At 48.5% G+C, this 143,651-nt stretch overlaps 2 protein-coding genes across 2 annotated transcripts; both read right to left on the minus strand.

Moving 5' to 3' along the window:
• Window positions 1-24,639: 24,639 nt before the first annotated feature.
• LOC139438628 (skin secretory protein xP2-like) lies at window positions 24,640-28,997 on the minus strand. Its single transcript, XM_071213712.1, has 2 exons — window positions 28,102-28,997; window positions 24,640-27,794 (listed from the first exon to the last, which is right to left on the minus strand). The coding sequence occupies exons 1-2, from the start codon at window positions 28,995-28,997 to the stop codon at window positions 27,698-27,700; spliced, it is 993 nt and encodes a 330-aa protein (XP_071069813.1). The 3' UTR covers window positions 24,640-27,697.
• On the minus strand, window positions 24,640-77,145 carry C3H14orf132 (chromosome 3 C14orf132 homolog). Its single transcript, XM_071211950.1, has 3 exons — window positions 76,660-77,145; window positions 28,438-33,290; window positions 24,640-28,010 (listed from the first exon to the last, which is right to left on the minus strand). The coding sequence occupies exons 1-2, from the start codon at window positions 77,143-77,145 to the stop codon at window positions 33,066-33,068; spliced, it is 711 nt and encodes a 236-aa protein (XP_071068051.1). The 3' UTR covers window positions 24,640-28,010; window positions 28,438-33,065.
• Window positions 77,146-143,651: the final 66,506 nt, after the last annotated feature.

Genomic DNA, 143,651 nt, shown 5'->3' on the forward strand with positions numbered 1-143,651 from the left:
GATCTTTTTCTTCCTGAATCAATTTTGGTAAGCCGTGTTTGTTGAGAATTTTTTTTCTGTTTCATCTCAGTTATTGAATTCATTGGCATAAAGATTTTCACAATGTATCTTAATTTTTCTTTAAATGTTTGTGGATTCGGCCCGGGCTGGAACCCGTGTCCTCCAGCACTACCCGACCTCTAGTATCTTCTGCTCTCGGCCTCTCAGCAGCCACTCTCTGACAAAGGCTGGGTGGTCTCACCCTGCACACCTGCAGCCTCATCCTCAGCAAAGGACCTGGGAGGGCCTGCCCGGCAGGCTTCTGCCCACCCCTCTACAGTTTCCTCCTCTCTGATGCCCTGTCCCACAGCTGCCAGCCACTTCATTTTCCTTAATACTCATTTTCGCCTCCATCCGATCAGTGGACCTGCGTGCTCTGCTTAGACTCCGGCTTGCTGCATCACAGTTGGGACATTGTCCACATGGAGGGGCCTGGCGTGATGTTGGGGCTCGCCCTGTAAATTTCCCTCGTGGCAGGGATGGCAGTCTCACACTGCCTGATGTCCAGTGCCTGAAACAATTGCCTCATGTATTTTGTTCAGTTTTGTGTTTGTTTATGGTGGAAGTAATCCTTGGATACCAGTTACTCCATCGTGGTAAGGAAACAAAACGTTTTTAACTTAAATATTTTTTAACTTAAATTTCTTATCACGAATATTTAAAATGTTTTTATATAGCCTTCATAATTTTTTTAGGAGGTACAGGGTTTCATCCACTTCCCAATGAGAGTTGTGTTTGTGTGTGTGTGTGTTTTAGGCGGTATCGGAGCTCAAACCCAGGACCTTGTACATGGGAAGCAATGCTCAACCACTGAGCTATATTCACTCCCCATCATAATTGTTTTAATGAATCTGTATTATTCTACTCATTATATTAAACTATGTCTTCTCAAAATGGACATTCAGACTTTTCAGGAATTGGCCCTCATAGATAGTTACAATGTTTAGTTATTTCTATGGAATAAATACCCCATCGTGAAATGATTGAGTCCAAAGTTATAAACCGCTTCATGGCCCTTGACATGGATTGCCATATTGCTCTTTGGTGGGTTTTTATCAGTATCACCACTTGATCAACATCAAGTCGTTTTTAACTTCTTCAGGTTTAGTCCATTTGATACCGATTTCTAGTGGTAATAATAACATTTTTCTGTTTGCTATGTTTCTTGAGGACATAAATTTGGCTGTGTATAGCAGACGCTAAGATTTCAGTCTTTCTTTAGCTCATCTACATTGTTTTATTTCTACCTATTTTTTGGTACCCTCTCTTAGGAAATGTAATACCTTCCTTGTACTCTTTGAGCATCCTAAACATACTTTAAAAAAAATCTTATCACAGCTTTTCATACAATTTTTTTCATCTAGAATGAAAGTTCCTATTGTTTAGTGTGTTGACTCTTCTGCTTAGCACTAACTTTTTCATCTATTTCTGAATTTGGTTCAAAAATCAAAATAAATTTGAGATGTTTTGGATTTACATTTCGTTGTTAATTTTATTTATAAACACTCCATATCCACTATTTGCTTCTTTTTTTTTTTTTTTTTGGAAGTGCTGGGGATTGAACCCAGGACCTTGTACGTGGGAAGCAGGTGCTCAACCACTGAGCTACATCGGCTCCCCAGTGGGAGTTGATTTTTTTCATTTGTTTTGTTTGCTTATTTTTAGGAGGTACCGTGGATTGAACCTGGGACTTACACGGGAAGCAGGCGCCCAACCCCTTGAGCTACGTCCGCTCCCCTCAACCTTTGCTGTTGTTTCTCTCCCTTCCTATCTCTGTAACATTTTTCTGTTGCTTCCACCTGGCCCCATGGACTGTTGGCCTGACCCTGGGCCTATAATTGTGTTTTGGAGCTCCTGTTTCTCGCTGACTCTGAGGACACCACAATCCCGTTCCAGAGGTGGGGGGTCAGAGGGCCTCTGACTACAGCCGAGTCCTTATTCTCCCCACCCCCTTCCTCCTGACCCTCAGAGGTTATTGTCACAGACAAATGGCCCGTTATTGTCCACGCCCTTTGGTGAGTTGAGGCACCACATCCTATGCCCTGGCTTTAATCAGTGAGTCTGGCTCTAGCCCTACCCCTCTGTTACCCCAAATTTCACTCAATGCTTTAATTTCTGTTTTCTTTCTAGTCCACAAAGATGTGTATCTTACTTTTGAGACCTATTATGTCTCCTCTGGGTGTCTCTTTCCTACATTTTTTTCTCTCATTGTTATACATTTGGTTTTGAGGCAAGAACTACTCCATTTCTGCCAGAAACCCAACGCCTAATCTGCCACAGGTGGAACTCTCATTTTCTCTTCACAGATTTGTATGCTGTATCCTCATCCTAATTTGGGCCAGAAGCCAGGCCTTTTTCCCCTGGGACAGTCAACACATTAAGTGGTGTTTGTTTGCACACCATGACAAGAAGCTAATTTGAGCCCCTGCTGCCCTTTTGTTCCGACATGTAATTATTAGAGTCAATTGAGCTCAACCAATGTTTACTGTGGTCTGCTGTGTTTGTTTGGAGGAATAAAAGATTTAAATACAGCAACAAAACATTCTTCAAGCATGTTAAACAGTTCCTAATAAGGAAAGGTGACAGTTACATGATTAATCTTCCTAAAATGGCACTTCGAACATCTTTGGTGCCCTTGGAAAATCTATTCTTCTTACTTAACAGAGCGTTCAAGGTGCCTCACCATCCCATCACAACCTGTCTATTCAGGCTTCCTTCTCTTTACTTTCTAACCTGGTTACACCAATATCCTCCCACCTTAGTCAATTCCTACTTCTCCAGCTTTACGCAGACCTGCAAGATTTCTCCTTGCAACTATCAAGCAAGGTGCTGGATGTTTGGTTTGGGGCTCAGGCTTGGGGACATGGATTTGGGATCTCCAGGGTAGCTGAAGTCTAGAGGTAGTAGTGAAGTCACGGGAATGGACGCTGTCACCACGGGAGAGGCTGAAGCAGGGGTGGCAGACTCCAAGGCCTACAGATAAGTGAGCAAAGTGGCCTGGTAGTAACACAAGAGCATGTTAGGTTGCATTCTTTTAACACAGATACACTTTATTTGACTACTATACTCATTTCAAAAAGATGACATTTTCACAAAGAAAGTTTCCCCTCCCTAATTTTCTTCAAGAATGCTTCCTTTTGGAGATGGCTTTTGGTTTGCAATTTTTGATGGAGGCATTGGCACAGAGAACTCTTTCTCTATTATAAGGAAAACAGTACTTTTTTTGTGCCTGACAGATGCAACTGATTCTGAGCCTCAGCTTTGGGGATCTGGGGGCACTGGTGAGGATGGTGGAGAACCAGAAGCACACAGTGGGTCTAGAGTGTCAATCACATCAGGTCCTATTGACTGCCACCATGTGGCAGGGAGGACCAGTGCTGCTGATTCCAGATATTTTCAAAGGAAGCTGAAAAATATGCATATTTATATACAATATCCCCGTTTTAAAACATTGGTTCAAGGATTTAAAAACAGTTGTGGGGTTCAGATGAAATACATCTTCAGGCTATATTTGGATATATTTATAACCTTAGATATAAAGTGAGATTAGAAGAGAGACTATGCCAGAGCTCGAAGGACTTTGCAAGCTCTGATGATCTGGGCAACATGAAGATTGGATGCTAAAATCATCAGATGACAACAGACTCCAGCACCTACAATCTGATTTATTGGACTTACCACACTCAGCTAAGATGGAGTTGAAGAAGGACAACCACCACACCATGGAGCCTAGAGTGATTACAACTGAAAATGGGAGGATTGCATCCAGCATCCATGTGGAATCTGAGCCTCCTCTTGACATAGAGGTGCAATGGACACAACCAATCCAATGTCCACATAGAAGAGGTGGCATTGGATTGGGAAAAGTGGACATGGTGGACGATGGGTATGGGGAAAGGCAGGAAGAGATGAGAGGTGGAGGCGTCTTTGGGACATGGAGCTGCCCTGGATGGTGCTTCAGAGGTAATCACCGGACATTGTAAATCCTCACAGGGCCCACTGGATGGAATGGAGGAGAGTATGGGCCATGATGTGGACCATTGTCTATGAGGTGCAGAGGTGCCCAAAGATGTACTTACCAAATCCAATGGATGTGTCATGATGATGGGAACGAGTGTTGTTGGGGGGGGGAGAGGGGGGGTGGGGGGGGTGGGGTTGAATGGGACCTCACATATATATTTTTAATGTAATATTATTACAAAGTCAATAAAAAAAAATCATCAGATGAATGATTAATGAAGGGCTTTATATGGAGGGATGTTAACCCAGTAATTATGGGACAATTGGACATTATGTACCTCCTGGTATGATGCAATAGGAAGTACCCAATTCCACCTATGAAGTATTTTTGCCAAAATCACTCAACCTTAATCTAATCAAGCCTGCAAGTCTAATTACCGGTTTGTAGCAAATTCAAAGGTTGGAGGAACACATTAAAGGCCATTACAAGGATGACATCTAGAATGTGGGAAACTCTATGGGACAAATGCACTGACTTTTCAAGGTAAAAAAGCAAGGGGTAGGAAATGTGGGCTTTTATGGATTAAAAGAGATTTAAGAGATATATCAACCAAAGGCAACACGTGGACCATATTTGGATCCTGATTTCAACAACTGTTAAAAAAAATAATAATACTTTTGAGACAGTTGGGAAAATTTGGACATTGGCTAGGTGTTAGAGGAAATTGAGGAATTGCTCTTAAATTAATTACATGTGATAATGATTTTTTAAATCAATATTTTAATAGCCCTTATTTGTTGGACATACAAACTGAAGTATTTATGGGTGAAACGGTTTGATATCTTGGATTCACTTTAAAATCTCCAGCAAAAAAAAAAAGGTTAAAAAGGAGGGTGATTGAAACAAGATAGATCAGCAAAATGTAATTACTCAAGCTGGGTGATGGATACATACGGGCTTATACGTGGGTCTCGATGAATATATGTTCATTTACTGGTGAGTGTTCTGAACTCTTCCTTGGTGCCTTGCAAGTGCGTGATACAGCTCAGTACAGAGGATTAGTTAACAGGGAGAACACTGGGTGACTTTTGAGAACTACGGGCCTCACTAAACTCCTGTTCTTATTGCCTTACTTAAATTAAGAATCAGTGGTAGGAAGACAGGAAGGTGGTAGGAGGGCAGCATGTTCTCTTTCTAGAAGTTTCTCCTTTCCCTGAAATGCACCACATCGTTCCTGACCCCCTTCAATGGCCACTGCTTATTCTCAAGCTCCCTGGGATTCCTCTGGGCTCCAGCCCTCTGGCTCGCTCCTGCCCTCCCTGCTCCTCTGTCTTAGCACCCTCGACTCACTGCCCTCAGTGTATCAGGACCTCGAGGCCTCGAGGCCAGTGATTTTTCTGGGAGCAGCGGGAGGCAGGACACACCCACCACATCCACAGTGACTCTGTGCCCTCAGCTCCTGGTCAGCAACTTCATAGGCGATTCCTGAGGGTGCCGTTCGTGGGAACTCGGGACCACTCAGCTGGTTGGCTTTTCTCTCCTCTCACCCCTGCCCCAATTCTGAACAAATCTTTCATGTTACTTCTTCATGGTGTACATTGCCAACGACCTGTTTCTCATACATACACCAAGGCCACGTGTCTACCCTTTAATGGGCAGGGTAAGGAAACCCGTCTCTGTATGATTCGAGCTAGAAACCTCTTCAGTGGTTACAACAATGGAGGCCATGTTGTTTTGTTCTCTCTGAGCTTATTTATCCACAAGCTGTAAGACGAGCCAGAGAGGACCATGGAGCATGATCCAGCTTTCAACACGAGAGGGAGAAACAGTCTTCCCAAACTGACGTCCCTGTGGGGGAGTTGTTTCTCTAAGACATTCTTGAATTAATAATGTCAATGGCTCTCCTGAGAGGAAAGCAGTTGTTGTCTTAAAAGGGCTTCAAATTTGCTTCTTGGGCGCCCACTTAAGGAGCAGATGCTCCTAAGGCTGGGAATGGGCCTGGCCTGTACATTTCCATCAAAAATAAGGAGAAAACAAGAATTAAGCATGTGCCTTGAGTGCTTGCCACTGTGCCTAGCACACAGTGGGCACTCAATAAGTGCCCGTTGAATGGAAAGATGCATCAGCATATTGGGTGTCACCTAAGTGGTCTGATTTTCAGAGATTTCGGGGATGATCCAGTCTCTCCTTCTAATGTTCCCATTACTTTTTCTGGGATGCCTGGAATTTCTCCCAAGCTGCTTGTGGCTTAAAGCCTTACTCCCTGTTCAAATGCCTTTAGCCAACTGAAGGAAGATTCTGGACAGGTGGGAGACAAGAGTAATGTTTCCTGCTTGTGGTGTTTCTTTTCTGTCTATGCTTAGAGCTTTGGAAATGAGACACGACTTATCTCATCTCTGTGTCCTTTGGATTTTTTTTTTTTTAAGATTTTAAAAATTTTTTTATTTATTTAATACCCCGCCCACCCCGGTTGTCTGTTCTCTGTGTCTATTTGCTGCGTCTTGTTTCTTTGTCTGCTTCTGTTGTCATCAGCGGCATAGGAAGTGTGGGCGGCGCCATTCCTGGGCAGGCTGCACTTTCTTTCACGTTGGGCGGCTCTCCTTACGGGGCGCACTCCTTGCGCGTGGGGCTCCCCTAAGCGGGGGACACCCCTGCGTGGTGCGGCACTCCTTGCGCGCATCAGCACTGCACATGGGCCAGCTCCACACGGATCAAGGAGGCCCCGGGGTTTGAACCACGGACCTCCCATGTGGTAGACGGACGCCCTAACCACTGGGCCAAGTCCGTTTCCCTCCTTTGGATCTTGTACTGTGTTCCAAGCTCGGCGAATAGTAGAGATTCTGGAAATGACAGAGGATGTTCCCAGCGGGCAGGCACCATCTTATTTTCTGTCACCTTAGTATAAGGGCTTGGTGCACAGTAGGTGTTCCGTAAAGGCTTATTCAATGGCAGACTGAACAAACAATTGTCTAGGAGCATTGTAGAAAGTGAGATGCATTTTGACCTGGAAAAGGCCAATTCAGGCTGGATGAAGAGGCTCTCAAATGTCTTCCCATTAGACCCGCTGCTGACGCACTTGCATCTAAAATGTTAATTTCCCCTCTTTGACTCAGTACCCTTACCGGCCTGTTGCCAGAGCAGATTAAGATGTTTACCAGTGAACTCCTCAGAGAGGCTTCTGCCAAGGAATCCTGGAGCCAGCACCCAGGCTCTTGGGAAAAAAACAAGAAGTTGTGAAATGTTTGGCCTCCACTGAGCTACCCCTTCTCTCAACCTCTGCATCCAGTCCCAGGAAAAGGCTACCAGCCTCTGTTGAGCATTTGCCCCATGCCTGGACCTTTACGTGTGTAGGACGAATTCAATCCATAAAACAATCCTAGAGAAGAGGTGTTATCCCCATGCTAGAGATGGGGAATCTAACCCTCCAAGGGATTAAACAACTGGCCCATATTCCTTTGGGTGGGAAGTAGCAGAGGTGGGATTCAAACAGGCTCCCAAAGCCTATGCCCCTTCTCCCACGCTGCTTCCCACCGGATGCCTGCTAGCTGCCCAGCATGTGGTAATGTTGATATCCACTGAGGGCTGACCCTGTACCAGGCGTGGTCCAAGTATGACACAGATATGAGATGGGGACTGTTAACTCCCTCCATTTTACAGATGAAGGAAGAGGCCCCAGGCCACCCAGTCGGTGCTGGGGAGCTTGGGTTTGAACCCACAGTCTGGTTCCCAAGCACAAGCACTTATTTAGCATCTTCTCTCACCAGTTTCACCACGACCATGACATTCTTGGCACAGATCACCTAGGCTTGTCCTGCCACATGTCTTTGTGTCCCTTCAATTTATTCCTCTGTTTCCACTGCCCCAAATGCTTTTCTAAATCCCAGATCTGATCACACCAGTGCCCATTATGGGTTGTGTGTTTCCCAAACAGGGGACACAATCAAGAAAGCCGTTCATCTTGGAAACATTTCACGTAAACACCTCCTTTACTGATAAAGCTTTATCTCTATTTTAAAAGGTATTATGCACTTAGGATATGATAAACAGGGTGGGAAGCATTGGGTGGGTGGGACACACTGGGAGATAATAGTTGAGCCAATGACCTTAGAGGCATTTATCAGCCAGGGGGGGAAGGACTGGCATTTACCTTTTTTTTTTTTTAAAGATTTATTTTTTTAATTTCTCTCCCCTTCCCTCCCTGCCAGGCCCCCCCCCCCCCCCGCCCCGCACTGTTTTCTGCTCTCTGTGTCCATTGGCTGTGTGTTCTTCATGTCTGCTTGTATTCTTGTCAGCGGCATTGGGAATCTATGTCTCTTTTTGTTGCATTATCTTGGCTGCATCAGCTCTCCCTGTGCGCAGTGCCACTCCTGGGCAGGCTGTGCTTTTTTTTTGTGCTGGGTGGCTCTCCTTGAAGGGTGCACTCCTTGAGCATGGGGCTCCCCTATGTAGGGGACACCCCTGCATGGCATGGCACTCCTTGCATGCATCAGCATTGCGCGTGGACCAGCTCACCACATGGGCCAGAAGGCCCTGGGTTTGAACCCTGCACCTCCTATGTGGTAGGTGGACACTCTATCAGTTGAGCCAAATCCACTTCCCATATCCTTGACTGCCTAATGTCCAGATACAGACTTGGTGCATTACATATATCAGTTCATTGAATTAACCCATTTTACAGTTCAAGAATGAAGGCTCAGAAAGGCTGAGAGTGCTGGGACCTGAACTTAAACCCAGATCAGTCTAGTTCCAAAGTCCATGGCAAATATCTGGAAGGGGAATGAATGAAGGTAGGTGTGGGAGGGGACTGAAATATGTTCTAAATGGAAACACAGTGTCAGATGACTCTGGGACACCTTCCAGAATCTGCCTTTACTCATCCAAAGGGTGACTAAAATATTTCTGGAAACCAGAAATTTGGGTGGGAAGTCTAGTCTTGGCTCACCAGCTGTGTGACCTGGGACAAGTTGCTTATCACTTCTTAGCCTCAGTTTCCCTACTGGTAAAATGGGTCTAACATTTTCCTCTGAGGGTTGCTGGGAAGATGAAAGGGTAGGCAGTCTGTGATGTCTATAGGCTGTGACCTGCTTGTGTATGTGTAGAGGAGAGCTCTCTGTAAGAGTCCAAGGGACAGACTGGGAGGGAAGTTGTGCCCAATGCTGAGTGTGGGTGGCAATGGGCTATCCCCACTCTCCAGCAGTCCCTCCCTCCAGGGTACACTGTCCTATGGCTTGTATTTGCTAGCTCTTTCTGTGGGCTAGAGACTGCCCTGAGAGCTTGATGGGCATTGCCTTATTTAATGTTCTCAGCAACCCTATGAGAAAGTGCCCCTGTTATTCCTACTTTGCAGGTGGAGGAGCTGCGGGTGGAGCTATGCCCTGGGACACCGGGGAGGGAGGGGGACTCATGTGCTTCCAAGTGCAGACTGTTTCCTCTTTTTTCTTATCATCCTTGAAGTGTTCACAGCAAACACTCACTGACCGTTGAGGTGTCTTCAAACCATTTCTCTTCCTGTTGCCATGTTCTCTTTTGACCTAGATTCACCTCTTGGGTCCAGCCATTGCCAAGCAGGTGTCTTCCAAGCAGAGAAACAAAGCTCTCTGGGAACTTCACCTTGAAGTGTGTCTTACTGGGGAGAAGAGCAAGTGAATGGAAAAACATCCACTCTGAGGAACCGGGGAGTTAGTGTAACCATGGACTCAAGGGCTGCTGCCTTTTAAAAGAAGATAGAGAGGAGAGGGAGTGAATTGAGGATAGCAGCATTTCAGACATCAGCTGGAGAGAATTTGGGGGCAGGATGAGGGCTTCCTGCAACCATCTGACAGATTCATTTTTCCTCACACCCCAGAGGGCCTCAGCTTCTTCATCTGTAAAGTGAGATAATACAACATCCTCATAGGGTTACTGTGAGAGATAATGAGAAAAATGTTATCTAAAATGCTTAGCCCAGGTCCTGGCATGTAATGGAGTCTACTTCCCTACCATTCGAACTTGGGTTGGTCTTGTGTCTTGCTTTGGCCAATGGAATGTGTGCATTCTAAGTCGAGTATCTAAGAGGCCTTGCAGCTTCCACTCTTCCTCTCTTGGAATCCTGACACTGCCATGTGATTGAGCTGCAACTATCCTGTATGAGGATGAGAGGAGGGGTGGGGGAAAATTGAGGTGCCTTGGATCACAGCCACCCCAGATCATTTAGCTGCCAGATAACCCACCAGCTGGACACAGCTGCCTGAGAGCCCAGCAGCACCAGTTTGGCTGCCCCAGACCAGAAAACCCACTCAACTTGACCCATATAATTTTGAGTTGAATGAAATGGTTGTGATTTTAAGCCTTTGAACTTTGGAGAGGTTTTATTATCCAGTAAAAACTAAGTAAGAGTGCTCTTATCTGGCCAAGTGAGTGGAACATGGATGGCTGTGTACTTTGTAAATGGCAAAGGTCTCGGCAGATATTAGAGATTTTACCTTTATTGCCAAATGGGATAACAACATTGAGGTGTACAACACGGGAAGTTTCTCTCACTTTGTTTTCTTTTCCTTAGAATGCTTAGTTATACAAATATAAGACTTATATGGTCAACTCACAAGTTCATTCTCTATGTAAAAAATGGAAACATTTGAGTAGAGGTGAGAGGTCTTTTGATACCCCCTCACTCCCTACCTCTCCCCAGAGTTCATCATGGTCACCATCCCTTCTCTGTGCATTTGCATTCCTATATATGGAGACTGTAGAGTGGGTTTTCTGTCTCCTAAACAGTGTTCTATTAGATTGATCCATCTACCACCTGCTCTTTTACCCAGGGATGGAGCACTTTCATTCATTTCAATACAGTGAGCTCTCCATCCTCCTTTTTAACTGTTTCCTCCTTTTAACTGGGTCGAGAGGCATTGCTTCCAATTTATTGCTATTTCAAACAGTGTTATATTTAAAATGCTTGTACCTATTTTCTGTGCATAAGTTGGCGATTTCTCCAGGGTAGATAACTTAAGATGGAACTTCTGGGTGACAGGGATGTATGCATATTTAAAAGTTTTATAGTGCATTCCAATCTGCCTTCCAAGGTGACTGTACCTGCTTATACTCACATCCCATTTCCCCAAACCCTTTCCAGTAGATGATGTTACCCCTAACCCTCAATTAGTTACTTTTTGATTACATCTCCAAGGTGTGGGAGGAAGCCTCAAGGGATGACGGTGGCGATGGTCCTGCTATCTCCCTGGATTTCACAGGGTTGTACCTTGGTTGAGTTGGACCATTGGACATCATGTGCAATGTGCAAGGAAGGAAACTGAGTCTTGGAGGTGAAAAACCTTGTCTGGCACCACATGGCTGCTCTCTGGCAGATGAGGGTTGACGGCAGACTGCTCTCTTCATGGCTTGCTTTTCTCTTCTTCACAACACCTACTGTTTTGTGAAGGTGTTTGTTTACTTGTTTATTGTCCATCTCCCTGAGTAGAGGAAGGCAGGTGTCCTCTGACCTGTGTCAGCTCGATCCCTGGGCCCTGCCCTCCTCATGCATGGTTCAAAGAAGATGCTCAAGAGGTCTTTGCTGAGCACAGCTGCCTCACTGCTCTGCACATCCCCAGCCACAAAGAGCACCAGGTGATGCAGCGGCTCCGCCCAGAGCTCCCTAGGGAACCGCACCTGCACATGGCCCTGGCTGCTCATGGGAGAAAGGGAAGAGGGCACTTTGAAGCCCATGGTCATGGCCATGGAGGATTAATGTGCTCGTGGGCACTGGGGGAGGGGAAGGAGGGGTGTCCCAAGAAGGCAGGGTGCTTGTATATTCTGGCTTTCAAGGCTCTACTCCAGAACCTCATCCATGTCTGGGCTGAGGATACTTTCAGAGACTCTGCTTTGTTGACTGCTTCAAGGATGGACTGTGTCCAAGCAACCTGGAAAATAGGCAGCCTGTACTCCTGAGAGCACACGTTAAGTCACAGCGGGTCTTTCTGACACACCGAAGGAGGCCATTCTCCAACCACATGGACGAACACCACGCCACCTAGCTTCTGCTTGGAGTGTGTTGCCCACAGTGTCAGCCGTTTCGGGCCTGTGGGTCTGAAGAACAGACTCCTTGGGGACCCTCCCTCCCCTTTCTTCTCTCCTTCCCTCCTCTCCTACACCATTGAGTGCCAGGCACTGTGGTGGGCACTGGGAATTGAAGGTGAATAAAATGGAAAGGGTCTCTGTCCTCCTAGAGCTTACAGTCTAGAGGGTGGACAGATAAATATGCAACAGTGAAAAGTTGGGGCGAGGCTTAGGAGAGAGAAGTAGAAAAGGAGCAGAGATGCCAAAGTGGCTTTGTCACCAACGGAGGTGGCCAGGGCAGCAGAGGAAAGCCCACTATGGTAGACCAGAAGGAGAGAAGATTCTGGGCAGAGGGTCATTGTAAGGAGACCTGAGGCCAAGTGGCACCTGTGCCTTCCCAAGACCCAAACCAGGCAAATCCTGGGCAATCCAAATTGGGGTCACCCTAGGGTTGAGCAATCAGTCAAAGCTTCCTGAAGGACAGGTGGGCTTAGCTGGGGCCCAGAAGGGTGGTGGGGGCTGACCCAGCAAAGGGAAATTGTGGGTGGCGGTGAATATCCTGTGTTCCCGTGCGGTTTGTTTTGGAAAGTCCTGTTAGACAACGATGACCAGTCTGAGGTTGACTTTTGCTTTCACTGGCCCTCTGGATCTGAAATCAATTATGCAAGCCCAAGCCTGCAGTGTCAAGAATGACTTCACCACCCTCCTGGCCGCCTGCAGTGGCGTGGCAACTCTGGAAGGGGTTAGGGGAGGTCAGTGTTGTAATCGCCACCATCTGGCTTTCTTTGGCTTCCTTCCCCTTCCTCCCTCAGTCAGGGTCATTCTTATCTTCATCAGGAGCTTCCTGGGAGGCCAGAGGAAGAGGGAGGAGGGAGGGCGGAGCTAGGGAAGTGGCCCTCGGCAATCCTCACCGACTATGGTGGCGGCAGATCCTTTTACTGAGCTCCACCCTGTGCTCCCAGAGGCTGGGTAGGATGCTAAGGGACATCCTTCAAATAGTCCTCAGAGATCAGTTTCCTGTGGCTTCTGCAACAAATGCCCACAAACTCAGTGGCCCTTTATTATCCTGCGCTTCTGGAAGTAGAAGTTCAAAATTACTTTCTCTTGGTGAAAGTCAAAGCGTGGGTAGCCTGGCTCCTCCTCGTGGCGCTAGGAGAGAACCCAGTTCCTGGCCTTTTCTACTTTCTGGAGGCCCATGTATTCCTTGGCTCCTGGTCCCTTCCTTGCCTCACTCCAACATTTACCTCCTTTGTTACATCGATGACCACTTGTTCCGATCTCTTTCTTCCCTCTAATAAGGACAGCTGTGAATACGTTTAGTGCCCACTGAATAATCCAGGCAAACCTCTTCTCAAAATCCTTAATTTACTCACATCTGCAAAGCCCACTCTGCCATGTTAGGGGAGGGGCATTATTCAGCCCACCAGGGCTCTACTCTTGTCCCCATAGTACAAAAGAGGGAACAGACTCAGGGACGTGGTGCCACTTGCCCAAGTCAGGGCTGGCGTGGCAGCTCCTGCAGTTCACACAGCACCTTTACGAGAATTAGGAAGTGGCTTCTCAGGGCAGAAGCGGCCATAGACGACATGGCAATGAAGGGCCGTGCTCCAATAAAACTTTATTCATAAACACTAGCCGTGGGCTGTGGTTTTCTGAACCCTGTCCTAGGACCTTTTCCTCTCTCCTGCCTTGCCAGGAGATGGGTGCTCGCTGATGATCTCTAGGGCAGACAGGCCCTGCCTCAACTCTCCCAACCAGGAGTGCACCGGGCCTGAGGGAGCTCTAGGCTGGCCTGCCGAGCAGGGAGGGCTCAGTGGGCACCTTCCGGGCACAGGGCCAGCTACTGACAGCGCCTCATTCAATCCATTCCACGCTCCTGCAAGGTGGACGACAGGATGCCCGGGAGAGCAAAGAGTAAACAACCTCCCTTCCCACCCCCAGCACGGAGCATGGGGCAGGAGACGGTCTGATATTAGGAACTGCACTCTGCCTCCTCGTCCCACTCCCCGTCACCTTCCAAACTGACATTTTAAAAAATCCAGGATTGCAAACCCAATGCCTTCAGGGACCAGGCAAATAAGGTGGGACCGAGGCTGATGACCAGGTATCAAAATGTTGAAAAGCTGGAAATCAGCCAGGGAAGTGTTGAGTAAAAATGCCCACAATCCTACCTGGATAAGTATACCTTCTCAGCAACCTGGAGGGTTGGATTTGGATACAGAGTTTTGGATCTCCATGGCGTTCTTGCTGGAAAGTGGCTCTAGGGAGAGTGGGTGGGCCCTGGTCTGGGGCCTGCATCCATTCTCTTTCCTCCCACAGGCCGCATTTCCAAGCCCCCGCCGACACTGCCCCCTGCATCTCTCCAGATGCTCCTTACCACCCCTGGGTCTAGGGGTGCAGGTACCTGTGGCATTAAGCTCTCAAAAGGGCAAACCTTGGTGGAAACAACCCAAGTGTCCATCAACCAACAAATGGATAAACCAAACATGGGCTTCCATCCAGTGGAATATTAGCCACAGAAAGGAGCCAAGTGCTGGTAGAGGCTACGACACGGATGAACCTTGGACACACCACGCTGGAGGAAAGGAGCCAGACACAGCAGGGCACAGATTATATGGCTCCATTCCTGGAAAATGTCCAGGGCAGGGAAATTCGAGACTCTTTGTTGCTTAGGGCTGAGACGGAGGAGCAGGGAAGATGGAGAAGGCGGGGGTTGGGGGCGGAGGAGGGTATGTGACAGCTAAAGGGCCCAGAGCTCCTTTGTGAGGTGATGAAAATGCGCTAACATTGACTGTCGTGATGGCTGCACATACCTGTGAATTGACTGAGAAGCACCGACTCTCACACTTTACCTGTGTGAATTATACCTCAAGCCTTTTTCGTTTGTTTGTTCTTAAACATATGAATCCACAGAGGCCTAGAAAAAGGCAGAGAATTCCAGGATCCCGAGTACTGAAGTGTGTTCTCTAATGGGGGTGGGGGCTCTGGACGGACACGTCCTCTTGGCCCCTTGGTCCTGAAGGGGTCAGCTAGCCACAGCTCCAGCCACCTCAGCCCCCCACCCCGCTCTCTCCGTGGGCAAGCAGCCCCTTTTAGTGATTCTTTCAACGTTTGTCAAGAGAAACCAAAAATCCACATGTTTTTTGCTATTGCTGGCAAGTAATTAAAATTGCTTTTACAACACTGTGCAGGCTACTGGGGTTTCTGGAAATGCTGAGAATATTTGGCTTGTTGACCTGTTTGCTGGGTTTGTGAATGGGATAACTTGGTGAAAATTCACGGAATTGTGCACGTCTGATATGTGCATTTTTCTTTACATCTCTAGTACTTAAGTAAAAGGCTGTATTCAGCCAACACAAAGCCAATCAGAAGAGATCTGGATTCAGCCTGCGGCCCACCAGCTTGGCCTCCTGCCTTAAATGTCCATCAAGTCGGCATTTGTTTTGTGGGGGCACAAGGAGCTGGGTCCATTTCCTCTTCGAGAGGCTGTGGTTTAAGGACCCCTTCTGTGCGGGAACCTCATCTCCTGAAAGTCCAGAGGGCACCTCAGAGCTCTGCTGGTTCCTCCTCAGCCTCCAGCAGGTGAAATCTCAGTAAGGGGCTGCGCTTCTCACAAGTTCTGCAGCAACCAGGGCCAGAGATGGCCCAAGAACCACAGCCCCAAGAGGCCTCCTCGGCCAGATCAAATTCCTAGCACCACACCGCCCCCTAACGGCCTTGCGTTACTGTGTTGTTTTTTTCCCCATCTGACTTTTCCTACACCCCACAGGTCATGGCGCCCTCTGGGGGTAACTTTTGGAAATGAGTAAATGCACCCAGTTCCCTGGGCAGGTGAGGATTTTGAATGGCCTTCCAGAGAGGTAATAACAGAAAATCGGATATCAGCTCTGGTGCAGAAAGTCTCACACGCACATGCATTCGGAGACACATTCATGCTTACTTCCTTGTAGAAACACATGCACATAACCGCAGATGTATTCTTGACACACACCCATGCACATGAAGAAATGCACTGCATGTGCACATGTGCAAGCAGGCATGATCTTGCACATGTATGTAGTGTATGTACTTGCACACCCACAGAGGTATGCTCTTACACACGCACATGGATGCACACTCACACATGCACTTGAGTGTGCACTCACATGCACTTAGGTGCAGTCACACACACATTTGGGTATGCACTCACAATGCACTGGGGCAATCACTCACAAGCATGTGGGCGTGCACTCACACACATGCACTTTGACACACTCTCCCACACATGTACTTTGGTGTGTACTTACACACGCATGTGGGCGTGTACTCACAGACACTCACTTTGGGTGCACACACACGGGAGATAACATTCATGCTTACATCCATGTAAAAACACATGCACATAACCATACATACCCCTCAGCACACAAGCATGCACACAGGCACGTGGACATGCACTGCACTTGCACATGTCCATGCACACACACGCATCTATGTTTGTGCATACCTCTCAGAACTCAACAGGGTAGATCAGGCGCTTCTCTTGAATTGCTCTTTTCCTCTGATTTTACGACACCGCCAGCTCCTTCTCACCGTCTCTTTCCAGTGATTCCTCTGTCAGCTTCCCCCTCGCCTATTTAGCACCTTGATTCTGAAGTTTGGGGCTTCGTCCTGTTGCGAATCTTTCTCCCCCTACACCCCCTCTCTGGTGGCGTCATCCACTTCTCGTGGATATAATTATCACCCCGTGCTGACAAATTCCCAAAGCTGCATTTTTCTCAGTACTCCGGACCGTTTTCAGCTAATACATTACATTAAAAACTCAACCTTTCCACTCACATATCCCACAGACATGACATCAGTCAACATTTTTTCAGTTCTGACTGACAGAAAACTGACTTGAACAAGAGAGAAATTTGGTTGACTCGTGAACCTAAAGATCTGCCTTCAGGCACAGCTGGATGCAGGAGCTCAGGACAAAGTTTCTCTCCACCTCTTGGCTTTGCCTTCTGTTCTGCTGGCGTCAGTCTCACACTCCATATGACGGCAAGGTGGGGCTAAAAGCTTGCTCTCTCTCCAGGGTTGAGTGGAAGGGAGATGTGCATGCCTCCGCCTGGTGTCTCCTGCACAGTTCCTGGGCTCCTCTGACTGGGCCACTGTGGGTCCCGTGCTAGCCCTTGCACCAGCCACTGAGGTGGAGGGCGGGTGAAATTGTACTGACTGGCCGGGTGTCTAAAAGGAGAAAGAGCTCACCTTCCACGTGTCCCAAGCGGAACTTAGCACCCTTCCCCCAACCTTTCTCACCCTCCCACCTTTCTTCCCTCACAGGAAGTCCAAGCCCTTACCCCATCTGTCCAGCCAGACCCCCAGGAAGTCCTGCCCTTCTTTCACCCGCACGTCCAATTATTCACCCATTAATGCCAGTTCTTCCTCTTACTGAACCCCCAGATCCACCACGTGTGTCTATGTCCACTTTTACCCCCTTAGCCTTCTTTAAAATAGAGGAGCACATCGTGATCCTGCTTAAAACCCTTCAGTGAATTCCCCTGATCCTAGAATAAAATTCCACATCTGGCTTCAGGTCGCTGTCTGCGCTGGCTCCTGCCTTCCCTCCAGCCCTTCCCCAGCCTCTCTCCCCCTCACACTCCACTTACCCCAGCCCTGACCTGGGTCTACCCTCTTCGGGGGGACCCCTCAGCACCTGCACTGAGGTGGGCAGTGGACTTGGCATTCATTATTGGAATGACCCATCTCTCGTTGTCTGTCTTCCTGGTCACCACCTGGGCAGGGCAGGTGCCCATCCTTGTACTGCTTCATTACCAGCGCTCAGTCGCAGTGCGTCCCACACGTGAGCTCCTGTCTAAACCTTTGCTTACTGGTCCCCGGCCTCCCTTCCCATCCCACCTGGGCTGGTTGCCCTCCGCTGTCCCCTCCGCTTCCACTCTGCACCTGCCTTCTGGCCTGTGCCCAGGGAGCTCGGCTCGCCTGAGCGGCGCCGCTGGCCTTCCTTGCCCCCCGCCTTCTGGTTGGCTCCAGTCCACAGGGAGCCCTGCAGGGCCGGCGAGAGGGAGGGCCGGGAGGTGGGGATCGCCTCTCCCTGCTGTAGGGTTGCCTCGGGGGTGGTGAAGGAGTGAGGGGCAGAGCGGTGCGTGCCCTGGCCCACGGCTCCTCAAGGCGGCCCACTCTCCATGGCTCCCCCTTGAGTTCCTGGCGTCTGCTCCCTCTCCTGGCTCCTTCAGACCTGCGGTGGGGACAGCCCAGCTGCCACTTCCTGGGAGCCAGGGGGCCTGCGGCCCCTACTGGCCCACGGGCTTCCACTTGGGGCATCGCCCAGTTCCTGCCAGTGGCATTACCAAGGAGTCATCACACATCCCCGTGCCCACGCCGACCAATCGCAAGGCATTTTCATTTGCATATTTGCCCAATAAAGCCAAACAAACCAAAAGTAACCCTTGGTTAGACATAACGAAACCTTTGTATGTGGCTTGACCATCTTTGTGAGTCGGGAGCGGGTAGGGTTGTGTTCCAATCCTGCAACAGCTGGGGCTAGAATTTCCTGCTCCATATTTATCGCCTTCGGGGTCATTTGGGATTGGCAGGTGACAGCTTACATCCCAGGATCCACGCTCCTGTGCTCATAAAGTGGAAAAAGGATGGACAAAGTGACAGTGAGGGGGGCGGGCGGAGCTTGGGGCTGCAGCTGGTGGAGGTTCTAAGAGGACTCTGGGCCACCAAGAGCTCTGCCCGCTGAGCTCTGGCCCTGAAGATGGAGGTGGAGGCCAGCGGGTGCCCTGCGGACCCACGTGCCATGTGTGGTGGGAGCAAGCATGCGGGGGTGTCGCTTAGGAAGCCTGCTCTCTGACGACGACCTGGATCTCAAATCCATCAGTGGAGAAGGGGGCAGCTTCAAGTTGTGGCGTCTAGAAGAACTGGGTCTGATCCCCTTACTGTCATTCCCAGGCTGTGCGACATTGGACAGGTTGCTTTGCCTCTCTGAGCTTCAGCTTCCCCACCTGTAAGTTCTAGCTCAGAGTTGTCCCCTTGGAAGCAGAGGGGCTGGGCTTTTAAATTCAGCACCTGTCCGTGACGGGTGAAAGTCACCTCAGGGTTGCAGATGGGGGAGCAAACTCTCCCAGGCTCAGGCTGCAGCCACTGCTCCAGCCTCTTGGCTCATCCCTGCCTCCCCTCTCTTCTCCAAGCCGCCACCGGAGAGTTTGTTATAAATGTAAGCCCCCTCACCCGCCTCGCCTGCCCTGAACCCTCCACAGCTCCTTCCATCACACTCGGAGAGGACCCCAAGGCCCTTCCCCTCTCGATGGCATCACCATCGCTGTCTCCACCATCCCATCTGCTTGGGCCTCCGCTTCCCTCTGGACCGCGCAGGCGGGGTCCTACCTCACGGCCTCCGCGCCTTCTGTTCCCTCTTCCTGGAACGCTCGCCCCACATCCAGGGAGCAGCGTGCCCTCATCATCCTCCAAAATAGTGCCCCGTTCAGTCTCTAGCCCCACTCTGGCTTCCTTTCTCTCCCCAACGCGCCCCCCATTTGGGGTGTATTATTTGACTATTTGTTCATTGGTGTCTTACCACCGTGAGGGGGCGGGGACTTTGTTTTGTTCACTGATGTATCCTCCGGGCCTAGAGTCAAGCCTGGCACACAGCAGGGGCTCGATGATTATTTAGCTAATGAACAAGTAAGTGCAACTTAGGTTTCTTGTGGGAAACCTGGAGATGCGCCCCTGCCAGTCTTGGGTGCCGGCGTGGCTGGCAGCCTTGGCTCTCAACTTCCGCCTCTCTCCCTCCCCTGTCCCGCTGTCCCAGCACTGACACCTGATGTCTGCAGCTGGTCATTTTTCCCCCTCACCAAAAACAACGGGGGTCCCGCCTTCCTCCGCAGTGCAGCTCGGAGCCGGGCCCAGCGCGCGGGTTGGGAAGAGCCTGCCACAGGGAAAACAGGGCCTGCCAGGGGCTCGGCCAGCTTTAACCGCGGCAGTTGATGCGGTTTGTGTGGTTTGCAGGAGAGGCCCCAGCAGACTGGTCCTGCAGAAAAATTCACCCCGGGCCATCTGCTGCCCTGGGAGGATGCCCCTTCAGAGGGGCCAGGACCCCAGCGGGCAGGGGGTGCTGAGGCCGAGTGGGAAACCGCCAGGTCACAGGCTGCCAAACGACCACCGCCAGCCTCACCGTCGGGCCCGACGCGGCCCTAGGAGCCCCCCTTCCCTCTCCCCGGCCCCTCCCCCCAGACGCAGACAGGTGCCTGTCTCTGGGGAGAGGAGGCCATTCCCACCGGGCACCGGAGGAGGCTGTGCTTCCCACCCCAGCTCCGCCAGGTTATTTACGTGCTCACGAATGCGCAAGGGTCCGCCCGGTGCCCACTGAGAGCCATCCCCTGTGGAGGGCAAGAGAGTGTGCCAGGGGACCTCTGCCCCCAAGGGGAGCACAGCGAGTGGGGGTCAGTCTTGCTCAGAAGAGGGGAGGCTCCCCTCCACCATCTGACAGCACTGCCAGCTCCTGGGCAGAAGGGGAGCTGGGTTGTTTGAACACGCATCTGCCCACAGCTCCAACACGACGCATCGCCCTTTTGTTCCAGGAAGCCCGTTTCACACCAGTAAATATCCAGATTGATTGGGAACGGCAAATAGAATGCAAACACAGGCATTTATAAACCACATTTCTACAACTAAAACCTTAGTGTAACTGTTGCCGCAAAGCCAGGAGTTCTGGACCGTGGAAACTCAAAAACCGGCACTCCAGAAAGGTGGATGAACAGTTTTACTATGCGCGGGCCCAGAGGAGAGTCCGTCTCCAAATTCTGAGCCCCGTTTTTCAGTTTTCATAGGTGTATATAGGATTTCAGGTGGGAGCAGCATAAATTTTGTTCATTGGCTAACGCATTGCTAGGCGAAATTTTGCAAGCAGGAGTTAGAGAGGCAGAGTGCAGCTGCAAGTTTGCGGGCTGATTTACAGAAGCGGGGGTGAAGTCGCTCGTTTGATAGCTTCCTACTAGGCCATGTTTTCACAGGCTGATTTACAGAAACAGGGGCAGGAGTTATTTATTCGATACTCTCCTGGAAGGCCATGCCCTCACAGGCCGATCCACAGAAGCGGGGGCAGGAGGGACTTGTTAGATATTTTGTGAGGTTATGCTTTTTATTCCTCAACAGAGCCGCTGGCAGGGAGGGTGGGGGTGGGAGGCTGGACATGCAGCTTCTCAGTGTAGAGCAGGAGCTTAGCGGCGTCAGGCAATGGGCGTCTTCCTTTCTTGAAAAACCTTACGAGGAGCATTCTTCATTATTTCAGAATGATGGCCACCAGGCTTGAGGACATAGACCACTGGGCTGTGAGACTGCTCTGCCATCGTTACATGGTACACGAGAAGGAGACCCAAGGTCGTTGGCCCAAGCGGGTGGCAAGGGGCAGGTGCCATTGCCTGTGCCGGGGAAGATGGCGGGAGCGGCAGGTTTGTGAGGCAAAACCAGGGGCCACTTCCCAGCTTCCCTGCTGCCCCCCTCCAGACCCTGTGCCCTCCCCCATTCCAGGCCCCAGCCCTCCTTAGGTACAGCTGCTGGCACGCCTTCACGCTGGCTTTACCCTACCTTATCTGCCTTTTCCAAGCCACCACTTTGACCTCCAGGCTCTTGCCTGGTCTCCTCAGGCCACATAGACCCCCTCACTCTGCACCTGCTTTATCAGATTCTATGCAAGATTGAGTCTTGCCTCCTCCAGGCAGCCCTCAGTGATCTGCTTTTGGCTTTATTTGCTGCCTGGAGAGTCCCGGGTGGCACTTGACATTGTGAACACCCTTTATTCTTGGCTCTCTCCCCTCCCTGGGCTCACTTACCTATGGGCAGTTGGCTGGGACAGAGGGCTGGCCAGGCCACTGGTCTCTCCTCATCCAGCCTTGGCTTCCAGGGGTTCCAAAGCCAACCAGAGAGGAAGCCGCAAGACACCTTGAGCCCAGGCCTGGCCTGGAGTCACTTCTGCCGATCCCATGGGTCAGCGCAGGCCACGAGGCCCGCCTGGAGGTTCAGTTATCAGGAAAACTCCATCCCTGGGTGGGAGGAGCTCGCGTGCAGGAAGGGGAAAATGTCCTGGCCGTGCTTGCACCCCCACCAGCTGTCAGTGTTGGATTCCCAGATAAGCCTCGGAAGGGAGAGGACTGGAGTGTGTTGATGCGTCCCTTTCTCCCTGTGACTGAACTTTGCTTGGTGAGAGCTGGAGCATGAGCTGGTGGAGATTTCTCTGCTCAAGCCACTTTGAAAATTCTAAAGGTAGCTGAGCTGGTTTTCTGTGCATCTCATTTTAGAAGTCTGCTTTTTGCACTTAGTTCCCTGGAGGATGTTAACCAGACCTTCTCAGTTTTGCTTAGAGGAGTAAGAGAATATTCTAAAGCAAAACCAGACAAAAGGGTGTAAATCCCCAATTTTCCCCAGAGACAAACAGTTTGAGATCCTGGAGCGGTTGTTGAGAAAGGAGCCGTGAAGGCCTCGCACCTGCACGGCTGGATCGAAACTGTGTTATCAGCCGCTGAAAGCAAGGACAAGTTGGATGTGCTTGAGACCACGCAGGACTGAGAAACTGCACGTACCCTTCTCACACATTACTTGTTTATTTTTTTATACTTGTTTTTCTTCTCAACTACCCCCTTTTTTTTTTCCCCCTATAATAACCCTAGCTCCTATTCTCACTTTGAACTTGTTTGGGGGAGATTCCCGCAGTTCCTTGCTTGTGCATTTGCAATAAATCACCTTCTCACTAAAAGACATTTGTCCTTTGCTGCACCGGATCAGGAGGACCTGTCTATTGGAAATAGCCATCCAATGGTGGCCCAACTGGCTTCGTGGGCAGGTCACCTGCGCGGCCGCACGGCGCCCCGCGCTTCCAGGGCCCCTCGCCGGCTTTACGGCTCTGGTGCCGCCATCTTGATTGTCTTAATCTTTGAACAAGGGCCCCACATTCTCATTTTATGTCAGGTCGTGCAAATTATGTAGCTGGTGGTGGGGGTGATGGGCAGGGGACTGCCCAAAATGACCCCTTTTCTGGAAACCCTGAAGGCACCAGCGTCCTGTCTTAAAGAGGGGCTGGGAGAAGCTGGACCCTATCTAGGCTGCAGTTGGGGGGCGCCTCTGCAAACCAAGGTCCCTTGGTTAAAAAGTCCTTCACACTGGACGTGAACCTCTTGACTGCTTGGCCCCCTTCTGTGCCTGCCACAGAGCTAGACCCTACCCCCCCAGGACAACCAGCCCTAAGGTGGGGTCCTGAGCTTTGGGTCAAGTCCCTCCAGCTCTCAGCTATTGTGTAAGCTGTGGATCCAACCCCTTGCCCCATTCTTGCCTCTGGGAGGTTGTGGCCACCTCCTGGACTTCCTTTGGGGCCTAATACAGACTCTTCAAACGGAACCCCTTGTTGTCCCCATCATTTCAGCTGGCAACACCTGACGGTGACATTATTTGTCCCTTTTTTAAAAAATTTTTATTTATTTCTCTCCCCTTCCCTACCCCCCGCCCAGTTGTCTGCTCTCTGTGCCCACTCGCTGAGTGTTCTTCTGTGTCCCCTTGCATTCTTGTCAGTGGCTCCAGGAATCTGTCTCTTTTTGTTGTGTTAACTTGCTGCATCAGTTTTCTGTGTGTGCGGCGCCATTCCTGGGCAGGCTGTGCTTTTTTCACGCTGGGCGGCTCTCCTTACAGGGCACACTCCTTGTGCGTGGGGCTCCCTTATGTGGGAGACCCCCCTGTGTGGCATGGCACTCCTTGCACATGGGCCAGCTCCACACGGGTCAGGAGGCCCTGGGTTGGAACCCCGGACCTCCCATGTGGTAGACGGACACCCTATCCACTGGGCCAAGGCCACTTCCCTATTTGTGCCTCTCTCCCCTTCTCCTAGCACACAGCTCCCAGCACAGCAGGCCCTCAGCAGATGTGGGGCAAGAAACTCACAGCCATTAGAATGGACTCTGGTGCCAATCCTGGATTCCACGTTTGGACCTGCCACCCACCAGCCCCAGAGACCTGGGCAAGGAACCTCTGCAGGCTTCAGTTTCCTTCCCTGTAAAGTGGGGATAATATTGGTATCAGCTTCATTGATTGTGTTGGGGATGATCAAGTGGGTTCATCTATATGTAAAGAGCATGGAAGAGCAACAGCACTTTGTGTTTCTATTAATGAGTAAACAAGATCAGAACTGCATCCTCATGGTTCTTTCTGGACCTTGAAACTGACCTGGCTCCTCTTTCAAGCACCATTTGCTCATACCCTGAATATCTGTTGGGGGTGTTCTATGAGCCAGGCACTGTGCTAAGTGCTGGGAATAAAGAGTTAAAATAGATCAATGGCTGCTCTCAGATGGTTCAGGGTACCATGGGAGAAAACCCATGGGTAAAGAAATGTGGCTCCTGCAATATAGCGGGTGGGTGGTGGAGGGGGTTCAGGTGGGGATAGGAGAAGGGGTCTGCCCTGCTGGGGGGCAGTATGAGCATGAGGGTGGGGGTGACACTGAAGCTGAGCCTTTCAGAGATGACTGGAGCATGTCCTTTAAATAAACCACAGATGGGAATTAGACGCTTGGGAGTTAACTTTTTGTTTAAATGATCATACTCGAAAATGACAACAATAACAACACCAGCAGTCACAAAGAGTTGATTTCACAGCCACATTTTTACATCCTTTAAGCTTGGACAGTTTTCACTGAAAGAGCACATTGAAATCCTACGTTAAGAAACAGCCTTTTCAATTGTAGTAAAAGTTAGTGATATCTCATAGAGAAACCGGGGGCTTGAAGAGCAAAGGACTATAAGAAGAGTTAAAATACCATTTATAAGTAAATGATTTACATCTACAGGTTGGTTCTGAAAATGTCAGTAAGACACAGAAATGTTTCTGATTTTCTCGGCATGACGAACTGGCATCTGAACGGTGGCTTTACAAGTAGTAGGTTTCTGTAAAACCTTAAATAGTAGAAAGAGGGATTCTGTCCCTTCACCTGCAGAAAACAGGGGTGGGACATGTGGAAAAGGGTCAGAAGAAAGAGAAGATGTAGACGTTCCCAAAGGCTGCCAGCCAGCCCTCCCCACCCCCCACCCCACCTGCTTCCTAGGACTTTCCCTAAGGGGTGCTTTTAGATGTTCCGGTGAGGGGCCTGGTCCCCCCCAGAGGAAAAGAGCCACTGTGGGGACATGCTCAGTCCCACCCACCAGCGGCCCCGGGGGCTGCTCCGCTGCGTGGAGAGTGGGTTCAGGATGGAACTGAGGGCTCGGGATTTCCCCAGGAGCCAGTGAGTGGCACATAAATTCCCCGCAAAAGCCTCTTAGACACGTGTCAGGGTTTATTGCCAAGCAGAACATGCCTCCTCTTGGGGAGGTGGGAAGTCAGCTTGAAGACGGCCCAGAAACAGGAGATGAGACCCACGTTAGGAAGAGGTACGGGCGGGCAGGGGCCGTCGTTGTGGACTGAGAGACCCGTCCTCGCTGACTCTGGGTCCTGGGTCCCTCTGCGAGGGACAGCATCCGAGTCATCCTCTGCCTTAGTTTTTATCTTGATGAAACATTCATTTCATTTCATTTTTTACAGTGACTCAGAACAAATGACACAGACTTGAATTCCCAAAAACTATGCTGGTAATTTGACATTGTTTTGACCGCTCCATCATTTCTGACAGTGGCCGTTTCTCCTTTCCAGGCAGCTGGGGGTTGGGGAGCACACGGCGGGGGTCACACACCCCTGGACCAGGATGGGAAGCTGCTCCCTCAGGGGGATCTTGCCTCCTCCTATAACCATGGCTTGCCGTAGGGCAGGAAAAGCTCGAGCTCTAATCCCAGGGTTGGCATGCTGGAAGTGCGGGGAGCTGCTTTGATTCTGCTCATCTGGGTTTCTTGGGGCTCCTTTATCTGCTGGGGGATGTTACGGTGTCTCCTTCTGGGGTCTCAGGCCTCAGTTTACCCTCCCTCTGCCGGACCGTGAGGGGGGGCGAGGAGGACAGGGTGGGTCCGGGTGTGCTCACAGCCAGCTCCCCTCGGCTCCCCCAGCCTTGGCCTCCCATACTGCAGCTCAGCCCCCTCCCGGGAGCTCCTCTGGGGACTTCAAATGAGCATCTGCCAGGACACGGCCAGGGGCTGGCAGAGGGCGGGACCCCAGCCCCAGGGCTGCGGCTGGCAATCCCAGGAAACCCCTGCTCCTGGCGCCTGCGTGGCTGCGGGAAGATCCAGACACTTGTCACTTTGCCGTCCTCCACGGTGTGGCCTCAGCCGCTTTCCCTGAAAGTCCACGACCTGATTCGACGCTCTCTAAGCCTCTTCCTGCTGCGAGGCTCCGAGATGGACAGACCCGCCGGCACGGCTGCCCATTCCTGCTTGATGACCAGGAGGGCCTCACGCTTGCAACAGACACAAGCTGTGGGATGTGAGCTTCCCGGGCTCAGAGGCACCGCCCGGAGGGAGCAGCTGGGCGCCGCTGCAGGCCCCGGACGCACGAGTGGCCTCCGGAGGCTCAACACGGCCATGGGGACCGCCATCGGTGGGCACCACTCTGCGCCTCTGCCCGGCCCGCTGGGGTTGCTTGGAGAATTAAATGAGTCATAAACAGAGCACTCAGCACAAGGGACAGCAGCGAGACTGCGGATAATGGCCCACAGCGCTGGCTGTCGTGAGGCAGGCAGGTCCCGCTCCCGGGGCTCAGCATGGCCGTGCCCCGCAGGACAGCGCAGGCCGGGCCGGCCGCGCCTCCTCCGTGCCCGGGGACCGCTCAGGCCGGCCCCTGCCCCTCTCCAGCTGAGTGGTGGGGCTCGGCCTCCTCAGCTCTCCCGCTGAGTCCCCTCGCGAAGGCGGAGGGGAGCCTCGTTCACCTCTTGACCATTTGGTGGAAAAGGGAAAGCAACGCCTGCGAGGGAAGGGCCAGGTTGCGGCGACCGCGATGCCCAGTGCTCCACAGGGGTCTAGAGGACCCTGCAGGCCAGGCTAAAGTGGCCTCCACCTCCCCTGGAGGTGCCCTTTTTTTAAAAAAAGATTTATTTTTTATTAAATCAATTAATTAATTTATTTACCCCTTTCCCCCCCTGTGGCTTGCTTGCTGTCTGCTCTCTGTGTCTGTTCGCTGCGCCTTCTTCTGTGTCTGTTTGTCTCCCTTTGTTGTGTCATCTTGCTGCGCTGGCTTTCCGAGGGCATGGGCCCTCAGCTCTCCACAGGCACAAGCCGTCAACTCTCCATGGGCACAGGCCCTCAGCTCTCCACGGGCACGGGCCCTCAGCTCTCCACGGGCACAGGCCCTCAGCTCTCCGCGGGCACGGGTCCTCAGTTCTCTGCAGGTGTGGGCCGTCAGCTCTCCATGGGCACAGGCCATCATCTCTCCACGGGGCACAGGCCGTCAGCTCTCCACGGGGCACAGGCTGTCAGCTCTCCATGGGCATAGGCCGTCAGCTCTCCACGGGCATGGGCCATCAGCTCTCCGCGGGCACGGGCCCTCAGCTCTCCACGGGCACGGGCCCTCAGCTCTCCACGGGCACGGGTCCTCAGTTCTCTGCAGGTGTGGGCCGTCAGCTCTCCATGGGCACAGGCCATCATCTCTCCACGGGGCACAGGCCATCATCTCTCCACGGGGCACAGGCCGTCAGCTCTCCATGGGCATAGGCCGTCAGCTCTCCACGGGCATGGGCCATCAGCTCTCCGCGGGCATGGGCCCTCAGCTCTCCATGGGCACGGGCCATCAGCTCTCCACGGGGCACAGGCCGTCAGCTCTCCACGGGGCACAGGCTGTCAGCTCTCCATGGGCATAGGCCGTCAGCTCTCCACGGGCACGGGCCCTCAGCTCTCCACGGGCACGGGCCCTCAGCTCTCCGCGGGCACGGGCCCTCAGCTCTCCATGGGCACAGGCCCTCAGCTCTCCACAGGCATGGGCCATCAGCTCTCTGTGGGCACGGGCCCTCAGCTCTCCGCGGGCACGGGCCCTCAGCTCTCCACGGGCACGGGTCCTCAGCTCTCCACGGGCACGGGCCCTCAGCTCTCCACGGGCACGGGCCCTCAGCTCTCCACAGGTGTGGGCCATCAGCTCTCTGTGGGCACGGGCCCTCAGCTCTCTGTGGGCACGGGCCCTCAGCTCTCCGCGGGCACGGGCCCTCAGCTCTCCACGGGCACGGGCCCTCAGCTCTCCGCGGGCACGGGCCCTCAGCTCTCCACAGGTGTGGGCCGTCAGCTCTCTGTGGGCACGGGCCCTCAGCTCTCCACAGGTGTGGGCCGTCAGCTCTCTGTGGGCACGGGCCATCAGCTCTCTGTGGGCACGGGCCCTCAGCTCTCCACGGGCACGGGCCCTCAGCTCTCCGCGGGCACGGGCCCTCAGCTCTCCACAGGTGTGGGCCCTCAGCTCTCCGCGGGCACGGGCCCTCAGCTCTCTGTGGGCACGGGCCCTCAGCTCTCCACAGGCATGGGTCATCAGCTCTCTGTGGGCACGGGCCCTCAGCTCTCCACAGGTGTGGGCCGTCAGCTCTCTGTGGGCACGGGCCCTCAGCTCTCTGTGGGCACGGGCCCTCAGCTCTCCGCGGGCACGGGCCCTCAGCTCTCCACGGGCACGGGCCCTCAGCTCTCCGCGGGCACGGGCCCTCAGCTCTCCACAGGTGTGGGCCGTCAGCTCTCTGTGGGCACGGGCCCTCAGCTCTCCACAGGTGTGGGCCGTCAGCTCTCTGTGGGCACGGGCCCTCAGCTCTCCACAGGTGTGGGCCCTCAGCTCTCCGCGGGCACGGGCCCTCAGCTCTCCACGGGCACGGGCCCTCAGCTCTCCACGGGCACGGGCCCTCAGCTCTCCGCGGGCACGGGCCCTCAGCTCTCCACAGGTGTGGGCCGTCAGCTCTCTGTGGGCACGGGCCCTCAGCTCTCCACAGGTGTGGGCCGTCAGCTTCCACGGGGCACAGGCCCTCAGCTCTCCACGGGCACGGGCCCTCAGCTCTCCACGGGGCACAGGCTGTCAGCTCTCTGTGGGCACGGGCCCTCAGCTCTCCACGGGCACGGGCCATCAGCTCTCCACGGGGCACAGGCTGTCAGCTCTCTGCGGGCGCAGGCCATCATCTCTCCACGGGGCACAGGCCATCAGCTTCCACGGGGCACAGGCCCTCAGCTCTCCATGGGGCACAGGCTGTCAGCTCTCTGCGGGCGCAGGCTGTCAGCTCTCCATGGGGCACAGGCCGTCAGCTCTCTGTGGGGCACGGGCCCTCAGCTCTCCATGGGCATAGGCCATCAGCTCTCCACGGGGCACAGGCCGTCAGCTCTCCATGGGCATAGGCCGTCAGCTCTCCACGGGGCATAGGCCCTCAGCTCTCCATGGGCATAGGCCATCAGCTTCCACGGGGCACAGGCCATCAGCTCTCCACGGGGCATAGGCCATCAGCTTCCACGGGGCACAGGCCGTCAGCTCTCCATGGGCATAGGCCATCAGCTTCCACGGGGCACAGGCCGTCAGCTCTCCACGGGCACAGGCCGTCAGCTCTCTGCGGGCGCAGGCTGTCAGCTGTCCATGGGCACGGGCCCTCAGCTCTCCATAGGCATGGGCCGTCAGCTCTCTGTGGGGCGCAGGCCGTCAGCTCTCCACGGGCACAGGTCACACAGGCAGGCCTGCCTTCACAAGGAGGCCCCAGGACGCAAACCCAGGGCCTCCAATATGGTAGATGGGAGCCCAATTGATCAAGCTACAGCCACTTCCCCTGAGGTGCCCTTTTTAAAGGAAAGCTTCCCACCTGCAGGGGGAGATAAAGCATAGGGTGGGCACCTATGGCAGATGGAGGGAAACCGGAGCCAGCTCTGGAGGGAAAAACCCAGAGAACATTCTAGCAAATGCAAGACTCCTCTGAGGAGCAGTGAGTCAGGAGGCAAGCCGTCTACTCCAGCGCACACTCACCAGACGGGCTCTGGGGCCAAGGGAGAGGCTGGGAGAGCCTGGCTGAGGCACGGAGAGCAGCGTCTTGTACCCTAGCTCTGCACTGCCTCGGGGCTGGAGCCCAGGCTGAGGCCAAACCTGCAGAACAGGGTGTCCTGGGACTCGGGCTCAGCAGTTCTGGCTGTGCCAAGCCTCATTCCCCTTGGGGACCCCTCCCCTGGGCTCCCCAGTCTGGGCAGGTGTTCCCCTCTGCTTGTGTCCTGAGGCTGATGGCTGGAAACTTCCCTGGGGCCTTCCAAGGAGGCTGGTGCTCAACTTCAAGCAGGGACCCAGCACTGAGGCCTGGGCAGAGAGAGGGTGCCGGGCAGGGGACGAGGGAAGCCCAGCCTGAGGACAGAGGGGGCTGCCACCGGGGCAGCCGGAGCTCGCCCAGGCCACAGCGTGGTGGGGGACCTTGGGGAATGGCCTCTGCAGACCTGGGGCCTGGGTTACATGTGCCCCCAAATGGCAGAATGATGTCCCAGAAAGCCTGGCTTTGGAACCGGAGAGTCCCAGGTTCAAATCCCTGCTCAGCCACTTTCAAGCTGTTGTGGCCTTGGGCGTGGTGCTTCACCTCTCTGAGCCTCTGGTTCCTCGTCTGTGTATCAGAGCAATGGTTGCTGTAAGGACTAAATAAGTGTATGTGAATCTAGCACAGCACCCGGCACACAGCAATTAAGTCAGGATCTCTTTTACCTAACAACGAAGACACAACCTTGAGTGGGGCAGGAGGGAGAGCACAGCACAGAGCTGGAAATCTATTTGAGCTAGAAATCTATCCTTTACTCCATATCCAGACACCAAAATGTACCTCTAGTTTTACCATTATCCAAGTGACGGCAGCAAAAAGTCAGATAAGAAACCACAGGCAGCTGAGATCCGGGGCCCCTGAGCAAGTTGCTGCAATATGCATTATGGCAAGTTGGGGAGAGATGGTTCCTAGAGCCCTGCCACCAAGGAGGGACAGAGACTCGAAAGCTGAACTTAACTGACATGTACGTAAAAGGGAAAAGCCTCACGGGGCGAGCTCGGGGCCCAGGAGGACCAGCAGCATGCCCTGCGGCAGGCGGCGCTGGGACGCAGGAGAGCTCTTTGGAGGTGAAAGCCATTCTCTTCCTCTCTGTCCCGGTGACCCACCGCCACTCCACAGGCTGCCTGGAGACAGGGAGCCGCCGTCGGCGTCTCTACCTGGCCAGGGGCTCCCCTGGGATGTGAGGCCGGAAAATGAGCGTCAGAGGACCTCAGGGCTGGGGTGTCCCCCTGAGGTCACCGAATGTGGCTGCCTGCCCTCGCTCAGGGCTGCGCTCCCTGGATTCTCTCAGGGAGACACCGAGGAGAGACTGTGATCGCTGGGGACAGACGCAGGAGCCTGACGGAGGAGGATGGTGGGAAGCAGCGCACGCTGTGACCACCCACCCTGCCCCGGGGCTGGCCGGCCGATGGCAGGGCCCCGGCCACGATTCCAGAAGCCCGCAAGGTCCTTCTCCCTGGTTGCAAAGGTTAGGGAGGCTCTCGGCACTCGTGACCTCTGCACGAGGCCGAAGCGTCCGCGGCGGCTGCTTGGCTGAGTGACGACGTGGGCATTGAGAGCTGGCAGCTGTCTGCGGGCACCATCTGGAGGCTCGGCCGTCATCCCGCTGGGGACCGGTGGCTGCCTCTGGACAATTAATGTGTCCCCCCGTTGGTCGTCAAGAACGCTCATGTCTCCCAAGACCGCGGTGGCAAATCTAACCTTTTTTTACAATTGTCCCCAAACACACTCAAAACCTTCCTGACGGGCGCTCGGTGACAGAGGGAGAATGTCTGTTGTTTCTTTCTTCTCCGACAAAGCCAGCCCCTTGCTGAGCCTCTCCCCGCTGTCTTCTAGGGAAGGGGCTGCCTGGGCGGGGAGCGGGGCGTGCTGTGACAATGACCTTCCGTAAGGGAAGGAAGAAAAAGGGTCCTTTCCATCCTGCTTTCCATCCTGGCTTTTACTTGGGAGTTTTCTTGGCTGCCAGGAATTTTGCAGTTTAAGGAAATAGACTCAGGCAGAAGCACATGCAGGCCTGCAAGAGAGCACGAGACCCAAGCTGGGTTTAAAATACAGGCCCGGCTTGCACTCAGCTCCAAGAGCTTCTGGATTTTCTCTGAGGGCAGTTCTTCTGCCCTCAGAGATCTGCCAGGGGAGCGCTGGGTAGAGGGCAGAGAGAGCACTGAGCTGGGAGTCACGAAGCCGCCTTTTTGCTGACCTCTCCGTCGGCTCGCTCCGGGGCAATGGCCACGCAGCCCCCTCCTCATCCTATTTTAGGTGCAGCCCAGTCTTCTTCCTCTCTCCGATTTCACAATTTTTTCAAAGAAAGCACATCTTCACTTTGGCGGCCTGAAAAGTTAACTGCCTGGCAGAAGTGATTTTTAAACACACCCTCTCCTCTTTTTAAAAAAGGAAGAGATAAAATAAAATGTATGAGTCATTAAAAAATAAAGAAAAGAAAGTCCATCCAGCAGATAAAGCCCAGACCCCCACCCCACCCCCACCATGTACCAGTAATTGCCCCATTCCTAGGTTTTCTGATGCATTCGGGTCTCAGAAGGGGCCGGTGTCTGGAGGTGTCACTTCTAAGTCACACTAGGGACATTCTATGGGCCTTCCAGAGGCCTCCAGCAGCATTCCAAGGTGCCGAATGGAAAACCAAGACTGGGTTGGGAACGCTACGTAGGAAAGCTGCCCTTGCCCGCCTGCAGGTCTGATAAGTTTGCCTAAGAACAAGACACAGGAGTGATGATTTACTGCCCGTAAGAGGTCGCCAGGCCACGTCCATCTCTCCACGTGGCTGGCTGGGCCCTCTGGTCTCATGCTCTTGGAATGCAGTTTCGAGAACCGCCCCCTCTGTTTACGAAGGGCATTGCACCTCGGCGAGCTGGAAACCCAGGCTCCCAATTTTTCCCAGTCGGCTTGATCACAGGATGGAATATCTGAAATCGGGGCCGCCGGGAGAAATTCCGGAAGCACCGGTGGCTGCGTGTGAAGCAACCACGAGAAATTCCAGAAGCACCGGTGGCTGCGTGTGAAGCAACCACGCGTGGGGTCAGAACCTGCGGGCCCAGGACGTGGCAGCGGCCCAGGGTGGACCGCGAGGCGGCCCCCGGCGCGGAGCCCAGCGCGGGGTGGCCGCCCCGCCGCCGGCCGGGCCCCTCAGAAGGTGAAGGCGTACACCACCCCCACCACCACGATGTTGCCCAGCGTGGCGATGATGGCGATCCACAGCAGGACGGCGTCGTTGGAGGAGCGCGGGGGCTCCTCCGCCGGGCCCTGGCCGCCCGAGGCCGCGTGGACGCTGGTGGAGGAGTTGAACAGGGAGTAGTCGGTGCTGAAGTCCTCCGTGGGCGAGTCCATGAACGCGCCTCCCATCATGGGCAGCTGGAAGCAGAGAGAGAGGATTAGGGCAGCAGCCGCGGCCGCCGGCCTGGGAAGGCCCGCCCTGCGCCAGGGAGCTCCCGGGCCAGCTGCCCCACGCGGAGCGACGTCGTCCGCTAGGGGCCGCCCGGCCAACGGGGTTTTGATTCTTTGTGTGCTTTAGTTTTTACAATTTACAGTACAATTTCTTCCATTACTAATCATAATAGTTCCATTGTAGAATATCAGTAAGTCCCCTCTAATCCCCACTCTATTCCTCCATCCTGCTGAGGGTAGGGAGAGGGAAGAAGAGACAGGATGTGGGGGCATTTTCAGGACTTGGAGTTGTCCTGGGTGGTACTGCAGGGACAGGTGCTGGACACTGTATGTCCTGCCATGGCCCACTGGGTGGACTGGGGGAGAGGGTAAGCTACAATGTAAACCACTATCCACGTGGTGCAGCAGTGCTCCAAAACGTATTCACCAAATGCAATGAATGTGCCACGAGGATGAAAGAGGTTGTTGATGTGGGAGGAGTGGGGTGAGGGGGGTGGGGGATATATGGGGACCTCATGTTTTTCGAATGTAACATTTAAAAAAAAATAGAGGGCAAAAAATCTTCAAAACACATTTAAAAAAAATTCACAGCATGTAGTTTAATCTATAAAATGAGTATTCGCAATAATCTGCTGGGGCAGCGCTCTCACCCCCTGTGTCATGGCTGAAGGCACGAAGGCTCAGGGGGGCTGGCCACTCACCCAAGGGCCAGGGAGCATCATCAGGACTGGCAGGCGGACCTTCCCTGCAGCAGAATGCCTTCTTTTCCCTTTTGGATTTTAGAAGTAATGTGCACCCAAAATAGACCATTAAGAAAATATACAAGTGGATAAAAAAGAAAATGAAAATCATAATCCTATGGAAGCCAGCTAGTAAGACAGGGAATCAACAGATGGATCTGTAACCTGGCAGAGAGTCCACGTGGACATCAGTAACCCCCAAGATGGCTGCTGGGGGAGCCCCACCCCCAGGATTCTGCCATTCAGAACCAAGACTTCCTCTGGAAGCCAGGAGAAGCCCAGGATAGTCCCCAAGGACTTTAAAAGGACTTTATCACTGGGCCCTCATGGGGGATTGATGGGTGGGGTAATCAATCAAAATAGCAAACAGCTGGAGCCCCTCCCCTGCCATCAGCAAAGGGGTGGAATAATTAACAGTGCAAAAAGCAGGCGCAAGGCCCGAATTCTCTCTTGCCTTTGGACCCCTGTTCCTGCCCTCTGCACGCTGCTCTTGCTGGTTTTCCTCTGCCACGTGGCCACGCAAGCAAAACCTGGGCATTTCTAATCTATAACGGGGAATTGTAGTCTGTAAATCAGCCTGCTTTATCACTTTTCAGCCCCTTCCTCTCCACCTGGGACCTATGATCTGTTATTTTCTCCCATTTGTCGTCCCTCACTGCCTGAATAAATCACAGGTTTAACTCACCTGACGTGCTCTTGAAATTCATTTCTGTAGCATTAGTTAAGAACCTAGACAAAATCCAGTACCATTACCACTTTAAGAAACTCAGATTTTGATATTTTTCTTTCCAGTCTTTTTTCCCTACACATGTGTGTGTATAAATGAGTGAGAAAGAACACGTGCGGACATGCGGTTTTATATCCCTGTATCATTAAAAAGTCCATCAAAATAGCCTTTTAACAGTTGTATAATATTCTATCATAAATACTTGCCATAATTTAACCATTCCCCTAGAGTTGGCTATTTAAGTATTTCCATTTTCTCCTGTTCTAAATAATGACCTGGTAAACCTCCTTATATATCCATTTGAACACACATTCATCATGTATGTGGATTTTATTTTTTCAGGGCAGACTCCCAGATAAAGAATTTCTGCGCCAACTGCTATGAACTTTTTCAGCTTTTTGTGGAAACAAACTTCCCAGGAGAGTGGCTCTAATGCCCAGTGCCCAAGCCACAGGGGAGAATGCTGGAATGTTGGCACCCCAGGGATAGAACGCCCTATTTCCATTTTTAGGCTCCCTGCTGCTGGTTGGGGGTGGGGAAGGTGGGTTGATGCAGCAGTGAGGGGCCCCTCCCTGCACCTGCCTAGGACCTCCAGGCTGACCCAGGCCCTTCTGGACCCTCTCCAGTGGCTGAAGTGGCATGTGTGTTAACACCAGGGTTGGCCCTGGTCCCTATCAGGCCCATGACAAAGGTTTTTTAAAAATATTACTTGAATGAACAAACACGAAACAGTCAAGCCTGCCTTTAAGCACATTTATCAAACATCAGCTACCATACATGGAGCCCCTGCATGGTCAGGGAATGTGCTAGAGATTTGTAAATACTCTCATTTATGTGTTGTATCCTCACTTTACAGATGGGTAGACAGAGGTCAAGGCCACAGCACTGATTCACAGTGGAGTCAAGTTGGAAGCCCGGTGCGTCGGCGCGTGGCACCTTCCTGCTCTGCCCAACGCCTCCGGCCCTGGGCTGACACTCTCCCGGGCCCTGGAGAGGTGATGGACATGCTACAGCAGTGAAGATGGTGGACTCAAGGCGGGGTACAGGAGCAGAGCGGAGGAGCTTTCACTCGGCCATGCCTGTCAAAGACTACTTGGTGCATATTCATCAGGTGCCCAGTTCTGGAGTTTGGAGATGCAGGGGTGAGAAGAAGAGACAAGGGCCCTGCTTTGATGGGATCTGCACTCTAGTTAGTGGTGATGGCAAGGAAGGAGCAAGGAAAAGGGGTGGGAGGGGGCAGCAAAGGAGGGAGGGGAGAGAAGAGAAGTGGAAGGAAAGGGGGAGGTGGGGGAGAGGGAGAGAGGTAAGAGGAAGGAAAAAGGGAAGGAGGAGGAAGAAAGGGGAATTAAAAAAGGAAAAACACCAAATGGTAGTAAGAGCCATTCAGAGAATTAGCACAGGCAGGTGCACTAGTGACTGGGTGGCTACTTCCAGCGGGTGGTCTGGGAAGGCGTCTCTGCGGAGATCTAAAGGACAAGAAGGAACCAGTCGGGCAGAAGAAAGGAGCAGGGGGAGCAGAGCAGGGGAGGGGTGGCTAGCAACTGGAAGGCACACTAGGGGCACTGCTCAGGGGCAGCTCATGTCCGGTTTCCAGAGCCGGGTGCTCCTGGCTACATGCGTTGTTCACTTTGTGAAACAGTCAATGATCTACATATTTGTACATGTACTTTTAACATGTATATTAGAACATTAATAGGTTAAATTAGTAAAACAATATATATTGTTTTAATATATTAGTAAATATAATGACAAATATAAATGAGAATATAGTAATAATTAATATATGTGATATTAAAAGTACAATTAAACACTTAAACAGAAGAACGGGGACCTTGTTTGGTCCCCGAGCTGCTGGTGCAGGTATCCTGGGTTACAGACACATCAGACACATCCCAGGACCCAGCCGGAGGCAAGACAGGGAAGAGCCCTGGGGAGCAGGTGGGGCGGGGCCGGAGGGGGAAGACAGAAAAATGCACGGAAGGGTATAAGAATGGGAAACCTTATGCTCTGTGAGATAGGGATCTTGTCCAGCCTGTTACCTACCACATGCCTTGCACTTAGCAAGAATCTTGGCACACAGTAAACACCCCAAACATTTGGATGGATGGATGGATGGATGGATGGATGTGTGGTGGATGGATGAGTGGGTGGGTGGGTAGATGGATAAGTGATGGATGGATGGGTGATAAATGGATTGGTAGGTGGGTGGGTGGGGGTAGACAGGTGGAGAGATGGATGGGCGGATAGAAGGATGGGTGGGTGGATGGATGGACAGATGGGCAGGTGCATGAGTGGATGGATGGGTGGACAGATGGTTAGATGGTGGCTGGAATATTAGGCATCCAGCCTGTGACAGGGGATAAGGCCAGAGAGGTAGGTTGGGACCAGGCTGGGTAAATATTAGAGTCTACACCTAGAAATTGGAATTGTAGGAGCCTAGAGAAGAGGCAGTATTTATAGGGAAACAGACAGCAGTGCACTGAGTGTACTACACAGATGGAAAATTCTGTCAATGAAGGCAGAATGAAGAAGTGGTCATCTGACATTTCTTACATCCCCAACCACACATACACACACGGGCATGTGTGCGCGCACACACACGTACAAGCTGTGACATAAAGAGAAGAAAACATTTTTGGATGTTCTCCTGATCTACGAATGGGAACTCGGTCTTTCTAAACTTTACAACCATAAACCAGTCCAAGAGCAGTGACGGCCGGTTGTGGCCACTGGAATTATGACTTCTGCCCATCAACTAAGGGTCCACAGATTAAAAGGCAACATAGGAGCCGATATAACAGTCAAGGGCAGGTAAGGGACATGGGGCAGAAAAGCCATGAGGGCCAGGGCGGACACCAAGCAGGGGACTTATCCCACCTCCAAAGCCCCTCTGGGAAGCCTTCTCGGGCCCCTCCTCGCAGGAGCTGCAGTCACCTCCTGTCTGTCACCAATGATGGCCAAGATGGTTGCCATTGACGTCACAATCGTCATCATCACTGTCACCCATCAGGCCGGCTGTTGCTGCTTGGCTGCTGCCTGTCTCCCTCTGGGACGGGGTCTGTGGCTTTTTACGGGGACCACCAGCCCCCTGCGTGCTCTGCTCTGCTCCAGGCTTAACCAACACTGAATCTCAATGGGCTCTTTTAGAATGCGGCTATTACTGACTCAACAAGTGGCTACTTTGGCAGAGAAGAGCATCTTTTTGGTGCTGTTAACCCAACACAGCCCTTTTGAAGAGCGCAGCTCCTTCAGGTCGCTTTTGATGGCTCCCGTCTCTCTCTGCGCAGCTCCGGGTGAGTGCTTTAAACGCTAAGAGCCTCGGCTTTATGATGTGTAGCTTGGTGTGACAGCATCTACTCCATCAGCGTTAGGAAGTGCCAGTGAGACTACATAAAAGAAAAAGGATGGCCAGTGCTACCAGCGGTTGCACATCTCCTGCGTGGGCTACTTCTCACCCTGATGGAGGCCGTGAATCAGCACCCGGCGGCCTCTTCTCACATCTCTCCTAGGACCACCCTGGACCACTCGGCCACCTCCTCACCTGGCCCCTGGAACATGCAGCTGGCCTCCCTGCCCCAGCCCCACTCTCCACAGCATAGCCGCCAGAGGAATCGTTCCAGTAGCAACCTGGCTGTGTCCTGGCTCCCAGTTGACAACGTCACGGCTTCCTGTGGCTCTTACGGCGCCCACTGGCGTTCTCGAGAAACCTGCATGGTGGAGCCCACCTATTGCTCCAGCCTCACCTGGCACCACCGCCCCGCAGGCACACACAGCCTCTGCCTTCCTCAGGGCCTTTGCACAAGCTTTGCCTCCTCCTGTTGCCAGTTTTCACTTATTCATCCTTCAGAGCTCAGCCCAGTGTCCTGTCCTTGGTGGCACCTGTCACAAAAGACAGTCCTGGTGTGTTGCCCACAGAACCTGGGAGCTTCACAGGGGTGGGAGCAGATCTGCCCACTCCTCAGCACAGAACTCCTGGAGCCTCACGCAGATGCCTGATAAATATTGGTTGACTGAATGCATGCTGGTGGCTCTCCTTGGACACACAATGCTGTCCCCCTCGGCTGATTCTGCCACTCTGACATCTTCCACCCCTGGGTTCATGGAGAACAGACATCAGGCTCTTTTTTCCTCGTGGCATCCCACCATGCCCTGTAGGAGAGAGCCTCATTCTCCAGGCTGCATTGACAGAGTCTTTCCCTGACCTTCCTCCTGCACCAGGGCTGCTGGAACAGACTTGGCTAAACAACAGAAATTTATCATCTCATGGTTCTGGAGACCGAAATTCCAAAATCAGTGTCAGCGGGCTAAAAGTCAAGGTGTCGGCAGGGCTGGTTCCTTCTGGAGGCCCCAGGGCAGCATCCGTTTCCTTGCCCTTTCCAGCTTCTAGAGGCCACCCGCATTCCTCGGCTCGTAGCCCCTTCCATCTTCTAAGCAGACAGCACAGCATCTTCCAACCCTTCTCTGCTCTGACCCTGCTGCCAACCTCCTTGCCTCATAAGGATCCTTATGATGACCCTGGGCTGCCTGGAGAATCCAGGAGAATCTTGCCATCTCAAGATCCTGAACTTAATCACATCTGCAAGGTCCTTCTGCCCAAGGAATGTGGTCCTGGGTCTTGGGATTAGGACATGGTCACCTTGGGGGTAAGGGCAGGCATTCTTCTGCTGTGTCCCCCAACTTGAGTGGCCCTCAGGACAACTCCTGCTGGACAGAGAGCTCTGTGAAGGCAAGGACGTGGCCTACTCATCTCAAGCTTCCTCAGAGCTATTCTTAACACAAACTGGTAAAAAGTGAAACCATGTGGAATTAGTGAATTTGCAATCAGCAGAAGGGCTCCCGCAGGGTGAACTCCATCAACCCCAATCCCCAGTGAGGGTCATTGCATTCTCCCCAGGAAGAGCCCCTCTGTCCTCCACCCTGTGGGGAGGGCTCACCAGCCCCAGGGAACGCGGCCAGGGCTGACTGCACCGCGTTCAGAGTGGGGGCGAGCGTGGGTTCTGGTGCAAGACACTAGGGTGTGGACCCTCCTTCGGCACATATGGTGGGGCCTTGGGGCAGTCACTTAATCCCCTTGCCTCAATTTCCTTCCCCGTAAGTAATGAGGCTAATACAGTGAGACCAGTGGGATTATTGCAGGGCCTGAACGGAAGCATATATGAAGAAACAGCACAACACTGTCACTTGGTAATTACTAACACTCTTTCTTTCTGTGGTTCTTGTTGTAATTCAAAACCAAGAATACTGCATGCATCTCCTGTCCTACAGTGTAAGCTGCAGTGCAATCAGGTACCTGCCATTTCCAGCCCAGGTATTTTGTGTGATCAGTTAATCAGATAGTTATTTGCATTTGTAACAGGTAGCCCCGCCCCTGCCCCCTGTGCTCAGGCAGCCGCTGAGAGATGCTCTGAATCAGCCAACACCGTTGCTCAATCTCTTTGTTGGTTTTGATGTTTTTGTTTTTTTTTTTTCTTTGTAAAACAGATTCTAAATTCTTAGTGGCAGGTTAGACATTAAAATAACTTGAAAAAGCAAAATCCAGAGAATGGAAAAGGAAAAAGGCCAGCCTCAATTCCATCATTTGGCAGTTAGGAAGATTTGATAAAGAAATGGCTCACCGTCAGAACGAGGGAATGTCGGCACACCAAGGCTTTTAAGCCACTTTCAGAAATGTCCCCTGGGTGGCACGTCCTTGTTGAAATGGGCAACTGGTACCCTGCCAATGGAATCCATGGATGAGAATTTGACTCAGGGCAGATTTTGGGGACAAGACCCCATGGGGGGTTGAAGCTGTATGTACCCCAGAAAGACACGTTCTTAAACTTAATCTATGCCTGTGGGCGTAGACCCATTTTAAGTAGCATCTTTTGACAAGTCTACTTCAGTTAAGGTGTGACCTACCTCATTCAGGTTGGGTCTTAATCCTCTTATTGGAGTTCTTTATACATGGAATGAATAGAAAGAGAGATAAACAAAGAAAGAGAGAGAGAGAAAGCCATGGGAGCCAGATGCTGAAAGCAACAAAACTGGAAGAGAAGGGAGAGACCAGCAGATGCCGCCATATGCCTTGCCATATGGCAGAGGAGCCCAGGATGGCTGGCAGGTGGTCTTCAGGAAGAAAGACTTGCCTTGACGATGCCTTCACATGGGCATTCTCAAGGCTTCAAACCGCAAGCTAACAAATTCCCATTGTTCAAACCAATCCATTGCACAGTATTGCTTGGAGCAGCCTAGGAAACTAAAACCTAATTGAAATTCCAAGGGGGCTATCATGCCAAAAAGTTTAGCGCAAGGAGGGGAACAAAAGAACAAGGCCCCTCTTGCTGAGTCAGGTAAGATGCCAAGGGCCTTGTCATAGAAGATGTTCACATCAGGATAAGAAAACCACTTGTTGGGTTGCGGGTGAAGGGATGCCAGGACAAAGTGGACTGAAAATCTTAAGGTCCAAGGTTACCTATAAATAAGACAGGGGTGTTTCCTGTTTCCCACGGTATCCCCAATGCCTCCAACAAGGCAGGCACTCAAAAAATATTTAGAGAAGACACGGATTGATTCTAGGACCATCAGCTAAGAAGGCTGAAGGCTTGATGAGGTTGCAGGTCGGCAGACATTGCCTCTGCTCTCAGAGCCAACATCTCCACGTTGGCTCGCTTCCAGCCCCTTTCTTAACCCCTCTAAGGCTCAGGTTTCTTCTTTAAACACAGGGATAGCCATGAAGACTGCTCATGGAAGGGGCTGCTGGAGGCTCTTACACTTTAACGTAGGTGGAAAACGCTTTCTGGGCAGGAGGGAAAGGCAAGTCACGAAGGAAACTCAGATACCATTTCTGAAATAAGAAACATGTACCTGTACGACTACCACGTTTTGCACAAATCCACATGCATGTACGTCCAAGTATAGACATGAATCGTGACCATAAAAACCCGAACCGTAGTAGAAAGGAGGAGGTGGGGGGAGAAGGGGGCTGATTTGATCTGCAATATTTTACTATGAGCCAAACACAACAAAATACTGAAAATGGCCTCTTTGGGCAGTGGGTATGGGGAGCCTGGTACTTTTCGGTATTAAATTTAATACCTCTGCTTTGAACATTGGGGTGTGTCACGCACGGGAGGGGGACAGCCTGCTCTCTGAACCCCAGATGGTGCCCCCGCCACGGGGTCCATCCCTCAGGCCCGGCATGGAAGGGGATCTGGGAGGGCAGGACTGTCACAGACCCACGCGGTCCCCCACCCCGAGTGGAGCTGCGGCCGAGGAGGGGCAGCCCCCATCTGCTCCTGCTGAGGAGGCGGAGGCTCCTTAAATCTCCCCTAAGCTGGCAGCTCCGAGAAAGGAAGGGGAAATGCTTTCTAAGGGAAATCTTGAGAGGGGGCTGAAGGCAGATGTTTCCCTGATAGCGGCCCTTTCAGGGGAGGGGGCCGGGAGGACTCCCCCGTTTGTTGGCGGGGGCCCCCGTGAAGAGGCACTGGTAGCCAGTCCTCACCGGGCCCTCCTCTCGCTTGCTTAGAACATTCTCGGCCACCGCCTGGCCTGGCTCGCTCTGCAGGCTCCTGGCCCGGCCACAACTGGACTTCGATTCTCTGTGAATTTTCAAGTTCAGTTTGTATGGGGGTAAAATAATTCAGATTATCCCACATCCCCAGGGCTGGAGGGGCTCCAGGATTGCTCTGGGCCAGGGGAGCTCATTTCTGGCCCTGCTCGAGACCTGCCTCCATCTCCAGGCCTTTCCTACGGGGTAGCAGCTCAGACGGGGTCACGTCCAAGGTCAAGCCGGTGCTCAGAAGTCGTCCGAGAAGACCGGAATCAGCCGTGGATGGGCCTAAAACGAGAGCCTGCGTGGCGAAGTTCGTCAGACAAACTCTCAGGTAAAACACAGGGCACCCAGTTATATTTGAATTTCAGAGAAATGCCACATTTTCTTTTTGGATAAGTACATCCCAAATATTGCACGGGATGTACTTACACTGACAGGAGTGATTTATTGTTTACCTGACCTACAAATGTAACTGGGCACCTTGTATTTTCATTGGCTAAATCTGGCATTTAGCAACGCCAATCTGAGAAACAGCCGCGATTTGGGAATTTGTACAAGGGTCTACGCCTCACTTTCGTCTCTTCAGCTCACACCGTCTGTGGCCCAGGCTCTCTGCATGACCTACTTCATTGGAAAACTCCAGAGAAGCTTCCTGCCAGCCTGTAAACATTACAAAAACAATTTCTTTCATCACTAAATTCTCGCAGGGTCTCTGCAGTCTAAATGTAAAGTCTGGATGGATTCAGAGTGCAGACACCCATCTGTTACTCATTCAACAAACGCTGAAGACCCACTCCGTACCAGGTGCTGTTGGGCAGACTCGAGGACTGCCCAAAGGGTCGGCCACGACCCTGCCCTGGAAAAGGAGCACACACCAAACCTGTGGTCCTAAAATGGCATTTCAGGTGCTTCGGCAAAGGAACAAGGCAGTGGGATCCCAGAGGTGTCAGGAGACCTCTAGCGGGGCAGGAAGGCAGGTTTGGGATAATAACCCGAGCTCCCGAAGCGGGTGGGTGGCTGAGCCCCAGCTCTGTTCCTCGCTGGCTGTGTGATGTGGTCACGTGACGACCCTCTCTGTGCCTCAGCTTCCTCATCTGTAAAATGGGGATAGCACTAGGAGCCACCCTATGGGGTGCTGTGGGGGTGACGAGCGCTCACACCCATGCAGCCCGCAGCAGCCCGGCCCTCCGTGCTCCGCGCTCGTGACCTGCATGCAGTGCCGCCCCACCGCGTGTTTTCAGAGTGTCCACTATCTACTTTTGGATTTGGTGAATTTTCAGTGAATTTTCCTGGGAACAGGAAAAGCAGACTGGCAGTTGGCGGTGACACCCACAGTGGCTCCGGAGGCGAGGGCAGAAGACCTAAGAGCAGAAGGATGGAGGGGGACGAGGGAAGGGCCTGGCTGCCGTCTTCCGGCCCTCGCTCTTACCCGGTCTGCCACGAGGCCCTCCCTGTCACTGACCGGCGGTGCCCCCTGCCTGGGCGTGAGCAGGCAGGAGGCTGTGCCTGGAGATGCCCCCCCAGTTCCGCCTCCGCACGGGGCCACGGCCACTGCTGGACCCGCTTCCTGTCTTAACAGCGAGGTTCTGCCCCGGCCCCACTGGCCGTCAGGAGAAAAGCACGAGGTGAAGGGTCCTGGGCTGGCCAAGAGGAGCGAGCGAGTCCACTGCAGGGGACAGCGGGGGCTCTGAGAGCAGCTGGGTGGGGAGGGAAGGTGGAGCCTGGAGGGGGCCCGGCAGGGAGGGCAGACGGGCTTCTTCCCCAGCACATCTCCCGGCGTGGACAGCAAAACGCCAAGAGAAAGCCCCTCTTTCCAGGCACAGGACTGAGAGTCCGGGGGAGCCCCGCTTTTCCCTCTCTTGTCCCTCTGGCCCTGCCCCACGGCCAGCCGTAGATGTGCAGCCGCCTGCAAGGCACTGCAGGTGGAGGCAGCTGCGGCCCTGCAGCCCCGGAGAAGGCCCTTCTCTCTGGCCAGAGGAGCTGGGCAAAGGCTGCATATGGCGGGGGGGTCCCTTTATTTTTCCTTTCTCTTTACTGTCCCTGCTTTGCTCACAGTGCACCCTGGGAGGGCAGAACCGTGCAATGGTGTAGGAACAAAGCTGACAAAACCACTGACTTTCTAGCCAGAAGGCAGAGAAAAGAGCTCCTGGGAGCCAGAGAGTGTCAGAAATCCCAGAGGGGAGAAAACCGAAGGGCTCCCCTAACTCTGAGTATGAACTCACAAGCATTCCGGGCCGCTCAGCTGTGCACGCACAGAACAGACCAAAGCAGCACAGCAAAGGCTCTGAGAACTGAACTGCGAAGGCCCAGAATAACCCCGAGCAGAGCACGCACGGGACAGCCGCTAACAGAACTGCAAAGATTTTAAAATCTGCACTGACCCTGGAACCCCAGCCTTCAGACACCAAGGCTCAACAGGGCTGCTAAGGAAAAAACAAAAGCAACATTCTCCAAAGCATTTTAACAGGCCTCAGCGTGTCACAGCGTAATATTCAGAACACTCAGGATACAACCCAAAATTATTAGACTTAACGTTCATCTCTTAGAAATCAGAACAGCAAGGTGACAGAAAATCAGCAAGAATATATTAGAGCTGATCAACCAGCTGGATCTAATGACATTTACTGAACATGCTGCTCAAAAACAGAATATATATACTTCTCTAGTGCACATGAAGTATTTGAGAAAGACCATACCCTGGACCATAGAAGAAACCTTAATAACTTTAAAAGAATTAAAATTCTACAAAATATGTTCCCTGACCATAATGGGATTGAAATAGAAATCAGTCACAGAAAGGCTGTGGGAAAATCCCCAAATATTTGGAAATTACACAACATATTTCTGAATAGCCCATGGATCAAGGGGAACTCTTAAAAGGAAATTATAAAATGTTTTGAACTGAATAAAAATGAAAAAAAAAAGTCATCAAAATTTATAGAAGCAGCCAAAGCTGTGCTTAGAGGGAAATTTAAAGTTTTAAATACCCATAACAGCACTATTTATAATAGCCCCAAACTGGCAACAACCCAATTGCCTATCAACAATAGGATGGATCCTTAAATCATGACATATGCATGCAATGCAACAAGAGTTGTGAAACTGCAAGTATATGTAACAACACAGATGCATCTCACAAACCTAATGATAACCAGAAGAACCCAGACACAGAAGAGAACACATGGTATGAATCCATTTCCATCGCTGGTTCTTAACTGGGGTCGGTTTTGCATTTCACTCCATCCAGAGGACAAATGGCAATGTCTGGAGACATTTTTGATGAGTACAACTAGGAGGGAGGGGTTACTGCTGGACTCTAGGGCATAGAGGCAGGGGTGCAGCTAAACATCCTACCCACTATAGGGCAGTCCCCCACAACAGAGAATTATCTGGTCCAACCTGTCACCAGCACTGTGACTGAGAAACTCTGTGTTTTTAAATCAATTTTATTGATACACATTCATAAAGCATACAATCCATCCAAAGTGTTCAATCAATGATATTTGGTATAATCGTAGAGTTGTGAGTTGTGAATTCATCACATCAATCAGTATTAGAGTATTTTCATTACTCCAATAATAATAAACAAAAAACAAGCAAAATAAAAACTCTACCCTTTAATAATCATCTCTCAATCTCTCTATCCTTCCCCTGGCATACATGGCTGCTATTCTGTTTCTGTCTCTCTTATTTGTATTTATATTTTCTAGAGATGGAGTCAAACAATAATTAGTACCTTTTGTCTAGTTTCTTTTACTTAGCATACTTCCTTTTTACCTTTAATGAGAAAATTATTAATGTATTACTAGGCACTACTGTCCATAGTTTGCTATCAGGACATAGATGCCATAGATGCCTGATATTAACATCTTGCAACATTAATGTACATTCGTTCAGTTTCAAAGACAGTCCAATATATGCAAAATTATCCACACTCATATTTCACATGAGGTTTTGCTAGGCTATACAGTCCCATGTTACATTTTTTAGCTTTCCTTCTAGGAATACACATGACCTTTCAACCACTGGTCATACCCATACAGTAGCACTGCTAGTTATAAACACTATGAAGTGCTTTCACCATTTCTACTCATTTCCAAATACTTGGGGGCAAGGGAACTGGTCGTATTTGGTTTCTTGATCTCACTGCTGGTTATATGGGCAGGTTCACTTTGAAAAATGGATCAATCTATTTGCTTTCCTGTGTGTCTATTTTACTTTTTTTAAAAGTCCTTTCAGAAGACGGAGGAAACATTGCGCTTTATGCATATTTCTTGCATTTGATTCAAATGACTTAAATTTTTTTTCATGAAGGAAGTTGAAGGTTTACAGAAAAATCATGCAAAAAATACAGAGTTCCCATAAACACCGCCCCTCCCACCAGTTTTCCCTATTATTAACACTTTGCATTAGTGTGGTACCTTTCTTACAACTGATGAAACGTATTTCTATAATTTTACTCATAGTTCATAGTTTACTTTTGGGTTCACTGCTTCTGTTGTACAGTCCTAGGGTGTTCTTCAGAAATTGTAATTCTAGAACTATATCTACAACCTAAAATTTCACCCTTTTTGACAACAAATACATGATTCAGTTGTGTTAATTACATTCATAATGCTGTGCTACCATCATCACCACCCATTACCAAAACTTTCCTATCAGTCCCAATAGAAACTCTGTACCAGTTAAGCCTTAACTTCCCATTCCCGCCCTCACCCGGGCCCCTGGTAACCTGTATTCTAGTTTCTGACTCTCTGAATTTGCTTCTTCTAATTATTTCATATCAGTGAGGTCATGAAGTATTTTTCCTTTTGTGTCTGGCTTATTTCAGACAACACGATGTTTTCAAGGTTCATACATGTTGTCGTGTGCATCAGGACCTCGTTCCTTTTTACGGCTGGATGATATTTCACCGTATCTATAGACCACATTTTCTTATCCATTCATCTGTTGATGGATACTCCGGTTACTTCCTTCTGTTGACGATTGTGAATAATGCCGCTATGAACGAGGGTGTAGAGGCATCTGAGTGCCTCTCTCCATTCTTTTTGGTATACACCTAGAAGGTGGGATTGCCTGGTCACACGTAATTCTATACTCAGCTTTCCTAGGAATGGCCACACTGTCTTCCACAGCAGCTGCACCGTTTCATGTTCTCACCAGCAATGAACGGGCATTCCTTTTTCTCTCTATCTTCTCCAATTCTTGTAATTTTCTCTTTTTTTAAATTGTGGCCATTTTAGCAGGTGTAAAATGGTATCTCATTGTGGCTTTGATGTGCATGATGAGCTAATGATGCTGAGCATCTCATGTGCTTTTTGGCCATTTAAATAACTCTTGAGAGAGAGATTCTTTCCAGCCAGACTATTTAAACCTCACTGGCTGTTGCTTCCCCTTCTCAGCAGAGAGCACTCAGAGTGAGCTCGCCTGTCTCTGCAAACTGCAGCCAATGCCTGTGGCAATCTGGCTGCCACGACACCTCAGCTACAACCTGCTGCCAGGGACCTTCCTGGGACCCTCCAGAGGCACCCTGAAGGCAGAGCTGGGGCAGGGGCTCCTCACTAGCATGCCTTCAGCTTGGGGTCTGGGCTTTAGACCGCCGATGACACAGGCACAGGAGTTCTTATGAATGCCTGTTAAAAATGGAGGCGTAACTCTAATTGTTGCAGCAAAGCTGGGAGTTCTGAAAGACAGAGAAACCCAAAACGACACTCGGGGATGTGGAGGAACAGATTTTTTATGCGCGGGCTCAGAGGAGAGTCAATTTCCAAATTCTGAACCCCATTTTTCAGTTTTCATAGGTTTATATAGGGTTTTATGTGGGGTCAGCATGACTTTTGTTTATTGGTTAACACGCTGCTAGGTGAAATTTTGCAAGCGGGGTTAGAGCAGCAGAATGCAGGTGCAAGGTCGCGGGCTGGTTTACAGAAGTGGGGGGCCGGAGTGGTTTGTTAGATTACAGAAGCGGGGGGCAGGAGTTGTTCGTTTGGTGTTCTCCTGCAAGGCCATGTTTTCATAGGCTGATTTACAGAAGCGGGGGCAGGAGTGGCTCATTCGGTATTTTTTCTGCAAGGTTATGCTTTTTATTTCTCAACATAATCAGAGTTAACTGACTTGCCCAAGACTAGTCTTTTGGCTAGTAAGGGGCAGAGTTGCAAGGTGTATGTGTGTGTGTGTGTGCGCATGTGAGAGAGAGAAAATGAATAAATGCTTGAGACTTCATGCGCACAGACAAAAGGAATTTTGCAGTCAGTATACCAGTTCAAATTCAGAATCTGGGTATACCGGTGACATTCCTTAGTGTCTCCTCTACTCCGAGGCCTTAAATTTCTACAACCAAGGTTTGCTTCTTATCTGCCTAGGGCTTCCTCAAGGGGGAGATAAAGGAGAGAGTTTCCAGGGGTGCAGAAGGAGAAAGAGGAGCTGTACACAGCCAGGGGTGGGAGTGATGGGTCAAGCTGCCTCAGAGAGGGGAGGGTGGGCTGAATCTGCTCCAGTGAGCCGAGCGCCCACCTGTGCCTCGTGGGATGTGCAAGTGGGTGACCGCTTATGTAAAAAGAAAATAGCCAGCGAAGACATAGGATTCTGGGCCCTAGAGTCCATCACCCAGGAAATGGACAATCCCATGGAGGACAACCCGAGCCACCCTCTGGATAGAAAACCCTCCTCTGGCCGAAACCTCGCCTCGCAGACTCCCTGGCTGAGCCCCTGTGGCAAGTGGCGAGGTCCCGGGGGACGCGACTGCAAATCTGCCTTAGCACACACCGCAGCTCCCGCTCTTGGTGCAGGGCTCTCCGGCGTGGAAGGTTATCAGGAGGCAGGACGACCGTCTTGCTCCGTTAATTTCCTCCCCTGGGACCTTTGGAAAGGCCCAGAAGAAATGCCAATGAGCACAGGTTTGAAGACTTCTACTTAATGAGGTGTTTATGCCAAGGACACCACAGAAACTTCCAGGATGTAAAAATAAAGGTTGTCGTGTGCAGGGAAAAAGGGATCCCCAAATAAAGCAGGGAGCCATCCTCTCTTTGCAAGGACACTTTCAGTCCTTGAAAACATGGCAGAAAGGCAGTATTTCTTGTGTCTACCTCGACACTCCCAGTACCCTCCGTCCCACTCAATCCTGTGAGCAGCTCACGGAAGGCTGTGGGCGGTCGGCCTGGGCTTGGAGGCTAGCGGAGGAGGCTGAAGCGGTCAGAAGCCACCGGCCCAGACAGGCTGCCCCTGTCCACTTGACCTCACCGGCTTCACCCACATCCTCTACCTGCCCCATCTCCCAGACGGTAAAACCGAGGTTTCAGATGAAGCATTCCCAAGTCCCAGAGCCTGAGTTCATGCTGCCTAAGTATCACCGAGTACTTCGTAATGCCCCAGGATTATTACTGTGGAAACCCAGAAACACCCCTGTGTGCCGGTGCTAGCACAGCAGATGGATCAGACACGGGGTTAGGGGTGACAAGGATCGATGGCCAGAAGCTTTTTCTGTACCCACAGGCTTTAGCGGACAAGCCTGGCTGCACTGCTCTGTCGTCTTCCCCACCGCGTGCTGAACAGCCGACGCTCCCTGCGCGTAGCGAGCACGCTGATGTGGGCGGAAATCAAGAGCTCCAAAGGGAGCTTGAAGCCGAACGCGACACGCTTTCCTAGTTTGCTCGAAGAACACAAGGGAAAAGGCAATGCCATCGCCCCATCCAACTCTACAACACCCAGCCAGCCACCTACCCTTTCTGTGACTTTCTTCCACGCAGGCCCAAGTTGACGTCAACCCTTGCGGCCTAGTATGAACCCCCTGGCAATCTCGTTGGCTCGTGTGTACACACTGGGGAGTTTACAGTGAAACTCACCAGCCAAAAAGCAAGCTGTCTGCCCTAGAAATAAAAGCTGGTATTTACTGAGCCCCTGCTGTATACCTGGTACATGGTGGGCACTTCCAGGGCACAAGCACATTTTATCCTGTTGCGGGAACCGCATAATCATTGTTTTACAGGAGTGGAAACTGAGGCATGTTTTGAAAGGAGGAGAGTGGCTCAGAACCACCCAACAGTCCTCTCCGTGACGACTGTATGCGAAGGCCTCCCACGCGCGACGTGCAGGCAACGGGGAGGGTTGCTTCCTGCCCTCAAGTAGCTCGTTGGGCCAGCAGACCCCAGGGGACAAGGCACGGTGAGATGGGCCTGCGCTCAGAACTTCTAGAGCAATGTGTGTGTTGGTTTCGGTGGCCCCAGTAGAACTTCCCCCCTGTGCTTTCTGGAGAAGGCCCCCGGCCCCTACCCCACCTCACCCCACGTCCAGGGAGCCCAGGGGGCTCCTTGCCCGCTCCGGCCGCGCTGGCCTTCTACCTCGCTCTGCGCCGCCTTTGCCGCGGTGCGCACCTCCTCCTCCTGCCTTCTGTCCTCACTTTGGGCCCCTGGGCCGGCTGCTGCAGCTTCCCAGTGGGGGGTGTTTGGGGCTCAGAGAGGCTCATTCACTTCACGGAGCTTGCACAGCTCAGAAGTAACTGCTCGGGAACCAAGCTCCAGGTCTGCCGACTCCTAATCCTTGTCGCTCCTGGCAGAATTAATGCCTTTCCCCTCCAGCTCTCACATGAATTTGTTCCTTCAACTGACAACATAGTAGGGATGCTAATAGTATATTATGCTCTGTTATGTTAGCCTGTATAGTATACTGTGCTATCCTATCTATTATATTATGCTGCATCATCTCATCATCTCATGTGATGGGTAGCCGGGTACGTGTCTTTCCCAGGCCCGTGGGCTCTGTAAGGATATAAGCTGAGTCTAATTTGTCTTTAACTCCTCAGTACCTAGCACCTCTACTCACATAGAGTAGATGTTAAACACATTTTTTTAATTTAAAAAAATGTTTGCTCAGTTCATTGTTGTGAGTTGAATTGTTTGATGTAATATACAACGGTGGAGGACGTGGCTCTACCTGTTGTGTGTCAAATGTGCCTCACCCCGCAGTAGAACTCAGAAAAATAAGGATATTTCTGGAAAGCCTGAGAGCATTGCAGAATTAAGAGGAAAAAGCAAATACACCACTTTTGAGAACGTTACCATAGAAACTCAGCACAACGCAGCGGGAGCAGCACATCATCTTTGATTACCAACAATGAACAAAACACGTGCCCTAGGAGAGCTGGAGATGCCCAGCCGGTGGAGGTCCACGGCCCCTGGAGCCTGACGCCCCCAGCACCTTCCCCGGTCCATGGTGAGAACTCGGGGGGTGAGAGCCGTCTACACAGAAGACAGACTGAGCACCTCGGAGAAATAGCCAAGGCCAGCTCTGAGGAGTCCACCCTCTCTGGCTCGGCTTGACAACCTCCTCACGTGGCCATGGCCCCCCATCTGCCGGGAGTGGGCTCTGCCAGCCTCTCTGGCTTCCACTGGGAGAAGCTCCTGCCCTTTCCATGGATGTCAGCAGTTGAGCAAGCACAGGACACTGGGAAGATTTTAAGTTTTCCCTTGGGGATTAGATGATCGGCGTTGTCATGAATTAGTGCCTATTTTATCCCAGTTAATTCAATAGTCTCTTTGGAGTAATTCAACAGTTTCAGTGGACTGAGATGGGTGTCACATCCTCCTGATCCAGTTAAATTCCCCTTCACAGAGTAGGATAAAGTCTCAGGCACCTTAGGCTGATCGAAGGACAATCTGTTCAATTGTTTGTTCACTGGCTAAACAAACATTTTACTGAACATCTTCTACATGCTGGGGAACCGGCTAGAAGCCAGAGGTACAAAGTAAAAGACCCACATGACCTCTATTCTGGAGAAATTTAGTTTAAAGAAGAAGCACTTATGGAAATGAATTCAATGGATTTGTATCATATGTGCATTTGACTGAAGAAAATTTAACAACCTGTGCTTCAACAGAAGACAGAGGACAGAGGAAGGGAGGGGAAATTGGGGAGGAGAGAGAGAGAGAGGGATAAAGGGAACACATGTGCACTAACAAAAGACAGTTAAAATAGAGCGTGATTCTTCCCCGTAGCCGTCGGTGAGCACGTACAGTCAATTCTCGTTATTGATGCTAATTCTTCTCTACAAAGTCACTGCCAACACTGAACTAGCCAATGCTGAACCGTTGCGCCTCGGGAAGATACACAGTTAGGTTCGTGCGTGTCTCCGGCTGAGTGTTTTCATCTGTCAATACATGGCCTTGTTTAGTGTGTGCCTGTGTAGAGACACCTTGTTTAATATGCCGTGCTGATTCACTGATACTGAGCTCACAGCCAACAGCGATGTAACTCAGGCCTGAACGAGGCTTACCTAGGGCCCGTGCTTCCCCCGTAAGGCACATCCCAGCCTTCTTGCACGTAGGAACACTGGACAGTACATCAGCACTGCACAGTGAAAGCACCAACAAAACCCACACAACTGGGAGAAACGTGGCGGTAAAAATTCCACGAAGTCTCAGCGCTGAAGCGAGGAGGGCAAGCATCACCTTAGTTGACCTCAGCTGGGAACGTGCATGTCGGGAGCATTTTCACTCCCTGAGCATGTCTGCAGGGTCCCAAGTAAACCTTAGCAAGTAGGCAAATTTGCACAAACGAAATCCGTGTGTCCTGAGCACTGAGCGTACATGCTGGAGGGAAGGTAGGATGGAGCAATGAACATACTCAAAGCATTTGCCTCTCTGAGATTATCTTGGATCATTTTCTTAAGCCCCACACTCCATACAACGAAATTATTTTCAGTTGTAATCATGACATGAAATAAATATCCACACCAGGCCAGACTCTCAAGTGCAGGTGCTCATCAGAATTTCCAGGAGAACTTTTTAAAAATGCCAGTGTCTCCCCCAGTCAAACCCACCAAAGTCCCGGCAGCTGAGCCTGCTGCACCCTCTCCCCTATAGGGACATCGGTATGGGTCAGAAGAAAGAGGGACAGAGGTGGCATCGGCAAGGCCTGAGTAACTGTCCTAAGAAGCTCTGGGAGTTTTCAATGAGCAGGTGTCTCTTAACTGAGTCCCGATAGACAGGACTGAGTTTGTCAGGCAGCAAGGGGGTTGTTCTGTCCAAGTGCTTGCGGCTGCTGAGTGAGGTCTGGTTGGAATCCTCCTCAGTCCTTCGCTGCCTTCCATCCTGGGGAGCTGGCGCTGCCGCCCTAAGCGGCCCTGGGACACGGGCAGCCACACGTGCGTTGTTTTGCTAAGCCCGTATGGGTCAGCAGTCAGAGTCTTCTCCCACCTGTGTTCAGGAAGCCCTGTTAAACGCCCCCGCTGGTGTAGAGGAGGCCAGAAGAGCCCACGTGTTATAAAAGAAACAGGGCAAAGATGGAGTGTGGCGCCATGGGCATAATCCTTGCAGGAGCAAGCCTGTGCTAGGCAGTTGGCCTGAGCGGAATCCCAGCGTGGGAGCAGCTAAATGCCAGGAAGGCAACTAAAGACTGGAGCATGACTGTTCTTCCTCAAAAGGATCCCTCAGTCCTGTTCCCTGGGTGAAGAGGACTTCTTAAGAGGTAACTCCTTGGTGGCAGACTTGGCTCAGTGGTTAGGGCGTCCGTCTACCACATGGGAGGTCCGCGGTTCAAACCCCGGGCCTCCTTGACCCGTGTGGAGCTGGCCCACGCGCAGCGCTGATGCGCGCAAGGAGTGCCCTGCCATGCAGGGGTGCCCCCGCGTAGGGGAGTGCGCCCCGTAAGGAGAGCCGCCCAGTGCGAAAGAAAGTGCAGCCTGCCCAGGAATGGCGCTGCACACAGAGAGCTGACACAACAAGATGACACAACAACAACAAAAAGAAACAGATTCCCATGCCGCTGACAACAACAGAAGCAGACAAAGAAGACAACGCAGCAAATAGACACAGAGAACAGACAACTGGGGTGGGGGGGGGAAGGGGAGAGAAATAAATAAATCTTAAAAAAAAAGAGGTAACTCCTACACGCGACCTTACTACTTTTGCAGCCGGTGTGTTCAGTGTGAGAGCTACCTCTTATTCGCCCTTTGTTCCTGAGCTCAGACAGTCACCACTGGGGACCCTGTGAGAGGCCAAGGCCACAGCCAGAGGCCAGGAGAGCCGAGTCCTTGTCCCACGACTGCAATCGAGAGCTGCCCAAACACCTCTCTGGCCTCAGTTTACCCAACTCCCCAACAGATGTGGTAGTCCCTCCCTTATCTGTCTTCCATGGTTTTCGCAAGCATCAGGTGAAAAGAGCTTCCTTTCTATGTGCTAAAAGTCATACGGCATTTTGTATACTCACGCCCACCCTTTTTGTGACTCAGGGCACGAAGGATGTGTGCTCTTATCTTTGATCCTGGGTGTTCCACATATAGTAGTCACTCAATAAATGTTTACTGGCTTTTTTGGGCAAAATCAAGCCCATATCATACTCCACAGGTAACCTGCCTGTTGTAAATTATCTCAGCATCAAGGCCATATTCTTTCCTAGGAGATTTAAGGGCACTCCAGGGCTAAGGAGGCACAGGACACTCCAGGAGGCACAGAACACCCCAAGAAAGGAGGTGCTTGAAGCCCAGGCACAAAGAAAGCACTTTAATTCCTCTGTTGAAAAAACCGGGGCCAGGTTTCAGCTGAAGATGTTTTGAAAAGGCATCTGGGCCTATTTCCCAAGGATCTGAGAAGGAGGCTGCACAGAGAAGAGGTTCTGAGAGTAAGAGACATTCCCGCGGCTGGCAGGAGCTGGGGAGGAGGGTTTTCTTTAAGAAGTAGAAACTGTCACCCTTCCCACTGAAAGACGGTCCTGGGGTGTGCAATGATTAATGTAAACACCCAGGGAGGTGACTGTCATCTCCGTCAGATCTGCCCCAGGCAGGGAAGAAAAGGTGAGAGGACAGAAGGTCCAGCGGCTCTCTTGGTTTTGTTTTTGTTTTTCTTTTCTGATTATCTGGGACCAGTCAGGGCTGGTGACAGCTTGCCGCACAATTGAAGTAGAAAGAATGAGATTTGGGGCTTCAGGCCATGTTGCAAATTCTGGCTAAGTCCCTCTGGAGGTAAAGCCACAAGCTCATTTTCTTTCTCTGACCAGTGAGGGGACTCCTCCAACTGCCGGACAGTGGGGAGGTTGTGAGATGATGTAAGCACACAGTAGGCTCTCAACAAATGGAGCAACTTGTTGGAGAAAAGCTGCCCATGAGGCTTTGGGCTTCCGCCTGGCCTGGGTGGATAGAGGAATTACCCCCAGGGAGCCTTGACTGAACTCATTAGAGTGGGAAGTGGCCGCCTCCATAAAAGATGAAGTATTGGAATAATTATTCCAAGCGTTGGAATAATTGGAATAATGAAGGACTGGAATAATAATTCCTGCCTTTGGGTGAGGAAGATTTAAAGAAATAAAGTCTCAGCAGAACTCCATGAGTTTTGTGGAATTCTGTTGAGCCTTTATTTCTTTAAATCTCCCTCACCCAAAGGCATCACCTGTCCCAGATTGGTGACACGGTGACTAACAAATTCTAAGTTCTACTTGAAAGACAGCTATTGAAAACATCTCACACTCAAACACACGCTCGCACACACACGTGGACACACGCACTCACTAGACCCCTGCTTACGCTATCGTATCCTGGGCCCTGGTGTCCATCATACCTGGCTGTAGCGTTTCCTATAATCAAAATCTGAGACAAGAGCAGGCAGCTCCTTCAGTGAAATGATGGACTGAAATAAGGGATGATAACAAACACCCAAGGGCAGCACATCATACCAACTTTCCCTCCAGCAGAGCGAAGGCCCGGGCACAAGGAGTTGGCCATGAGCTTTTCCGGCCTGATTTGGCCACCAATGACTATGTGACTGTTGTGGATTGAATCATGCCCCCCACAGAGACACGCTCAGGCCCTAACCGGCCGCCCGTGGGTGGAAACCATTCATAAAGAGGGGCTGGGAAGGTGCAACTGGTGGAGGCGGGGCCAAGCTGCATCAGGTGGGTCTTTCACCCTGTGGCTGGAGTCCTTACGAGCAGGGGGGTTTGGGCACGGTGGTGGGAGAGACAGGACACGAGACAGCCATGGGACGGAGGCAGAGACTGAGTTCCGGGTGGCCGGCACGCCACCCCAGGATGCCCCAGGCATCAGAAAAGCGTGGTTCTGCCAACACTTTGACCAACACTTTGACTTTCGGCTTCCAGCCTCAAAACTGTGAGACGGTAACTTCCTGTGGTTTAAGCCAGCTAGCCTGGGGCGTGTTGTTACAGCAGCCTTGGTAGACTTGGACAGTGGCCTTGGCAAATCCCTTGCCCTCTCCATCTGTAAAATGGGGATAAGGAGAAGGCCTCCCTCCTGGGGATTTAACGAGCCCACGGGCTGGAGCCTCGCACGTGGCAACGAGCTTGCGGCCCAGCACGAGGTCAGCCATTATGTGCTGGGACGCTCCGTGGAGAGGGCTGAGTCGTGGCCCCCAAAAAGGCACATCCAAGTCCTAGGCTCCTTCCCTGTGACTGCTGGGAGCTTATTTGGACAAACAGTCCTGGCAGACGTAAACTGAGGAGCTCGAGATGCGATCACCCTGGATGAAGCAGGTGGGCCCCAAATCCAGTGATGAGAGGAGAAAAGAGACACACAGGGGAAGAGAGAGGAGAAGCCCCGGGACGCTGGGGGCAGAGAAGGGGGCATGTGTCTAGCAGCCAAGGAATGCCAAGGGTTTGGGCAGCCACCGGGAGCTGAAAGTCTCCCTCCAGAAACCCTGGGAGGAGCCAACTCTGCTGGCACCTGGGTTTCAGCTTCTGGCCTCCAGAACTGCAGGTGAGCAAGTTCTTGCTGTATGCAGCCCCCCGCTTGTGGTTCTCTGTTTGGGTGGTCCCAAGGCACTGGCTTCTTTTATTTTTACTATTAGAACGAGTATTGCTGTGAGTGACAGTATCTTTATTTTTACTACTTTAGTATTATAGTGAGTAGCATGAGTTACGGTATCTTTATTTTTACTACTTTAAGAGGGAAGTAGTTCTGGAAAGAGCTCAATACTTTGCTTCCCACTCAACAGCTGACAGCCACAGGCACTGAGCTGGGGACGTGGGTTTGGTGTGGTTGTGGGGTGGGGGGCCAGAGGACCCTCTGACCCCCCAAGAAGGCACCTTGGATTCTCGTGAGTGGCCCGCAAAGCCTGGCGTGTTGCCCGGGCTCCTGGAGGGCAGCAGGTGCAGGGCGAGAGTGCGGGAAGGGCCCTGGCTGGGGGGTCGGGCTCCTGCCTCATCTAGGCGGGCAGCTGTGGGGCGGGGGGAGGGGGCAGGGAGGAAATCGGGTGGCAGCTGGGGCAGGAGGGTGAAGGGCGGGACACGCTACCCCGTGGGTGAGCTGAGCCCTGAATTCCCAGCCTGTGGCGAGAGGAGGAGGTGTGGGAAGAAACCATCTGCTGGAATACACCCGCACGCCCAACACACACGTCTACACTGAGAACGTCACACTTCCCGAGCATTTCCCAACCCACTTAGCCTGTTCAGTGCCCGCTGGGTAAGCAGAGACCACGATCACTCCAGTTTTACAGCAGAGGGAACAGCGGCCTTGGGGAGCAAGCACTTGCCGCAGGCCCCACCTGCTTTCGCCTTCTTGGGAGGGTTGTGCTTCGTGCCAGGGGGAGACAGAGAACCACGTGGCTGGGGCCTGCCAAGGGCTCCCCTCCTGGCATCTGCACAAGTGACGAGCCAGTAGATGGAAAGGGAGGGGCAGAGGGACGGGGAATATCATGAGTCGGGGTCCAGGGCAGGCAGCCACAGGGGACGGGGACTCTGGCCTGGCCGTGAAGGAGGAAGGGGACATTCCAGGTGGAGGAAGCTCTGGAGACGAAGCTTGGGGGGCGCCAGGGGCTGTGCACGCCTCGGCCTGGGTGAAGTGGGGAGACCTGGGGCGGCACGCAGGGCCCGAGGGCCAGCCAGAGGACACTGGACCTCACCCCATGCACAAGGAGCAGCCACTGATGGTTCTTCCACAGGAGAAAGCTCCCTCTTGACGGGGTGAGGAGAGCAGCAGACCAGAAACAGGAAGCCCACCAGGTGAGAGGCACCTGCGCACCCCGGGGGAGATGCAGGGGCTTGGGTGAGGGCCGCGGCACTGGGGTGGGAACTGGGGGGCTGGATGTTTCATGCCAAGAAACACCCCACCTGCTCGGGTCCCCTGGGCAGGGAGGGCCCCAGGCTTACAGGATGTCCTGCAAGGCATGCTGCAGTCTGCGGGGTTAGCAGTGGCTCAGCTGTGACTCGGGCTGGTGCCATAAGCTTTGGGAACACCTGGGGCTGTTGTGAGGTTTGGGGCGTCTGAAGTGCCCAGAGCAGTGCCCACTCCTGGGCAAGTGCTCAGAGTCAGGGTGCATCTACTCACTATTGTATTTAGTGAGCTGTTTGTGCACATTCACACCTTGCATGTTCAAAGTAAACCTGCAGGGCAGGAACTGTCGAGCCTATCTGCAGATATGCAAATGGCCTGAAGGTAAGGACTGGCTGGTGGTGACAGAGCCACAGCCGTGGACCTGGAGCCCCTTCAGCAACCCCGGCCACCCTGCGAGAGAAGGTGGCCCCATCCCAGCAGTTGCAGCTGCCTCGTAGAGGCAGCCTGGGCCAGGGGACACGTCTGGCTCGAACACTAGACTTGCTGGAGGCCAGAGCCTGATGCATCTTCTGTGGGTAAACCCAGGTGGCCGCCATACTCCATCCCCAGAGCTCTCTGCTTCAGAGGAGAGACCCAACAAAGCACCTTTCAACATCGCCTGCCATCTCCACAACACGACGCCCGTCTGGCCGTGTGGCCGTGTGGGGAAACATCACAATGGTAACGCGGAATAAACGCTGTTCTCTTCAGATGCATTCTGCTTTGCTCTGAAGTGTGCTCAGAGGGAGGTGATGGATTTGAGCCTTTTAAGAAGCCTCCAGCAAGAAGAGAGACCATTAAACCCCCTGAAAGGGCTGGCGAGATGCATAATTTTAAATAAGTCAATGTTTAGAGGAATTTTGTGGGTGAGGAAGTAAGGGCTGAGGTTGGAAGGGAACTTCTCCCTGGCGGACTCAAGCACCAGTGGGCCGAGGGCAGCTGTTTCCAGGAGCCAGAATGTGTTTGGGAGTAAGCTGTGTGCACAAATGAAAACTTCCTCTGTGCACAGTTATAGAAAGTGGTTGAGTGTGAAGTATGTGCCCCAAGAGCCACCGGAAGAGCTGGGGATGGTCAGAGCCAGGGGAACCAAAGACCCAGTTCTGGGGGGTGCTGACTGGGAGGGGCACGAGGGTGCCGTCCCGGGCCCGAGAATGTTCTACCTCTTGATCTGGGTGGCATTTGCACGGATGTCCACTTCTGTGTGCAGGGGGTCCCCTAACACCTCAGGTCCAATGATGGGCTAGGAGGTCGCACACGGATGTGCTCACGGCTGGTATTACAGCGAAAGGACGCAGGCAAAATCAGCAAAGGGAAAAGGTGCCTGGGGCGAAGCCCGGGGCCACAGGCACGGGCTTCCAGAGCCTTCCACTAGGGGAGACACAGAGAACACGCTTAATTCCCCCGGTGACGAGTGGCATCGGCACCTGTGAAACGAAAACGGCGTCAGGCAGGGAAGCTGGTGAGAGACTCACGCTCAGGGTTTTTGACTGGGGGGCAGCAGGGCTGGTCACAGAGGCACCCACTGCCCAGCACACACCAAGACCCCTGAGTCCCAGAAGGAAAAAGCAAGTGTTCAGTGAAAACCATATTGTTGGCACAGGGAGTTCGGGCAGAGCGAGCCAGTCCTATCGGTAAGGGCAGTGGGAAGGTCCCAAAATCCCAGTTCCCAGGTGGCAGCCAAGAGCCGCCCTCGTAAGCGTCCTTTGTAAGGTCAGGGATGAAGTCGGCCACGCTGGCTCTTTTCTGCATGTAAAGCATCAACAAGCTGTTACACACCAGAGCTGTGCTCTTTGTTGTAGGCAGTTTATCCCTCAATAAAAAAAAAAAGACAGACACAAACCATAAAACGGAATCCAAAAGATGTGTTTGCTTGAAATTTGAGAGACTGTGAAGCTACTGACACAGGGCCTTTGAGGGGCAGAAGCACTTGCCCCACAGTTGGTCTTCGTTTTGATAGATGAGAGGGTTGGCAAATGTTGACACAGCAGTTACCATAAAATTTAAGTTAAAGCTACATCTATTCTGTGTCTTGCCCTCCAAAGAAGGAGCTTCTATTTACCAAGAAGGGCCACTGGCTCTGCTGTAATAATAAAATCTGTTTTCGTAATTCTAAGGGCTACTGACTTATAACCTTGAGCCTACAAATATTTGCTCTCATTTGTTAGGGTATTTGTGGTAGAAAACTGTTTGCTCCCCCCAAGGTTACGGATTGTTTCCTTCAGGAGATGATTTACCCACCCATGTCCCTGACACGGGAGATTGAAATCGAGAACACAGCTAAAGGCTTTGCTTTCTTGTCCAAACTTATTTCACAAGGAGCGCAATGTGCCTGGCAGGTGAGCTGCCCCCTGCCAACACCACCCTCGCTCCATAGACGGAGCTGAGTCTTAATGGCAGAGACGAGATTCTGGGGGAAGGGGCTGGGCTGAGTGGGGAGACTTGCTTTGCCAGCTGGAGCCAGGCTGGTGGGAGGTGGCCCAGGGCAGCCGAGATGCCCCAGCGGGCGGCGGGTGAGCCCAAGGCTCTGATCGGTGGTCTTTCCCCTTCCAGGGTGCTGGAAAAAGCTGTGCCAGGTGCTCTCCACATGCTCTTCCCAAGCCCCCTCCCCTGAGCTCTTCAGGACCAATGAGGTTCGCTCTCTTTTTACAGGCCAGGAAACGGGTCTGAGGCAGCTAAGTGCCTTGCTCATCACACAGCAGCTGCTGTGGACCTGGCCTTAGAAGGCAGGCAGGAGGCGGGATCGGCTGGCTCGTTTGGCAGGTGAGGGCAATGAGGTGACTGCCCGAGTCACACACCACCAGGCAGAGGCGAAAGAATTCCAGCCGTGATGTTCTGACCTCGCTTCCGGGGTCTCCCCACACAGTGAGCGGTCCTAGGGCCCACCCAGGCCGCTTTGAAGGGTAAGTCGTGGAAAACGTGGCAGCATGCCAGCAGGTGCTGCGTATTACGTCCTCCAGCCAGGCGCTGCGCGTGCAGTCTTGTCTAATCCTCACAGTGACTGCCCAAGGCAGAACCGCCTTTAAACTCTTTCCAGGAAGGAAAGGCGCTGCTCAGGCCCCCGGCTGGCAAGCCGCCAGTTCAGGATTCCAATCCGGGTCTGTCTGACTCCAAATCCCAAACCTTTAACCATCATAGCACCCCGAGTCCCTGAGTGGAGCCCAGAGAGGGGACGTTCCCGTCCCAAAGGTCACACACCGTGTGAGCAGCACTGTCAAGCAGAGGGCAGAGCCCAGCTCCCAGCTCCCCCCACATGGACCCCACCCTTCTGAATCTGGCAGCTCTGAATTCCCCAGGCAGGAAGTTCCAAAGCAAACCTCTCCTGAAAGCGCCGGCAGGGCTAAGGGATTTGCAAGAGGCTGGCAAAGCCGGCTGCCCCCATGGTGGTGCTTGTTTTGCTCTTCCTGGGAGCAGCTGATACTTCCCTGGCAGCGGAGTCAGGTCTTCCCAGCCACAGCCAGCGAGCCTCAGACTCTGTTCGAGGGAAGCCTCTCGCCTGCAAGGGGCACCACAATGGCATTTACCGAACACCTGCCCCATGCTGGCACCTTCCCAGGGCCTGTGGTTATGACCTTCTAAATTTAGCCTTTCCTTAAAACCCTAGGAGGGGATCTGTTTCAAACGGATGGACGTGGAGATGGTGCCCGAGCCCAGGTGGGAACTGGGCTCAGAGCTCTCTGCTCCAGGGCCCCGGACCCCAAGCTGGGGCTGGAGAGGTGGTTCTGCCCCATTTGATGGAAGCCCAGGGGAAAAGGAGAGGGAGGGGCGGCCAGACAGAGAGGGCCAGAGTGGCAAGTGGTTCCTCTGCCTCCTCTCCAGGGTCTACTCAATACCAGGTATGGGGCAGATACTCCAAGACTGCAACTTCCAGGAGTCCTTGGCAGGACTTCTGGAAGGCAGGAATTATACCTCCTTTTACAGCCTGCAGACGCTGAGGGTCAGGGGCTAAGTGGTTTGCCCAAGGTGACTCAGCTCATGAGGGGCCAGGCTTAGAAACAAATCGGATTTGTGCAGCTCCGTTTTTGAGGGATAAATGTACCTGCAACCCGTTCCTGTTATTTGCAGTAATTCTGTTCTATAAAGCTGCTGTAAACCCTGAGTTGGCCAACACTTACTCCTAGGGAAAGTACAGCGTTAGGTGCTGTGAGCCTCTGGTCACAACATTTTCATCAACTGATCATTATGTAACCTTGTTCTATGTGTGCTTCTGTGTAAAGACACCTTCTTTAATATATATTACTGTTTCATAAACACTGGACTCCCAGCCTACAGCGCTGTAGCTCATGCCTAACTGATGCTCATCTAGCACAGGTGTTTCTCTGTAAGGCACATCCCAGCCTTCTTACACTTGGGAACACTAGACAGCATGTCAGCACTCCGCTTGGGAGTCATTTTAAACAGCAAAATCATCCAAAACACACAAAAATGCAAAAGCATGGCCCTGAACATACCGTGAAAAGGAGACTTGCTTATGGTATAAAGAGCCGAAATAAGAAGACCCAGTGTTGCCTTGTTTGACCTCAGCTGGGAACGTGAGCATCAGGCGACTCAAAATTCTTTGCTGTTCTGCTCATGTCCAGGGAGGACTGCAAAAGCACCATGAGCAGTGATGTTGAGGTTACAAATAAACTTCAGCCATTAGGCGCATTTGCACATACGAAACACGCGGACAGTGAGGACTGACTGTGGCTGGGAGATGCCTCCCCACGGGCCCCACGTCTTTCCGCACAGCTCCTGAGGGCCGTGCCGGCGCCCGTCCTGGTCCATCGTGTAGGGGTGCCCGAGGACAGCCAGGAAAACAGAGGAAGTGTCTTCCTCTGGGGCAGAGGGCACCTTTGGCTCCTGACAGGATAACCTGAGGATAATCTCTCCCCCTGCGGCACAGGCTGGGCAGGTTTGCTAGACAGCCCTTTAAAAGAGTGGGGTGTCCTAAACTAGAGGTCCCTCTGCAGTGACAAGCCCACTCAGGGCACAGAATCCACAAGGGCTGCGCCACATTGCCCCCACCGGACTTGGGAGAAAGAGGGAACTGATGCAAGCGTGACACTCACTCTGCCAGCTGGGCTGGGAGTGATGGAGTTCTTCGACTTTGAGCTCATGTCTTCCAACAGCATTTATTAAACTGATAAAATTAAGGTGCACTAGCTTGCAAGCAGGTAAAAGCTCAGGTCCTTCACAGTTCATCACATATCTGTGCTAAGGCTCAAGTAAAAATCAGTTGTGCAAATCCTGTGGGGAGACTTGGCTGAACAGTAATGCTTGGCTCTTCAGGATGAGTCAAAGGTACAGCATTCTGGAAGGCAAGATTTGGCTCTCACTGACCACATTAATGGGTGTATCAGGGCTAGATCCAAGGTGGTGATAGATCCTTCTCGAACACTATGTCCAGTTCTGAAAAAAAATTGTTTTCTAGGAATGCTGACAGACCAGAGCCTGATCTGGACTCAGAAGCCAACCTGATGAAGATTCCAGAGAAGAATATTCATTTGGGAAAATAGTTGAAAGAAATGATCACATTTAGTATAAAAAAGGGGATGATGGAGAGGGAGGATATAGGGGACTATGTTCAATCATAATAATTACTGGAATTTGTGCAACCCTGTACAGTTGGTACTTGTATACCTACCATTTAACAAAGAAACCGAAGCTCCAAGAAGTTGAGCAACTTGCTCTGAATCATGAGTAGTACAGCTCCCTCTTCCCCATCTCAAGCGTGCTCTGCTGCTCCATGCAGTCATTCCACAGGTTACCATGTTTGTGCAGAATCAGGCTACCATGTGGATGCAGGATCAGGCTGTTGCATGGATGTAAAGATCAGGCTACCATGTGGATTCAGGGTCAGGCTATACCGCATGGATGCAGGATCAGGCTACCATAGGGATGCATGGTCAGGCTACCCTGTGGATTCAGGGTCAGGCTACTGTGTGGATGCAGGGTCAGGCTAGCATGTGGACAAAGGGTCAGGTTACCATGTGGATGCAGGATCAGGCTGCTGTGTGGATGAGAATTAGGCTACTCATGGATTCAGGGTCAGACTACCACATGGATGCAGGATCAGATTACCATATGAATGCAGGAGCAGGCTACTGTGTGGATGCAGGGTCAGGCTATTGCATGAATGCAGGGTCATGCTTGCTTCCTGTGGCTCCTGAGCCCAGGCTAGGACCAATAGACAGAGTTAAAAGGGATGAAGATTTTTGGTTCAAAAAAGGAAACCTGTAGGGAATAAATACCAATTACTGAGTGCCGCATTACCTTACATCTCCAAATCTTGAGGCTTATCACGAATTGTCCTAACTGCCCTCATCCCACCGCACCATAGAGAATGAGGCTTAGAGTGATTACATGATTTACCCCTTGTGCAGAGGAGCCAACACCACCCAACACCAATGAAGCTGAAAATACAGAGAAGGTGATTGACCCTCCATAAGGAAGGCTGTGGAGAGATTCTGGCATATTACGGTTCACAATTCTGTGCAGGTGACTGGGCCACCATCTCCACCACCCATTACCAAAACTGATTCATCACCCAGACAGAAACTCAGCACCCATTAAGCAATAAATTCCCATTCACCCCGCCCCCCCAGGCCCTGGTGCACTACTCTAATTTCTATCTCTATAAAGTTGCTTATTCTAGAAATTTCATCTAAGTGGAATCACACGGTATGTGTCCTTTGGTGTCTGGTGTATTTCACATAACATGATGTCCTCAAGGTTTACCCATGTTGTCGCGTGGATCAAAAAGTCGTTCCTTTTTGGGGCTGAACAATATCCCATGGTATGAATAAGCCACACTTTGTTCCTCCCATCACCCACCGATGGACACTTGGGTTGCTTCCACCTTGGCAAATGTGACTAATGCGAATGTGAACAGTGGTGGGAAGGTATCCTTTTGAGTCCCTGCTTTCATTTCCATCCCCGTTCCTTTTTAAAGAGCAAGAGCATTTGTGCAACACACAAATAAAGAAGTGCACTGACCTCTGGGGCAGCACTCCACACTTCCCCGAGGGACCCAGAGGGCCCTTCTGAATCCCAGCTGTCCTGCGTTGCCTGGGCCTGGCCAGGATTTAACACTGCAAACCCCAAGCCTGGGAAATCCCTCAAGCAGGACAGCTGGCCGCCTTCCCTCTGAGTCATCATTTTGGCAGAAGTCCAGAGGCAAAGAGGCTCAGCCAGACCTGCGTTCAGTACAAGGGCCACAGTGTCTCCCGCGAGACCCGGGCAAGTGTTTCGCCTCTTTGGGCTTCATGCTCCTCCTTGGTAACCTGGGAGCAATCATCGAGGGTGGATTCACAACACAGGACTGTTAAGAGGATGCAACAAAGTGATGCATGGACAGCCTGCAGTCCAGGCCCTGGTCCCTAGCAGATACCCTGCAGGGTGGACAGGGGAGGGTGTCGGAGAGTGGGGTTGCCCTAGCAACAGGATGCAGGGTGGGGGTGGGGAGACCAGCCTTGGGGACAGCTGTGATGCCCCCAAGCAGGAAGTGCCCAGTGGGCGAAGGCACAAATGCTTCTCTATCCAGTTTTTTTTTCATGCTTTTATTGATGCCCTGTTGGCCCTTGATTCGGTTATTAACTATTTACTGGGTCTGGCCCTGGGCTGGGCAGCTGCGATCTGACGTAAATAAGACTGGTCTTCCGCCCTCAGGGAGGCTCAGACATGATGGCCGTGCCCATGGAGTCCTGCAGAGACTCACGGGCGCACAGCAGAGGGAGGGGCAGCTGTGGCCGTGGCAGTGAACTTCCCTCCCGCAATCCCCTCTCCAGGTTCTTTCGGCCTCTCGTGAGTTATGCCCCTGCCTCCGGCACCAGTCTGTCCAAGCTTTGGAACCATCCACTCCAGCCATGATCCACTCTCCCCCATGGGCTCCAGAGAAGAGGATGCAGGTGAGCCAAGGCCTGGGCTGGAGAAGTTTATGACACAGACTGTATTTGGGACCTGGATTCCCCCAACCCCTCCCCAAGCCACTCAGCAATCCACTGGCTGCTACCCAGATTGCCGGGCTCTGGGCTCAGACCTGGCCTTGAACCCCACTCAGCTAGCCCCTTCCTCCCTGGGTGGCTTTGGCTAAGACTTAAGGCCTCTGAGCCTCGGTGTCCGCACCTCTAAAGTGGGCATGCTAATAGCCTCTCCCTCCCAGGTGGTCGTGCAGCCCAAAGCCTGGTCCATGCAGGTCCATGCAGGGAAGAAGATTCAAGCTCTTCTTCCCACGGAGGGCAGGGCTCCTGCCTCACCCGTCTGGATGCCTAAGAAAAATGTTCTGCACCTGCTGCATGCTCACCCGATGCTGGTGCAGATGACAAGGCCGACAACGGCTGGGGACAGCTCTGTTTGGTTCTCTGACACCCCTGGCACAGCCTGTCTGCATGGTCGACCTCGCACGATTGATTCGGCTATTGGGGTATGTGGGGGGCCCCAGGTGGAATCTCCCCAGGGAGGGAAGAATTGGCAGGAAGTCAGGGCCAGAGCGAGGCAGGGAGCACTGCTCCATGAAGAGAGGCGGGGACAGAGGGGGCGTGGGGAAGAGCATCAGTCACCCTCCCCATGTCTCTCCCCAAGACACTGGGAGCCAATTTAATGCATTTCTAATCAGCTCCCAGAGCTTCGAGCTGCAGAGCTGGATGAGGGGCCCTCGTGGGTTCTGCAGAGGACAAGCGGGGTCCCAGCTGTTGGCTGAGCAGGAGGGTGGAGCAGCCTGTGCTCCCCACCCCCAGTGGTTCCCCAGCAGTCCGGGTGCCTGGGGCTGAGGCCTAAAGAAACCTGGCCCTGCGCAGTAGGCTTCCAGCTTCTCTCTGCCAGCAAGCCCGTGACACCGGGGTCACTACTGACACTGGATCCCTAATGTCTCAGAGGATATCTTGAAAAACCCAAGGGAATGTGGTCGGTCCATGCATGGTTTGGCTTTTGGTTCTGGTATTGGAGGCTCACCTACAAGGGTACTTCATTATCCCCATTTGATGGTCTTCAGGAGAGAGCTGTGGGACCAAGATCCCGGAGCTGGGAGGACGGGATAAGGGTCCACGTTCAGATTCAAGTGGGAGGAGGAGGGAGGGTGGAAGTAGAGTTGCTAGAAGCATAGGCTGAAGAAAATTCTGCTTCTAGCCAAGATGCAGTAACTGAGACTGGATTCACCCTCTCAGCTAAACAGTTGAAAAAACAAGACAAAGTATACGAAAATGGATTTAAAGACGCTGGACATCAGGCAATGGAGGAGAGTGATCCTTAAGAGACCGGAAACTAGTGGCGGACATGGCCCAGTGGTTAGGGCGTCCGTCTACCACATGGGAGGTCCGCAGTTCAAACCCCGGGCCTCCTTGACCCGTGTGGAGCTGGCCCATGCGCAGCGCTGATGCGCGCAAGGAGTGTTGTGCCACGCAGGGGTGTCCGGCCCAGTGGTTAGGGCGTCCGTCTACCACATGGGAGGTCCGCAGTTCAAACCCCGGGCCTCCTTGACCCGTGTGGAGCTGGCCCATGCGCAGCGCTGATGCGCGCAAGGAGTGTTGTGCCACGCAGGGGTGTCCCCCGCGTAGGGGAGCCCCACGCGCAAGGAGTGCGCCCCGTGAGGAGAGCCGCCCAGTGCCAAAGAAAGTGCAGCCTGCCCAGGAATGGTGCCGCCCACACGGAAAGCTGACACAAGATGACGCAAGAAAAAGAGACACAGATTCCTGTGCCGCTGACAACAGAAGTGGCCAAAGAAGATGCAGCAAATAGACACAGAGAACAGACAACCGGGGCAGGGGAGGGGGGAGAAATATATCTTTAAAAAAAAAAAAAAAGACCTGAAACCAGGAAGGTGGGCCTTGCAATTGCCCCAGGGTGCAGCCTGGGGAGTTTCCATGGTGAGGAGCAGGAAGGAAACCCAAGGGGAGCCCAGAAGACAATCTGGGTTGAAAAGAAGAGCTGAGAGTTCAAGAGACCAAACCCGCCAGAGTTCACAGGGCCGAGGATGGAGGGGAGAGAGCTGTGGTGTCTGGAAGAGCTGGGGAAAAATTACCCCTGGACAAGTATGGTCCTAGTCCCACCCAACAAGTCTTAAAGGTCAAACTGTTTCCAAATAAATTAACTGCATTCTGGAACAAAACTGAAGGATATATAAAGAAATACAAAAATATCAGGATCCAACAAGGGAAAATTCACAATGTTTGGGGTCCAATAAAAAATTATCAGGCATGCAAAGCATCAGGAAAATATGACCCATAATGAGGAGAAAAATCAATCAAAACTGACTCAGAATTGACATGGATACAGAATTAGTAGTCCAGGACACTAAACTGTTGTTATAACTGTGCTCATATGTTCACAGACCTAGAGGAACCACTGAACACATTTGGTAGAGCTATGAAAGATGTATTTTAAAAGATCCAAATCAAGCTTCTAGAAATAAAACTACAATTTCTGAGATCAAAAACACACTGGATGGGATTCACAGCAGATGAGATATTTTAGAATAAAAGACTGGTACACTTGAAGACATAGCAATAAAAACTGTCCAAAATGAAACATAAAGAGGAAAAAGGAAACTAAAAAAATCTGAATAGAGCCTCGGTGAGCTGTGAGAGAACTTCTGCCAGCCAAATAAATGTTAACTGGACGCCCAAAGGTGAGGAGAAAGAAAAACATGCAAAGAAATAACGGCAGAAAATTTTCCAAATGTGATAAACTATAAAGTCACAGATCTCAAGAAACTCCCCAAACCTCAAGTACAATAAACATGAAGAAAACTACACTAAGACACATAATAAAATTGCTCAAAATCAGAGATAAAGAGAAAATGTTAAAAGCAGTCAGAGGAAAAAAGACACCTTATGTTTGGAGGAACAAAGATAAGAATGACATCAAATTTCTCTTTGGAAACAATGGAAACAAGAGGATGGTTGGAGCTAAATCTTTAAAGTACTGAAAAAAATAAACCTGTCAACTGACAATTCTATGCCCAATAAAATCTCTTTCTTCCAGACATAGAAAAGTTTAAAGAATCCATTACCAACACTTACACACCCTAAGAAATGCCTTTCAGACAGAAGAGAAGTAATATCATGTAGAAATATGAATCTACAGAATGTAATAAAAAGCACCACAAATAATAACTATGTGTGAAAATAAGATTTTTTATTATTAATTAAATCACTTAAAAAGATAACTTTTAACAAAAATAATGACAATGTAGTGTGACAATGTTGCAATAACATGCTTAACAACAGCACAAAAGCTAAGAGGGGAGAAGCAGAAGAACCTTTTGTAAGGTTCTTATACTGTATGTGAAATAGCATAATGTCACTCACAGATAGACTGTGATTAAGGTAAAGGTGTATTATAAACTCAAAATCAACCACTAAAAGTTACTTAATCCAAAAGAAGATAGAAAAAAAAAAAAAAAAGGAATTAAGGGAACAATGAACAAATGGGAAAAATAAAAAACAAACAGCAAAATAGATTTAAAACCAATCACATTAAATGTAAAAGATCTAAACACTCCAATTAAAGAGTGCATTTTAAAAAATAGGCTGAAGTGGCACAGAAATCTGAGTTTGAATTCCACCTGTGTGATCCTGAGTAAATGACTTTGCCTCTCTAAGCCTCAGTTTCCTCATCTGTAAAACGAATGAGTGCCTATTCCATGGGTTGTAAAGGATTTAGTGAGATTCTGTGGGGAAGTTGACACAGGGCCTGCTTGTACCTCAAAAGCATTTGACAAATGGCAGCTATGATGGGCAGGTAGAGGGATAACTTCAGGCGAGACAGTCTCTCTCACCTCAGGGCAGAAGGAGCTGAGGTCCAAGACCCCAAAGCAGGTCTGAGAATACAGCAGGTACTCTATAAACACCTGAACATTTAGCTGGACGTTTGCAACTCACCTTTCAATGCCCCAATTCCTTTAGCTCTGTGAGATCTGATTTTTTTCCAAATCAACTGGAATGTCTGAACTTTTAAAACACTATCTAGAAATCTGATTTACAGAATACACTATAGATTTTTTCCTTCTTCTTTAACTGCTATTACACCCCTGCACAACATCCTCTCCCAAGGCAGGTCTAATTAGAATAATAAAATATTTAAATATTTGAAATGGGAATTTGAAGTGCAACATGATAGGCCACGCAGTTAAAAATATTTGAGATCACGGACAATTTGTATTATAATGATAATTCTTGCTTTAAGAAAAGAGAGCACTTCACCGGCTTGGGTAAACAGACTGTCAGACTCCCTGGAATTCTACTTTTCTGCACAGCGGTGTTTTCCTCTGGGGAGGAAAACATTCTGTTAGTTTCTCGCAGATCTACTGGAATGATCCCATAAGCCCTTGAGTGTAACAAAGATTACTTCAAGAAATAACAGAATCACCTCTAGGATACTGCCAGATGTCTTTTGTGTTTTTTCTCCCAGAAAAAAAAATTATTAAAATGCTAATTAACTGCGAGCCTCCCAAGGTCCCAGGGGAAGCTGGCAGGGGCTATAGCAGCAGGTCATCTGCAGGTGCCGTCATGCTATTTCACATATAGCATGACACATCCATGGTAACACTGTGATCTGGGTGCACCTGTGTTCTCCTGCTCAGCAGGGACCAAGTTCAAAGGGTCAGTGGGAGGAAGGACTGGCTCCTCCTACAGCCTCCTCTGAGAGCTGCCCAGATGTCCCAGGAGATGGTGACTTCTGTCACCACTCCCCACCTATGCTGCCTCATCCCAGCCCATGTCCCACAGCCTTTTATCCCCTTGGTCAAGGAACTCGCTGATTTACCATGAATTACCTATTAGGTTGAAACATATGGACCTGCCATTGTGTAAACCAAAAACAAGCAAATCGTGGTGATTTCACATGGTTCAGCCTAGTAAAGCCATGGCCCGACGCCTTAGAAGCAATACTTCTCTCCTGGGCTTTTGTCAAGCTCTACATACACCTTTCTCAGGCCTGTTTCCAGAGATGTGACACTGGCAGCCCCGGGTTGCAGGCAGCCTGCAGACCTGTTGTTTGGTGCCTGAGTTCTCATCTGCAGAGTCGGCCTCTCGCAGGTCCTTCCCGCCCTCCTGGACGGGCGGGCTGCTCCCTGCTCAAGAGCTGGAATCTGACATCCCAGCCCTAAGATCTGGCCTGGCCTCAGTGCCTTTCTTGACCAAGCGAATGCAGTGAGAGGGGCATTCTGGGACCCCGGAGGCTAGGGCACAAGAAGCCTGCGGCTCCACTGGGACTTCGGAATGCTTGCTCTGAGGGACGCCAGCTGCCACGCAAGAAGCACAGCGGCCCTGAGACCACCACCCAGGAGGAAGCTCAAGCTGCCGGGAGAACCCCTGAGAGGCTGAAACGCCAAGCGGCCAGGTAGCACGGAGGTGCCAAACACACTCGTGAAGGAACCACCCCGGAAGTCGAGACTCCAGCCCCAGCCGCCCCGGCTGATGCCATTTGGAGCAGAAGAAAACTGCCCACCCGGCCCTTCCCAAGCTCCAGTCCCATGAAATCATGAGCAAAATAAATCACTGCTTTAAGCCACTAAGTAACCAAAATCATAAGCAATATGTAACTGAAACAGTCCACATCCTGGTTGGTAGGTATGTTAAAGATTTTTACTTAGTTGCCAACATTTAAAAGTCTCATCTCCAGAAGCCTGCCCTGACCGCCACTAGGTGCCTCTCCTGGACTCCCGGCACCTGCCTGTGTTTATGCAGCTCCGCCCTGTCATGTCTCACACAGCAGGGCCTGTGCCCCTCTTCCCCCAGGACCCCACTCACGGACACGGCACCATGGGTAACATTTGCTGAATGAATAAACGAACAGTTCCATGAGGTGGCATCTGGGCAGAACTCTAAACAGCTCCAAACGACTCCTATGGCCGCAAAATTTGAGAGCTACTGGGTTTGGACTAGTCAGGGACAGTGCCAGACAAAGGAAGAACGAGCTCTTAGCTACAAGGCACACTCGGCCAGCACGAGGGTTACAACGCAAGAACCTGGGAGCGGGTGCTCATGGACTTCGGATTGCTCACCCCAAGCTCCGGAACTAGCGCTGGCCCTGCACGCAGTAGGTTCCTTAAAAGTCCATTCGCCTCCTCCGGGATGGTGGTCTCAGGGCTGCTGCACTTCCTGCACAGCGTTTGGTGTCCCGGGAGCGAGCATTCCAAGGCCCCGGGTGGAGGGCAGGTTTCCCGGGCCCTTGCTTCCAGAGTCCCGGAATGCCACTAACTCTGCATTTTCTTGGTCAAGAAAGTCACAAGGCCAGGCCAGAGTTAAGGGGAGGGGGCTCAGATTCCACCTCTTGATGGGCAGAGTGGCACGTACCTACCGGAGGGGGAAGGAACTGGCAGAGGCCGGCTTTGGAGACTGGCCATCACCCCGACGCCGGGGCTTTGGACTCCACCCTCAAGATGTGACTCTGGGGAAGCCGACTTGGCTCAACGGATAGAGCGTCCGCCTACTACATGGGAGGTCCAGGGTTCAAACCCAGAGCCTCCTGACCCGTGTGGAGCTGGCCCACGCACAGCGTTGATGTGTGCAAGGAGTGCCGTGCCACGCAGGGATGTCCCCTGCATAGGGCAGCCCCATGCTCAAGGAGTGTGCCCGCAAGGAGAGCCGCCCCACATGAAAAAGTGCAGCCTGCCCAGGAGTGGCACTGCACACACGGAAAGCTGACGCAGCAAGATGACGCAACAAAAAGAGCCACAGTTTCCCAGTGCCGCTGGATAATACAAGCGGACACAGAAGAATACACAGCGAATGGACACAGAGAGCAGACAATGGGGGAGGGGGGAGGAAGGGGAGAGAAATAAATAAAAAATAAATCTTAAAAAAAAAAGAGAAGAAATATTGATATATAAATTTTGACAGTGTTTTAAGTTAACACGCATAGGAAATTTCTCAAAAAAAAAGATGTGACTCTGTCCTCCTCCCCAGCCTCTGGGGATCTGTCAGCCTGGCCACTGGAGGCCATAGAGAAAGGGAGGCCACTGTCCAAAGCCCAGAGGACCTCGTGGAGTGGGGCTGCAGTGCTTCTAGAGCAGGAGAAGGGGAGGCTGACCGCCCAGCGGCACGGCCGGGGCTGGAGGCGAGGTGGAGCCCACACATGGAGACTTTAAACCCCAAGGACGCCGCAGCTTCCCCTGAGCCCTTACCTCCACTCAGCCAGGGGTGCCTGCACCTGAGGGGGCTCGTTCTGTGTAAGAGGATTTGCCAGATAACTGACGTCCACTCTGCACAGCCAAGAAGGGCGTCTTTTTAATGCTTGGCATTTGAGAGACAGCTCTTTGTAATATGGCTCACATGATCCTGAGCCTTCTTATGCCTCAAACGGCAATCATATTTAATAACACGGTGAAGGGGAAGAAGGCTGGGCTTGGGTTCCATAGATCTGGTTTCACTCATTTCATCCATCCAGCAAGCACTCATGGCTGACCTCATCCTTCTCTCCAGCTGCTACCCTTTCCTGGAGCTACGATTTTCCAAAGGCACTGACTGGCTGAATGTCACTCCCCTCCTCGATAACCAGCAAGGGCTCCCACTGCCTATTGATCAAGTGCACATTCTCACCCCAAGCCCCTGCACCTTCCGTAGCCTGGCCCTGGGTCCCCTCTCCCTGTCTGCTGAGTCTCTTAAGGACCCTGGGAACGTCTTCTGGACTTCCCTACCTTCACGCCTCTCTGGCCCAGCAGAGGAAATTTGCTTCTAGTTCTACCCATCTAGAAGCCTCATCTTCCAAGCCTCAATGAAAAAAGGTGTTTGGGGGAGAGGAGCTGGGCTGTGACACCTTGCATTCACTGTCTTCCTGTTAATGTCTCTTCATTCATTCATTAATGCACGAACAATTTGATGTGCCCACATCTAGCCATTCAGCAGACACGTGCTGAAGGTCTCCTTTGGGCCAGGCATCTCGCTATGACCACACTTGAGGCACTCCCCTCCCTGGCCCATCATTTCGCCAATTCACTGTAAGTCACCAGAGAGAAAGCTCCGCGGTCCATTCATCTTCGACGCCTAGCATCCCCGTCCCAGCACCTGACTCGGAGCCTGGCACATGGCAGGTACATTCGTTGAGCAACAGCTCTCAGCTGAATTGCCCACTGCTGAGGGACAGGCTGTGGGGTAGGGGACAGGAAATGGCTCTATTACACGCCCTTCCTGGTCCTGCCCAGTAAAGCCTGTACTGAGTTCTCGCTCGGGCCAGGAATAGCTCAGTGCTGCAGATAGAGGCAAGAGCTCCTGTCCTGCAGGAGACAGGAGGAGCAGATCAACAGCAGAAGCTAATCACGCAGGACATCACGGTGGGGGCTACAAGAGAGGCACATGTGACACCATTTCCCACTGGGGAGGGCACGAGGCAGCTTTAAACATGTCAACCCTGTCCCTTATGGTGTGTCTTTCCAAGCCTGAAGCAATAAGGGGGCAGCCCTGTGGCTTTGCAGACACGCAGGCCCATCCTTACAACCTGCTTCTCCCCCTAGTTGACAGTGTGTCCTTGGGCAAATTACTCGGCATCCCGATCTGCAAAGTGGAGATACGGTGACCGCGTCATAGCCTTGCGAAGACCGAATACAACAGCGTGTGCCGTGTGCCCAGCTCGACAAACCTTCATCTCTTCCCACATTTGTATGGCCCTTCATCTTTCCGTTCCCTGCAGCCAGCACAGTACTGAGCAATCCGTGCCAAACATCTGTTGTTGGGAATAAACTGACTATATGAAACTTGAATTATAAACAAAGAAAGAAGGAAAAAAAGAACCCAGTCTCTGGGCAGGCTCTGCCCACAGGGGCTGCAAAGCCCTGTGTTTATTTTGTCAAGTTGCCATAGCAACTCCTGATGCTCCAGCCATCCCCCCGGGGGGGGGGGGCAGTGATCAATTTATCTGTAACCAAGGAAATGCCAGATGCTGAGCTTGATCCAGAGGCCAAGGCAGCAACAGACATGGTGTGAGTTCCTGTCCCCTCTAGAAATCCGGTGACGACCCCCCAGTCATCCTGTAGCTAGAAACACGGCTATTCTAAACCATGTCTGCATGACAGTAGTAATAAGTGTGAATTAGGAACAGCAGATGGAAAATAGGGCAAAAGAAGAAAAAGCCTGTGTTGCTCAGCAGAGCAATTACCATTATTGGGAAACTTAAGATGCTGCCCAAGAGAGGGATACGAGGCAACCCCAGAGCCAGCGGGAAGGCACTGCGGCCCTCAGGCCTGCTCTGGGGACTTGCTGCCAGCCTAGCCTGGATTTTGCCGTCACTTTTAAACACAAGCGTCCATCGTGGGGTGAAGTTTGGGGAAAAGGAAAGTGTCCCCCAAACTCCATTCCAGGTGGGGCTCCTGCCACACCCCACGACCAGGAGACAGAAGGGAACCTCGGGTCCCCCCACCTTTTCTCCCAACACAGCCAACAGGCTAGAAGGTGCAAGGCCTGAATTTGGCACCTTGGGACCTATTCTTGCAGACTTCACACAGCGTTCCCGGGAGCCAGGCTGGGCACTGGGTGGTCCTGAGCCCCAGACAGCTGGAGAAAGGGGTGGGGTGGGGTGTCTGCCTTTGTTCTGGCTCCAGAGAGTCAGGCCCCTACACCTAAAGGTGTTTCACTGTCTAGCCCAGAACTCGAGGGATTCTCCGGGAGCAACCAACACGCAGGGCCCTGTCATTTGTTTTCCCTGCCCTGGGTAACCTGTTTTGTGTCCACATATGAGTTATGGTCGCGCCGGGCACTGACGGCGCCTCAGCGCCAGCGCAGAGCAGGAAGGATGAAACCACTGCTGCGCGCTGGCGCTGGGCCCGTCACAAAGCGGGTCCCGCCACCTTCCGCGCCTCGCTGCGTGGGGGACAGGGGTGTGGTCCCACTCCCCCATCCTAAAGGGAGAAACTGAGGCTCCCACGAGTGGATGTGGGGCACCCGCCCCGCCCCGCACCAGGTCACGCAGCGAGTGACAGGTTACCCGGGGCCTCGCGGAGCAAGGGAGGGGAGGAGAGAGGTTGCCCTCCCGCCCCCCAGCCGGCGGGGGTTCGCGCGGGTCTGGGCTGCCCTGGCCTTGGAGGGCTCCGGGGGCACCGGAGGAGGGACGGCAGGCAGGGAATGGGCAGGGAGAGGCGACGCGTGCTGCCCCGGCCTCTGGTCTCCCATCCCGGAGAGCTGTGCTCGCCGCGCCCCCGGAGCTGTGCTCGCGCGCACCGGGTGGGGTCCTCGGGGGACGCCCAACTCGGGACAAAGAACCCGGACGCGGATCCCGGGTGGGCGTCACCGCCCCGCCCGAGCCTTCCCGAGTCGCCGACCTCGGGCCGGGAAGGCGAGGCCGTGGCCCGCGACCTCCCCGAACGTGGCGCCCCGGGGCGCGCGGGGGAGGCGCCCGGTTACCTGCGCTGCCATAAAGGTCAGATCCATGTTGTCGTTGTCGCTGCCGCCGCTGCTGCTGCTGCTGCCCCGGGTGCTCGAGCCCTCGCCGCTGCTGTCGTGGGTCCAGTCGCCCGCACAGCTGGCCGCGAGCAGGCGGAGCAGGGAGCAGGCGTCCCCGGGCCACGCGGCGCCCTCGGCTGGCTCCCGGTTCTCAGCTCCAGATGGCGACAGGGCGGCGGGGTGGGAGCGCGGGGGCGGGGCGGGGTGGGAGCGCGGGGGCGGGGCGTGCCGGGGTGTGTGTGTGTGTGTGTGTGTGTGTGTGTGTGTGTGTGTACTGGGTGCCCCTCCACGTGACCACCCTCGGGGGCGGGGCCCCACGTGCGTGGGCCAGATGGCGTAACAGCGGCCCGCCGCGGCCACCGGGATTTCCCGAGGGCGCCCGGCTGGGCCGTGCGAGAACCACCCTCTAACCCGAGTCCCGGTGCTGGAGGCGCTGTGCTCGCGCATTGGGGTGAGCCCGCCAGGGGGCGAGGGCACTGCTTTGTGGGGTGCGGGATTTCCTACCTGGCCTGAGGACCAGGATCAGGGTGTCTGATGCACCCACCTCTGCAGCTGGGCAGAACGGGGTTCAAATCTTAGCGCCTCTACTGTTTTGCTTGTGTAACCTGAGCAAGTTAGTTGTCTTCTGGAGCCTGGATTTCCTCATTTAGTAAGGTGAGCATAGTGGAACCTGTGAATTAAGTGAAAGAGTGTATCTAGCATGTGGTAATCTCTTAGGAATGTGAACTCACATAGCAGAGACTAGGATGTGAATGACACTTTCTAGGATTGCACAGTGCACAACTTGCACAACTGGTACTCTATGACAAGTGTCTAAAAACCGGCTGGGGCCATAGCTAAATGAGGGCAGCAGAGATGCCCACAGGGCCAACTGCCGTGTGTGTGCATGTGCGTGTGGACACCCCAGACTTCTTGGTGGCTGGTCCACAGCAGAGCAGGTGGGAGCTTTGCCCTTCTCTAAGGCCTCACTGCAGGGAGTGGGATCACAGTGAAGCTGTGGCCCAGAGAGACAGTGCTAGTTCAAGGTTACCCAGCAGGGGCTGTGGGGACCGCTCTGTGTTGTGTTACCGGAGTTCCCTCCATCTTCTCTTCCTCCTCCCCCCTCCTCTCCATCCTGTTCTGTCTTCCCTTCCCACCTCCTTTCTCCTTTCTTCCCACCTTCCTCCTTATTTCCTTGCTTGTTTCTTCCCTTCCATCACGGCCGCTAAACCAGTTTCCTTCCTGGCCTCCTCCCTGTCCTGCCTGGTCTCAGCCACTCCTAGCCATTGTCCCTGACACCACCCCCAGCTTAGCTCAAGTGGCTGCCTGCTGAGTCTAAGACAAGGGCTGCCTCCTGCAAGCAGTCTTCCTGGGTGTAATTCCCTCTGCTCCTGATGGCCGATGAGCCTAGAGCGTCAATCCAGTCCCACCACTTCGCTCCAATACCACAGTCTTGATTCCTGTAGCTATAAAAGAAGACTTAAAGTCAGGTTTACTGATTCCTTCCACTTCATTGCTTTTTCAAAATTATTTTAGAATAAAGAGTTTGGCATAAATTTAGAATAAATTTTAGAGTAACTTTGTCTCTAGCTACAAAAAAAAAAAAATTTATGGAACTTTGATAGAAATTGCCTTAAACCTGAATATCATGTTTGAGATTACTGATATCATCTTTGCTACATTGAATCTTCCGATCTATGAACATATGTCTCTCCAGTCATTTAGATCTTCTTTGACTTCTTTAATCAGTGTTTTGTAATTTCCAGCACACATCTTGTACATGTTAGATTTATACCTAAGTATTTTAAACAGTTGTAAATGCAATTTCATTTTTAATATCAGTGTCTACCTCTTCATTACTAATATATAGAAATGTAATTAATTTTTGTGTGTTTGTCTTGCATACTGTCACCTTCTGAACTCACTTATTAGTTCCATGAGTTTTTGTTTTTTTCTGTCTTTGAGATTCCTTGGGATTTTCTACAATCATATCATTGGTTTTATTTCTTCCTTTCCAATCTCTAACCCATTTATTTCTTTTTCTTACCTTAATGCAATGATTAGAACTTCTAGCACTATGACTTCCTTGCCTTGTTCATGATTATAGGGGGAAATCAGTCTAACTCCATTAAGTGTGATCTTACCTGCAGGAATTTTGTTTTTGGTAGATGTTCTGTATCAAACTGAGGACGTTCCCTTCTATTCCTAGTTATCTGAGAGTTTTTATCATGAATGAGTTTTCAATTTTGTAAAATTCTTTTTCTGCATCGATTGATATGATCATGTGCTTTTTCTTTAGCCTATTAACATGATGGATTACATTAATTTTTGAATATTAAATCACCCTTGCATCCTTGAAATAAACCCCACTTGATCACTGTGTACAGTTCTTTTACATATTACTGAATTACATTTGCTAATATTTTGTTAAGGATTTTTGCATCTATAATCACAAAGGATATTCATCTGTAGTTTTTTTTTGTTTGGGTCTTTTTTTGTACTGTGTTTGTCTGGATTTGTTATCAGGGTAAAGTAAAATGAATTGGTAAGTGTTCCTTCGTCTTCTCTTTTCTGAAAGAGATTGTGTGCATTTGGTGTTAATTCTTGTATTAGTCAGGTTCTCTAGGGAAACAGAATCAACAAGAGATATCTGTTGATAGTAAGAGATTTTATCACTGTCTCTCATGTGATGCACAAGTCCAGGTTCCACAGGCAGGCTGCAACCAGGGGCTCCAATGAAAGTCCAGTGAAGGTAAGTTCTGGGAGATGTTTGGCTGTCCAAAGTTGAGCTGGGAAATTCTCACTCAGTGCTGGAATCACTTCACTTTTTAAGACATTCATCTGCTTGGATAAAGTACCACTCATTGCTGATGGCAATCTCCCTGACTGATGTAATTGTAATCAGCTATCTATGATTTACCGTGGCAGTAAAGTCAATGGTGACTGAAGCCCATAAATGCCCTTGTATTCAGTTAGCCCAGGGCTTGCTTGACCAAACAGCTAAGCACAATTACCTGGCCTAGTTGACACATTAGCCTAACCATCACAATTCTCCTTTAAACATTTGATAAAATTCTTTAGTGAACCATATGGAGATTTCTTTTTTGGGAGTTTTTGATTTGCAAACTCAATTTCCTAAATAGTTATAGGGTTATTCAAGTGATCTATTTCATATTGAGTGGATTGCGGTAAGTTTTGATTTCCAAGGTACTAGTCCATTTCATCAAATTATCAAAATTTTTAGGTATAGGTTTGTTCATGATATTTCCTTATTATCCTTTTGATATCTGCAGGGTCTGTAGTGGTATCTCTTTGTTTCTTTCCTAATATTGCTAATTTGGGCCATTTTTTTTCCATCATTTTGTCAGTCTTGCTGGAGGTTTGTCAATTTTACTGATCTTTTCAAAGAACTAGCTCTTTGTTTTCACTGATTTCTCCATTTTCTGTTTTTAATTTCATTGAGTTCTGGTTTTTATCCTTATTATTTCCTTCTTTCTGCTTGTGTTGGGTTTATTTTGTTTTTCTTTTCCTAGTTTCTTGAGTGGGAGCTTAAGATGATTGATTTGAGACTTTTCCTCTTTTCTAATGTATATGTTTAGAAATATAAATTTCGCTGTCAGCACTGCTTTAGCTGTGTCCAAAAATTTTTATATATTTTATTTTTTATTCAATTCAATGCATTTAAAAAAATTCTTGTTACTTACTCTTTGAACTGTGAATTATTTACAAGTATGTTGTGTAGTATCCATATGTTCGGCAATTTTCCTGTTGTCTTTTTGCTATTGATTTCTATTGTGAGTCCCTTGTTGTCAGAAAATACACTCTGATTTCATTTCTTTTAAATGTATTGAAGTTTATTTTATGGCCCAGGATATGGTCTGTCTTTGTGTATATTCATGGACACCCAAAAAGAATTTGTATTCTGCTGTTGTTAAGTGGGGTGTTCAACAAATGTTGATTAGATCCTGTTGATTGATGGTGTTGTTGAGTTCTTCTATATGCTTGCTGATTTTCTCTCTGGCTGTTTTACCAATTTTTGAGAGAGGTATATTTTCCAACTATAACTGTGGATTTGTCTATTTCTCCTCTCAGTTCTATTAATTTTTATTTCATCTATTTTGCAGTTCTGATGTTTAGTACACATACATATTTAGGATTGCTATATGTTCTTGGTAGTTTGACTTTTATCGTTATTTAATGTCCCTTTCTGTCTCTGATAATATTGTTTTCTCAGAAGTCTACTTTATCTGATATTAATAGAACCCTGCTGCTTCCTTTCGATTAATATGTCCATCTTTTACTTTCAATCTGCCATTTCATTGTAGTATATATTTCGTCATGATTTTTGTTTTTTATCCACTGTGCCATTCTCTGTATTTTAGTTGACATATTTAGTCCATTTCCACTTAATGTAATTACTGATAGGTAAGATGATATATGGCTTGTCTATTTTATTTTTTGTTTTCTCTTTTTTGTTTCTCTGTTCATTTTTCTGTTTTCTTTTTCCTGCCTTCCTATGGTTACTTGAACTTTTTTTTAGAATTCCATTTTGAGTTATCTATACTGTTTTTGAGTGCATAGCTTTTTGTGGTTGCTATAATATATATAAAATTGTTGTAGTAATATAGAATCTACTAGTATAATTATTCTACCAGTTCAAGTGAAGTTTAGAAATCTTATCTCATTCTACCCTCTCCCATTAATATTTCCTGTACATACATTTAGAACAAATCAGACCTCTTGATACTTCTTGCTTCCACCTTTAGTCATAAATAGAAAACTCAAGGGAAAAAGGAAAATCTATTGTATTTATACATATTTTTGCTTACCATGTTCTTCCTTCCTTCCTGATGTTTGAAATTTTCTTATTTTTCTATTTCCTTTCTGTTTTGAGAACTTCCTTTAGCCATTCTTTTAGGGTTTGTCTGCTAGTGAAAAATATCTTAATTTTCCTTCATCTGAGAATGCCTTGATTCACCCTCTAGTCCAGAAGAATATTTTCACTGGGGTAGGATTCTGGATTTATGGACCTTTCCTTTCAGCACTTGACAAATATTGGCCTCCATGGCTTTTGATGAGATATCTGCTGTTTAAGTTGATTTTCCTTTTTAGGCCAGGTGTCTAAAAAGAACTGCTTTTAAGATTTTTTTCTTTATTTTTAGTTTTCAGAAGAAGTTTGTCTCTGATGTCAGTTGGTGTGGATTTCTTTGGATTTGTATTGCTTGGGGTTCACTCAACTTCTAGAATGTGCAGACTTAGGTCTTTTGTCAAATTTGGGAAGTATTCTACCACTATTTCTACTTTTTCAGTCCCTTTGAAACTCCAATGACACAAATGTTTGATCTTTTATTATAGCCTCATGGGTTCCTTAGGCTCTGTTCAAAATTTTAGTCCATTTTCACGCTGTTGTTTAGAATGAGTAATTCCTATCATCCTGCCCTCTAGTTCACTGATTCTTTCCTCACTTTCTCCTTCATTTCCCTGTCCAGTCTGTCCATTGGGCTTTTTACATTTTGGTTACTGCATTTTTCAATTATAAAATTTCCATTTAGTTCTTTATATCTCCTATTTCTTTGCTGATACTTTTCAATTTCTTTACTGAAACGTTCCATTTATATTTCTGTTTTTTCTAGGATGCTTTTCATTGCTCTTTAAAGCTTTTTTTTGTGGTGGCTGCTTTAAAGTCTTTTCAGATAATTCTAACATTTGCCATATCTCAGTGTTGGCATTTATTGATTTATTTATTTTTTTTAGTTTTAAAGGGTTGTTTGTTTATTGCTCCCCCATGTAATTTTGCACTCATTGTCTGGTCTCTGTGTCTGTTCAGTGTGTGTGTGTGTGTGTGTGTTTTCCCTTTCTTTCTTTCTTTTTTTTTAATGTTTATTTATTTATTTATTTATTTCTCTCCCCTCCCCCCCATCCCAGTTGTCTGTTCTCTGTGTCTATTTGCTGTGTGTTCTTCTTTGTCCGCTTCTGTTGTTGTTAGTGGCATGGGAATCTGTGTTTCTTTTTGTTGTATCATCTTGTTGTGTCAGCTCTCCGTGTGTGTGGCACCATTCCTGGGCAGGCTGCACTTTCTTTTGTGCTGGGCAGCTCTCCTTACAGGGCGCACTCCTTGTGCGTGGGGCTCCCCTATGTGTGGACACACCTGCATGGCACAGCACTCCTTGCATGCATCAGCACTGCATGTGCGTCAGCTCCACATGGGTCAAGGAGACCTGGGGTTTGAAATGCAGACCTCCCATGTGGTAGATGGATGCCCTAACCCCTGGGCCAAGTCTGCTTCCCTGTTCATTGTGTGTTTGTCTTCTTTTTAGGAGGCACCAAACCTGGGACCACTCTTGTGGGAGAGAGGTGCCCAATGGCTTGAGCCACCTCTGTTGTTTCTGCTTGTTATGTCTCTCATTGTGTTTCCTCATTGTGTCTATTTGTTGGGTCATCTTTTTGCATCAACTTGCTGTGCCAGCTTGCTGTCTTGCTTGTCTTCTCCAGGAGGCATTGGGAGCCAAACCCAGGACCTCTCATGTGGTAGGTGGGTGTATAACTGCTTGAGTCACATTTGCTCCCCTCATTTAGTTTTAGATCTTTGTGATTCCTGATGGTTTTTAAGGGTAGGCAAGGGAGTAAAGAGTTTATTAAGAAATAAGAAAAGAGATAAGTACATAATCTGAGACATGGATTGCAGTTGTGCTACAGGATTAGTTGCTCATATGGTGCCCCAGGTTAGGTCTTTTTAAGACCTTTCCTCCTCCCCCTTCCTAATATTGGGGAGGGGCCCCCACTGTTTACTATTGTGGTTGGTTGCCCCACCTGTTAGCTCTCAGGGGGCCAATGGGAGGTCTGTTTTTTGGAAGTATTTGAGGCTTCCCCTTGACTCTGGAAAGAGTTCCAATTGGGACCTCATGGCCAGGGTCTAGGTAGAGTCTTTCCGGCCTTGTTCTTAGTAGAAGGAGGCTTCCAAGTGGAGTCTCATGGCCATGTTCTCTCCCAGGTGCCAGCTGTGACAGAACGTCTTCCCTCATCTTCGTTATACTAACCTGCCTCAACTCCCCCCTCAGAGAGTTTACACCCTTATTCTTAAGGGAGAGCTGAAGGGCAATGGTATTCTTCTATAGCTGCTTCCTGCTGATTAGGAGGAGTAGGCCCTGCCTGACAGAGTGTAAAACCCTCTAGGTATTCCTTCTATTAAGGGAAGACAGGTCCAGCACCATAGTTGGAACTAGATAAAATCCCAGCTTAACAAATATCTTATTCTGGAAGAAATAAACTTAGTTAGGATTTAAAGATGCATGTTCCACTAAAAGGATAAAGAAGATGATGGTAATTGGGCCCAAAAAGGGGGAATAGCCATGACATACTGGACCATGGAAGCAAGAAAGGCCATGTGCCTGCAGAGGCTACATACTCCCAAAGTTGATGGGAAAGAGCAGCCTTCCTTGAATTCTTTTATGCGGTTAGTTAGCTCTAGGGAGAGATTGTGTAGACCTGCTGGGTTTGGTATAAATTGCCTACCCCAGTTTTCATGGTGGTGGTTATGCCTAAGACAGTGAGGAGAGGTGTGAAGAGAGGCACTGACCTAGAAATAAACTCACAAAGACAGTATAGGCAACAAGACAAGCATATGGCCAGCAAAATAAAGACAGTACTTAAGAGAGTCATTCCTTTATCTTATAGGCACATTCATGAACTACTTAGAAAACGAAGTAAGTGTGCCAGGACTTTTAACACATTCAATAGCCCTCTGCATATGATCTAGGACAGAAGAGATATCATATTCATCAGGTATATAGGTATAGCACTTAATACTAATCAATGCACAAGTTCCTCTTTAAGCTGTAGTTAATAGATCTAAGCTCCAGGTATGCAATACAATATATGTTGTCTCCCCATGGGAGCAGGCCATAATGCCAATCTTGTTGGTTTAAGTTCTACTCACATTACTCTGGTAATTGTTACTTCACTTGGTATGGCCTTCACACAAGCAGTATGCTGCAGCACCATTGATCTTAGAAAGAGGCTAGGAAGGTAGGCTCCAGTGATTCACCAGGCTGGTATGGGCAATGTCCTTTGTAAACCTGGCCATATTGAGCCATCACTGGCTGCTGCAGGAGATTGAAACTGCAACGTACTTTCCATCCACTTCAGGAACATAACCAGAGATGTGGTAGACACTTCTTTTATTTTAAGGGTCTTAGTGACTGACCTAGCTGGTAACTCAAATGAAGAGGCACCATGCAGGATATTGGGGCCTGGTTTGAATGCACAAGAGAGTTTGACAATACTGAAGTCTATCTCTTTTAATTTTTATACACTTTCTGAATACTTCCAATGCTGTTTATAACATATCAAAATGGACTTAGTTATTTTAGTACTTAGCTTTTTACTTCTTTACCTTTACCATGATGATATTAATTAACAGATATTTGACTTTAGCAATATAGGAAAAATTACTTTCTCCATTATTTTATTAAAATCTAAGATTCCCAAAGGAATCAAATTTATCTTTACTTACTTTAATATGCAGATTGAGGAGGCCTGTGACAAGTTTCTCTTTTATGAGTCTACTTTTTGTTATCATCAATCAGTTTAGGTTTCTAATTAATAATGGCTTCTGGAATTAGCCATTTAAGTACTTCAGTTTAGACAATGCTTTTGCAAACTCCATATAATTAACCATAACCCCATAGACTAGTTAGTTTACATTTAAATAAGCTTATTAAACTGCAATTAGCAACCAATGAAATTTACTATATCCATTTAAAAGTCTTGTTTTATATTCCTTATTCTGTTCTGTGAAAACTAGGACAGATCTATATTTCATTAAACACAAACTTGCAATTTTCAGCTTAAAGATTTAATACATGTAATGCTAATTTCTTTTATTAGTATCCTATAAACCTAGGGAGATTACACTCACACTAAATTAAATTGAAACAATTATAGTTTATGCAAGGAAGTTTCTTTTTTCCTTCTTTCACAGGAGGCTAAAACCTCTTTAATAAAATTTTAAAATTGTAAGTAACTTTAAAAGCATACTGACTGCAAGGTTCTGGAATATATTGCTTAATTTGTTTTAATCATAATTTAGAAAAGATTTGTCCGTAGCTTTCAAGGACTTTTTCCTATGCTTACTGAAATTTGACAATTGGATTATTAATTACTTTCATTTTAAGGCTGTTAAAAGGTTTAAATTGAGGAATTATAGGACAAACTATGTCTCTTAATTTCCTGGCCTAGTAAGCACTTATTTAATTTTTAGAGCTCTTTTAAGAATTTTTATTTGTTAATTTGATATTACCACCCCAGTGTCTGAAGATATACAATGAGCAAATAGGCAGAAACAGACAGGGAGCTGGATACAAAAATACAACTCACTAAACTTACTTAGAATTTTCATTCTCTTACAAAATAAGCTTAACTATAAAATAACTTTCTATTCAAATGATTTCTTTGAAGTCTATTTCTAATTAATCTGCACCATGACCATGCAGTTTTGCACAAGAATTTAATTCTTTAGCTATTGGCTTATAACCAAATTGTTCCCAATGCCTTAAAAATACAATTTACAGTGTTTTCCTTTACTTCAGGACTTTGCATATTTCCCATTTTTACTTTGACAGACCCTGGATGAGCAACACTAATTCCAGTATATCCTCACTGAGGTCACTGAAATTTCAAGGAAAACTGGTTTCTTCTCCTAATCTGCTGTTTTCAGAATGCTTGACATTCAAGGTGGAAGTCCCCCTAACCCCCAGTCCTCAGATATAACAGGACTCTGGTGGCCACTGGACTGGAAGAGCAGATGACCAACCCTGAGGGTCGAGAATTCCACCAGGCAGCAATCTAGTTCTCACCTGGGTACTCACGAGAGAAAGCAGGGTCATTAACACCAGTGGGAAGATGGGAGAGAGGTGTGTATCAAGTTCCTTAAAAAAAAAAAAAGGTGTTTTTTTTTTTAATTTATAAAAAGGTAAATTTAATTTAGAATTACTACCACAATAGTAGGTTTAGGGGAGAAGCTATTCTCAAAAAAACCACAGTCCAAGGTAAATTCAGTTTATAATTACCATTACTATAGCAAACATAAGCAAGGGTGAGGCTAGACCTGAAGTCACCATAAACAAAGGCAAATTAGTCTAAGATTACCATCACAGTAGTAGGTCCAGGTTTAATTTCAGCTTTTGCTGTTTTATAATATAAAAGCATCTAAATAATGATCTTAACTCTTAAGTTACAGTTTTTAGTAAGTATTAACTAAGCAACTAAAACTATTTTGTTAGTAACATTAATGTTGCTAAGTTTTCCCACTTTTCCAGCAGTTGAACTAATGCCACTTGTGATTTATGTGATATATCGAATCTAATTGCAAGATAGTATTGACATTTTAAAGATTCATTTTTAGGTTACCTTTTTACCATTACCCAATTTGTAACAGCCGAATCCCAAGTCTGATTAGTTCCTAGGCATTTGTTTTATTAGTTACTAGGAATGAGAAGACTGACAAAGTTAAAGCAAGCAGAGATTGGAAACAGAAGAGAGAATTTTACACACTTAGCTTAGGGAAAGACCTTGACTTTGTTTAGAATCACCTTTACGCAAAGGGTCTGCCAACAGCAGAAACCTCGTGCGGGACCGTCCAGGAAAATCCCTGAGCTGCTAGGTGTGGAGCTGAGGGGTCCGGAGAAGCCCTGCCCCGATGGGACATGAGCTGGGGCTGCTCTGGGGGCTGCCTCCCATTAGGGGTAGAGCCCTGTGAGGCCTCTTTGCTGGAAGGATTGGAGTGTTGCAAGGAAATATGCAGGGAGCTAGGGATAGTCAGGAATGTTTTAAATCATGGGTCGGAGGTGGGAGAGGGGTTTGGTAAATGGCCTAGATCTCGATTCCCCGTTCCCTCCCCTCATTAGGCATAACCGAGGCTAGAGAGGTCCAGAATGCAGGTTAGGACTAATTGGCTCCCAGGTTAATTAAGAAATGAACAATCTTGCCTGCCATGTGATGGTCACCTGAGGCACCTCCTGGTTGAGTTCACACGTGGCTTCAGGTCCCTTCTGTCCTCCCCTGGGGCAAAGCCCTGTCCGGGTGGTAAGGCAGCTTGGGGCCAGGTACCTGCTCCGTGGAGCCTGGGTTCGGGTGGCCCTGAGCTCACCCTGCCTTTAATGGCAGTGGTTGAAAGGTGAGCCTGCTTCTGGGCCTTAGGCCTGCCCCTCTTCACCTGCTCCATCTTGGAAGCAGCTTCTCAGTGGTTAAAAACTGAGAGGGCGCTTTCTAAAAGGGAGTTCATGGAAGTTTGGGACCCAGGGAAAGTCTCCGCAGCTTTCTCTGGATGTCCAATGCAGACCGGCTGGTCAAGTGAGTTCCCAGGAGGAGCTCCCCTTGCCGGGAGTCAGGATCTACCCGAGGGTGTTTTTACTGCTGCTATCAACTTTCCTTGAAATAGCCTGGGCTTCCATCCTGACTCTGAGCCAATTCCCCTGAGCTTATAATTGATGAGTTTGGTGGTGCATCCCCTCGTCCCTGTAAGGAGACATGGCCGCATGGTCTTTGCCCATCAGATCTGCTCGTCCCCTTCTTTCCTCTTAACACAGATTTAACTAGAATTCAGGGTCCCATACAGAGCCCACTCTCAGCCCTACGGTGGCCATGGGGTGTGGCAGGAAAAGGTTAGCCTCTTCCTTTTTAGACCATTAGTAGGGGGGTCGTCCCAGTTCCTGATAAGGCATCCCCATGAGAAGTCTGCTGGAATGCTAGAGGGGAGGATGAATGCATTCGTCAGTCTAGGTGGCATTCCACTGCTGGACCTGATTGTACAGATTGTATGCCAAACCAGGATCCTGGAGGTCGAGACCCCTGCTCACTGTCCCCACTTTCCAGGGATCAGGAACCTTGTATCTCTGGGCATCCCCAGAGCCTTAGTGGTCTTGGGAGATGCCTGGGTTCCAGACTTAAGCTGCCATGCTGGGCTTTCCTGCTTAGAAGGGACTCCTAGGGCCTTTCTTTTGGCCTACTCTTGCAGAGGTCTCAGAAAGTGGCCTTGAGAGAGAGCTCCTTCTATGGCCACTGCCAGGGCCTGAGTTTTGCAGTTAAACCAAACATGACGACACACGTTAAAAAGCAGAGACTGGTCTGTGACTTCCAGCGAATGGGCTTGGAGGCCCTGGAAATAATGGGTTAAGAGGAATTTCAGGGCCTCCCAGGGTCTGAGTACAGAACAAACCACTGGGCACGGCCTCAGGGGCCTCACTAATAAAACAAAAGAGGGACAGGCTTTGATTAAAAACTCCCCAGTCTTCGGCAGAGGTCAGAGAGAGTTGCCTCTTTGTCTCCTTCGGTGGCTCGCCAAATATGTTAGTGGAACGTTCTGGATTCTGGGCTTTGAGGTTCCTGGCTTATGTTGCATAAAAGAATTTAAGGACATGCCATAGGGTAGACCAGAGAGTAAGAGTTTATTAAGAAACTAGAAAAGAGGTAAGTACACAATCCGAAACATGGATAGTGGGCGTGCTACAGGATGAGCCACCTGATTCCTGATTCTTAATATGACAAGTGATTTTCAATTGAAATCTAGACATTTTGGGCTTTGTGTTATGAGACTCTGGCTCTTATTTAACTTCTCTATTTTGGCAGCCTTCGTCTGATACCACTGCAGCAGGGGAAGTTGGGGTTGCCACCGTGTTACTTCCAGGTGGAGATAGAAGTCCAGGTCCCCCTATTTGGCCTCTGTTAGCAGCTGAGGTGGCAGGCCTCTTCTTTCTGTTGGGTGCAGGTGGGAGTCCCCATCTCTGCTAGGCCACCACTGTTACCTCCCAGGCTGGGAGGGGCAGAAGTGCCTCAATCCTGCTCCCCAACTGGCCTCTGCTGACACCATGGGGGTAGGATGGCCCCCTTGCTGCTGGGTGCTGGTGAAAGTCCTCCTCTAACACCACCCTGGGAGGGAGGGAAGTGGGTGCCTCGTTACTGCCAGATGGTGGGAGTGGGTGTCATTAGCACCCAGCAGGCATGGAAGCCCAAGCTCCCTACTAGTCTCCTCCAGCACCATCAAGCAGGTTGGGTATGCGGGTTGGCGTGCCTCATGAGTGGAAGTGCCAGGTGAGTGGAAGTCTAGGTTTCCCACCCAACCGTTGTTGACATGGGTGGAGGTGGGGCCACAGTTTTTTCTGTAGTGTTTTTATTACCCAAAAGTTTTTTGCCCTGAGAGGCTGCCCCTTTCCTTGTCCTTTGCCTAGAGAGAGCAATTTTTTTGTTGGGGCTTTTTTGCGTGCTCTCCTTGGCATTCCTGGTTGCCAGCTTCGTTGGCTTCAATTCTGGGATATATGAGGCACAAAGAAAACCCGGAAACCTCACTTGCCATTTCTTGGTTCCTGAGATCCCTAGCTAGTCTTCTTTCTTCTCTAAACTTTTCAGGGTTTTCTTCTGTTTATTTTATATCTAATATCCAAGGGTTTAAGCTGTATTAAGAGGGGGCAAAGGGAAAAGTGCTTCTTTTCCATCTTCCAAGAAGCAGGAGTTCCAGGATGCCTTTTTCATTGTTGTTTTCTTTGTCTTTTTGGGTTGAGGATAGATGCCAAGCCTTGGTCTTGGGGGCCCTGCACCATCTAGCACCACCCTTTCTACCCCCATCTCAGAGCATCCTCTGCTGGCCTGACCTGGGCGATGGGTCCGGTCCTTTTCCACCTCCAAGTCTTGGCTCATGCAGTGCTCCCTCGGGAGCTGCCTACTCTTTCCTTTGCTGTCAGTTGATTCCACCCTACCCTTAAAGATGGCAGAATACTAATTCATTCTTTCGTTGGCTCTTTGCTGAACCATATCCTCTATCTCCACCAATTATAAAATTCAGTTGTGAACTCTCCCTTCCATCATGCTTTGCTCTTACCTCTACTGTGCTACCTTTTTTTTTTTTTAAATACTTAGGTTATACAAATGTCACATAAAAAATATAGGGGATTCCCATATGTCCCGCTCCCCACACCTCCCACATTTTCTCACATTAGCAACATCCTTCATTAGTGAAGTACTCTCACTGCAATTGATGAACACATTTTGTAGCATTGCTACTAAGTGTGGATTAAAGTTTTTGTTATACTTTACACTCTCTCCCACCCAATTCTGTAGGTTATGGCAAGATTTATAATGGCCTGTATCTGTCATTACAATGTCATTCAGGGCAATTCCCAAGTCCCAAATATGCCCCCATATTATACCTGTTTTTCCCTCTCCCTGCCCTCAGGACTTCCAGTGACCACTGCCTCCACATCAATGATATGATTTCTTCCCTTACTAGAATCACAATAAGTCTATAGTAGAATGCCAGTAAGTCTACTTTAGTCCATAGTTGATTCCCCAATCTTGAGGATTCTGAGCTGGTATTGTCCACCACCTCTAATTGTGATCCCATAAGGCCGATGGATGGGACTCTCTTCCTTGCAGTTGTACACCCTCTTCCTTGGGATGGTTCCTTGGGATGGTCATTGTCCATCATCACCTCCATGTTAGTTGTCCTGGATGAGCCCAATGAACTGGAGAGTGGGTGTTGCAACTCCATTGAGATTCAGGGCCCAGTTGGCACACGGACAACCCAAAGATTTAAGTCTCTTAAATGTACACCTACCAACTCTAGTACTAATGATAGGTTCAAATAGAAGGACAGAAGAACTACATGCAGGGAAACTACAACTGAGTCCAACTCTGTCACTCTGGGGAGCATAAATTTCAAAGTAGGGCCCAATGGCAAGGCACCAAACTCCTGAGCTATCTGCCCTGACTATAGTGTCTGAATATCTCCAGAGCCCTTAGGAGTCCCACTACTTGGGGCAGTATCTACTTTGGCAGACAAAGAGATCCTGCTGAGATGTGTATAAGCGTAACCTCTGAAATGACCTCCTGACTCACTTTGAAGTCTCTTAGCCATATAAACTCATCGGTCTTTACTTTGCTGGACATGCCCTATTCCTTACCTTGAATTCTTCCAACAAGCCTGAAGGATAAGGATTCTAAAACTCACTTTGCCATTGAGACTATAAGCTCTAAATGGCTGAGGTGTCCAAGAGCATGCAGCTACTCACAGTCTCTCTGACCTGAAAGCAGTTTTTCTCAAACTGTGAGCCTTGGAGAACCCACATCACTCAAGATGCTAGTTAAAAATGCACATTCTATGCCCACGCCAGCACACCACCTGCTTGATCACTTTTTCTGGGGATGAGTCTGAGAACCCATATTTTAATAAGCTCCCCCTGTGACGCTGCGGCCTACTGAAATCTGACAATTGCTGGAGAAGGCTTTATGAATACTTCGACTGCCAAGCCTCGGGCTCACTCATGCTACCTTTTGTGATAGCGACGTGGGTGTTTGCTTTATTCCTCTATCCACTTCCCCGGCAGGACAGCCAGGTCGCCCCCTCCCCAGCACCAGGCAGAACTGGGCATGTGGGAGGAACTCAGTGGAGATTTTGGAAACTGAAATGAACAGCTGGAGTAGATCAGGGTCTGAAGCCAGTTGGAGAAGAGAGAGAAATAAGAGAGAAGAGCACTCCTTCAAGCTTGGCCGTGATCTGTCTCATGTCAGCCTGACCCTGTGGACACTTTCCTCTCCCTGGGTCTGGAATCCAGCCGTCTGGGTCTGGAGGTAATAGGGCCAGGCATAGCTTGTGTTTTACCCATTTTAGCTTAAAGAAGTAATGTGATTCTCCTCTTTTGTTCAGCTGAGATAATTGGGGCAGAGAGAGGCTAAGTAATTACCCAAGGCCACTCAGTAAATGGCAGTCTTCTGGAATCTCTATTATGTTCATTTGATCTAAATGTCCATTCCTACACCAATACTACACTGTCTTGATCATCACAGTTTTTTAGTAAGTTTTGAAATCAAGTAGCATATGATTCCAAATTTCCCTTTCTTCAAAATTGCATTAGGTACTCTATATCATTTGCATTTTCCTATACACTTTAGAATTAACTTCCATTTTCTAAAATCACACCTGCTGTTTTAGGTTCTTAGGCTGCTTAAAGCAAATACCATGAAATGATTTGGCTTGAACAATAGGAATTTATTAGCTCAGAGTTTTGAGGCTGAGAAAATGTCCAAATCAAGGCATCATCAAGTTGGCGCTTTCTTCCTGGAGGTTGGCAGCTGGCGATCCTTGGCTCCTGTGCCACATGCCAAGGCACATGGCAGCGTCTACTGGTCTCTCCCTTCTCTTCCATGTTTTTGTTGATTTCACCTTCTTGCTTCAGGGGCTTTCTCTCACCTCTCAGTATTCATTCCATTTATAAAGGACTTTAGTACTAGGATTGAATCCCTTTCTGAATGCAGTGGGTCACACCTAACTGAAGTAGACTCATCAAAAGATCCTACTTACAATGGATTTACATCCAGAAGAATGGGTCGGATTTAAGAACATCCTTTTCTGGGCTTACATACAGCTTCAAACCACAATACTGCACCCTCTGGACCTGAAAAAAACTTCCTTTCCACATACAAAATACATTCATTCCATCACAACATCCCAAACGCCTTCAATTATTTCAGTAACAATGCTAAGTACAAAGTCTCATCAAAATTGAATATAGATATAGTTTTTCCCTCCATCTGTGAACTTGTGAAACGCAGACAAGTTATCTGCTTCCAATATACAAACGAAGGACAGGCATGGAATAAACACTCCTTTCCCGTAGGGAGAAATTGAAAGGAAAACAAGGATCATCAGTTCCAAGCAATTCCAAAACCCTGCAGGGCATACTCTATTAGATTTCAAGGTCTTAAGGTCATCTATGGAATGATGTTTTGTCCTCCAGCCTGATAAAGCAGCAACCCCTTACCTTCCAAATGTTTGTGCAAAGGTCATGCTCTCCATGAATGCTGGGTGCTTCTCTCCCCAAACACTGGGATGAAGTCTCCATCCTCTTCAGGCTTTGGGGTGGCTGCTGGACTCTCAGCCCCACCCTCACCAAGCATCGGGTGGCAGCCGGACTCTGCATTCCCTGGGGCATCTGAGAAAACTGGGGAGGTAGCGTTCTTCCTGAACAATGGGGTGGAAGGTCTGCCTTCTACAAGCGCCTGGGCACACTCAACCTCTCCACACAGGGGGTGGGCTGCTATCTTGGCCTAAGAAGAAGTCCAGCCCTCAGCTTCCATGGTCCTGCCCTTGAAGTGGTTTTTCCTTCAATCTGTCCTTTGGAGTCCAGGCTGGCAGTTGTTCCTATCATACGGATGTCACAAAAAACTTGTCGGTTTTGCATGCAGTAAACATAGGTCCAAACCATCAGACAGTAGAACGTCCCACAGATCCTTCTTGGATAACTGCACCTCTAATCCTGACTTGCCCTAACATGGCTGACTGGATCCATGTTCAGTTAAACCCTCACATGGAGCACTGTTCTCTGGGGACTTGTTTCTAGAAGCTCAGAAATTTTCCAAACCATCAATTTCTGGTTTCTTTTTTAAAAAATATAAATATATATATTATATGTTTCAAAATATATATATATTTTGAAAAGATTCTTAGATTACATAAAATGTACATTACATAAAAAAATATAAGGGAATTTCCTGGTCTCTTTTACCCAGGGATTCAGGTCCTTTCCTCTCACATTTTACTATAAGCTTCAAGGAGAAACCAGGCTGTTCTTTCTCCATTTAGTTTGGAAATCGCCTCGGCTAAACATCTAAGCTCATCACTTTCAAATTCTATCTCCCATCAGGCATCAGAATTTAATTTTGCCAAGTCCTTTAAAACAAGGATCACCTTTCTTCCAGTTTCCAGTGACACATACATCAGTTTCTTCTAAGGCCTCATCAGAAGAACCTTTAGCAACCGTATTTCTACAGTCTCCTAAAAGCAATCTAAGCCTTATCGAACAGCTTACAATTCTTCCAGCAGACTCTACCCATTACCCAATTCCAAAGCCATTTCCACATTCTTTGGTATTTGCAAGAGTAGCACCCCATTCTCAGTACCAAAATGTTTGTTTCCTAGACTGCTTAAAGCAAATACCATGAAATGGTTTGGTTTGAACGGTGGGGATTTATTAGCTTACAGTTTTGAGACTGAGAAAATGTCCAGATCAAGGTGTCATCAAGGTGATGCTTTCTTCCTGAAGTCTGGCTGCCTCTCTTGAGTAGCTCTGCTTCTTGTTATTCACACAACTCAACCAGGCTTGCTTCTCTATTCCCCCAACATTCAGGTTGAAGTTTTAGGTCACTCCAGGTGGCATATATATATACAATACAAAGCAAAAAGTGAGTAGTCCTCAACGATGGAACAAAATGCAGTGAGAACACAGAGGACAGGGTGATTTATTTCAAATGAAGGAGGGCAACATTTCTATGGAGGAGGTACTATTCCAACCTGTTATCCATTCATTCATTCATTTGTTCATTTGTTCATTCATTCACTCATCTTTCATTTACAGCATACCTACTATGTGCCAGACATTGGTATTCAAGGTCAGACAGAAATTTCACAAGCAGAAAAGGAATGGAGGCTGAGCAAAGGCACCGCAGGCGGAGAGAACCACATGGAGCAGAGGCACAGAGAGGTGAACACTGGGCCGTACTGGGGCCAGCAGGGGGCCTCAGAGGCGGAGGGGATCTCACACCCAAATGTGTTTTTGAATCACCTGAGAACCTTATTAGCTCAAGAGATTCCTGGAGCCCAGGTCCAGAGATCCTGATTTTCAGAATTTATAGGGCAGGTCACGAAATAGGGCCCAAGAATCTGCATTTTCAACCAGGGCCCCAGGCAATCCTGGATTGCATTTTGGAAAACTCAGTTTTGTGGGCTAAAGCAGAGACTAGCAAGGGACGAGGAGGTAGAATTGTCCTCTCCTTCCTCTGTGCCTCTACCTGAGGCACTTGCCCTGGCGACACGCTTCTCAGTACCCTCATCCCTTCCAGACCAGCGCCCTCCAGAAGCTGTCCCTGGCCTCCCATAGCCCAGAAGAATTTTTTTTTACTCTCAGCATAGATGGCTTATAACCACCACTTAGCAGTTGGTACTGCTCCTCCTTGTTCTTTCTCTTATATTTTGACTGGAATTTATACCTCATTTATTCAATGGACATTTATTGAGACCTCAGTATAAGCTGATACTGCGCTAGGAGCTGGGAATCTGGCAATCAAACCAGACACCCCAAATCTTGCCTGTGAGGTGCCACCAGTCAGTGGGAGAGGTCGACATGTGACCTTCACGGAGTTAGGGTCCAAAGTGAGAGGGGAGAGCAAAAGAGAAAGGGTCAGGGGCTTGGGACAAGCTGGAAAGTAAGCGAAGGTGAAATAAGGGCAAAGGGGACCTAGAGGGAGGAGCCGGGCGTGCGCGGCCAGGAGGCGAGACGGGCCCGGCCTGGTGGAGCGGGCGACTCTGCATTCTCTCCTCGTAGTAACCGGAATAAAACCCAGACACCCCAACCCAAACCGCCCCCCCCCCCGTGACCTGGCCTTGTCCCCCCTCTGGCCGCCCACCTTCTCCATCACTGCTCTGGCCATCTGGGGCTCCAGTCTGTCCCAGGAGCCCCCAGGTCTGTGCCCATGGCAAGGGCATAGCCCCTGCGATTCCTTCTGCTGACCGTTCCTTCTGCTTTCAGGTTTCCTTCCAAATGCCACCTCCTCCAGGGCCACCCAGCTTCTGTCACCCCGGGAGTCTCCCTGCAGCACGTTGTTTTATTTCCATTTTGAACATGTTGCCTGAGCAGAGCCTTCTGCTACGGTGCTGCGCGTCCCTTCACGCTCTTAGGGGAGACGCCCGGGCAAGGCCGCTCTTCTCCCTGGCAGTCGTGCCCATTGTGCTTTAAGTGAGGGACCTCGAGAGGGGGTGGCATCTCCCCCTGGACAGAGCGGATCTGCTTGCTGCCAGGCTAAGGGGGGTGACGCCGCAGGCCTGGTGCTGCCCTCCTGTGAGCACGGATGAGCGGCGTCCATCGACGTGGGGAGCGCCCGCGCCAGCCCCGGGGCAGGAAGGCCAGGAGGCCACGGCAGCACCCACAGCGCCAGCTCCTGTGGTTCAGGGCCTTGGCCTCTGGTGGCCCCAGGGGTATTCTCTCCTTCCATCCTTCCCACTGTCCGGCAAGGCGGTCTAGCTACCCTGTCTTCCAGGACGTGGCCCCTGGGGCCAGAGCAGGGAGGTGGCAGAGCTGGGAGGGCGAGAGGCGGGAGGAGAATGCCAGCCTCCAAGCCCGGGGCCAGGTCACGGCCACCTGCGTTCTCCTGGTCGCGGGAGCTTGGCGTTGGGGCAGGGTCCGGATGCGCCGCAGTGCAGGGCACTTGGGAGCGCTCTCGGGTTCCTAAATATCCACTGCCGCCTGGATACATAATTCATGGGAGCCGGCGAAGAGGGACTTTCTGTTCCAAAAATGGTTCTGGGCCTGAAGGCCACAGCAGGGGCTGTGACATTGTCGCCGCGCCTCATCTGGGACCCAGATGGAGAGGGCAGGAGCCAGAGGGACCCCAGGGTGGATGCCCTCCCTCCCTGGGAAGCCCTTAAAAGGGTTGAATAATTCATGAGCTTCTCACTGAGCAACTTGCTAAATTATTCAAGGCACATCACGGGGGCAGAGATGGCCCAGGTCCCACCTCTCTTTTTAGCAGGCAGCAAAAAATAAGGGCAGCAGAGCTAGCCAAATGGGCAGGAAGCTCTGCTGCCTTCTGAGGTCTGGCCAGGGACTCGCTCCTCGGCCAACTCATGCATTAAGACTTTTTTTTCCTAACTGGTCACTACAGGGTCTCTCGAAATTCTTCAAGATGTGGATCCCTGGACACTAGTATCAGGGTTGGTGGGGACTTGGGGGAAAAATGCAGATTCCTCCTGAACCATTTCAGAGTCTCTGGAAGTGGGGTCCTGGAACGTGGCTTTTTTTTTTTTTAAGATTTATTTTATATATTCCACCCCTTCCCCCTCCCCGCCCCCGGTTGTCTGCTGTCTGTGTCCATTCACTGTGTGTTATCTGGCGGCACTGGAAAACTGCATCTCTTTTTCTAGTGTCATCCTGCAGCGCCAGCTCTCCCTGTGGGCGGCGCCACTCCTGGGCGGGCTGTGCTTTTTTCACGCAGGGCAGCTCTCCTTGCCGGGCGCACTCCTTGGTATGGGCACCCTTACATGGGGGCGCCCCTGCATGGCAGGGCACGCCTTGTGCATGGCAGCACTGCGCATGGGCCAGCTCACCACATGGGTCAGGAGGCCCTGGGTTTGGACCCTGGACCTCCTCTATGGTAGGTGGGCGCTCTCTCAGTTGAGCCACATCCGCTTCCCTGAAAGTGGCTTGGACGCATTCCCCAGAGGATCCTGCCAACCAAAATTAAGGCTTCTCTTCTCTAGACCAGCTAGGACTTCGCTATGCAATTGCAATTCAGTGCTATTCTACCTACCAAGAATTTACTGAGTCCCTACCCTGTGCCACGCTCAGGCATGGCCCCTTGTAGGCATTGCCTCTAAGCCTCAGGAAAAAGAGGCCCAGAGAGGCTTAGCAGCTTACTCAGATCACTCAGCAAGTACAGGCAGAGGCAGGATCTGAACCCAGATCTGGCTGGGTCTTTAGTTCATATACCATCTACTCTCTGGTTCCTGCCTGGGATTTATATTTTAGATTGATGGAGAAAAAACAAATAAAGGAAGGAAGAATTCATTTTTCCATCTATTCATTCTCTAACCCGATGATATTTCATGTGCTCACTGAGGACATCTTTCCTAAGCACCGCGGTTGCCTGGGTGGGTGGCGAGAGCTGGGCAGTGTCGCAGCGATGGCGAGGGGCCGCGGGAGGGTCAGGCGCTGCGCGGCCCGGGAGGCTGAAGCGCTGGGTTGCGTTCCTGCTCAACGGCCTCGGGCACCCACTCAGCCCCTGCGACCAGAGGCTCTTCACCTCTGAGAGGGGACGATGATGTGACATGACGGTAAAAGTGCTGACCACGGTCCCTGGCCCGGCCCTGGAAGGAGAGAAGGGCGGTGGGCTCGAGGCAGAGGGAGGGGCCGTTTTGCGCAGGGACCGTGCACCGGCTTGTCCTTTGTTCGAGCTGTGATGCGTGTTCTGCCAGAACAAGCACGAGATGCCACGAGCGAGGGCTGGAGGGTCTCTTGTTGACGCATAAATCACATCAGCGCCTTGCGGGCACCCGGCTCAGAGGGAGTTCTCTGGGAATGTGTCATGAATGAACGAACGGGCCAATAAGCATTCGTGGTGAGTAAATGAAGGGGAGCATTCGGTAAGCAGATGTGAGGAGTGAAAGGCTTTCCTCTCGAGGGTCTCTGCGCTGGGGCGCACAGCAGTGGAAATGAGTGGACCCCAGAAACGCTCACCTGCTGGACCTGCTGTTTCCTCCTTGGCATTGGGGGTCACCAGTGTGGGGAGAAACAGGGGACTCGGAGTAGAATTCCAGACCGGCTGCCACACCCAATCTCCTCGTACCTTTCTAAGCACAAGACCATGACCCTCACACACGAGCATTTCTTCATTCCAAAATAATTAGTGGGCTCCCAGCAAGTCGGGCACTGTGCCAGGCTCCTTGGAGGGGGGATAAACCCTCGGGGGTGGGGTCAGCTCCACGGGTGCGAAGGGTCAGTGTGGATAACCAGAGACGAGGCTGTTGCCGACACTCGCTCCCAGCATGGACATGTGCTGCCCCCTGAGCAGCCACTAGCCATGTTCAGCTGCTGGACACTTGAACTACAGCTAGTCCGAAATGAGGTGTAATTAGGATTTTACTCTTAGTATGACTACTTAGTGTAAAATACTTAAACAATAATGCACTTATAATAACTGCATGAATATTACTCAGTATAAAACAGTGTTTTTAATATAGATTACATGGAAATGACAATCTTTTGGATATATTAATATTATTAAAATTAATTTCACCTCGTATATTTTTAATGTGGCTACTAGGAAATCTTCACACATGTGGCCGGCGTTGGGTTTCTAGCGCAGAGCACTGGTGTAGACGGTGCAGAGCAAAAAGCTCACCCGAGATGTGGGGTGGGCTGCAGAAAGGCTGGAGGGCAGGTTTGTGGTCCTGGAGGAGGGGCTGGTTTGGGGCAGGTGGGCCGAGAGATACCCTCAACGTGCTCCAGCAAGGGGGTTCCATGTAAGCCATTCCAACCAAAACGAAGCCCCCATTTCCCAAGTAAACCAAACAGAGCCATCTCCCGCCCAGCCAAGCTCCTGCCACTGACCGGGGCAGCCCCAGCCTCCTCTACCCCGGGTCCCAGGCCCAGACCAGGCACTATGGCTGCGAGGCGGGTGGGGAAGCGTTGAGCTCCGACATCCCTGCTACCCGCCGGCCTGGACCTCTCCTCCCTCCCCGAACACCAGCTCAATCCCTCCCTGCCACCCACACTTGCTTTTCTGCATAGGGAGCTTCCAGATCTCCAGGCACCATCCCTGTTAATTGCTGTTTTTGCTTCCTTTGTTGGCTGTACCTCCAAAGAGCCTGATGAGCTCATTTTAATTAAAGCCCTAATTGCACCTGGAGGAAATGGTGGGGGGAGACGCAGGTCTGCTGGAGGGTGGGGGAGCGGTGACGCAGGAAGCTAATTGGAAGCTGCCTCTGCCTCCAGTTCTGCTGGCCCAGGGCTGTTGTTCTCACGACAACAGTGGCAGGTGCCCTGATGACCATCACCAGCGCTGTCCGAGCCCCTCGCCCTGACTCCCAGCCCTCCTGGTTCTGGCCTGCCAGCTCCTTCGACTTTCTCTTTTGCCCTTTCCGTCTCTACTCTGACTGGGCAGGATTGTTGTGACTTCTGGAAACAAGCCGTGTTCCCCGGGCCCCGGCCTCTGCCCATGCTGTCCCTTCTGCCTGGAGGCACCCCTCTTCCCCAGTCGGTGCCCGCTGCCACATCGCCTTGTCCCTCATGCTGCGTGTGGACATCTCCTGTCCGGGCACCTGGCGGAGGCCAGGAAGGTGCCCGCCTTCTGTGCCTGCCTCAATGGCGCCCTCATTGCCTACCCCACCGAACGTGTCTCCCCACGGAGAGAGCCCCTGGAAGGCGCACACCTGGCGCACCCTGGGCTTCCTTGCCTCGGGGCCCCCAGTGGCTGTCTCCTAGCACTGCGGCTAGAGCGAGCAAGGACCTGGAACCAGGCCTGGGTTTAATGCCCAGCTCGAATTTCGTGAATGGTTTGCTCGATGCTCCATGCGTCAGTCTCCTCATCTGTAAAATGGGGATAATAACAGTACCCACCTTGTAGAATCATGAAGAGTAAATGAATTAAAATTTGTAAAGTGCTTAGAATAGGGTCCAGGACACAGTAAATGCTATGTAAGAATTAGCTATTATTACTAGTTAGAGCAACAGGTGCTCAAAAATTTATGTTGAACAAATAAATCGAGCAGATGAAAGGTACGTAGTGGATGTTCCTTCCTTGTGCTTTCTAACCGCAGCTGCCCTTTAAGTCAGGAAAGATAGCAGACGTGTGTTTATGCCTGCTCAGCCCCCATTCTTGCTCCTTGGGCAGGAGCACCCCGTTTTCCTTGGGTAAACATCCTCAGCTCTCTCTCCACGTGACTCAGCGGAGGCTGATCCCAGCCCCACTGATGTGAATGGGGGTGTAAACCAGGACTGGTCATTCAGCACATTTCCTCCTCAGGCCACAGAATTTGTTTCAAGGATGGACACAATCTCAGGTTGGTCCAATGAGAGTCAGTCCTGGGATTTTGACTGGAGGTTGCCTAGCAACCTGTTACCTGGAGCTGCTAGCAGACATCTTCCCCTCCCCCACCCTTTTTTTTTCATTTTATTTTTTTTTAATTTTTTAATTCATTTTTTAAAAAATATTACATTAAAAAAATATGAGGTCCCATTCAACCCCACCACCCCCACCCCACCACTCCCCCCACAGCAACGCTCTCTCCCATCATCATGACACATCCATTGCATTTGGTAAGTATATCTCTGGGCATTGCTGCACCTCATGGTCAATGGTCCACATCATAACCCATACTCTCCCATGTTCCATCCAGTGGGCCCTGGGAGGATCTACAATGTCCGGTAATTGTCCCTGAAGCACCACCCAGGACAACTCCAAGTCCCGAAAACACCTCCACATCTCATCTCTTCCTCCCATTCCCTGCACCCAGCAGCCACCATGGCCACTTTTCCCACACCAATGCCACATTTTCTCTGTGGACCTTGGATTGGCTGTGTCCGTTGCACATCTATGTCAAGAGGAGGCTTAGATTCCACATGGATACTGGATGCAATCCTCCTGCTTTCAGTTGTAGGCACTCTAGGCTCCATGGTGTGGTGGTTGACCTTCTTCAACTCCATGCTAGCTGAGTGGGGTAAGTCCAATAAATCAGAGTGTAGGAGTTGAAGTCTGTTGAGGCTCAGGGCCTGGCTATCATATTGTCAGTCCAGAGATTCAAATCCCCTAGATATATCTTAAACCCCAGCACCAACTACAATTCCAGTAAAGTAGCATGAAAGTCTTGTGAAAAGAGATCCCATCTGAGTCCAGCTCCATCACGCAGAAACACCACCTCCAAAGAAGGGCCAACTGACATGGCAGTGAACCCCATCTGCCATGACCTAGAACCTGTGAGTCTCTTTAGCCCTCAAAAGAACCAATACCTGGGGTTGTATCTACTTTATCTGTGTCTGAGACTCTGCTCAGGTGTGCATAAGGGCAATCCTTCTGACAACCTCCAGACTCTTTTTTAGAGACTCATAGCCATATAAACTCATTTCTCCTTTCCATTTCCCCCTTACATTAGGTCAAACAGCATTTTAAATTCCTGTTATTATATGTAGACAGGGATATTCTGCTGGTCCATGTTGAACCTTTAATTCAAGGTCATTTTCTAGTTGCATCATCAGCTGGTACTTGGTAGTGATCCCTCGGTGCCAGGGCGGCTCATCCCCGGGTGTCATGTCCCATGCTGGGGGGAATGCATTGCATTTACATGCTGAGTTTGGCTTTGAGACTGGCCACATTTGAGTAACATGAAGGCTGTCAGGAGGAAACTCCTAGGCACAGTGCTGCTCTAGGCCTTGTTCTTCTTTCAGGCGTATAGGCTCACAAGCATAGTCATTAGTATCAGGGGCTCACTGTTGGACCCTCATTCCTTCCTGGTCCTTACCGTTGCACCTGGGGGGCTGCCGCTGCTCCCCTAGGGACCACGACAGAGCACCCCCGGCCAGGAACCCAGTACCCCCCCAGCTGTTGTTTTTAATTGTTGCCACTATGAGTATATCCAAACATTACCATGCACCCTGGACATATGCCCTGTATAACTCCCTGTCAACCATATATCACCTGTCAATGACATCCCATACCAATATTCCTCTGCTGCCATTGTTGAACCACTCTGTGATCTAAAACTTCCTGAAAAGTGAAGCCCAATATAATGTCAGGATCCCTTACTAGTAAAATGGAATATAGCGATGGGTTTAAAGGTTAGATATAGAATACGTATTGATTTGGAAAAATTCTACTTCCTATCTTTTTCTTTTCTTTTTTCCTAATTATTGAGCTTCTCTTCACAAGAGCCTTAGATCACAGTAATTCATATATACAGTATACAGTACTCCCATACATCCACCATAAAACCTTTTCCCTTCTACAGTGATATTCTTATAACTTATTCATATCATATTTACTTAAACTGATGTACAAACTCTGAGACAATAGCTTTCAAACAAGGTGACATCCGTGCTTACACTGTGGTCCATACTTTAGGATATACAGTTTTCTACATTTTTAGTTATCCTATGTTTTACATTATGGTTTACATTATTAGTCTGTCGTCCCCTATATGTCTTTGGTGTAAATTACATGTTTTATATCCATCCTTGTGTACTCTCGTGAAACTCCTCTCTTACCCCCACATTTACCTTGGTTCCATCCATTCAACATCCATTTTCCCCTCCCTTGGGGCCCACAGTGACAGCCAATCGCCATTTCCCGAGGAGCCACGTCCAGAGATACTTGCAACAGTGTTCAGGGCCTGACTTGCTCAACTGCCCTAATGCCCTGGGAACCATCCTTTCTCTCGAGAGATACGGTTCCCTCTTTTTTGATGGCATTAGTCCTCCCCAGGATGTGGGTCCACCCCGACTCTCACTATTTGGGTCTCTATCCAAAAGTACAACCCACCCTGGCAAAATGAGCATTCAGACATTCCCCAGGAGTCCGTCCCGTGTCAGACCATCCCTCTGAGCATCCTAAACAGGTAACCCTGTTAATTATATTTTGATACGGTTTTCTCAGCATTTTACTCTCAACCAACACCTGACCCTCTCCTATGTTGCAGACATCTTGATACCATGAAAGAGAGTCTGCAGATAGTAAAGCCAACCCACAGGGAAGAAGAGTGGAGAGATAAAGAGAGGACATTCCTGCTCATACCCCTTCACTTGGATCCTAAGAGCTTGAAGGCATATGCACTCCTGGACTTACCTGTTACCAGAGACAGTACATTGGAATTCTATTTCCTGTAACCAAGAGAGTTCTGACCAGTATTGAAACTGGTACCAGAAGTAGGCTATTGCAAGTGACAGAACCTAAAATGAGAGCCAGCTCATGGCAAATAGTGTGGAGCAGTGAGAATTTCCCCATGAGTGGCTGGGAAGTTGGCAATGCCTATTACACAGGAGCAAATCCACTGGCTGGAAGTTGCTGGCATGTCCTGGGATTGGAGCCTTGTGCCCACTGGTGCTGAGTTTTAAGAGAAATGGCAGAAGACAGGTAAGGATATTGGAGTATGGGGCTGCTTCTGGTGGGCTTCAGTAAGTCCTTAAAAGAAAGAGAAGAGCTTTGATGGAAGTTGGCCCATTCACATGATTAGAGGGAATCACATAGGGTGTTGATCCATTTAAAAGTTCGCCCACCACCCACAGCCAAGCCCCCATGGGGGCAGTTGGGCAACTTTTCCGGCAAAAACGTGTATGGCTGGTGTGAGCATGGGGGAAGGAAGTGCTCAAATATTTTCCATTTCCTTCTTTGACTGCAGTGCATTGACTAATGACCCCCAAAAGTCATGTCCGCCTGGGTCCTCGGGCTGTGATTTATTTGGAAATCAGATCTTTGAAGAGGGAATTTTAAGATGAGGTCATACTGGAATCCATGGGGCCCTAAATCCAATGGCTGTTACCCTAACAGGTAGAGGAGAGGATGAGCAGAGATACAAGGGAGAAGGCCATGTGGAGATGGAAGCTGAGGTTGGAGTGATGTGTCTATAAGCCAAAGAGTGCCAAGGAGTGCCAGCAGCTACCAGAAGCTGGAAGACGCAGGGAAGGATCCTCCCCGAAAGGCTTCAGGGGACCCTGGCCCCAGACACCTTGGTTGCAGGCTTCTGGCCTCCAGAATTCTGAGCCAATCAATTTCGGTTGTTTCAAGCCACGCAGGGTATGATGCTTTGTTACGGGAGCCCAGGAAACTAGTTCACTGGGAAAGGCATGGTGTAACCATCCAAGCAGGACTGAAAGGAAGTAACTCCTCTTCCTTTATAGGAACATTAAAATCAAGCAGTGACAATCTTGAGCAGAGGGACATTCAACAGGGCTCTGACATGCTTTCCTCTCTCTTTGCAGCTTATCTCTGAGGTGGAACACACCGATCTGTTGCACTTTGCTTGAGAGGGAAGAAGAGGTGGGATATGGGGGCATTTTCGGGACTTGCAGTTGTCCTGAATAATATTGCAGGGACAGATGCAGGACAGTATATATCCTGCCATAACCCACTGAATGTTCTGGTGGACAGTGTAAACTACAATGTAAACTATAATCCATGTGGTGCAGCAGTCCTCCAAAATGTATTCACCAAATGCAATGAATGTGCCACACTGATGAAAGAGGTCGTTGATGTGGGAGGAGTTGGGGGGGGGGTGAGGAGTGGGGTAGATGGGAACCACTTATATTTTTTAATGTAACATTTTGTGTGATCTATGTATCTTTAAAAAAAAAGATAATAAAAGATTTTAAAAAATAAGAGACAAAGGTCACAGTCTGAGTTCTCTCTGCTTCCCTTGCATGAGGGTGTCGAGAGTCTCAGGCCCCTTGGAGATACTTTCCAGAGAGTCACCCATAACTTGTGCAGTGTTTGGTCTTCTACCAGGTCCAGGAAGAAAAAAGCCAGAAGATGGCCTGGTCCTCAGTTGCCCTTTCTTGGTTCAGAGATCTGAGTTCTGGGAGCCAAGCCCATTCCCAGTGGTTGTGGCTAGGAAGTACTCTGGCCTGGAACTCCAGACTTGGGTTCTGGTTTCAGCTCTGCAGCTAACTGGTTTTTTTTTTAAAGATTTATTTATTTATTTAATTCCCCCCCCCCCTCCCCTGGTTGTCTGTTCTTGGTGTCTATTTGCTGCGTCTTGTTTCTTTGTCCGCTTCTGTTGTCGTCAGCGGCACGGGAAGTGTGGGCGGCGCCATTCCTGGACAGGCTGCTCTTTCTTTTCACGCTGGGCGGCTTTCCTCACGGGCACACTCCTTGCGCGTGGGGCTCCCTCACGCGGGGGACACCCTTGCGTGGCACGGCACTCCTTGCTACATCAGCACTGCGCATGGGCCAGCTCCACACGGGTCAAGGAGGCCCGGGGCTTGAACCGCAGACCTCCCATGTGGTAGACGGACGCCCTAACCACTGGGCCAAAGTCCGTTTCCCAGCTAACTGGTTTTGAGACCTTGGGTGAATGATCACCCTCACTCAACCTGTTTCCTCGTCTGTAACAAAGGAGTTTCGCCCTTCCTCCAGACCAGCACATCAGCCCACATGTCACTAGGGCTGCCTGGAATACTGCACTGACAGGAATGGGAAGGTCCTTTCAGACTTAGCAGAGTAGAGTGCCTTGACTCCACAGGTATAGGAGAGGGTACTGGCAGCATGAGGCTATGCTTCCCAGTCCTGAACTACGTAATCCCTAAAGTCACTCTTACATGCAACGGTCTGGGATACCACGATGCTGCTCTTCAGTGGCCTTAGAAAGATTCAAAGTGGCATGGGAAGCGGACTTGGCCCAGTGGATAGGGCATCGATCTACCACATGGGAGGTACACAGTTGAAACCCCGGGGCCTCCTTGACCCGTGTGGAGCTGGCCCACGCACAGTGCTGATGTGGGCAAGGAGTGCCGTGCCACATAGGGGTATCCCCTGCATAGAGGAGCCCCACATGCAGGGAGTGCGCCCAGTAAGGAGAGCCGCCCAGCGCGAAAGAAAGTGCAGTCTGCCCAGGAATGATGCTGCACACACGGAGAGCTGACACAACAAGATGACGCAACAAAAAGAAACACAGATTCCTGTGCCGCTGACAACAGAAGTGGACAAAGAAGAAGACGCAGCAAATAGACACAGAGAACAAACAGCAGGGGGGGGGGGTGGAAGGGAAGAGAAATAAATAAATAAATCTTAAAAAAAAAACCAAAACAACAAAATGGCAGAAAACTTCTCCAGAGCTGCCAATGCTCAGCATTCTTTCAGGCCACTGTTTCTCAAGCTTGAGCATGGCCCCAAATCAGCTGGAGGCTTGTTAAAACAGATTTCTGGGTTTCACCCCTAGACTTTCTGATTCAGTAGGTTTGGGGTGGAGACAAGAATTTGCATTTCTAACGAGTTCCAAGTGATGCTGCTGGTCACAGACCACACTTTGAGAAACACGGCTCTCAGGTCTCCATTTCTCGGGGGAACTCACAAGTGACTGGTTATCCCTAGAAACTTTGGGTACTATGGATTTTCCCATCTTGAGAGAGGGATCCATGATCTGAGCATTAAAGACAAATTCATTTTCAATGTGTAAAACCTTGAAGAGACTAGAGCTATTACATATTTCAGACTGGAGATTGGAATGGGAGAGTCTTAAATGCCAGATGAGTGAGTCTGGATTTCTCCAGAGACTAATGAGGAGCCATGAAAGAGCTTTGAGAAAGTTGGTACTTGGTTTAAGGACAGTGACTCTAAGATCTAGAGGGGCCAAGGAGGCTTCAGTTCACTACATCAAAGGAACCTCCCAGGTGTGGTGAGCCTGAAGATGTTGACCATGACAATGATGTGCAATGGAAATTCCCATTTATTTAGGGCCAGGCATACACCAGGCACTGGGAACACATTCTGCCCAAATGGTTTCTAACCCTTTCAACAAGTCTATAACATATGATTCATTATACCACATTTGTCCAAGATTGTGCAGTTAGAATATCAGCTTCATGTAATGATAGACTTGTGAGTTTATGCTCACTTCTATATCCTCAGCATCTACTATAGGAATACTTTTTGAATAAAGGAAATAGCTAACTAGGATTCAGACTCAGATCTGCCTGACTCCAGAGCCCCTGTCTTCTCTAGAACATTGTGATCAACCCCCCTACTAGCATCTGGCTTTATTCTGCCATGGGAAGCTCACTCTGATCCCATTTTATGAAGTCTTCCAATTCCTCTTCCTCATAGGTGGGTCTAAAACCTCCTCTTCTGCATTAGGCAGGGTCTGGAATCTGCCCTGAGGAGCCTGGAACCAGACCAGCTTTTGTGTAGTCTTCTACAACTCTACTGGCAACTGTATTCTTCTAGTAGCTCAGATCCCAAGCTTGAGAATCATCTGATTCTTTCTCTTTATCCCCGCCCACCCCCAATCCAATTCACCAGTAAATCCTGTTGAGCCTATCTTTAAAGTTGTCCCATTGTGACGGCCACCTAGCCCCTCCTCTGCTACTGCATATGTCCAAGCTGCCATCATCTCACCTGGCAGCTGTAATCACCTTCCACCCGGTCTCTCTGCCTCTTCCCTTGCCCCCTTCCAGTATTTAAAACCATAAATCAGATCATGTCACTCCTCTGCTCAAAACCTTCCAAGGTTTTTCCATTCTACTCCAAGTAAAAGCCAAACCCTCACAATACCCTACAGTGCCTTTCGCAGCCCATGGCTTCTGCTGTGGCCTCGTTTCCTACCTCATTACCCCTACATGTGCTTCCACCCAGCCACCTTGGCATTGCATGAACACAGTGGGCATTCTCACCCTCAACCTTTGCATACACTCTCCCCGCTGCCTGGAACACTCTGCTTCTGAAGATTCCTATGGCTGGCTTGTTTAATTCAAGTTTCTGCCCAAATGCCACCTTCTCCAAGAGCTCTTTCCTACACCTGGCATTTAAACCACTATCCCACCCCACCCCTCTCCTTATTTTTGATAAGCTCTCATCTATTTTTTTTTTTTTTTGCTCCTAGCTCTCATCGTCCCTTGGCTTCTCCTACATTTACCTGTGTGAGGTTGCATTGTCAGACTCCCCAAGAAGACGGTAAGCTCCCAGAGGCCAGGCGCTCTGTCTCTGTTGCACCTGCAGACCTAGAACAGGGTTCTTGCTCTCCCTACGGTCCGCCCTGACTCCCTTATCACTCCCCTGACACTTTTCACCCGAGTGAAACTCCAGTGTTTTCTGGGACCAGAGGAGTGGCAGGGGTTCCTTGCTCTGTGCATAGCCCTTGTGGGGTAAGAACTTACCTGGATTGTGGGGTGAGAACTTACCTGGATCTTCTCTGCTCCAGATACATGGTAGCATTCAGTCTGCTTCTGGGGCTGTCACTCTATAGGTAATCTCTGTGGCAACTGCTTCCTCTCTCTCCCCACAAATAAACCAGGAGGGATGTGGAATAGCTGTGAACTGGCCCTCTCTTCTGACATCCTCTCTCACAAAGAATAAAAATTTGTTCTCCTGAACTTTATCAAATGGACAAACACTATCATCATTATATGAGAGGAAAAGAAAATAGAAAAGACGCACCCCCAGTTCCTCTGCACTGGTGGACAATAGTTGTGTTGACTTTTCTAGGCCCCTTGGCCACCCCTGACCAGACATGGGTAATTTCCCTTTGGCTGTGATTTGACATGTGTATTTCCTTGCCCAACCCTGGGTACTGGAGTGGCAATATCTTGGGACCCAGAATCCAAAGGATTTCCTCATTTGTCAAGTGGGGACAGTGATAGTACCTCACAGGGTTGCCATGACAGTTAGATGTGATCCGTGAAAAGCGCTTGACACAGTACCTGCACAGAGGACATGCTCAATAAAAACAGCCTCATACTGGTTTTGTTTACTAGTTGGTTTACTTATTGTTTCATTCATGGGCTCTAGATCCTTCTGTGTGGCAATGGGTCCATAAAGCTCTCTTCCCTGCATTAGCTGCTTTCTGATCTTTGGCTCAGGCTCTCCTATGGACAGATTTTCCAGTTAAATGCCCAGCCCTCTGCAAATCATGCCTGGGGTGTCTCCTCTCCCAGCAGGTCCCCAGCTCCTTATGTGGGAACTCCTCCATGAATGAACTCTTTGTCTCACTCACCACAGGCTGAGCTTGACATCAACCTGTTGAGAGGGGTGGGCTTGGGCATATGCATTTGAGCCAGTGGTATTGCCATAAAGGCTCCACCTTGCATCGTTTTGAGAGGAGCCACCTGCCACCCAGTGGGGCACAGCTCGGCAATGAGAACATCCTGCCTGCGCTCTGCGCCTACACCCCAGGGGGCCTGGCAGCAAGAGTGGAAACTCCCTGGGACAATGACCTTGATTCTCAGTGATGGATAATTATGCTAATTAGCTAATTGTTTCCCACCCTGAAAATCATCTCTTTGGGGATCTACTGATGCCCTCGGTCCAAGTGAGCTGGATTATCACCACGGATGCTTGACAGGGTCTGCCAACTGGACTGGCAGATGTGTCTATTCCCTATCAGAGAGGGCTTGGGAGGGGCCAGGATGAGACCTGGGGGATGTTTTGCAGCTGACGGGTCAGAAGGTAACGAGGCTGAGGGTCCCTGTCTCCTCATGGCTGGGACTCGATTTGAAAAATATTTTACAACTGCTGTGGCTGGCTCAGGGGCTGTGTTCCTTACAGGTAACCTGCGGGGCAAGAAAACCATTCACGGTGAGACACCTTTCCAGACGTTTTCTCCAGGCATCCCAAGAAGAGCTTCGGGTCTCACCCCACTGTACACCAGCGCTGGATTCGAGGTTTAGAAGCCCTTCAGAGGTTATGAACGGCTGAGGTGAACTCTTGGCTCCAGCTCTCACCAGCTGGGCAAGTGGCTCCATCTCTCCAAGCTGCACTTCCCATGCTTGTAAAATGAGCATGGGTGTCGTTTTCCTGCCCCATTAGTAGTTGTGAGGGTTAAATGTGATGATGAATTAAGGTGAACTTCTCATACTTAGTCCTCAGGTTCTACTTTGTCTCCTGTGACATTTACTTAGGGTCCACACATGGACTGCACTGCACTGTGAGAAAGAGGGCTATGCTCTTTTATTATTTTAGAGCTGTTAATCCCCCACATTCCTTCCTTAGAGACCCTGCTCCACTTCCAGCACTGAAGGGGGCAGTTCTGGCCACCACAAGTCCTTGCACATGGCCCTTAGCTCACTGAGCCAGGCTGGATGCCTTGCAGGAGTGGGCCTACTGGATGGTCCCTGTCCCAGGAATTTGACATTGAAATGTCAAGGCCAGGGCATGAGAGGTGGGGAACGGTGCTGAGTTTGCACTGAGAGAGAACATAGAAGGTGAGCAGAGAACAAGAGGTGAGAGACTGCAGAGACTGGGACAGATAGGTGCAGAGATGGGAGTAAGTTCTACTGGGGCAGAAAACCAAAAAACCAGTGGCTTAACCAAGGCTGAAATGTGGCCTCTCTCATAAAGCAGCCCGATAGTTTCCTGGGTTCTATTCTGCAAAGCGGTGGGGCTTTAGGCCCCTTCTTCCTTTTCACCCCTCCACCCCTTGGTGTTGGCTTTGACCTCATGGTCCAGGCGGCCCCACCACCGGGTCCACACACCAGCCAGTGGGGTATGGGGGGTGGGGAGAGGAGCTACAAATTTTCTATATTTAAAATCCATGAGTTTCCCTTTATAATTTCATCATTTAAATCAGTCCATTTGTGCTTTAGCTCATTTGAGTAGGTCTCTATTCCTTGCAATCACTATGTCTTCAACAAATAACTAATTCTTAAGAAAAAATTAGCCAGTGGATTAAATTGTACCAAATTTTAAGCTTTTCTTCAACAATTAAAGAGAGAATCACAAATGTACCTGCTATTGTCAAGAATTTCATCAGAACTAGCATCTCTGCTCAGCTCGCAGGTTTACTCTACCCGCTAGACAGATGTAGAACTTCACATTTTAGGACACCAGGAAAACATTTTGAAATAGCGACATAAATGTTTTTCATTTCAGGTTATGCTTTTCTTCCTCTGTGATATTTCTCCCTCTAAAAGTGCCAGACTAGGCAGCTGAGGCATTGGCCTCAGGGGGAATGACTGATCTCTGAGAGAAAAATGTTGTCAACTGAGATTCTAAGTGCACTGTTTTTATAGTCATGGCTGAGACAGCAGTCACGAAAGCCTAGGTTTCAATCAATTATAAAAACAAATATTTTTAAGTTCCAAATTTTTGTCTTTGAACATGAAGAACCAAACCCGAAGGACCTTGGTGCACAAAGAGCATCTCATAAACAACAGAGGTTGGCGGAATGCAGAGTGATAGAAGAGAGAGTTTCTGGACAAAAGGAGATGAAATCAACTGGCTGGGGAGAGAGGAGAGTATTGGGAGGACAGCCAGCTGTGGCTGGGCTGGGGAGCAGTGCATAGTTGCTGGAGTGATTGAAAACTTAGACAGGTTTTGGAGGATCCCAGAACCAAGGAAACTTTTGCCTGGCTTCCCAAGAGGTATCCCAGGGAGACGGCCAGCGTTGGAGTGAACCTCCAGCTCCATTCATCTCCCGGAGGGGTGCAGCCACAAGGGCACAGAATTATGCACCGTCGAGAACTGTGGTATTCCATTCTCATGGCAGCATTTTGATTCCCATTTTACAGAAAAGGAAAGTGAGACTTAGAAAAGTTAATGGCCTCACTCAGGCTCTGTGTATCCATTGTGGTCAGGGTAGGAGAGGCTGCAGTAACCACCAATTGCAAAGTCTCAGTGGCTTAAAACAACAAAAGTTACTTCTTTCTTATGCTGCCTGTTTAGAGCAAGTCAGCAGGGGGCGGGAGGGGTCTCTGTTTGTCACAGATACTCGAAGACCCAGGCTGATGCAGCAGCCACCATCTTGAATGTTGCCAGTTGCCAGGCCAGAGGGAAAGGAACTTTGAGGATCCTGTAACCTATATCATAGGACAGAAGTGATATAGGTTACTTCCGTTTATAACTCATTGACTGTAAATAGCCATATGGTCCCATCCAACCAAAAGAGATTCAGGAAATGTGCTCTTACAAGGTACCTAGAGGAAGAAAATAATTGGATGTCCATGAGTAGCACTAATGACCACCTTGTTCCTTTAACTATTAAGTGGACAGTTAGAGATTCAAAATCCATGTCTGTCATCCATCCTCCCACCCATTCATCCATCCATCCATCCATCCACCCATGGTTGAACGACTGGGTGGAAATCTGGCCCGCTTCAAGCTTCAGAACTTTCTCACCCTTTCTGCACATAGGGGAGGGTCCCTCTCTGCTCAAGAAGGTTTTTTTTTATTCCAGACCTCAGCTTCCATGGTTCTGGCTTTGAAGTGAATTTCCCTTCAATCTGTTGCTTTTCTGTCCCTTTTAGTCCAGGCTGGCAGTGGTTCCATTCATACAGATCTCACAAAAAACTTGTCAGTTTCACATGTAGTACACAGGGGTCACAACCATCAGACAATAAGACTTTCCACAGATCCTTCCTGGATAACTGCATTTCCAATCTTGACTTGCACTGACATGGCTGACTGGCTCCATGTTTGGTTTAATCCTCGCATGGAACACTATTCTCTTGGGACTTGCTTTCCAGAGCATTTTCCAAACGATCAATTTCTGGTTTCTTTGTGTCCAGGAGTTCAGTTCTCAGCTTATTCCTTTCCTCTCATATTTTAATATAAGCTGCAAGGAGAAATAAGGCTGCACTGTCTGCAATTAGTTTGAAAATCTCAGCTAAATATTCAAACTTGTCGGTTTCAAATTCTGCCTTCCACCTGACAGCAGGACTCAATTTTGCCCAATTCTCTGCCACTTTAAAATGAAAGTCACCTTTCTTCCAGATTGCAATGGTACATTCATCATTTCAGTCTAAGTCCTCATCAGAAGTATCCTTAGCATCCATATTTCTACCAACAGTCTCTTCAAAGCTGTCTAGGCTTTTTCTTTTGAGCACCTTATAATTTTTCCAGAATTTACTCCTTTCTCATTTAAAAAGCCATTCTGACAGTATTTGGTATTTACAATCACAGCACCACATTTTTCTGATACCAAAATCTGTTTTAGTCTGCTAAGCTGCCAAATGCAATACCAGGAATGGGTTGGCTTTTACAATGGGAACGTATTAGCTTACAAGCTTATAGTTCTGGGGCTGTGAAAATGCCCATATCAAGGCATCATCAGGCAGTGCTTTCTCCCCAAAGACCATCTGCCAGCTATCCCAGACTCCTCTGTCATACATGGTAGCATCTTTTGGTCTGTCCCTTCTGTTCCGGGTTTTGTGGCTTTCAGTTTTTGGCTTCTGTGGCTTTCTTTCTCCCTCTGTATTCATCCTGTTTATAAAGTACTCCAGTCAAAGGATTAAGACCCACCCTGGGCCACACATTACTGAAGTAACCTAATCAAAAGTCCCTACCCACAATAGGTTTACATTCTCAGGAATGGATTAGTTTCAAGAACATGATTTTCTGGGGTCCATCAAACTCACACTGTGAAAAGAGCTGGAATGTGCTAAGTGTCACGGGAGTATACAGGAGAGACAAATAACCCAGTTTTTGAGGAGCCACAGGCGTCTGAAGCAGTAATGAAGTTCCATCTACTTCAGAAGCATGACCAGATGCAGCAGATACTTTTCTTGTTTTAGGGGTTGTAGTGACCAATCTAGCCAATAGCTCAAGTAGACATACATGATGCAAGGTGTTGAGGGCCTGGTTTAAATGCACGAGAAAGTCTAACTTCAAGAAAGCAAAGTTATCAATAGGTGTTAAGTTTGAACATTATGTTCTTTTAAAAATGAGAAGACTTGTTTTTCTTAAACAACTAAGGACACAATAAGGTTAAAGTACAAGAAGCTATTTTGATAGACTTTCTGTTTTGTATATGAGTTATTCAGGAGAAAACTTTTTTTAAACTTTTACTGAAACAGACTAATAATTTAAGAAACTTTGTCATTTTAACAACGAAAGAACCAAATTTTAGTTTTGCATCCGTATAATACTTGATACTAAGGTTTTTAACCTTTATAGATAGACCCATAAAATCTTACCCAACTTCGATCACAAAAATTCCTTTTCCATACACCTTCTGCACTTTCTGTATTCATTCAGGTTTTGTCCCACATTTTCCTCTTTCTTGACAGCCACTTTCTTTTAGGACAAAATTACTTTCTTTTTCCTTAATAAAACTCACCATCTTTATATCTTTCAATCTTAAGTTACCAAAATGATTTTGGAAACTATCTCTAAGCAAACCTCTTACAACATGCAATTACCATCGAAATTAAACAAACTTGTCAGAACAATAATTCAATTTGGTTTTTCCAGCAGCTAAATTAGTTTCATTTGTGATTTTTTTTTTTAATTTTTATGAAACAAATTCAATTGCAAGATAGTAGTGAAATTTAAATACTCATCTTTAGGTTACTTCTCACTGTTAAAATACTTTGACCAGGCAATGTTGAGATAGAAAAATCATTCTCTTTTTCTTAAGGGGGTCTCCTCCAAATTTAGACCAATTATCCAATACACAACCCGGAGGAGATAGAGCCTCCCATGGCTCCATTTCCCATGGCTGGGCAACATCAACAGAAGTCACCAAGACAGAACAAAAGAATAGGAGCTCCTCCAAATCGACAGGTTCCACAACTTCAAAGTAAAATGCAATTTCAAATCAACAGAGGAACCCCCAGATCTGAGATCGTGGATAATGGGACTCAAACCACCAGGTCCGTATTCACAACTTCAGATCAGCTCAAACTTGAATGGTCTCTTCAGCATGAGCAGACCATCAAAGCTAATCCAACAGTCTCCTCTGAATGAGCAGAACATCAAAGTTAATTCAACAGTCTCCTTGGCAAGAGCAGACTGACAAAGTTAAAGTAAGCACAGATCAGCAATCACCAAAAAGAATTTCACACACTGACTAGCACAGGGAAAAATTCAGCTTCAGAATTACCTTCACCCACAAAAAAGCACCCAGTGTCTGTCCACAGCAGAACCCTCACCCAGAACCTCCAGCCTCGTTCTCCAGGGCAATTCCCTGGGCAGCTGCTAGGCATGGAGCTGTGGGTTTCTAGGGAAGTCCCATTACTAAGAGGACAACAACCCGGGCTGCTCCAGGGGCTGCATCTCAGTCCTGCTGTGGTTGCCAAGCGTTGCTGTGAAGACAGCTATTTCCAATAGACAGGCCCGCCCCATCCCGTGCTACAAAGGACAAACATGATTTTTAGTGAGAAGGTGATTTATTGCAAGTGCACAAGCAAGGAACTGGGGGAATCTTCCTCAGACTAGTTCAAAGTGAAAATGGGAGCTAGGGTTTTTATACAGGAAAAGAAATAAAAGGGGGAGTTGAGAAGAAAAACAAGCAAAAAAAAAAAACAATGCATGAGGAGGGTACGTGCAGTTTCTTAGTCCTGCGTTGTCTCAAGCACATCTAGCTTATCCTTGATTTCAGAGGCTGATAACCCACAGTTAGATCCCACCATGTGGATGTGAGGTCTTCACGGCTCCTTTCTCAGACAACCACTCCAGGATCTCAAACTGTTTGTCCTGGGAAAAGTCGCAGATTTATACCCTTCTGTCTGGTTTTGCTTTGAGACATTTTCTTATTCCTGTAAGCAAAACTGAGAAAGTCTGGTTAACATCCTCCAGGGAACTAAGTGTGCAAAGAGCAAACTTCTAAAATTAGATGCACAGAAAACCAGCTCAATTACCTTTAGAATTTTCAAAGTGGCTTACGCGGAGAAATCTCCATCAGCACATGCTCCAGCTCTCATTAGTAAGGTGAGACTGGAGAGGGAGGGAGGAGAGGGGAGTGAGGATTGACGCTAGAGAGGGACTGAGTGTGGCAGACTTGGGAGACACATGGAGTTGGGACTTTATTCTCAAGGTGGTGTGGAAGGGTGTTAAGCAGGCATTTTCAAAAGATAACACTGCCGATTGGAGAATAGCACGAGAAAAGGCAGAGAGATTAAGAGAGTGGTCAGGAAGCGATTATAGCCGTTCTGGAGTGTGGCTTGGCCCTGGCTGTGCTGATGGAATGGGTATTAAGCAGCAGCCTCCGCAGGTACTGACGAGAGATAGTTAGGAGACAGAGGCCATCGACAGGACTGGGAGTGTGTGACCTAGAGGAGGACCCTGGAGGAGGAGTCAAGGGTGGGGGGAAGGGGGCGTCCAAGAATCCAGATTTAAACATATTGCAGTTAGAGTGTCGATACTCTATGCCCGTGGAGCTGTTTGGTGGGCAAACAGATGCAATACTTGGTCGTCTGAGCCCAAAGCCCGTGAAGGTAAATACTGCAGCTGTCTGGATTAGACTGAGTGACCGGAAGGGACAGTTAATTCGATACTTACTGCGCCCCTACTCTGTGCCAGGTTCCATGAGTATTCCACAATGCATATTTCATCCATGGTTCCTTCCCTTACAGTTTCAAGCCTTCGTAGCTAACAATATGTATTTTGCAGTGGCATTTACATCACCTCGAGAATCTCCACTCCCTTCTTTCCTAGGGATTTCCAGCTTGACACCAAAAACTGCATGAATCAATCACAGATAGTAAAGCAAGCTGTTGTGGATTAGGGTAACTAAAGCTGTCCAGGATTGTTTGAAAAATATCAGTATGGTTGCCAAAGAAATCCCGTTTGGCTTTAGAATCAAATCAATCAGCCACCTTTTGAAAAGGAGGATTGTTGAAGAGCAAGAAAAATGAGCCACGGAAAGGACTTCCCTCACCCTATTCAGCCTGCAAACGGGCGGCAAAGCTGGAGACAAGTCTCTGAATCATGAGGTAGCCAGCCCTTAGAAAATGAAAGTCGAAGTGCAGTACTCAATATGCAGCCCCAAACTGGGCGGTAGAGGGATGGTTCCAGGCTGCCCCTGACGGAGGGCCCTCTGAGGTTCACTCGAGTCTAGCAGAATACCGAGGTAAGACTCGGCCTGGTAATTCCATTTGTAGATGTATGTCTGCGCGAAACAAAAACGCATGGCATAAAGAAACGTGCAGAAAGATTTACTGGAGCAATGTTATAATAGCGAGCAAAAATGAAAAGGAAAGAAAAGGAAGGGAAGGGAGGGGAGGGGAGGGAAGGGCCTCAGTTAGCATCATTTGAGAAATGGATAGGCTAGAATATGTACTATGCATCCCTCTAAAATGAGGCTAATCTCCATGTACTGACATGTAAGATCTCTTAAGACATTAAAGGAAATTACCCATATATTTATTAGGTTTAATGCACAAAAAGTAATATTTATCCTTTTAGTGTACAATTCTGCAGATTTGACAATCATTATCAAGATGTAGAAGAGTTTCCTTATTCCCCCAAAATCCTCCCACCAAGTTCTTTTGTGGTACACCCCCTCCTCCCACTCCCAGGCACCTGCAAACACTGATCCCTATAATTGTGTCTTTGCAAGAATCTCAAACAGTGCGTAGCCTTTTGAGGTTGCTACTTTCATTTAACATAATGCATTTGAGACACACTGATGTTTTCATTTACCAATAGTTCACTACTCTTTATTGCCAAGGAGAATTCCATTGTTTGAAAGACTTGAGGATTTTTGTGGTTTTTTTTTTTTTTGTGATTACAAATAAGGCCACTATAATAATTCATATACAGTATTTTAAATTGAGATATAATTCACATACATTGAAATTCACTTAAAAAATTTTTTAATTATTTTACTGATAATAAAGGCATATATTTTCTTTATAGTAAAAAAAAATTATTTTTTAAATTGTGCTATTCAATAGTTATTATATTCACAACTATCACCAGTATATAATTCCAGAAAATTGCCATCACCCCAATAAGAAACCCTGTACTCATTAGCAATTACTCCCACTTTCCTCCTCTTTCCAGCCCAGATCAATCACTAATCTTATTTTCTGTCTCTATGGATTTTCCTAGCCAAGATGTTTCATATAAATGGAATCACACAATATGTGGCTTATTGTGTTGGGCTTCTTTCTCTTAGCATGTTTTCAAGGTTAATCTATGTGGTTGCATGGATCAGTACTTCATTTCATTTTTTTTTTTTGAGTATGGGTGACTTTATTTTTTTCTCATGAATTATTGATAAAGCAAATATATTGAATTTTATGTAATACAAATAGCCTTTACTTTAAAAAGTCAAAATACACAAGTAGGTATTAAAAATCATCACACAAGGAATTGGAAATCTTATACACTGCTGGTAGGAATGTAAAATGGTACAACCACTCTGAAGAGAGTTTAACAGTTTTGTAAAATGTTAGACATTCACCTACCATATGATCTAGCCATTCCATACCAACATATTTACCCAAGGGAAAATGAAAGTATGTGTCCATACAAAGACTTGTACCAGAATGTTCAGAACAGCTTTATTTGTTGTGGCCCCAAACTGGAAATAATCCAAAGGTTTATCAGCAGATGAATAGATAGACAAGCTGTGTATGTCATCTATACAATAAAATATTATTCAGCAATAAAAGGCATGAACTGTTGAGACATACAATGACATGGCTGTATCTCAAAATAGTTATGCTGAGTGAAAGGATCCAGACAAAAAGAAAGTATACATATGATATTACATCTATGGAAAACTCTGGAAAATGCCAACTAATCAGAAAGGGAAGGGGAGCAAAGGGTGATTGCAAAGGGCCAGGTTGAAAGTACTGGATATATATGTCCATTATTATCATTGTGGTGCTGGTTTCATAGATACATGCATGTCACAACTCATCAAATTATATACCTTAAATATGTAGTTTACTAGATATCAGTCATACCTGAATAAAGCTTTTTAAAAAATCCTCGTATGATCTGCCCACCATCCAAATGTCATCGTTTCCATTAATATTTTTGTATATTGTAGAATCCTACCATGGACAAGTTCAACTGGGGATTCACAAACAAACAAATTAAGAGGAAGGAGAAATAAATTCAAAAGGTACAGGCAGTTCACATCCCCTTGCATTATCTGAGCATGTGTCCTGGACTGAGCCTGAGTTGGAGGTGAGACCCTAGCTCAGCTCCTCGCTGTCCCCTTAAAAGTGCAGGTGTTTCTCCAAGTTTGAGGGTATTTTGAGGTTTTTTTTTAAAATTTTATTTTGAAATACTTTCAAACCTACGGCACAGTCACAAAAACAATACAAACCCTATACAGAGAATTCCAACATAACCCTATACTCCCAAATACCCAGAACCAACCCTTTTAATATTTTGCCACATTTGCCATTTCACTCTGTCTATCCCTCTATGTATCTATTAATCTATCTAACCATCTGTCTGTCTATGTATTTACCAATCCATTTTCTGAACACTTGAGTATAGGTTGTATATATCATGCTCCCTGAGGATGTAATACTGCAATGTACATTTCCCAAGAACAAAGATATTCACTTTTTAAGTACCTTAAGTGCAGTTATCAAATTCTAGAAATTAAACATTGATATAAAGCTTACTCTCTATATTCCATTTTTTAATATGCCCCAATAATGTCTTTTTGAGCCTTTTCTCCTCATGTGTTAGATCCTAAGATCGTATATTGCCTTTAATTTTTATGGTCTCTATAATTGATCTTTTTTCCTTTTTTTAACTGTGGGAACACATGTACAACATGAACTTCCCTATCTCAATCACTCCCAAGCCTGCCATTTAGTGGGATTAATCACATTTACAATGTTGCAGTATTCTCACAACCTTCCATTACTGAAACTTTTCCATCTCCCTACATTCATTATATATTGACTCCCTATTTCCCCTGTTCCCCACCTTTGGCAAACTGTTCTCAAATTTCTGTCTCTATGAGTTTGCATATTCTTTAACATTTTCTTTGTAGTTACCATGTGGCCTAAATTTAACATCCTAAATCTACAACAGTCATTTGCTTTGAAACCAACTTCACTTCAATAGTATACACGAACTCTGTTCTGACCCCCAACTTTTATGTAGTTATTGTCACAAATTATATACTTATCCATTATGAGTCCAAAACTACTGATTTATCATTACATTTATGCATTTGCCTTTTAGATCCTATAGGAAGTAAAAAGGGGACTTACAAACCACAAATATAATAATACTGGTATTTATTTTTTCCCACATTACTACCCTCACCAGAGATCTTTATTTCTCCATGTAGCTTCATGTGGCTTTGCTCTATTGTCTATTGTCCTTTCCTTTCAACCTGCAGAACTCTCTTTAGTATCTCCTGTTTATTTATTTGTTTTTATTTATTTGTTTTAATCTCCCCCTCCTTTTTTGAAAGACAGTTTTTTCAGATGTAAAATTCTTGGTTGATAATGTCTTGCTTTCAGCACTTCGAATGTCATATCATTGCCCTTTTGCCCCCTTGGTTTCTTATTGAAAACTGGCACTTAATCTTATTGAGGCTCCCTTGTACATGACATGTTGCTTCTTTCTTGAGGCTTTCAGAACTATCTATCTTTGGCATTTGACAATTTGTTTATAATATGTTAAGGTGTAGATCTATTTAGGTTTATCCTATTTGGAGTTCATTGCTCATCTTGGATGTGAATATTCATGTCTTTTGTTAACTTGGGAAGTTTATAGCCATAATTTCTTTGGATATTCTCTCTGCTCCTTTCTCTCTTCTTCTACTGGGATTCCCATTGCGTGTATATTGGTGTGCTCCATGGTGTCCCACAGATTCTGAAGGCTCTGTTCACCTTTCTTCATTCTTTCTTCCTTCTGCTCCTCAGAATGGATCATTTCAGTTTATCTTCAAGTTCTCTGAGTCTTTCTTCTGCCAGCTCCAATCTGCTGTTGAAACCCTCTAGGGAATTTTTTATTTCTGTTATAGTGGTCTTCAGCTCTGTTTGGTTCCTTTTCATAATTTCCATCTCTCTATTGATATTGTTTGTGTGTATGTTTATTATTTTCTTGATTTCCTTTAGTCCTTTGACCATGTTTTCCTTTAATTCTTTTAACATATTTAGGACTATTTTTGAAAGTTGTCTGTTATAGCTCAGTTCTGATCCTTTTCATTGATGGTTTCTAATGCTTTAATCTTCTCCTTTGCCTAGATGATTGTTTCCTATTTCTTTGTATGCTCTGTAATATTTTTCTGAAACCTGGACATTTCAATATTTTAATGTGTTTTTGATGGAATTTAGACTCTGAGACATCTGTTTCTTAAGCTTGTATCCAGCTAGTCTTATGACAGAGCTTTCTTGAATGCCAGGATCTAACAACAACAAAAAAAAGTAGAAGGGAAAAAAGAAAACATTTGCTCTGTTCTTTACCAATTGACTTGTTCAAGTGCTTATCCATCCAATGAGTTTAGAGAATAGCTTCAGGTCAAAGTGTAGGGCCTTCCTGATCCTTTCTGGACATGTGTCTTGACTTGGACATGCACTTGTAGCCCTAGGAATTCCCCCATTTACACGGTTATGTGTGTTCACTCTTCCATAGGGAACAGTTTCCTCATGGTCCTGGACTCCTCACTATATATCCTACAGCCAGCAATACCTTGGCTGAGGCAGTCATGACTTGATTGCTCTCCCACAGCATTCTGTAGGAGAGCTCTGTGAGCTGCCTTCTATACGCAGGACAAATTCTGGGATAGTGGGACTGTACTGGTTCAGTTTCTCAGGCCACCATCAGAGAAACTGGGCCAGGCATACATGCTCCATTCTTTTTCTTGATGTCACATGTGTCTTGAAGTTGTCTGGCAATCCTTTATCTCTTTTCTAGAGTTTTGAGAGAGATGTTTCTGCCCCTTCTTGCTGGTGATCTAAAACTTCTGTTGGGGGCCGGGGGAAGCCCTGAAGCTTCTCCTTCCACCAACTTGATGCAGCAGATTCAATACTTCATTCCTTTTTCATTGCTAAATTATATTCCATTGTGTGGATATACCACATTTTGTTTTCCCATTCATTATTTGATGGATATTTGGGTTGCTTCAATTTTTTGGTTATTATGAATAACACTGCTATGAATATTCATGCACAATTTTTTTTACAAATATATGGTTTTAATTCTTTTGGATATATATCAAGGAGTAAAATTGCTGGGTCATTATGATAACTCTATTTTTAACCTTTTAAGGAACTGTCAAGCTCTTTCAAAGTGGCTACATCATTTACATTCCCACCAGCACTGTTTGTGGGTGCCAATTTTTCCACATTCTCACCAATGCTTTTTATTATCTGTCTGTTTGATTAAATCTACTTTAATGGGTTTGAAATGGTATCTCGTTGTTTTGATTTGAATTTCCCTAATGACTGATGATGTCGAGCATTTTTCATTTGCTTATTGTCATTTGCGTATCTTCATTGGAGAACTCTCTCTCCAAATACATCGCCCATTTATAAAAATTGGGATGTCTTTTTTATTATTGAGTGGTAAGAGTTCATTCATATTCTGGATATAAGCCCCTTATCAGATATTTGCCTTCTAAATGCTTTCTCCCTTTCTGTGGGTTGTCTTTTCACTTTCTTGATGGTATCATTCGCAGCACAAAAGTTTTAAATGTTGATGTAGTCCAATATACCTATTTCTTTCTTCTGTTGCTTGTGATTTTGGTGTCATGTCTAAGAAATCATTGCTCAATCCAAAGTCGTGAATATTTATCCTATGTACATTTCATCTAAGTTATCTAATTTTTTGTCATACAATTGTTCATAGTATTTAGTATAAATACTATTTAGTATAGATTATTTCTTTATAACACTTCTTACTTATCAAAGGTCAGCAGTAATAGCCTCTCTTTCAGTCATGAATTTAGCAATTTCACTCTTCCCTCTTTTTTTCTTGGTCAGTTTAGTGAAAACTTTCTCTATTTTTAAAATCTTTTTATTTTTATTTTATTTTATTTTTTAAAGATTTTTAAAAATTTATTTTCTCCCTTTCACCCCCTCCCCCACTTGTCTGTCTGTGTCTATTTACTGTGTGTGTTCTTCTGTGTCCGCTTGTATTCTTGTCAGCAGCACTGGGAATCCATGTCTGTTTTTGTTGCATCATCTTGCTGTTTCAGCTCTTCATGTGTGCAGTGCCACTTCTGGGCAGGCTGCACTTTTATCGCATGGGGAAGCTCTCCTTACAGGGTGTACCCCTTGTATGTGGGGCTCCCCTAGGCAGGAGACACCCCTGCATGGCATGGCATGGCATTCCTTGCACGCATCAGCACTGAGCATGGGCCAGCTCACCACACAGGTCAGGAGGCCCTGGGTTTGAACTCTGGACATCCTATGTGGTAGGCAGATGCTCTGTCAGTTGAGCCAAATCCTCTTCCCAATTTTGTTGATCTTTTTAAAGAATCAACTTTTGGTTTTGCTGATTTTCTCTATTGGTTTTGCTATTACGTTTCTTTACTTCCCATTTTAATATTTATTATTTCCTTCCTTCTGCCTACTTTAGGTTGAATATGCTCTTCTTTTTCCAGTGTCTTAAGGTAGAAGATTAAGATATTAATTTAAGAATTTTCTTTTTTTAATATAGACATTTGCAGCCATAAATTTCCCTCTAACCATTACTTCAGCTGCATTCCACAAGTTTTGGCATGTTATGTCTTAATTTTTAAACATCTCAAAGTATTTTCTAATTTCCCTTTTGATTTCTTCTTTGATCTATTTGTTATTTAGAAGTGTGTTGTTCAATATCCACATATTTGCAGATTTTCCAAGTTTCTTCTATTTATTTTGTTTCATTCCATTGCAGTCAGAGAATATACTTTATATGATTTCAATCCTTTTGCATTTATTGAGGCTTGTATAACGGCCTACATTATGGAATGTTGTAGAACATTGCATGTACATTGGAGAAGAAAGTGTGTTCTGCTGTCATTGGGTGGAGAGTTATGTAGATATTTATTAGATCTGGTTGGCTTATAGTATTGTTCAGGTCTTCTGTTTTCTTATTGATCTTCCATACAGTTGTCCTATCTTCTATTGAAAGTGTGCTGCTGAAGTCTCTAACCACTATTGTTGCATTATCTACTTCCCTTTCCAATGCAGTATTGTTTTTTTTCTTTGCTCCTTTTAGTTTGGGGCTCCATTCTTAGGGGCATATATGTTTATAATAGTTATGTCTTCCTGATGGATTGACCCTTTTATCATTATAAAATACCCTTTTTTGTCTCTAGTAATAATCTCAGTGTTAAAGTCTATTTTGTCTGATTTAATATATTCATGCCAGCTCTCTTTTGATTTCTTTTTTCATGATGTATTTTTTTATCCTTTTACTTTTAGCCTATTTGTGTTTCTAAATCTGTGTACCTGTTGTCAATAGAGTATAGTTATATTGTATGTTTATTCATTTTGCCTAATTCTGCCTTTTTAAAAAAGATTTTATTATTTATTTATTCCACACCCTCTACCTCCCACTGCCCCCCGTTGTCTGCTCTCTGTGTCCATACACTGTGCATTCTTCTATGTGTCCGCTTGTCTTCTCTTTAGGTGGCACCAGGAACCGATCCTGGGACCTTCCGGAGTGGGAGAGAGGCGATCATTCTCTTGCACCACCTCAGCTTCCTGATCTGCTGCATCTCTTATTATCTCTCCTTTGTGTCTCTTTTTGTTGCATCATCTTGCTGTGCCAGCTCTCTATCTGGGCCAGCACTCCTGCATGGGGCAGTACTCCACGTGGGCCAGTACTTTGCATGGGTCAGCTCACCACATAGGCCAGCTTGCCTTCAAATGAAGCCCTAGGCATCAAACCCTGGACCTCCCATATAGTAGATGGGAGCGCAATTGCTTGAGCCACATCCACTTCCCAAACTCTGTCTTTTAATTGAAGCATTTAGTAGCTTTACAGTTGATGTAATTACTAAGGTAGAATTATGTCTGCCATTTGATATGTGTTCTCTATATGTCATGTCTTTTTGTTTCTCTATTCTTCCATTATTTTGCTTTTGATAGATGTTTTCAAGTGTACCATTTTTAATTCCCTTGTTTCTTACACTATATACTCTTTTTTTTTTTTTTTGGTGATTGTTCTGGGCATTACCATTAACATCTTAGGTTATAACATTCTAGTTCAGATTACTATGCCTTAATTTTAATAGTATACAAAACTTTGATCTTATATAGTTCTATTACCTCCTCCCTCCTTTGTGTTACTATTGTTATACAAATTATATTTTTATATATTATATGCCCATAAACACAGATTTTTTTGTTATTGCTTTATGGAGTTTTTAAAAAATAAAATAGGAGAAAGAAAGAGTTACACACAAAAAATAAACTGGGAAGTGGATGTGGCTCAAGTGATTGGGCTTCTGTCTACCATATGGGAGGACCTGGGTCTGATCCCCAGGGCCTCCAGGTAGCAGCAAGCCAGGTCAGCATGGGGAGTGATTTAGCAAATTATGGCACCACAAAAGAGAGATGCAGGGGAGTGTCAAGGCAAGACACAACAGAAACCAGGAACTGAGGTGGTGCAAGCAACAGGGTACCTCTCTCCCACGTCAGAGGTCCCTAGGATCAAATCCTAGTGAAGCCTAGAGGAGAAAAATGAGAATGCAAAAGAAAAAAAGGAAGAAAAGGAAATAGATACAGAAGATCACACAGCAAATGGACACAGACAGCAAAACAACAGGGGGTTGGAGAAAATAATAAAATTTTAAAAAATAAACTTTTACTATCTTTTATATTTACCTATGTACTTACCTTTGCCTACACTCTTTATTTTTTCATGTGGATTCACATTACTGTCTAGTGTCTTTGATCTCAGCCAGTGGGGCTCCCTGTAGTACTTCTTTCAGAGAAATTCTGCTAGTAATGAATACTCTCTGTTTTTCTTTACCTGGGAATATCTTAATTTCTGCTTCATTACTGAAGTACAGTTTTTCTGGATATAGAATCTTGGTTCCATAGTCTTTTCCTTTAGCACATTGCTTTGTCGTCCCACTGTCTTTGGCTACCGTGGTTTCTGGTGAGAAATCAGCTGTTAATCTTATTGAGGGTCACTTGTTGTGCTGAACCACTTCTTTCCTGCTGCTTTCAAGATTCTCTTTCTGTCTTTGGATGTTGACGGTTGTGTTATGATGCATTTAGGTGTGGACCAGTTTGAGTTTATCCTGCTTGGAATATATTTCTCAGTGTCTGCTCCACCCTCAGTGTTCTGTTTTCCTTTGTGCTCTGCCTAAGAGAGGGTGTCCTTCCATGCTATTACCCCTCTCTCAGCTGTAGACTGCAGCTACTTGTTACTTGACACTTGTCAGGCTGGTGGCAGGAAGGACTACACAGTTTGCAGGTCCCAGTGCAAAAAAAAAAATGGAGTCTCTTGCTCAAAAAAAGTAAGAATTTCAAGTAAGAGACAGTAGAGCATTAAACCAAATCTAGGACCCTTCCAAATGTAGGTTTCACACCCACGAAATCATCCCTGCTTCTGCTGAGGGGCAGAGGTGGCATTCTCCTTTGCTCTAAGCCTCAGGTTCAGGCAATCACTGTGCCTAAGGGCCCTGGCTCTTGGACATGGGGCCTCCTCAGTGATCCTGAGCTCTGGTCAGTGGGCAGTGTCCTATGCCTCCCCCAGCATAAATGGGCTTTTCTTTCTCCCCTCCCAGCTCTGAGGGACTTTTACCAATACCCTAAAGGGGTGACAGGGTTTATTACCTTGTTCTCAGTGCTTTAAGGCTTTTGTTCTTGTTTTGGCTTGCTGAAGCCTACCAATGCTAAATACCAGAAACGGGTTGACTTTTATAATGAGAACTCATTAGGGTAAAATTTTATAGTTTGGAGGCTGTGGAAATGACCAGATCAAGGCATCATCAGAGATGCCGTCTCACCAATGGTCGCCCGCTGGCGGTCCTGGACTCCTGCCACGTGGCAAGGCAAAATGGCGGCTGGTCTCTGCCTTCCCCTCCAGGGTCACTTTCTCCCTGAGCTCAGCTGTGGGCGATCAGGCATATGGCTTGTCTCTCCCCTTTCCTCAGCAGTTCATTGCTTCAGCTTCTGCTGAGCTGCTGATTCCAGCCTCCAGCCTGTCTCTCAGCCTCTTGGGGTTTCTCTGTCTTTCTCAGCTGTAGGCAATCCTGGAGCCCTGTCTCACCTAGCAGGGTAAACTGGCACTCTTTTTCCCTGTGTGTCTCTCATGTTTCTTCCATTTATATAGGACTCCAGCAAGAGGGCCAAGACCCACTCTGGTCATTCCTCACTGAAGTGCTCCAATCAAAGACCTCCAAATGAATCCAATCGAAGAGTGCCCCCCACAGGAATGGATTAACTCCAAGAACGTGACCTTTTCTGGGATTTACAAAAAGCTTTAAACTGTCACAGTTCTGTAGGAGAGATGGGGGAAAGGCTCCATGCATCTTTCACAGTAGCTCCTGTCTCCCCTTCTCCCACTCTGCACCACAGAGAAGCTTCCTCAGGACCCTTACTCCATCCCTAATCCTTCTGTGGCCACCCAGTCAGTTCCTTGGAGAGCTGCCTAGTGGGCACAAATGCCTCTTATGTCTTCAGTCCCCAGTAGTTCTATATTCTCTTACTTGCTCATACCTAACCTTTAGCAAATTCTTCAAATTTTCAGCTGAACTTTTCTTACTGATGTCCAGTGACACCTGCTACAGGTAAGCAAGTGTTTGCTTCCTGCCTCTCCTTGGAGGCTCCTGTCTTTCTGTAGATTTCGGGTTAGTTGGTGCCTATGTCCCCAGCTGTCTGATGGGCTCAAGGAAAGTTATGACTTTTCAGATTGTCCAATATTTTTATTGTTGTTATGAAAGTAGAAGTGATGCTCTTTCCATCTTCCTATACCCTAAGTGTAAGCTGTAAGTTTATGAGTACCTAAACAAACAAATCACAGAATATTGGACCCATCATTCAAGACTCCTCCTCTATCCCCACCTGATTTCCTCTCACCCCAGTGGATTATTATGCAGTAAATTCTATACATCATAGACTTTTAAACAGAATTTATCAATATAGAAAGAAATATTTTAAGTCAATAAAGATAGTAGTAAAGTAGTAATTCAACATGAATTCATTTGGGTTCAAATAAATATCTACAGACTTGCAAATGCCTGGGGGAAAGTTTGGAAAAGGACATAGCAAACTGATAAAAGCATTTATATCTTGGGAATGAGAGAAATTGGATGGGAGTTAAGGGCAACATGTTTTATCTGAAATGCCTTTATTTAGAATTGTATTATTTTATTATTTGCATAATTTAAAAATGTGAACATAAGGAAAAAGGAAAGAAAATAAAGGGGATAATAGGAATGAGAACAGACTTTGGAATCCGACATGGCTTTGAAACCCAGCTCCACTGCTGACCTTGTGTGTGTGACCTTGGACAAGTCATATCACCTCCAGAAGAGGCAGGAGATAAGAATACTTCGCAGGATTAGTTACAGTAAAGGATTAACTGACTCACCCTGGGTAACCTTTCTGATGTGTAGTAAGCACTCAATGAATTCTTGCCAGCTTGTTTCCTTTTGTGTCTTCCCCCAGTGCAGAATTAGGAACATTAGCGCCTAATTATGATGAGCTTCTTCCGCCCCCATGTGGTGGGTCCACGTTATTGCTAGAATTGCTATTGTTCAGGAAAATCAAAGTGATTATTCTGTGCTTTTTCCTAAAAATTTCTCTGGCCCCCAAGGTTGGTTCTTAGGCATCTGTCTCATTTAGTCAGTCTTCTATCACTGGCAAATTCTTACAATATTTCTGTTTCTCCCACCAGCTTGTAAATCTCCCTCCCTCTCTCTGCTTCTACCTACACCCTGAATTTTATTTTCAACAGAAAAATTAGACAATGCAGTATCTCACCTGCAGGGCAATTAGCTGATTAAATTGCGTCAAGGCTGTGAAAGCGTTTTGCAAACTACAGAGTGCTCCCCAGATCTCTTCGTTTGGCTCATCCCCAAACTTGTGTTTCCCCGTGCCTACTAGCTGCCCAGTTTGGAAGATGCAGATCGCCCCTTTAGAGAGTGTGTGTGTGGGGAACAGGGGCAGAAAGGGCAGGCTGGGGGCGTACTAAGTACTGCAGGAGCCTAGAGGAGGAAGGACCCTTGCTAAGGACAGAAGCAAGCTGATGCTTTAAGTGGACAGAGGCTCGGTGCTGCAGCTTATCTCCGCCGCAGTTCTCTGTAGCGAGAGCAGGAGGACAACGCTGGAGGGAATGACATCAGCGGGTGTCCAGGGGAGGGAGGCCGCCAGACTCACCCAGGACCATCCCACGGTGCTGGAGGATGCAGGCGGCAAAGAGTCTAGAACAGGGGAAGGAGCAAGATGGTGAGCCTGCCTGGAAAGCTCTATGAGGACTGTGGGCATAAATCATCCAAGCCGAGCCACACACACCCCTTCCCGAGGCAGCTGTTCAACAGTACTGTGAGTCCTGGACTAAGTGGACATGAAGGACAGAGAGCTTTATTGCTTCCATCTTGAGTTGTCCATCTCTTACTAACCCACTGAATGGACTGGGAGAGAGTGTAAACTACAATGTAAACTATAATCCAGGCTGTGCAGCAGTGCTCCAAAATGTATTCATCAAATGCAGTGAATGTGCCACACTGATGAAAGAGGTTGGCGATGTGGGAGGAGTGGGGTATACGGGAACCTCATATTTTTAAACATTTTTTTTTTAACATTTTGTGTGATCTATGTAACTTTTTTTAAAAACGATAATAAAAAAGGGGGAAAATTTAATAAAATATAAACAGTTATTTACTTTTAAAGCTTATTTTTACTGTCATGACTTTTCGATCAAATTTCTTTTCTTAGTTCATAGTTTAAGTTGGAGAGGTAAAAACGCTATTGTTGATTTTTAATCCTAATTAATAATACCAAGTCTATTTTGACAATAACTTTTCTCCAGACACTTTCAGTATACCACCATGTGAAATTTATTTTCATGCTATTAAAAAAAGTCCCATGTCTTGACAATGTAATGACTTTTTCTGGGCAAGTGATCCATAAAACATATGGCTTTTTTCTTTTTTTTTTTTTTAAGAAATTTACACGTGTTCACTTTTTAGAATATAAAAGACGCTGTGATCATATCTAGGTTTCTGAGCGTGTAAAAATAGAGCTGATCAAATCTATGGGGAGAAAATAAGAACAATGGTTGTCTGGAGTGGAAGGGAGGGGGACTGAATGCAAAAGAGCATGGGGAGGGGATTTCCAGAGTGATGGGAATTTTCTGCATCTTAATAGAGATGTGGTAGTTACATGGTATCTATATCTTATCTTTCAAAATCCCTTAAACTGTACAATAAAGACCTGTGTATAAATGACAGCTCAGTAATGACAAAGCTTTAATAATGATAATCAATTTTCAGTGTACGAGGGGATGTCACATTGGAAATTTTGGCCAAGCACCAAGACAAATACGACGCTCCAAAATAAGAAGTCAGCCAGGGTAGTAGATAGTCAAAGAATTTAACAAAAAGCAAACAAGTGCAATACCTTGTCTCGTTGCTGTGAGCCTCTCCCCCCCACAGCAGCACAGGACTGCACCTTGTGGAGCACAGAGGAGCTGCGGAAGAGAAGACAGAGTCTCTGGAGAGGGCTTCACTGTGCGTTCCACCCCATCCCACACAGGGAGAGCAGAGGGAAGGGGGCTTCTCCCTTCCTCAGCCAGGAGAGGCACTTCCTGGGAGAGAATGTGGCGCACTAACAGGTAGCAGTAAGAGCTTCTTACACATCTCTGCCCAACTCCACACTCAGCGAAGGAAGCTTGATTTTGGCAATGATGGGCATATCTACACCACAGAAACATGAGAGATCAGGAGACGTTTCCAGAGCTGGTGGTCAAACATCACCAGCCCACCACTGGTCAGGAGAATACAATAGAATATTGTGCCTCCCAAGATTTGGAAAAATCTCAAAACTCAAGATCAAACTGGCCAAGCAGCTCTAAAAGCAGCAGGTGCCCCAAAGTTGTTGGGGCAACTACTGCACAGGGGTTTTCCATGGGCCAGTCATGCCCAAGTGCCAGACAACAAGAAGGGTTTTATTGGGTGCAGCAGGACAGCCTGGAGAGGGAGAGAGGAACCCAAGACCTCACTGAGTTCCTGGGAATGGGGGTATAGGATGGGCCAGAGGGAAGCCCGATCCCAGCAGGGGCACGGCCGGACCCTCAACAGGTGTGAGGGTGCTAAGGAAGTCTGGAGGGAGTCATGTAGAACCTCTCTCGGGCCAGAGAGCCACATCAGTCGAGTGAAAACTTTCCAACACCCCCTCCCCTTCTCTTGCTTTTCCTAACTTCTACCCTGGAGGTGTGAGAAACTGCAGGCAGTAGACTGGGGGAGAAGAAGAGGGAAGGACAGTCCCCAACCCCACACCTGGGAAGAGAAGACAAAGCTCCAGTCAGAATTTTGCTGATTACATGGAACAGAGTGCTCTATTATAACTGAAAATACGCTTTCTAGCTGACTTGCATATCCTAAGAACAAAGAGAAAAGCCACAGGTCTATGAATACTCCTAAACAGGAACGATAATGAGACTTCTGACTCCAGGTGAATATTCACGGGACTGTGGAAGACAAAACAAAGTGCCTGCCGAGTATCCACTAAGAGTAAAAAAAAATTTAAAAGAAAAATAAAGAGAAATAGAAGTAGAAGATAAATTTCCCTCAAAAGAACTTGACTACTATTTCATCAGTTGACAACCAGCTTTCATCAAAGTTGTTGCCTTCCAGCTTTTAAGAAAAAGGAAGCAAATATAATCAAAATGAAATATAACCGATCGGAATGGAGGGTAAGAAGTTAGGATATAGTTTGTGAGTTTGAGTTCTTAAGAACGTATTTAAAGTTTTATCATTATAATTATGGATGAAGACTAAATCCTCAACTTAGTTTGCTCAGAAATTATCTTTGAATGTTGGTTGTTGTCCAAACTTTCATTTTAAGAAATAGGTTTAAAATTAACCAAAAAAAAAGTACCTTGACTAGACAAGTAACAGACACACAAAATCAGCAACCGCATGAACAAAAATGTCTAACAACAAATTAAAACAATAGTTATATTTTTTCCTTTGGCAAAGATGTAAAAATATCAATAACAAGTGATGCCAAGAGTAAGATACCATATCCTCTCATGTATTGTGTCAAGGAGGAATCTAACTAAATTTCCCCCATCCAGTCACCCCCACCACTCTGGAATAAACCATCCTCTTCTCCATGGATTTTGAATGGCATGAGATCTGATTTCACAGATAGGAAGTCTGACTATCATAAATTGGGTGTGTTTCCATTTAGAGGATTTGCATCTCAGCAAGTCCATCAAGGTTCATAGCCAGCAGGTGGCCCTGGTGCATAAGAAATGGGCCTCTGCTAGCTGGCTGAGTCCCCGAAGGGCTCATTTTCTTTCTCTGAATCAAGTGAACACTAATTGGCAGAGTAAACTCTTCCCTGCACATGGGTGAGAGGCCCCTTTCTACTGTGGATGGTGAGAAGACGGTGAGAAGAGTCCAGTGGAGAAGGAGTCAGACTCTACTCCAGGGATCCTAAGGGAATCCGTTGCTGAAAGGACTTAGACAGAGGCTCTGAAAAATGTTTCTGTCTGTCTACCAGAGATGTCAATGCCATTCCATGGGGGTTCTGTACGAGCTCTGAAATTTTCTTAGAAATGAACCAACTCTTTCATGCTTTGACTGGGCCTTGGAGAAAAGATTTTTCCTGTCCCAAACTCTCTTGTCACAGCACCTGCTTTGCCATCACCTCTGACACCTTCCGTGGGCCCCAAGAGCTCTTAATTAAATTAAAATTCCCAGGAAGAAGAGCAGCAGAGGCTGCAGGAGCTGTTGGGCCCTTGGGCTGCCAGTTGGCTGAAGCTGGCCTCTCCCTCAGGAACAGGCCTGGGTGGAGAGGAGCAAGTGGGCCTGGAGGAGACATGTCTTATGACCACAATTTTGTGAGAATTGGCAGTGGCCATGGCAGAGTGAGCAGGGTAAGAGTGTGGCCCCTGCCCAGCTCAGCACTGAGACCTCAGGCACACCTCCTCCCTCTCTTGTCCTCCTCTGGGAGGAAGCATGTGCAGTGAGCTGAGCCCTCATTTTCACGGAGACCCTGAATCTTGATTTTAGGAAGTGATGGTGTGAATTCATGTCAAGAACACTGACACTCCCCAGGGCGATTGACTTTTGTCATTGTTAACGAGGGTAGGGCTGGGTGGTGAGCTGTCCACAGGCTCCTCCTCTCCCATGGCAATTGGTCTTCTCAGTAGGGGTTCCAAGGCTCATATCAGGATCACCTGGCTGCTTGTCAAACACCCAGGCTCCCAGTGCTCTGCCCAGCCCTACTGAATCAAAGGCACTGGTGTGAGCCCAGTGGTCTCTCTGCCATAGATTCCTGAGTGACTCCGAGGCACAAGGGCACTTAAGACCCTCTGCCCACAGCATGATGTCCAGCCTTTCTCTAGCACATCTTATAAGCTCTGTAGAATCTGACTCCTGCCTAAGTCATCTCCCTGTGCACACTGTCCAACAAACACTTGCACATATACCATACACTACAAATTGGCCTTCTCCTACCACCTGGGATTTGTAGGCTGCAACTTGATATGGCATAATATTGTGATTTCGCTCACACTTTTTCCTTCTCCTGAGTGTTGTTTCCTACATCAATCCCCAACCCATCTCTTCTCCTGAAAGCCCAAGATCAGCTGCTCATGCTTCATGTTTAATTTGAGCTGTCAGCTCCTCCTTGAACCTTCTTTAGAATTACCTGTCCAAAAGAAGACATCAACTCTACCTTCCTTCATGCTTCCTCCATACCATGTCCAGACTTCTGCCATCTCGCCAGTCATGCTTTAGGGCCCTTGTGCATCCACCCCACCCCCTTCTGCCAGCCTGAACTTCTTGAAGGCAGCATTGCTGTCTTATTGGTCATTGTAACCCCAGGGTCTACCCCAGTGTGCTCAGTTTGTAGAAAGGACTTCTTAAGTGTTTGCTAGGTGAATGAATGAATGAATGCCTTGTCTGTAGAAATTCTGAGAAGGAAGAACAGTGTATGTGGCTAGCTGAGATCTGGGAGAACTGGTAGCAGATAGGCCTGCTTGGATGAAGGTCAGCTCTGCAGGGCACCTGGAGGATGCTGGCGTCAGAGAGTGGGCTGGGAAGGTTGAATGGCAGGAAAAGTGGGAAGCTGAAACAGGAAGGGGATATTGATCATCTGGGCCTTTGTGTCATGTGCAGCTGAGATCAGTCTTGGCCATTTGGATGGCGCACATTTCAGGAGGCTGGCCTTGCTGTTAGCTGCACACACCTTAGTCATACCAGACTCTCAATTGCTAGCACAGTGCCTGGCATATGGGTCAATGGTGGCTGAAAGAGTAGGGAAATAAGAACGGTGCAAAGGGTTGACTTCCAACAGAGGAGAAAGCACCAGGTGTATGGCTAAGCTGGAGGTGGAAACAACATGAGTTTTGGAATATGACAAGCCTGGGCTCACATCCCACCTCCATAATTTGCTGTGGACATTGGGCCAGTCACTTAACCTTTCTGAGCTTCATAGTCCTCCTTTGTAGATAGGAGTGGAGCTCTCGACCATGAAGAGCAGTTGAGATGACTTAAGATGTGTTTATGTTGCCTATCATGGCATAACATATGCTGCAGCACAGAGTAGGTGCTCAGTAAATGGTAGCTATTGCTGTGTGAGGTTCTGCGGAGACACTTCCTCTGGGTGTGCAGATGTGAAGGAGGATACCAGAACCTCCATATTCAGGTGGCTTTTTCTCAGCACACACACAGGTCCTGTTTTCTCACTGGTTTGGGAGAGCCTCTTTGGGAACAGATTTCCTTACTGAAACATGCTCTGGACCCTCCAATTCTGGCCCCAGTAGGTACACCCATTGTTCTGTCCCTGGTGGCCTCCCTCTAATGATCAAGGTTGCCAAGAAGGAACATTTAACAATGTAGCTTGCGTGAGACCCAGGCTCCTTTCCCTGGATCCCTGAGCTGAGACCATGAGAACTTCCCAAGAGTTCACTCAACATCAAGGTGGAACAACAGGGAAATGGACTTGGCCCAGTGGTTAGGGCGTCCGTCTACCACATGGGAGGTCCGCGGTTCAAACCCCGGGCCTCCTTGACCTGTGTGGAGCTGGCCCATGCGCAGTGCTGATGCGCGCAAGGAGTGCCCTGCCATGCAGGGGTGTCCCCCGCGTAGGGGAGCCCCACGCGCAAGAAGTGCACCCCATAAGGAGAGCCGCCCAGCGCGAAAGAAAGTGCAGCCTGCCCAGGAATGGCACCGCCCACACTTCCCGTGCCGCTGACACAACAGAAGCGGACAAAAGAAACAAGATGCAACAAATAGACACAGAGAACAGACAACTGGGGAAGGGGGGGAATTAAATAAATAAAATAAAATCTTTTTAAAAAAAAAAAAAAAAGGTGGAACAACAGGGGCAATTGGTGCCTAAATCTGGTTTGCCCAACACATTCAGATGTCAGAGTTAATAGCCCGGGGCCTGGCCTAGTCCCTGTGAAATTCCAAGGAGAGAGGTCATCCCGGGAATCCTCCCTTTTGAGTCCTTAAGTTTATTTCCCCAACTTTCTCCCTGGATGCCCTTACTTTCAAGGTCAAGACCCCTAGTCCTGAGAGCAGGTAGGTGGGATCTGGGGGAGGTATCCTAACTAAAACAGAAATTGAGATCAGAAGTAGTGTTCTCCCATAACAGCAAATGTAAATAGTGAAATTCCTTAGTTGTCAGGCAGTGGACAGAGAGGAAAATTGTAACTTAGGATGGAAATGCATCAATTCACAACGCATAAAATGGCACAGAATTGGTGAAATTGTTGTCTACAATTAATTTGGAGGTAACCAATGCCCTTACTGCTGGCCAACTCTAGGGCAGCTTTGGAAAAAATATCATTACTGGGGGTTGTCTGTTGCTGTAGGCTGCATTTGATAAGATACGATAAAAGAAAATCTCAGACAAATAAAAGGGGGGGGGATATAGAGAAATTTGGGGCCTTGCAGGGATGAAAAAGCCAACTGCTTCTAGAGCCCAAATAGGAAGAGATGGGATCAAAAGAGGCTTTAAGGAACAAAGGTCCAACCAAACGTCGCAGTAAAGATCACATTGACAGCAAAGACCAGAGTGAGGGTATGAATTTCCTACCTCCTGTTCCAGATAACTTCAAGGGAATTGCCATTAAGTTGAAGGATAGGGCATGGGACAAGAGGGCAAAGAAATAATGCGATTGAAAATTTGTTTGAACCCAAACTTTGGTTGTAGTTACTGATGGCTGGAAGCAAACAGGTCAGAAGTACACCAAGTTTTTGAGGTTCGTATTATCATATTGCTCTTTTTTTTTTTTTTTGTCTTTATTTTTTTAATGTTCATTCAAAAAATACGAGGTTCCCATATACCCCCACCCCCCTCACCCCACTCCTTCCCCCATAACAACAACCTCCTCCATCATCATGAGACATTCATTGCACTTGGTGAATACATCTCTGAGCACCGCTGCACCTCATGGTCAATGGTCCACACCATAGCCCACACTCTCCCACAGTCCACCCAGTGGGCCATGGGAGGACATACAATGTCCGGTTACAGTCCCCGCAGCACCACCCAGGACAACTCCAACCCCTGAAAATGCCCCCACATCACATCTCTTCCTCCCACTCCCTACCCCCAGCAGCCATCATGGCCACTTTCTCCACACCAATGCCACGTTTTCTTTGATTACTAATCACAATAATTCATGAATAGAGTATCAGTAAGTCCACTCTAATCCACATTCTATTCCTCCATCCTGTGGACCCATCACATTAACACCATCCTAGAACCAACCTTCTAGAACCCTGAGTGGGCAAGAAAAAGTGAGGTGTGTACTGAGGATGGTTTATTCCTCAATGCCCACTTCACATACCAGCCAGAAGGCTGATAGAAAAGCAAGAGCGTTCCAGAAGGTGGAACTAGGGATCATATAGAATAAGGACAAAAGAGTATCTCTCAGGGAACAGGGTCAGAACCTAACATGGACCCTCCCCTGCCCACAGGAGAGAGGTTTTCCCAGGGTCTGTGACTGCTGTTACTTCCCATCCCTCCCTTTTCCAGATGGAAGTGCCTAAGGAGGTTATATTGTCCCAGTTCCAACATTCTATATTGGGGGTGGGGGTGGCAGATGACTTGATTTTTCAGTTCAGAGATTCCAGAACTAAGAGGAATCACACCTGGATTTGGTGGGAAGGTGGCTGAGCATCACCCAGAGAACTTAGGTTTGAACCGGATGCAGTGACTGGAAGAGATTTTGAAGGAGGGATTGAGTGACCTCTGTGGGAGGAGAAGGTAATGAAGCCATATTTAATGACCAGAAGGATGCACTTGGCAGAGATAATGCTCATGGCTACTGCAGGGGCTGCCATACACTTCCCAGGCTCACTTAAGTTAGGTCGGGCTGTGTGACTAGTTCTGGCTAATGCCTGCAAGTGGAAGTGATGTGTATCTTTCTCCCTTGCTGTGTGCACCAACCAATATAACTGCAAGATGGAGGAGGGTCCCTGAGCACATTGAGCTTTATGCTAGAAAGAAATAAACCCTATGGAGTTGACATAGAGGTTTCTGGATTTTTTGTTTGTTTCCGCAGCAGAGCTTAGATTGTCCTGATTCATAGTCCTACTATGTCTCCTTTTCCTCTAATTACAGAGTAGAAACAGACATGGGTGACAACATAACACATTTAGGTGGTACAAAGTTTCAAAAATCTAACAAAATTCTGCTACTGATGGGCTAGGGAACAGCCTGTAGGTTTGGTTGGACTCATTTTTCTGTATTTGTTTCTGAGGTGTGAAGGAGGGGGTGGAGGACACACTGACAGCTACTACAACCCAAAGCTGCTCTGTGGGAGAGTGAAGGATGAGGGGTTCTGCGGATCCCACTATCACTGCCTCCACTGCCTGCAGCACTCAGCAGCGTGCTCAGAAGACCCCAGAAAGGGAAGGACAGCTGGTGCTGCTGATCTCAGCTGCCTGCCTTCTTCTCTTTTTCCCTTCCACATCTGAAGCAAGTGCCTCCTCTCATTTGCAGAAGTTATACTGGAAAAGGATTCTGTGAAACATGGTTATGTGCATTTCCCTGTGCTGCAGAGGAGAGGGTAGAAGGGGGGGGGTGTTGTCAGGCAAAAACAGATGGCCTGATGGCATTGGGACTCTCTCTACAAATTGTTGAAGAAGTGAGTAATAAAAAAATTGGAAAAAAACTCAATGCCCAAAGATATCAATCTCAGAAGCACTTACAGAAGGGGACGTGAACAAAGCCAAGTGAGGAATATTTGAATACAGGCGGCATGAAATTGTGACACCAGACTGCAGCCTCCTTGGAAGCTGAGATGGACCCAGCACACGCCTGGCTCAGACGTACAGTGAGTATGTGATGGATGATTTAATGGGTCTGCTTACTGGGGCATTCTGCAAGCATTAAAAATGAAAACATGCAGCAACTAAGTGGGGAGGCCAGAAAGTTAAATGGAAAAAGGAGGATTCACAATTTTATGCTCAATGTAATTAACATAATTAAAAAATATATACAGGTGAAACAATGCAGGAAACAAAAAACAAAGGAAAGCCACCACAAAGGGTTTGGGGCACTGTCTTTGGAAGCAGAGAAGGAGGAGAGTGGGGAGAGACCTTGGAGAGGGAGAGAGAGGTGGGGCAGGTCAGAAAAGACAGAGAGGAACACCCAGACACAAGCGTGGACTGAGCAGCAGAGCAGCCTGCTCTGCTCAGGGCCAGTCGAGCCAGCTCAGCTTAGAGAACAGAGTTTGCTGGGTGCTGATGGGTGCACTTACCTACTTCATGGGAGTTTGAAGCAAGGATCCCAGCTGGTCCTAATGCCTTCTTTGCCTGCTTGTTCTCTGAGCCTAGATCTCTTTCAGAGACTTCATGAGGAGTAGCAGCCTGTCCGAAGCAGAGTTTGACTCTCCCGGGATTCTTGGGCTATGTCCTGGTTTGAGTTATGTTCTTTTTTCTTTTTTTTTTTTACAACTGCGTATTTTAATGAAATGAAATTTATTGTCATACATATCTATCAGTACAGGTTTATATATTTCACAAGGTTTTCTTAAGGGTACTTCCAAAAGTATATCCAGAGTTTAAAAATCCACTAAAATTAGGAAATTAATGAAAAGTGAAATCCTTTAGTTCCATTCTGATATAAATTCAAATTCTTAGTTAGAAAACCATAAACACTCTTTTTTTCCCCTCTATTACTAATACTTTTTTTGTCTTTATTTTTTTAATATTACATTTAAAAAAATATGAGGTCCCCACATACCCCCCAACCCACTCCTCCCCCCATAACAACCATCTCCTCCATCATCATGAGACATTCATTGCATTTGGTGAAAATTATGTTCTTAAAGCTAATCCATTCCTGTGCATGTAAGTCTATTGTATGTGGAACCTTTGGGTTAGATTCAGTTAAGGGACCTTTTGATTAGATCACTTTGATTCACTTAAGGTCCTGTGATTAGACTGCAGGACCTAGGGTGGCTCCCAATCCTTTTACAGGAGTCTTATGTAAACCGAGGACTGAAAGCAGAGACACACAGAGAAAGAGAGCCACTGTTTTACCCTGCGATGTGAAAGAGGGCTCCAGGGTTGTCTGCAGCCCAGAGACTGAGAAAGAGAGGGTCCTGAAGGCTGAAAGACGAGCCACAATGTTGGATCGCCCACAGCTGAGCTCGGGGAGAAAGTGCACATGAGGGAGAAGGCAGAGACTGGTGGCCATTGTGCCTTGCCACGTGGCAAGAATCCAGGGCCACCAGCAGCCAACCTTTGGTGAGACAGCCTTGACTTGGACATTTTTACAGTCTCAGTCTTGTAAGATTTTACCCTAAAAAAATTACCATTACAAAAGCCAACCCGTTTCTGATATTTTGCGTTGGGTAGTCCTTAGCAAACTAAGACAGGCGAAATATTGTCTGAAGCTCTCAAGTGGGTTAAGCTACTTGCTATCAAGCAATGGAACTGGGATGAGAGCCATGAGGTCCCCTTTGCTCACATCCGTGTGTGTCTTCACCCCTGTCTAAGCTGCGTATTGCTAGAGCAGTGTCTGTGGGTCTGTACACACTTCAACATCGTCCTCCTCACTGGCGCTGTCATCACTCACACTTATCGACTCTTGGACAGACAAATGACTATGTACTAGGCACTCTTCTGGATAGAGCAATGGACGCTTGGGATAAAGCAATGAACAAACTACCAGCCCTTGTGGATTCAAAGTTGGAGAGACAAATAAACAAGTTGTGTAAGATATTAGAGGATGACAAATGCAATGGGAAAAATACAGCAGGGAAGAGACCTGGGGAGGCAGGGGGCGTTGATGAGGAACCAGCATGAGGACTGGAAGAGGGGCCAGGAAGGCAGCAGGAGGGGGAAGCCCAGATGCCCAATGCAGGCGAGTGTTTCCAGGAGGGAGGTGAGCAGCCTGCACAGGGCCGACGAGGAGGCCCTGGGGCTTTGGCTGGGTTGAGGGGAGTGGGGGGAGAGGGAGCCCCATCAGAGTGGGTTAATGCGAGAAGGAGAGGACAGGAGCTCAGGCTGTGCCGGCAGTTCTTGAACGTAGATTTCCTGAGCCTGTTCTACGTGCCTGGTGCTCTGCCAAGCTGCTCACATGAACCACTTCCTTTCAACTTCATTCACAATGGCCTTTGGGGTCAGAAGCAGGTGTCCCCTGTTGACGGGAGGAAATCAAGGCTTAGTGAGGCTGACTAGCACTCAGAGCCCACAGCGGCGCAGGGTAGAGCTGGATGGGGAGCCAAGGGCCCTGCAACTGCAGAGTCCTGGCCGTGCTCGAGGGCCTGGAGACTGTGAGCGGCAGAGGGGGGTTAAACAGGTGCCTCCGCATGGTTCCCAGGACTTCACTTTATGTGTATCCCTGGGGCCCGGAGGACCAGCAAATCCTGACATTTCTGAGCTGGAAGGGCCTTTGGAGATGACCTGGCCTAATGCCATTGTCTGACAGTGAGGCAGGGCCCACCTCCTCACCTGGTCTCCTGCCTTCATCTGACCATGAGGAGAGACCACGAGCCAGGGAGGGCAAGTGACATGTCCAAGGCCATTCTGGGTTGGGAGAAAAGCCAGGGCTCCATCCCAGCTTTACCCTCCCGTCTTTGATGCTCTTTCAGAAAGATGGTAGTAGTGAGAAAACTGGGCCCATGGGGTTACACCGTGCCTTCTTTCCTCCTCTTTCAAGGGCAGCCTGTTCCGTCATTCGCAGAAGAGATGGGGCTTAAAAGCAATTGATTCTCCTGTCTCAGCACTTCAGCCCCAGAGGGAAGGGGGAAGGCACAGAGTGAGGGACTTTTTTCCCTGATTCTCATTTCCTTGAGATTTTTGCATAATTTTGGTCATTAACTTTGGGGAGCACTGTCACACCGTTCAGTCCCCTGGGGGGCAGTAATGACACCTGCGGTGCGTGAAATGCCGTTCCAGGTAGAAAACTCCAGGCAAAGAGGGCGTTCAGCCTCAGCAGCTGACCCAGTTTTTCAAAGAGCTGGAGAGGATTTGTTGTGCTTAAAATCCAGCATGTCCATCGTCCCTTGTCAAGGTAAATGTCCCCTCATTGCTTCTGGTGTCTTTTTCCTTGAAAGCACATATGCCTCAGGAGGCTTGACAATCCTCTCCCACCCCACCCTGGGGCCCAGGAGTCGGATGCTTGTGCTCCTTTGCAAATCCCCCCTTCCTGTGATTGATACAGCAGGAGCACTGGACTGGGAGTCAAGAAACCTGGGCTCCAACCTCAGCTTTCTTCCTCCATAACTGTGTAATTTTCAGCAGGGTCACTTGCCTCTCTGCACCCCCCTTGCTCTTTCCCCTTGCTCTTTGGGCTCTCATAGCTCATGATTTATATTTGGTTGGTCAAGGCATCCCTCTAAGAAATGTCAGGCTGATTGGTGGTAGAGAGCTTGGGTAGAGAGATCCAGCTTGAATCCAGCAGGGCACTTAGTAGCCATGTGAACTTTAACCCATTACCAAGTTGCAGTCTTCCCATCTGTAAAATGGGAATAATCACAGGAGACGCTCCTGACGGCTCTGGAGAGAATTAAGTGGGATAATGTATTGAAAGTACCTGGTGACTTGGAAGAGCTCAGCAGATAGGAACTTTATCATCATCATAGTCATCACCATTAGAGTCTCTCCCCTACTAAATTGTGGTGCCTGTAAAACAGGGATTCAGTGCTCATCGTTTTTATCTTTGGTGTTCAGCAGAGCATTTGACATATCATGGAACCTGAACAGTGCAGAACGAATGAATGATTAAATGAATGAAAATATGCATCGATGAGCAAGTAGAAATTGGATAGGATAATTTCTAGAAAAAATCATGACCTCTGATTTTTAAACATGCTTTTAGCACTGCCTCTCTTCGTTGAAACAAAATTGTTTGCAGACATCTAACCTATAAGGCATGACGGTCAGGCTCCGATAGAAACGGAGGGGTGGAGAAACTTGTGCCAACCTCCCTGCTCAGTGTACCGCACAGCCTCTCACTCTTCCATGAGAAGCATCTACCATCTCTGGGTTTCCCCAAAGACTCCACAAAGAAGTTTATACAAGCTGGATTTAGCCCAACCTCTTCCGGCTACCATCTGTTCCTTCGTCCATCCATCCACCCATCTCTCCAGCCCCCCCAGGAATTACTCCCAAAACAATAGAGCCTCTCTCCATGAAAATGTTCTCCGAACTGTCATTCATGGTGGAAAAAATTTGCAAACAACGAAAAGGATACAACAGCAGGGATATTTATGAAACAAAGTAAATTATGAAATTTCCACTCAATGAAATAGATTTCATCTGACAACACAACTTTGAAAATAATGTTCTAACATGGGAAAAGGCTAAGTGAAAAAAGACTGGAGCTTTATGAAAATATACCTTCTTTCAGTGAGGACTGTGAAAGAACATGGAAAAATTAAAACCAAGTATTACCCTGGACTAGAAGGATTCTGGGTGAAAATTTCCCCCTACTTTCTCATTCCCT

This window comes from Dasypus novemcinctus, chromosome 3, assembly GCF_030445035.2.
Source record: "Dasypus novemcinctus isolate mDasNov1 chromosome 3, mDasNov1.1.hap2, whole genome shotgun sequence".
NCBI lineage: Eukaryota > Metazoa > Chordata > Mammalia > Cingulata > Dasypodidae > Dasypus > Dasypus novemcinctus.

Excerpts from the sequence above, each read along its gene's own strand:
- C3H14orf132 (XM_071211950.1), bottom strand. The coding sequence starts at position 77,145 with ATGCGCGAGCACAGCGCCTCCAGCACCGGGACTCGGGTTAGAGGGTGG. Across the intron at positions 33,291-76,659 it reads TGACCTTTATGGCAGCGCAG|CTGCCCATGATGGGAGGCGC; the intron begins GTAACCGGGCGC and ends CTCTGCTTCCAG.
- LOC139438628 (XM_071213712.1), bottom strand. The coding sequence starts at position 28,997 with ATGGCCCGTGCCCGTGGAGAGCTGAGGGCCCGTGCCCACAGAGAGCTG. Across the intron at positions 27,795-28,101 it reads CCGTGGAGAGCTGAGGGCCC|GGCCCGTGCCCGTGGAGAGC; the intron begins GTGCCCGCGGAG and ends TGGAGAGCTGAG.